At 48.4% G+C, this 121,896-nt stretch overlaps 1 protein-coding gene and 1 long non-coding RNA gene across 2 annotated transcripts; both read right to left on the minus strand.

Annotated features, from left to right (window-relative positions):
* Window positions 1-32,489: 32,489 nt before the first annotated feature.
* TEDC1 (tubulin epsilon and delta complex 1) lies at window positions 32,490-103,188 on the minus strand. The gene is made up of 8 exons (XM_058808902.1): window positions 103,012-103,188; window positions 101,994-102,072; window positions 96,137-96,339; window positions 83,392-83,550; window positions 77,417-77,515; window positions 56,970-57,056; window positions 53,623-53,835; window positions 32,490-33,703 (listed from the first exon to the last, which is right to left on the minus strand). Exons 1-8 carry the CDS (start codon window positions 103,186-103,188, stop codon window positions 33,347-33,349), a joined length of 1,374 nt encoding a protein of 457 aa, XP_058664885.1. The 3' UTR covers window positions 32,490-33,346.
* Window positions 103,189-111,221: 8,033 nt separating this feature from the next.
* LOC131559829 (uncharacterized) lies at window positions 111,222-115,085 on the minus strand. Its single transcript, XR_009274921.1, has 4 exons — window positions 114,984-115,085; window positions 112,253-112,347; window positions 111,900-111,947; window positions 111,222-111,572 (listed from the first exon to the last, which is right to left on the minus strand). It is a non-coding gene; the product is annotated as an uncharacterized LOC131559829 (long non-coding RNA).
* Window positions 115,086-121,896: the final 6,811 nt, after the last annotated feature.

Here is a 121,896-nt window from a genome sequence, read left to right on the forward strand (position 1 = left end):
TTTCCAGCAGCCATCAGCTGGGCCATGCTGGCCATCCCACTGGGGCCAGAAAAGGAATTCCCTGCCCCAAATTCATTCTTTCCACAGGGTCCAGCCAGGCAGGACAAGGGCTGAAGCGTGCTGATTGCTTTATGCCAACAGATTTATGCAGCAAAGAACTGTGGGGGTTCTGCTCAATAACGAGCACACAGGAGAAAAATAATTTTTTAAAAAAGCTATGAATTTTAAATTATTTGTGATTGAAGCACTGAGCTCCTTGTGCCAGGCTGGATCTTCAGGCAGGCACAGCTGTGACAGGCAGGTCCCTTGCTCCTTCAGCAGCAGCAGAGGCCAGGGAGGAGGAGTGTCCTGCAGGAGGGATGTGTTCTGCTGGTTTGGGCAGAACCAGCCCCAGTGCAGCAGGTTTAAGCACAGGGCTCTGTGCTGCAGATCACAGTCACATAATGCATGAAAGGGCAGAGGAATGTGAGGGTGAAAACTCTCCAGGCACCAAGAACAGAGCTGCAGGGGTCCTGCTGGAAGGGTTGGGTTACAGGATGGGGTGGCAGATGCTGAGGCTTTCAGGACTGACTGAGAATGAGCCACGTGGCAACCAAGCAGCTTGGAGGATGTGTGAGCTGCACAAGGTCCTGGCACATCACCCTTCCCCTGCCACAGAGAGCCATGGGGAGAAACAACCATGGAAACAGAGCCAGGGAGGAGGGAGAGGGACGGAGCCAGCAAGTGTTCCCAACATTCCCCAAAAGCTACAGCGAGGCTCAGCTGAAGTGAAGCAGGACATGTGACGAGGATGGAGATGCCAGTGGAGCAAGCTGGGATGCTCAGGGGGCCACCAGCGCGTGTCAGTGACACACCTGCAGTGCCCCTGTGGCCTGAGCCAGCCCTGGGTGCCAGGGGCCCGGGTCAGGGTGCCAGCCTGCACAGGGAGGCTGCTCAGTGCTGCGCAGAGCCCAGGTGGGACGAGGGCTGTGTGCCCGTGCTGCTGGGCACGGTGCCCTCTGCCAGGGAACTCACTCAGGGCTGGCAGGGAGGAATTGCCAGCGGCCTGCAGCACCCTGGGGCTGCTCAGGGTTCTCCATGGAGGCAGAAATCTTCTGAGCTGTCTTCCTGAAGGGTGAGGGGAGTGAAGAGAGCGGCCAGAGCCTGCCATGGCAACAGGGCTGGCACTGTGGGCTCCGAGGTGGGTGATGAATTGAACTGAGCTCCAGCCCCACGGGAGAAGCTGCTCTGCCTCATAGGAGATGAGCCTTGACACGGGGCTCTGACCAGGCCAGGCAAACCAGCACAGCCAGAAATGCAATCAGAGATGGTCCTGCTGGTGTCAGCCCCTCACCCAGGAGGCTGCCAAAGGCTCAGGGGCTTGGAAAGCCCAGGGTAACACCGTGTCTGGGTGGGCTTGGAAAGCCCAGGGTAACACCATGTCTGGGTGGGCTTGGAAAGCCCAGGGTAACACTGTGTCTGGGTGGGCTGGGTCCAATCCAGCCAGCTATGGACCCCAGCCCACACGGTCTTACACAGACAAAAGCAAAAGATCGGGAGCACTCTCCTCCACATGGGAATGGGTGTCCTCTGTTTATTGACTTGAGAACCACCAGAGGGGAAAACCCCGCATGGAAAAGAGCCCTGATGGCTCACGGAAGGAGATTTTTATACCTGGGGATGGGGGGCGGAGGAGGAGGGCCACAAGCAATGGGAGGGGCGGGGGGAAGGACTGACCTGGGAAGAGACCACCAGGGATGACACTGAGAAGGGGAGAAGGGGAAGAAGAAGAAGAAGAAGAAGAAGAAGAAGAAGAAGAAGAAGAAGAAGACAAAGAAGAAGATGACAACAAAGATGAAGACAATGAAGAAGACAACAAAGACGAAGAAGAAGACAAAGAAGAAGAAGAAGATGAAGAAGATGAAGAAAACTAAGATGATGAAGACGACGAAGACAACGATGATGAAAACGAAGAAAATGAAGACAATGAAGACAAAGAAGAAGGCAAAGAAGAAGAAGAAGACGAAGAAGAAGATGAAGAAGAAGAAGACAACCGTGAGGTTATGAGACATAAACTTTAAGGAGTTTAGGGATTTTAGAGGAGCTGAGGTTTTAGTTAGAGATAAGCTTTATTGGAGTGAATCAAAATAAATGGCTAGGCCTTGATGGAGTTAAGAGTCAGTAGTTAACTAATAATTGATAGCTTGTCAACATAATGTTTGGTTAGCTGGGTTTATAATGAAGAATATAGAAATAAATAGCTTTAAATGATAAATGGCTTCTAGGAACATGAGATGATTGTAGGCATCCTCTGTTCTGAAACCAATCGAAGATGGGGAATGGGAGTTCTACCAAGGGTTCATTTGTCACATTTGCATTGAAAAGGTAGAAAGGTCAGAACGAGGAAGACTTAATTTATTTCCTCATTTTGGGACCCCTCCCCATGAAAGGGACCACTGACTCATTTTGAGGAACAAGCTACGCATGCTTAACAGCTTTTGAACTAATTACCATGGGAAGTGGGGAATGGGATGTACCAAAGTTATGAATATGCATTTGTATTTTGGCTATTCAATACTTGTGTGGATAAAAGGACTCTGTAATCACCTGGAAATCACAGTGTGTATTTGGGAATTATCCCCAAATAAACACCCACTTTCTAATTTTAAACTGTTAGAGAGTCTTTGTCTGTCACAGTTGGATATCGGTACTAGATCAATATCCATATTTTTAATAAATCGGTTTTGGGATACAAACCGTGTGAACAGTGCAAATTACCAAAACACCCAGTGCAAACAATTAAATAACTATTTAGTGCAATATAGCACCAGGGGATTGCAGTGCCCGGGCTCACAGGGCTGCAGGGCAAGGTGGGCAGCCCAGGCTGTGGGCAGAGTGGTGGCTGGCAGGGTGATGGGTGCAGGGTGATGGGTGGCAGGGTCATGGCTGGCAGGATGGTGGCTGGCAGGGTGATGGGTGGCACTGGGATGGCTGGCACCAGCGCCAGCACCCACAGCCCCCAGCACGAGGCTTCCCCAGGTTTGGAGCCTGGCAGCACAGATGGCTCCACAGCTACAGCCAACACTCATTTATTCTGAAAGCTGAGCTCAGACCCTCTGTGGATAACCCAGATAACATCTCAAGGCCTGGGAAGGGCCAAGGCTGATTTCCATGCTCCTCTGTAAATTTAGTAACTCGAAGTTAATGACAGCAAACAGGCTCAAACCATGAACAGCGGCATGTGCATGACAGGTCTCTCTTCCCTCTGCAGAAGCAGAAGCCTCTTGTGGCTGAAATATTGCCTGAAAGGAGATTTTCTGTGGTTGAAGGGATTTGCATTTGGGGCTGTGCTTGGGGAAGCAGCTCAGAGCTCCCCAGGCTGCCCCTCTGGCCTTTGGGATTTGGTGGGGAGGGGGTTCTGCTGCCAGCAGCACCCAGGGGATGCCCCATGAGGGCTCAGAGGTGTTCTCTGCCAAAGAACAGAGCCCTGGAGTTAAGAACACACCGAATAATTCATAGGAAGAAATTAATTATTAAATACCTTCTCATTATTGCCACCCTAATTAGAGATCGTTAATTTCATACCTACAAGGTGCTGTAGTGCTCTTGCTGAATCATATTTCCCCCTCAGTCTGAGGGTTTCAACATGTCTACAGTGCTGGAAGGTAAAAGCAAAGCTGGGGGAGCCAGGGCAGGAACCTCAGGGGCCATTTCACCATTCACTCTGCAGTAAAACCAGTAGTTTCAAAAATGCCTTTTCCCCAAACCCCAGGCAGTTTCCAACACCTCAAATCACCTTTCTGTGCACAACTGCAATATATTATACCAGAAAGAGCACTTTGGAAGCCAGTGGGTCAGTCTGCAGGACACGGATCTGTTTGTGGGAAGCCAAAGTTTGTCCAAAGGCTCTAGAGGTGGCTGGGTACCCCTGGGAGCATCCAGGCTGCCCTGATGCCTGCTCAGCCCTGCCAGGGGGGCTGAGCCTCTGGGACCCCAGCATCAGCCAGCATCTCCTAGGAGTGCTGCTGATGGGCTCCACGTGGGTCCCTGCTGCTGGGAGCAGGAAGGATCATTCTGGGGAAGTGGCAGTTTTGCCTGATTTGTGTGAGTTTCCTTGTGCTTTTATGGCAGCCCATAAAATGGATCATCTGTCTTAAAAGAGATGGGCAGGTAATCAACAGCTGAGCTGATCTCTGCCTCTGGCCCTGCTGCAGCCTGGGGAGCCCAGGAGCTCCCAGGGGAGGCTCCAGGTCCTGGGCTCCATCTGGGCCCTGGCACTGCTGCATTTTCCACCAGCAGGCTGAGGGACCTGGGGGCTTCTCAGGGAAAGTGCCTGGGTGGGGGGAAATGCTCCTTTCTCCTCAGGAGAGCAGCAGACAGCCACAACTCTATTTTCAGTGGAGGTTTCCAAGGCACTTGTTTACCAGCACTGCCAACAGAAGCTGTTATCACATTGGCACTGCTGACAGCTCTGTCTGCAGCTGATTTTCCAGGGGAAGCACCTCAAAAGTGCTGGAGGCAGTGTGGAAGTGAGACAGCAGCTGCATGCACTTGAAACCCATAAATCAGCACCTGAGCAAAGGGATGCTGCTCTCCTTATCCTTGCTGGACAAAAGCTGTCCCTGGGGGTGCCCCTGGGGTGCTGCCTGCTCTGGGGCAGTGCCTGGCACCTGGATCCTCCCCAGCCATCAGCAGGGCTGGGTGTCAGGGGTGGCCAGGGCCATGATCATCCCCACTGAGCGTCTCCTGTCACATCAGCTGGATCCAAACCTGAGCTCCCTGCCACACCTGTGATGTGCAGGCTCTGGAGCAGCCCTCCTGGAGGCTGTGCTGTTCTCTCTGCCCTGTTTCTCACAGCTAGTCATTAAATAATTACCTGGCAAGTCAATTTGGCCTGCCTGGATCCATTTATTTACTGCACAGCCGTCCTGATGATTTCTCCCAGGCCCACGGGCTGTGAAGAGCTGCTGCCAGGCACTGATGCAAGAGCTGGCACCCTCAGGGTCTACACCAGGAGACACTGAGCTGCTGTGGCAGAGCAGAAAGCAGCACCCACCCTCTCTGTGCCCTTTTGCAGGGTGGCATCTGTGCAGGAGCCTTGTCCTGTCCTCCAGCTGCTGTTTCTGCCAGCAGCCCCGTCCTGGCTGCCTGCAGCCACATCTGGGCACACTGGGGTGCTGGCATGGGGCATCCAGCCCTGCCCTGCCCGGGGCCTCCATCCCTGCAGGGTGGCCAGGACACCCAGGGGACACTCGTCCTGCAGAAAGGGACACCTGTCCTGCAGAAAGGGACACTCCTCCTGCAGAAAGGGACACTTCTGCAGAAAGGGACACTCATCCTGCAGAAAGGAGCACTTCTCCTGCAGAAAGGGCCACCTGTCCTGCAGAAAGGGACACTTCTCCTGCAGAAAGGGCCACCTGTCCTGCAGAAAGGGCCACCTGTCCTGCAGAAAGGGACACTTCTCCTGCAGATAGGGACACTTGTCCTGCAGAAAGGGACACTTGTCCTGCAGAAGGGGACATTCCTCCTGCAGAAAGGGACGCACACTGTGGGGACAGGAGGGATCCTGGCACTTTTCTGGGTGTGAGCTCCCACTCAGCCTTGTCTCAGCAGCCCTGGCAGCACGGTGCAGGAGGCAGCTCAGGAGCATCCTGTGAAGATTCCAGCCTTGCGTCAGTCTCCCATCAATTTCCTGGAGTAATGAAGAGGTAATTAAATTTTGCAGTGGAAGGGAAGCTTCTCCAATGGCGAGAGCATATTGTAGCTGCCGAGCTCATCAGGGGAAATGCTGGGCTCCAAATTAAATGCATTTACTGTTTCATGTACCCTCACTTACAATCGTTGTAATGAATCTGGGAATTAATTGTTTGCCCATTTAAAACAAGTCCCCTCTTGCACTGAGCCGTGCTCCCCTCCTCCCAGCCCTCCGCAATTTGATATTTCAGTTAGAAAACAAATTGACATTCATTGGAAAATCAATCTTTTCATTGTTTAACTCTCATTTCTCTGGGGAACGTGTGGGAGTGGAATTACATCCTCTGATATGAGCCCTTCCTGAATGCCTGATTGGGGCTGGGGAGCAGGGAGGCTGCGAGCCCCCAGGAGCAGCAGGACCCGCTCTGGGCTCTGGGGACCCATCCCTGGTGCTGCTGCCTGAGGAGGGGCAGCCCAGGCCCCAGAGCACCAGCCTGTTGCCTTGGTAATGAGCCCAATAATAGAGCCTGTCACTATCAGCTGGGAGAAAATGGCAAGTGTGTTGTGGTGTTGTGAGGTCCCCAGGACGAGGTGAGAGATGAGAATCTGACTCCATGTTCTCAGAAGGCTGGTTTATTATTTTATGATATTCTATTGAAAGGAAATGATGGTCTAAGACTATACTAAAGAAAGAGAAAGGAGGCATCAGAAGGTTAGACAAGAATGATAATAAAAATCCATGACAGACTCAGAGTCCAACACAGCTGATGGTGATTGGTCATTAATTAAAACAATTCACATGCTGGGTAAACAATTCTCCAAATCACATTCCAGGGCAGCAAAACACAGAGAAGCTGAGGCTTCTCATCCTGTCTGGAGAAGAAATCCTGGCAAAGGGATTTTTCAGAAAACACCACAGTGCCAGAAGTGCTTGTTGTGCCGGGGGACACGGCATCAAGGAGTGCGAAGAGCAGCAAAGACACACACAAAGACACACACCACCTTGTATGTGTCTGGGCTGGGGGGGAAGAACAACCAGAATTTTGTGCCAGTCTGAGAGGAGCTGCTGCCACCAGGGTGCCCAGGGTGCCCTCCCAGCCGTGCCAGCCTCCCCTTTGCAGGAGGACACGGCAGTGCCCGCCCTGGGCTCCACTGTCTCCTGGTCAGTGGGCACTTTCTGAGCACCCCAGCAGCTGGCCTGGCAGGGATCCCTCTTCTTCCCATGGAGACACTTGCTGCTGGAATAAACTGCTGTTTTTATGGGTAATGTTGGTTGTCTTTTACGCTTACTGCCAGAAAATGAATAGCCACTTTTATGCAAAAAGGTTTTACTGCGGTATCAGAAAGTGCTAATGAATACACAGAACCCAATTGAGGGGTACCCCAGAGCCAAAATGCCTGGACAGAGATTTACAGTAAAACGAGTGGCAGGCAAAGATAAAAGCCTGCAACCAAAGTGGGTCATATAATTAATACTGGGGACAATAAATTCCTGAAAAATTGAGCTGTCAGTCCCTTCCATCCAGAGGCCCAGCTCCATTTCAAAGCTAAATAAACTGTAGTCCCAAGGAGTTAATGCAGCAGACAAACCCCACAGCTAAAGCAGCTTCTGCATTCACAAGGGACAAAGTTTCCTCTCCCAGAGCTGCACTGTCTGAAGGGGACCTCCAAGGAAGCCAAAGAGGGATTCTCCATCAGGGACTGTAGTCATAGGAGGAGGAGTAAAGGGCTCAAACTGAACCAGGAAAAATTTAGGTGAGATAGAGGAAAAAAAATCTTGACTGTGAGGATGGTGAGGCACTGGAAAATGTTGCCCTGAGAAATTGTGGGTGTCCCATCCCTGGAAGTGTTCAGGGCTAGGTTGGATGGGGCTTGTAGCAGCCTGGGATAGTGGAAGGTGTCCCTGCCATGGCAGGGGGGCTGGAATGAGATGATCTTTCAGGCCCTTTCCAATCCAAACTGGTCCATGGTTCTGCTTCAAGGGACTGCCTGGGAGCCACCCCACGGCCACCCAGGGCACCCAGTGCTGGCACTGGGGGGAACCAGCCCATATCCAGGTCCTGCTGAGGGTCCAGGAGGGAAGACTAAAGGTGCCCAGTGTTTCAGGTGCAATCCTGCTGCTGGCCCCACATCCAGCCTGCCCCTCTCCCCTCCAGCCCTGCTGTGCCTTTGGCACAGGGAGCAGGGCCAGTGGTGCTGTGAAAGACAGCTCTGCAGCCCCATAATCACATCCCCTCCCTTTTCTCATATTCTCACTTAGCAACACCATATGAGCATCTTTGTCAGCTGCATATTAGGAACCATTCATCATAAAAAATTCAGGGCTATGAAAATAAAGTGACCTCTCCGAGGGCTTCAATTACACTGGAAGGTAATTGTGTCTTCCCCAGGCCTCCATCAGGGTGTTTGGGAGTCCTCAGGAACAATTTATGTATTTATTACAGTTTAAGCATCCTTAGCCCTCAGCTCTTCCCAGTAATGAAAATATATAGTGCAGAACGCAGCAGATATAGACCGAGCCAGTGTAAAATGTCTCAGCCATGGAGAGAGGTGCCTGTAACCCCCAGCACCCCCACAGCTGCTCCCCCAGCACCCCCACAGGGCACAAAGAGGCAGCAGGACAAGGGCAATCACAGCAATGGGTCAGGTGCTGAACCATCCACTCTGGGGCTGGCACCACGGCAAGGCAGAAAGCCTTTCCCAGGGAAAAAATACACATTCATTATTGCTCCTGGCACTAAAGGTTGCTTGGAATTGGGGCAGAAAGGCAAAGCAGGCTTTATTTCTTTGTGGGGTGGGTTGGTTTCTTTCTCCAAAGGCTTTTTTTGCAGCCAAGGAGCAGGGACCAGCAGCAGAGGCTGGGGGCAGGTTCAGCTCGTGGCACACCAGGAGCAGGGCTGGGCTGGGGCTCTTTGTGCCTGGGGGTTCCTCTGAGCTTCCCTCCCCTCTGAGGTGCCACAGGTGAGCTGGGCTGAGCTGTTCCCATGGGAGCTGGTGGCTCTGGCACAGACACCACCAAAGGAGAGGAGATGCTGTGAAAAACGAGGTCATTCAGGTCCTCCCCTGCCAATCCTGGCCTTGAAGGGAGCTGAGCAGGTTGGCAGCAAAAGTCACCTGAAGGGCCCAAGCTTTCATTCCCCTTCAGCTCTGAGGAGCAGCTCTGCTTGGACCTGCACAGCCAAAATCTGTGCTGAAGATGCAACAGGAAAAAAAAAAAAATAAAAAAAGAGCCTTCTAAGATGCCACTGGAAAAAGCAAGACAAAAAGGGAATTTCTTTTTTCTTGTCGGAAAGACACCGAGTCCTACACCTTGGATGAGAAAGAGATGATTTAACAAGAAAAAGATGTCACTAAATCCCTGGGCTATAAATCATTCTTCTCACAGCCTTGCAGCAAAAACACTTAACAGGCCTGCTGAGCAACGGGGGCGCAGGAGCCCGTGTGGGGATTGCATCTGATCCAGGATAAACGGGCACACGGGCCCAGCCACTTGTTTTATGGCTGTAGGAGAGTTATACAGCACCTGGGAAATGTTTCCTGCTCCTGCTGAGTTGCAGGCTAACGTCATGGAGAGGATGCAGCTGGCAATGGATGAGCCTGCAAGATCCAAGGGCTGCACACCGGGCAGCCTGGGGGGATGGTGTTGCAATAAAACCTTGTGATCGTTCACGCACGTGGCTTCATCTGGCAATTTACAATTTATTTAAATTTCTGGCAAGTAGAAAGAAAGAAGGGCAAAATGTCTGCTGCGTTAAAGCAGAAATTGGTGCCAGCAGCCTCCCACCCACAGTGTCTGGGTTGTGATGCCATGGGGAAACCTCCTCTGGGCATGTGTGTGACCAAGGTGAGTGTCAGGAGAACTTCCAGAGGCTTCAGATGGACAAATCCTGATACAGAAACCATTAAGCCAGATGCAAGAGGATGCTCTGTGGCTGCATTGATTTAATTGCTGAAGAAGAGGTAATTGCTTGGGGAGTAGTGCCTGTGATCCGATTATAGTCAGGAGGAGCAGAGGGCAGCCCCAGCCAGCAATAGAGCCTCTCACTGCTTCAAAAATGCTGAAATAAATCAGGGGAAATTACCAGCAAAACTGACTGGGTGGAAAAAAACAATAACTAAACGGCTGTGAATGGAAAGTGAAAGAGCTCTTTAAGCAGTGTTGTAGAAACAGTGAAGGGAACAATTTAGCCAGAAGTTAGGCTGACAGCTGCTAGAAATCAGAAAATAATAGCTGGGAAACGAGAAAGGGAAAGGTGTCTGGAGAAGATGGCACGAGAAGCACAGGAAATTGGGATGAGAAGCAAAGCAATAACAAAATGTTCACTGTTAGTGGAGATGCCACTGTTCCAAGGAGGCGAATTTAAACAGAGCGAAGAAAAAGACACAGGATCCTCCTGTGGGCAGGAAAGGCTGGCAGTGTGCAAGAGGCAGGCAGGTGTGATTGAAAGAAGGAGGACATGCATTTATACCAGCTGAAGGTGATGGATGCTCTCTCTTCTATTTTCACCACAGAGGCATATTTAAAATTGGCTGACCTACCTAGCTGCCTGTCTGGAGCTGCAGCGCTGCCCAGGTCACTCCTGGCCCAGGTTCAGCTGCTGAACCAGGCTGGAGCTGCTTTCCACTGCCTGGAGCACATGGAAGGGGATGGAAGCAGAGGGGCTGGGACACCAACCATGGTGGGTGGCAGTGAGCACAGTGCCCAAGCCCTGGTGATGCCACCCTCCCCCTGCCCCTGCTCCCCACAGGTCCTGTGCAGGCCTGATGGCCCAGGTGGGGAGAAGGGGCACCGTGTGCCCACCAGTGCCTGTGAACTGGGTCAGAGAGGGCCAAGCTGGGAGCTGAGAAGATCCCACCAGAGTGCCAGCTATGGTCCTGATGCTGCTCCCTGGAACTGGGCTCTCCTGCTGCTTCAAGTCCCCACAAAGGCAGCTTCCACTCCTGGCTGCAGTAGGCAACATCTGCCTGGGGAGAGCCCAGCTGGTGCAGGTGAGGAGCCACATCCCTGGGGATGGCTGTTTGGGAGCAGCACTGCTCACCCACTCTCCTGCCAGCAGTTCTGCTCTTTTGAGGGACAGCACCATTGTGGTGAGTGACTGCTCAGCATCCCACTGCCCCTTCTGCCCGGCAGAAAGCATCACAGACCCCTCTGCCCCAACTTCCAGGTTCTCATAACCACCAGCAGGCAGATCTGCTGCCTATCCCCAGGCATTTGGAGAACTGCTGGTGTGGCTGGGGACATCCCCTCCTCTGCTCTCCGTTGGACCAGAACAACTTCATCGTGCTTTACTTTTGGTTCAAATCTTTCCACTGGTGATCCCAAGGAGAGCAGCCGTGAGTTAATGAGGGGTCTCTGTTTTCCTGAACTCTGAAAGTGCCCCAGCAGTGAAGGTGTAATTATTGAGAGCTGGACATTAACCTCCATATGAGCCTGGTCTCGCTGCCTTTCATTCCTTTGGTTTTATTGATCCTCCTTCCTTGACTTGCTCTTGCTTCCTCTCTTTTGAAGACTTAGAAATAAATGGGCAGCTCAAAGGAAGCACACATTGCTGCTGTAATGAAAAAGAATAGCAGTGCAGTGCTCTGACTTTGTGGCTGCTCTCTGGGGCCCTGGTTACGTTTGTTTCCATCCGAGCACCATTTCCGCACAAACAAGATTGCGTTAGCCTTCATTCTGACCTGGCTGCAATTCCTACCAGAGAGCTGTTCCAGCTCAGAAATGGGCAGATTTGCTCTTCAGGCCAATGAAAACAAGCCTGCAAGGTTGAAAAGAAGATGTCAAAATCAGGCACTAAAGATCACTTAAAATGATAACAGTTGTACTTGAAGCAAAAAATCATATACAAAGCTTTCATCTGGCAATTTTCATCCTCAGGCAGCATAGTGCTTTACAACAGAGTTCGCTGTCAGCAGCCCTGTTTGTAAAGATGAGCAGAAATATGGCTTTTGCTTTCTTTGCTGTGTGTCTCTGCCCCAGACCAGCTTGTTAACCAGGCTCAAAGGCTTTCCTGCCCCCCCAGGACGTGTCAGTGCCCACCTGCCTGAGCAAAGACATCCCAGTGACGGCACCACAGGGGTTTGCCCTTGCCTGATTGCCTCAATCCTCCTTTTTCCTTTTGTCCTCCCACTGAATCAAGAGAGCTGGCTCTGATTGGAGAGGGGGTAATGTCGGAACTCAGTGCATCCCTCCAGGTGTCCAGAGTTGCTGGGACCCTGCCGGGGGGCTCAGAGACCCTGGCATGCTGCCCAGAGCACCTGGGGATCTGATTTTGACCCTTGGAGCAAGCTGCCAGCTTTGTATGAGGACCTGAAAGTCACACAGGTTTGAATGGTGTAATAACAAAATGATCACAGGGTGAAAACGTAGATTTTAGGATTTTTGGTATGGTGGTTATGGGGACAAGATGGAGGAATCTGGGCGTGTCCAGCCTTCCTTCTTCTTGGTCTCCATTTTCTGCAGTGATGTTGGCACTTTGGGATTGGTTTAGAGTAGAAGTGCACTGTCTAACATTGGTGATAGGTATTGGGAATTAAGTGTAAATATGTTATACATAGTTTGTAGTACAAAAAGACAACACAGAGTGCCTGTGGCTGCCCCGTTGAGCAGACCTAGGCAGGGAAGAGAGAAAATTTTATAGATAAGAATTAATAAACAACCTCAAGACTGAAAAGTGAAGAGCCCAGACTCGTTCTTCAGCTGCTCAGGCCGAGGCTGAGACATCCTGCATATCTCAGGGCAACAATTATCAACAGCAACCTGAGAAGGTAACACAGCTGCTTGGCTCCTGTTGGCTCATCCTCGTGCTGCAGAGGTGGCTGGAGCCACCCAAACATGTCCTGAACCCCCAGCTCCTCAGCTGGGTGGCTTCCAGGCCCTCTCCCCTGTGTCTGAGCTGAACCTCGTGCTCATTTCGATGGGGAGGGTTTCCTCAGCTGCTGGACGTGGGTGGATTTTTCCCAGGGAGCCCATTGGCACCCTGGCACCTGCCCACTGCTTTTCCTCATTCCTCCTTGATTCTGCAGAGTATCTGGTGCACCAGAGATGCTGCTGAGATGGATTTGATCTAACCCTGAGGCTGGCCAAGGGGAGAGAGGCTGCACCTTTGGCTGGGCTCGTGCTGGGCTTCCCCTCTTCACCTCCTCTGTGCTGGAGGAATGCTGGCACCGCAGGGTTTGCTGCCAGAAAAGCTCAGCAAGGAAATCACTCCTGCAGGAAGTTTAATTGCAGCCATTAAGCCTTTAATCTAGCTGCGGTGTGCGTCTCTGAATGGTGATGCCATCCCTGAAATGCAGGCACACAGCCTCCTCAGCGCCCTGTTTACAGCTATTTTTAGTGACCCAGAAGCAGGTAGCTCCACACTTGACCAGAAAATTAATTTTAAAAAATTAATAGCTCACACACACATAGAGACACACAAGCAAAGCTCTCTATGCTTGGAGAATCTCCTCCCCCAGCCCACAGTGCCAGGACTGTGAGTGCTCTTTGTTCCTGTGCTGACCCTGGGACACAGAGCCCCCACCCTGCTGTAGCCCCTCCACAGGCACACGGGGACAGGGCAGAGGCCCCTGCTCTTGTGCAAACCCAGGGCAGAAAAGGGAATATTCCTGTGTCTGCTCTGGCGTGCCCTCACCCCTAGGGCAGCACTGACTCTGACCCTCATCCATGGAGAAAGTTTCCCAGACTTCAAGGTAGACTGGAACCCACAAAAGTGTGCAATAGATCATAGAGAATAGTGTAGGTGTATCACTTGGTGAGAAATTTAGGGTTTGGGATTTTCAGTGTGTTGTGGATGGAAGCAGATGGAGGGGACAGGGTGTCGTCCTGGGTTTCCTCTTTATGCTTCTTCTTCCTTCTTCTTCATGGGTTTGGGTGGCATTTTGTAATTGGGCAGAAAAGTCTGCATTGAGGGCTCTTTGGGATCAGTTACTGGGTTAAAAGGGAAAATAATCCAGGCGTCAGCTCTTAATTGGATAGTTTAGTCTTAGGAGACCTTGGAACAAGAGATTGTTGGCCATTTTGTGCCTTGCTGCTCAACTCATGGTTGTGAGACTGTTTTACTGATAAGAAATAATAAACATCTGAATATGAACATGAACCACTGTCACTGTGATATTTTCTGAAAAATCCCTTCACCAGGATTTCTTCTCCTGGCAAGATGAGAAGCCTCAGCTTCTCCATGTTTTGCTGCTCTGGAATGTGATTTGGAGAATTGTTTACCCAGCATGTGAATTGTTTTTAATTAATGACCAATCCCAGTCCAGCTGTCAGACTCTCTGGTCAGTCACGGGTTTTTATTATCATTCCTTTCTAGCTTTCTGATGTCTCCTTTCTCTTTCTTTAGTATAGCTTTAATATATCATTTATTTTAATATATAAATAATAAATTAATAAAATAATAAACCAGCCTTCTGAGAACTTGGAAACCAGCACGCTCTCTCTCAGCACTGCAGGCCAGCCCAGCCTGACCCTCCTGCTGCCCCTGTGTTGTGCCTGTGCCCCCAGCCCCTCCTTGCTGTCCCCTCACCCTCCCCACAGTTGCCCCAAGCTGCCCCTGGATGCTGCCATTGATCCCAGAGCTCAGGAGGTGTCAGAACCCAGGACATTCCTCTGGCTGCCCTGGAGGGCTCCAGACTCTGGCAGGGGGCTCAGAGGCCCTGGAACGGAGTCACAAACACCTGTGCCTTTGATTTTAGCCCATGGAAACAATTAGCAAATTTGTGTGAGGATTTACAAGCCACAAGGGTTTGAGTAGAATGATAGTGAATTTGTCACAGGGTGAAAAAGTAGAATTTTGGGGTTTTTAGAATAGGGGCTCAGCAGCCAAGATGGAGAGATTTGGTCATGCCTTGTCCTTCCTCTTTTTTTCTTCTTGTTCTCCATCTTCTGGGTGATGGTGGCACTTTTGGATTGGTTTAGAGTAGAAATACTCTGTCTAACATAGGTGATAGGTACTGGAAAATTATTGTAAATAAAGTACACGTAGTTCTTAGTATAAAAAACTAACACAGCTCCAGGGGTGGTCAGTGTGCCACAGATCGACTTGCCAGACAGATCTCAGCAGGTCAGAGAAAGAATGTTAGAGATAACAGAGAATAAACAACCTTGAAAAGCAGAGCTGAGGAATCCTGACTCCTCCTTTGATCTCAGGGCTGGGAAAAAGAGACTCTCTAACACCTCAGGTTTATCCTGACCACAGAGAGCCCGAGAAGGAGGAACACACCACGTGCTCCAGGCCCTCACGTTGGTGATGCTGGAAGGTTCTGGAAAAGGAGGAGCAGTGTGACCTCCCTGGGGGCTGGGCAAGGGCAGGGTGGTGCCATCAGGGCCTTGTCCACCGGGGCCACAACTGCCCTGCAGGTCCCTTCCTGTGGCTCCTTGAGGGCTCCATGCACAAGGACAGGGTGGTGCCATCAGGGCCTTGTCCACCAGTGCCACAACTGCCCTGCAGGTCCCTTCCTGTGGCTCCTTGAGGGCTCCATGCACAAGGACAGAGTGGTGCCATCAGGGCCTTGTCCACCAGTGCCACAACTGCCCTGCAGGTCCCTTCCTGTGGCTCCTTGAGGGCTCCATGCACAAGGAAAGGCCCAGGAGATGCCAGCAGAGCCTGTGGGGATGTGTGGCAGCAATGGAGCTTGCCCACAAGAGGAGAGGCTGTCAGAGACACACCAGCTCCCAAGGCTCCCCTCCTTTGTGAGGCACAAAAATCTCCTTTGGTCTTTGTCCAGCCACACCTAAATGAGCTGTCCTGTGAGAAAACTGACGCTTGGAACTTTTAGACAAGCGTGGACAAAGTGGGGTACCCCCCAAAAGGCTGCTTTCAATAGAGACTTCATTTCATCTGGATGTCTTATTCCAGCAAAATCTTATCTGCAAGTTTCAGGGCTGCCTGAGAAATCTTGCTGCCTCACCAGGGAAAAGGATATTTAAAAAGGATTAAATCTGACAGACTTATACCAAAAGTGGATTTTTAAGACATAAGCTAAGACTCGAGACGGAAAGGTTAGTGGGCTGTTGATAATGCATCTGCATTTAAGCTAATACAAGTGAATTTCTAGTTGGTTCTGGGCAGGCTGGGTGTGATGGGCTGTGCTGGGGGCTCAGGTGCTGAGGAGGGCAGGCAGGTGCTGGGAAGAGAGGGGATCACAGACTTTGAGCACAGACTGCCCAGGGGCTGCTGAGGTCCTGGCAGGGCAGCAGCACACATTGCAGGGCTGGTGAAAGCAGGCACTGAGGTTGGTGTATGGAATGGACACCCCACCAGCAGGACAAGTTCTGACCAAATCTGAAGCATAACAGGACACCAGAGAGCCCAATTCTCCTTCCAGATGGGAGTCTCATCACCCCTCCCCTCACCTGTGCATCAGGCTTGGCTCACCCCACAGCTATGAAATAACTCAAATCAATCAAACACATCCTCTCCTTGGCCATTAAGGCTTGCTCCAATTAGCTCCAGCTTTAAAGCAGAGAGAGCGGGATATAAATTCTGCCTCACAAAGCTCCCACCTACATTTCTCTCCTAATGTTGAAATGACATTTCCGCCCACTGGAAAGAGGACCTTGGGAAAGACTCTCTGGATAGTTCATTTGCTGGAAAATAGAACTGACAGCCCAATTAATCTCACAGCCTGTGACTTTTAAGCCAGGGCTGTGGGTGTGGGTGCTCTGGGATGAGAACAGGAGAGGCTGGATAAATATCACTGTAATGATGCTGCTGTCCTGGAGACCTCCAGCCTCTCCTGGTGCTCTGCCCCATGGTCTGTGTGGCTGCCAGGATGTGTCCCTGTGGCACAGCTGGCATGGAGCTGGCTGTGGCACAGAGACCCAAGCTGCTGAGCTGTTGTGCTGTGCCCCAGAGGCACCACTGCTGCCAGCCAAAGCCACTGTCCCCACCCAGAGCCCAGGGCCAGCACAAAAAGAGCCCCAAAACCAAAGTGCTTTGCTCCCATTTCCCTTCCCAGTGCTCCCAGGAGCTCCTCAGGCAGCCCTGGCAGCTGCAGACACACAGAGCCCTGGGCAGTACCTGGGCAGGGCTCCCACCTGGCTCAGCCCCACCAAGGGAGCCACCAGGGCTGTCCCTGCCCAGGGCCAGGCTCCAGCACAGCTCTGAGTGCCAGCCTGGGTTTAGGGCACAGCTGGCACCACCTGCCTGGCCCCAGAGCAGGCACTGAGGGCTCTGCAGGCAGCAGGACCTGCCTGTGACCTGCCCAGGAACCAGCCAGCCCTGCAGCTCCCACACAAATTACAGGATCAGCCTCACAGTCCATTCAGAGCACTAAGTACCCATTTCCTTGTGTTGCTCTTGCTATTCTTATTACTATTTATTATTACTACTATTATTATTATTATCATCATCTTCTTCTCGGCAGGCAGCACCTCAGGCTGCCAGGTTCTGTTGTGGCAGCAGCTCAATTCCCCTGTGCCTCCTGCATGGAATCCTTGCCATAAAAGAGGCATTTGTGGGGAATGACTTTCCTCAGCTCCAGCCCTTCCCTGCTGCCTTGTTCTGGCTGCTGTCCCCTGATCTGCACACTGAACACGTCACACTGTCACCCCCAGCCTTGGTCCCCAGGCAGCATCAGTGGGATTCAATCCCAGCTCTGCTCATTGCCTTTCTCCCCAGAGCCAGCTGGAATGACCTGTTGTGGTGTCCCTCGGTCCCCTGCAGCCACAGGTGTCCCCTGTCACACCCTGCCTGTCACACACACCCTGTCACACACACCCTGACTGTCACACCTGACTGTCACACCTGCCTGTCACACACACACCCTGCCTGTCACAACCTGCCTGTCACAACCTGCCTGTCACACACACCCTGTCACACACCCTGGTGTCACACCTGCCTGTCACACCTGCCTGTCACACACACCCTGCCTGTCACACACCTGCCTGTCACACACACCCTGTCACACCCTGCCTGTCACACCTGCCTGTCACACAAACCCTGCCTGTCACACCTGCCTGTCACACACACCCTGTCACACACACCCTGACTGTCACACACACCCTGTCACACACACCCTGTCACACCTGCCTGTCACACACACCCTGCCTGTCACACACCTGCCTGTCACACCTGCCTGTCACACCTGCCTGTCACACCTACCCTGTCACACACACCCTGACTGTCACACACACCCTGTCACACTTGCCTGTCACACCTGCCTGTCACACACACCCTGTCACACACCCTGTCACACACACCCTGTCACACACACCCTGTCACACCTGTCTGTCACACACACCCTGCCTGTCACACCTGCCTGTCACACCCTGGCTCTGCTGCCACCCCAGCAGGTTCCCAGGGGACACCTGGAGCCCTGCAGGTTCCAGACACTGAGATGTCACTTTGGTGCTCCAGCACTTAGGGAACAGAGCAGAATTAATGTTCTGACAGAGCTGGTGTGCTAAAATATGATACAAGTTAGGCCATAACTCACCTGACCTTGCATTTCACATAATTTCTAGTGACATTTGTTATGAATAAATAGCCTGTCATGTGTCTGTGTTCTGGGGCAGCTGCTGCAGAGCACAGGGAGGTGTAAACACCTCCCTCAGGGTTTACCTGGGCTGGGGTTCCCTGCTGCTATCATTTCCCATTCAGCAAGGGACAAAGCGCCAAAGGGACAGGAGCCCCCGTGCTTTGGGATGGCTGGGAAGCTCTGCCTGGGGCTGGGGCTGTTCCTGCACTCCCAGCTCACTCCTGGCTGCTGGGGAATCTGCCCATTGCCATGGAAACCGTGCTGACATCAGGCACTGCCAACGTTGTTCCAGTGACTAATTGCTTCAGGAGCGGTGAGCCAAATTGCTGAAACCATTCCCAGAACCCAGGATCTGCATTTAACACCAGGCACATGCCAAAGAGTGTCCCTCACCTGCAGGGACGCTGGGCAGGGCTGTGGGAGCACAGCTGGGCACAGAGGGGCTGTTAATTCCTAATTTTCTGTGCTTCTTGAGAGCTGTTTTGTACCTATTTAAGCTGCCTGGGTAGTGCCAGACTCCAGCTCAGGGGTTCTCCTGTTTTCCCTGCTCACAGGCTCTGTGGTTGTTGCTGCTGCTGACAGCAGCTCCCTGGTCTTTTTCTCTCTTGTTTTCCTCCTTTGGTGCCTTATTCCTCTCTGTGGCTCCTCGGGGTTGGAGGCTCACAGGATGAGGATCCCCCTCCTGGACAGTGCAGATTTCCAGCGCTCAATGGCCATTCCTGTGCTGCCTGCGCCATCGGAGGCTGCACACATGGCAATGCCTCCTTGTCCCATCCTTCATGGGAGCTGCTCCCTGTGCTCCCACTCCAGAGCCCTGCCCAGAGCCCCTCCAGGCAGGGCAGCTGTGCCTGTGCAGCTGGAAGGGAGCAGCAGCCCCACAGCCACACCAAAAGCTGATGCCTCACTGGCCTGCCCCTCCCAGTGCTCAAGGGTGGTGCAGGAACCATTGCTGCCTCTGGCAGAGTCAGAAATGGGGGCAGAGACCCCTCCTGGCTGCTGAGAGCCCCTTCCAGCCCAGCCTGGAGCTCTGCCAGGGATCCAGGGGCATCCACAGCTGCTCTGGGCACCCTGTGCCAGGGCCTCACCACCCTCAGATTGAACAATTCCTTCCTGACATCTAATTACACCTGCTCTCTTTCAGTTTGAAGCCATTCCCTCATCAGATGTCCCTCTCTCTGTTTTCTGTGAGTGCTGGAGGGTTGCTGGAAGCTTCAGGTGCTGGAGAGGCACCTGCACAGCCAGCAGTGAAGGCAGGCAGGGTCTGGGTGCTGCTCATCCCAGCACTCCATAGCTGGACAGCATCCACCAGACTGCAGAACAAGGCAGAGCTCCAGCAGGAAGGCACTCAGGGGCTTGGCCTTCCAATGGTTTCATTTTGAAATAACAAAGAGCAGAAAAAGCCCCAGTCAGAGACCTCTCACAGGGCAGGAGAGTGAAACTCCTGCCCTTGGCACACAGCCTGTGGGCTGCTTTCCTCTGGATCTACTGGATCCTGCAGCCAATCTGATGGGAAAAACACCCCAAACCCCAACCAGGCCAGCTCTGCATGTTTATTCACTTAAATATTTTAAATCCCTTCTTTAAGGATATGTGATGGGTTATTGCATCAGCAATTTATAACCCTGCCTCTCTACAGCATCCTGACTGTTTATGGCTCTGTGTTATTTACTGCCTGACACTGAAATAAGAAACATTATGCGAATTTGTTCAGGAGTTATTTGGGCACCCCAGAGGCGGGGGGCAGGCAGTGGCACAGCTGTGGTGGACAGAAACCTCAGTGCCCAGCCTGCAGCACCATGCCTGCCTGCATCCCTGCCTGCATCCCTGCCTGCATCCCTGCATCCTTCACTGTATCCCTGCATCTGTCCCTGCATCCATCCCTGCACCCCTGCATTCCTGCATCCATGCCTGCATTCCTGCCTGTATCCATCCCTGCATTCCTGCATCCCTGCATCCATCCCTGCATCCCTGCATCCATCCCTGCCTGAATCCCTGCATCCCTGCCTGCATCCCTGCCTGCATCCCTGCCTGCATCCATCCCTGCCTGCATCCCTGACCCCTGCCTGCATCCTTCCCTGCATCCCTGCATGCATCTCTGCCTGCATCCATCCCTGCATCCCTGCCTGCATCCCTGCATCCATCCCTGCATCCCTGCCTGCATCCCTGCATCCCTGCCTGCATCCCTGCATTCCTGCCTCCATCCCTGCCTCCATCCCTGCCTCCATCCCTGCCTGCATCCATGCCTGCATCCATGCCTGCATCCATCCCTGCCTGCATCCCAGCCTGCATCCATCCCAGCCTGCATCCATCTCAGCCTGCATCCCTGCCTGCATCCATCCCTGCATCCATCCCTGCCTGCATCCCTGCCTGCATCCATCCCAGCCTGCATCCATCTCAGCCTGCATCCCTGCCTGCATCCATCCCTGCCTGCACCCCTGCCCTGATCCCTCCCCGCCTCCTCCTGAGCCCTCCGCATCATCATCCCCTCAGTGAGTGGCAGACACTGATGGCACCCGTGCGGCTCCGGGGAGCGTTAATTACGTTAATTGCGTTAATTACGTGGGGCCGAGGCTGTGCCGAGCCCGCGGTGACACCGAGCTGGCAGCGCTCGGGAATTGGGAATTATTCCAGCGCGCTCCCGCAGGGCTCAGCAGCCGCACTCACACCTCGCCATCCATCCCCAATGCCAGGCCCTCCTACGGTGATCAGTCAAGAACAAACCGGCCTTTTACTTTTATTTTCACCGTCAGACAAAAAATACTAACATTTCTTTTTTTATTATTTTTCCTTTATATTATTTTTTCTTTTTTCCCTTTCCTTCCAGACAGAGAAGCGCGCCTTCCCGCCCTGGACAGACACACGGCTCTCCCTGGGCAGGACAGACACACGGCTCTCCCTGGGCAGGACAGACACACGGCTCTCCCTGGGCTGGACAGACACACGGCTCTCCCTGGGCAGGACAGACACACGGCTCTCCCTGGGCAGGACAGACACACGGCTCTCCCTGGGCTGGACAGACACACGGCTGTCCCCAAAGGGCAGGACAGACACACGGCTCTCCCCTTCCTGGACAGACACACGGCTCTCCCCAAAGGGCAGGACAGACACACGGCTCTCCCCGGGCTGGACAGACAGACGTCTCTCCCATTCCGGACAGACACACGTCTCTCCCATTCCGGACAGACACACGGCTCTCCCATTCCGGACAGACACACGGCTCTCCCCAAAGGGCAGGACAGACACACGGCTCTCCCCTTCCGGACAGACACACGGTTCTCCCATTCCGGACAGACACACGGCTCTCCCCAAAGGGCAGGACAGACACACGGCCCTGCCCGAGCTCTGGCTCATTAACGCGCTCATTTCGGCCGCTGTCCCCGCAGCGCCCATTAACACACACGAGAGAGAGCCCGAGGTGAGAGCTGCACTAATCCAATGTGCTATTAAGATCCTAATCCATTTCATTAGCCCATTTCATCTGACACTCAGCGAGGCTCAGAGATGCTCTGTGGAACGGGGCTGAAGGCGCACGGCCTGTCCTGCGGAAAAATAATCCTTTTTATGGCACCCGTAATTCCCTTTTATCTTGTGTTGGTTTGTTTCTGGAGCTGAAGGGATGCGCGGCTCCGGCAGAGATGCCAGGGATTTTCCCTGCGTGTGTGAATGTGTCAGCACACAGTGTCAGCCTGGCAGGGATCGGGGCAGCAGCAATTGCCAAAAATAAAATGAAAACAAACCAAACCAAAACAAAAAAAAACAACAACAAAAACCTAGCTGAAATCCAGGCTACCTGATTATTTGATTACATATTTCCAGACTGCATTTTGGGGGTGTTATCTGGATGACCCTCCATCAAATATTTTGGAGGCTGAGATGACTAAAAGCTTCAGGTCTAGCTGAAATAATTCCTAATTTCTCTCCGGCTTTCAATGCCAGCCACGTGAGGTGTGGGGGTGCACAGAGGGGCGGGGTGAGGATGAAATGCAGATTGCTGGGCTGAACCTCCCAGTTCCCTGCACACATCCCCTGCCTCCTGCTCCAGACAATGCACACGAACACGGGGCTGGGTGATCCTGCCCGGGGGCTCTGCACGGCCCTGGGGACTCTGAGTGTCAGGAAAGGTCCTCAGTTTTATCAGATAAGCAGGGCTTCCTTATCAAATAAGCATCCCTAAAGGTTTGTTCTTCCCACACAAAACCACGCTTGAAATGGCGTTAAAACGTGATAGTATTAAAGAAATATTTCATGAAACAATAACTTTGTGGGTATAATATTCGTCTCGAGGAGTGGATGGTGGCAGTTCTTCAGAAACAGCTGAGGAAAATTCCTCCATATCACACAGAACCACAGAATCACAGAATAATGAGGTTGGAAGAGACCTCTAAGACTATCGAGTCCAACCTATGCCCTAACACCTCAACTATAGCACCAAGTGCCATGTCCAGGCTTTTTTTAAACACATCCAGAGATGGTGATTCTACCCCCTCCCTGGGAAGAGCATTCCAGTGCTTCATTATTCTTTTGGTGAAGAATTTTTTCCTAATATCCAACCTATCCCTTCCCTGATGTAGCTGCAGACTTTGTCCTCTGGTTCTGTCAGTGCTGCCCAGTGGAAGAGACCGACCCCACCTGTCTGCAGCCTCTTTTCAGGAGCAATAAGGTCACCTCTGAGCCTCCTTTTCTCCAGGTTAAACAGCCCCAGCTCCTTCAAAAGCTCCTCACAGGGTTTGTGTTCCCAGCCCCTCACCAGCCTTGTTGCCCTCCCCTGGATGTGCTCAAGCATCTCAACATCATTCCCAAACTGAGGGCTCCTGCTGGCACCCAGGCTGGCAGGGGAGTGCAGCCCCTGTGCCACCCTCCAGCAGCCACAGCTGGGCTCCCATGCCCAGGGACTGGCACAGCACAGGAGGCACAGCCTGGTGACATCCCCTGGCCAGGCCCTGTCCCCACAGCCAGAGGGGACAATGGAGGGGATGAGTGGCAGTCACAGCATCTCCCACAGCAGGACTCTGAGGGGGACACGGCTCCTTTTGATAATTCATTAGCACACAGAGTCCCTGCAGCCAAAACAGCAAAATCCCTGTTCCTTGCTCTGTTCTAACCCACTTTTTCAGGACAATTTCTGAGCAACTGATGGGGAAAGAAAAAAAACCCCCAAACTTTAAAAAAGCATCTTTACTCTTAGCAATTCAATGCCATCTGCTCCCTCAGCATTGCCCAGGGCATTTGCCTCCGCCTGAGCAGCCAGGGGATGGAAGCTGGCTCCCACCTGTGCCCACCCCGGGCTGCCACAGGCACTGCTGTGCTCTGCAGGGTTCCTGGCAGGGAAACAGAGCTCAGAGCCTGGTGAGAAAATGGGGCTGAGAGAGAGGGGAAATGCAGGGCACTGCTGCTGGGCAGGGAGCTGCCAGGGCCCCCAGACCCTGCACTGCTGGGCTGCAAGGCTGGCACAGGGGATGCCCCCAGAGGCTCCTCAGGGCAGGCTCAGTATTTAATGCCCACATTTAAACACTCACAGCTTGGGTGCCTCAGGGGTATCTCTGGGAATCTCTGCCCAGGGTTTCTCCTGAAGGGGATGGGAGAGAGCTGGTTTAAAAGCACCATCATCTCCAAAGAAAATAAACCAGAGGGGAGAGAGGAATCCCTGCTGTGGGAGCATAGCTCAGTGCCACCCCTGTCCCTGCACTGCAGCACGGCCCTGGCTGGGGCAGCTCTTGCACAAAGCGTTCTCCAACCACTCTGGGGCTGGGATCTCCTCCCCAGCCCGGGGAGCTTGTCCCTGTCCCTATCCCTGTCCCCCTCCCTGTCCCCATCCCTGTCCCCATCCCCATCCCTGTCCCCATCCCCGTCCCTGTCCCCAGGGGCACAGCAGGGCAGTGCATCCCCCCAGGGCTGGCTGTCCCCACAGTGATGGATGGCCCCTGGGGGTGGCACTGTCCCTCCCCACTGCCCTCCCCACCCCTCCATCCCACCATGGCTTTGCCTCCCCAGCAGGACCCAGCTCCGTGCTCACCCGTGTCCAGCCCAGGCTGGGACCCCAACCATGTCAATGAAAGCTCCTCCTGCCTTAGCAACCTGAATTACAGCATGATATACAGGCCTATTAAAGGCTGATTTCTAGAACAAATGCTGCCCCCGTGGCTAATCAGAAGAATATTTCCTTCATTGAGAGCCAAAATTAATATTGCTGTTTGGCAGCTGCAACGATGCCAAGCAAATATCTCGCAGTTGAGCTTTATTGTTATGATGCCTTTGATTGCTGGCCTTGGCCTCGAGAGGGTAGCAACAGAAATGGGGGAATACAAATGGAAACCTCTCCAAGCCTGAAATAAATGCATGCCCTGGAGCTGCAGGGGAGCTGCAGGGTTTAACAGGAGCCATCAGTGAGCACAGCACAGGCTGGCATGCTGCTCTGGCCCCTGTGGTGGCACCCAGCAGGCAAGACAGACACACAGCCTTGGCCAGGACATCTGCCCAGCCCCCCGGCTGCCTCACTGGGGATTTACAATGTGTTTTCATTTTTAAAAGGGGTTTGGGAAGCGAGAAGGCACTGTGTCAACACCATGAGAGCTAGCATTAATCAAGGGTGATAGCATGGTCTCCTTGCCAGTGGTTAGCATTAAAAAATACATATTAGCATTTTTAATATTAATCAGTGTAAACAAGAAAGATACTTCTATAAAAATTAATTGGAAAGCTCCTTTCCTTAGAGGACACTGATGAATTAATATCACACCTCAGGGCTGCACAGCATTCTTCCAGAGTGAGCCTCCTCAGGCTCCTGCTTCTCCCACCCTCACACAATGAGCCAAGGCTCATTCCCCTGGCTCAGGGGGTCACAGGCCAGCTTGTGCCACCACAGGATGAACACCAGAGCCACAGAGCCCCTGCTCAGCCCAAGGATCTGCCATGTCATCCATGGTGCAGCCTGGCAAAGCCATTCCAGGGCCTGCCAGAGGCACTGGTTGCTGTGTCTACAGAGAACACACAGCCTTCCCTTCCACCCCTCCCTGCCAGGGGCCACAGCAGCAGGAAGGAGCCTCAGGCTGGGTGTCTTGGTTTGGACAGACAGGAGTCTGCTAAGGAAGGCAGGAGCCTCCCCTGAAATGGAGAATGTAAAGCCTCCCCACCCCTCTGAATTGCTATAAATTTTAAATTAAGGGGCTTTCAGGCAAAAAATATGGGAGCAGGAAATAACAGTTCTTTAACAGGGAAGGAAAAAAATAAAAGGATAAAATAAACAGTGCAGTACACTAGAAAAACACTGACAGAGTCAGAACCCAGCCTGACACCCTGTGGGTCAGGGTGTTGGTGGCAGTCCCATTGGAATTGTGGCTGCAGCCCTCCTGCAGTGTCAGGGGTGGTTCTGCTGGAGCAGGGATCCTGTAGAGAAGGATGTATTCTTCCTCTGAAGATCCAGTGGAAGGAGAGATAGCTGATGTTCCTCTGGGGAATCCAGTGGAGAAACCCGTGCTGGTGTCTCAAAAACCTCTGGATTATATCTGGGTAGCAATGCTTGAAACCTCAGATTGTATCCAGGCAGGAATGTTTGAAACCTCAGATTGTATCCAGGTAGAAATCCTTGGCTCCTCCCTCTGGGCTCACATCTCCCAATGGGATGCTGTAGTTCTTATCAGCCATGCAGTCACATTCAATAGCTGTTATCAGCAATGTCCCCTCCCGAGGGAGGTGTGAATGTGGTCACTCAAAGAGAGAGATAAGGCAAACTGCCCACTTGTCAAAAGGGAATCTGCCATACAGATGGGAATGGAAAACATCTTGCATGGCAATCTTCAACACTGGGACACAGCAGCTCCCACCCACACTGCAGCCAGCCTGGCCCTACAAGGAGCCCTCATGGAACAGCACCCCAATAAAACCCCTGCCCCTGCCCTCCCACAGCCACATCTGCCATGCCCTGTGTCCTCCTGGCACCCCTTGGCTCAGGGCCCACGAGAGCTGCAAGTGCCACAGGGAGGACAAGAGGCTGGGAGGATTAAGCAAAGTCCTCGACTTAGCCCTGCCAAGTGCTGGAGATTTTGCCAGCTGAGCAGTTGGAATGGCAAGGAACACCAGCTTTTCCCTTGGATTTGTGTTTGTAACATCAAGGGTGTTTGGTGGCTCCTGCAGTGTAAGAGCCTGAATGAGGGATGTGGGACTGCAGGGGCTCTCCAAAATGCAGTTTATTCCATCCAAGGTGTTACAGCAGGACAGAGCCTGTGCCCACAGCTGTCAGCTCCAGCTGCAGGCAGCCCTGCAGACCCTTTGGTTTAGGTTACAATGCATTATATACTTTTATTTGCTTAATACAGAAGAACCAATCTATACCTTAACTTTTATCTGTAGCCTATCATAACTACTATAATTACCATATTCATGTTACTGTTCTCCAGTCACTAAAAGTTAGTACATTACAGTTTAAACTAGAAGTTGTTTTTCAGTTTTCTTGCAGTGCAAAATTCTGAGACCTTTTTTCTACTTGCAACTTTGCTGCCTTGTTTGCCTGTGCTCTCTTTCTGCTTGGTAAAAACATCTTCTTGTTTGGGGTGGGTTTATCCTTTGCTCTGAGCCATAAAAACCCCTTCTAACTAACACACCCTTTGCCTCCTTGGTTATACAGCAAGACTGGCTCAGCAATTCTTTTCTTCTATATCAAAACTTGCTTCCATTTCTATTCCTTCTTTAGGTTCTACATTCAAAAATCTTTCTGCTAAGCACACATATCTGTGAGACTTTCTTGTCAAACTTTCAACCTTCCCAGGACGAGCCCAGGGCTGGCACAGCCCTGCTCATGCCCCACTCCCTGCCCTGCTCCACTGAGCCCTGGGCTCTCCCCAGAGGATTCTCAGCTGGGGGCTGCTGCAGGGCAAAGCAGCATCCTGTGAAGCAGCCAGGCTGATTTAATGGGCTCAGATGGGAGAAAGGAGCATTAGCAGGGCCTGAGAGCCTGCTCTGACTCCACCCCAGTAAATCCCTTGCTGCTGCTCTCTGATGTAGGCAGCCATGCTCAAACATTTCCTAGCCGCGCTTGATGCTGAATGAAAGCAGGAGCCACCAGGAGAGCTCAGCTTCTCCCAGGCCAGGCTGATGGGGGGCCCTGCCTGTCCCCCCACTCCTGCTGACCCTCCCAGTGCCCAGGGAACCACGGGGGTGCCCTTCCCCAGCTGCTGCCATTCCCTTTGCTCAGCTTCAGTGTCTGCCTGCACCTCAGCTCTGGGCAAGGCAGGGGCTCTCCAGCCCTTCAGAGGGAAGCAAACCAGCAGGAACAGATGCAGACCCCAGGATTCCCACTGGGAAATGAGCTGGCACAGCTGCCAGTGAAGGTGACAGCAGTGCAGTGAAGGTGACAGCTCCTTGGCTGAGGGGGACAAGGTCACCTCACGGCTGGCAGGTGATGGTGGGGCTGGCAGAGCCATTTGTGAGCACAAATTTACACCATTTGTGAGCACAAATCCCATCAGAGACAGAAGCTGAGGCCAGGCCAGACATGGCCAGGCTGGGCCAGGAGCTTTCCTGGGTGACTGGATGCTCACACCTTTGCTGTCCCTGCCTCCCAATTCAGAGCAGCAGAGGAACAGAACACTTCAGGGAGAGGAGCAGGGCTCTGGCCATGATGGCTGGGACACGGGCTGTGTGTGGAGGGGCTGCAAGGACAAGGACCTTCCCAGCCTAGAGGTGAGACACCAGAAACCAGGGCTTGGCTGTGAGCCGAGGAGCAGCAGCCCTGCCAGACTGCTCCATAGGAGCTGTTGGCTCCAGGAGGTGAAGCAGGAGGGTGAAAGACCCCAGGCTCTCGTTGGAAGGGGCTGGGGGTCAGAGGAGAGGGAGCAGAGCACCAGGCATGTGTTCACTCCCACAGAGCAGCACCTCGCTGCCACACACATGCTCACACCAAATGCCAGCAGCTCATCCTCCAGCAGGGGCTGGGGGAGGAATCCCACAGGGAGCCCAAAGCACTCCAGGCTGCTCACAGCAGCTCTTATTTGGAGCACAGGTTGCTTTAAGCCCTTATTTTCCAGCAGGCTCAGTGCTGTCGGTGGCTGCGGGTGCCTTCCCAAAGGGATCCTCCTGTTTTGGCTGCCAGCTCAGCCAGGCTCAGTTATTTGGGGAGGAACATTTGCTCAGTTATTCGGGGAGGAACATTTCCAGCAACACAGCGTGAGCCAGAGTTATCAGCCAATAATTTATGGCCAATTCCATTTTCCTAGCAAGATGCTTGGAAAGCAAGCCCTAGTTCCAGCAGAACAATGGGTTAAACGGTGCTCTCCTACAAACACCTCCATGCTCCCCATCACAGCCTGAACAACTCCTGTAAAAACTTCTCTTAAGGCTCTGCTGGAAAACAATCCATCAGCAGTCTCAGGGTTTAGCTGGTCACAGTGACCCCAAGGTGTGTCAGAAAGTCTCTTTTCCCAGCCCGGTGGTCAAAGGAGTCAGAGCTCTTCAGTTCTTGTTCTCAAGGTTGTTTATTGTTTCTTATCTATAAAATTCTCATCTATAAAATTCTTTCTTTGGCCTGCTGAGGTCCGCTCAGCAGGACAGACAGAGGCACTCTGACCACCCTCAGGGCAGTGTTATCTTTTTATACTAAAAACTACATGTACAATATTTACCATAACTTCCCAATACCTATCACCTATGTTAGACAGTGAGCTTCTACTCTAAACCAATCTGAAAGTGCCAACATCACAGCAGAAGATGGAGGCCAGGAAGAAGCAGGAGAAAGGCTGGACATGCCCAGATTCCTCCATCTTGCCCTCTGAACCCCCATTCTGAAAACCCCAAAAATCTATTTTTCACTCCATGACAAACTATTATTCTACTTATACTGTTGTGGCTTGCAGATCCTCATATAAGGTTGGTAACTTTCTCCATGGGTCATAATCAAAGTCACAGGTGCCTTGGGCTCTGTGCCAGGGTCTCTGAGCCCCCTGGCAGGGTCCTGGCAATCTGGGGCAGCCAGAGGGATGTCCTGAGTTCCATCAAGCAGTGTGGGTTTGAGCACTGCAGCATCATCTCAGCATCCCAGCCTGTCTGCAGTGAAGCACCAGCAGAGCATGAAGCCAAGGCCAGGTGCTCCCAGCCCAGGAGGAGCAGCTGTGATGGGGCTCCACATGGACAGGCTGTGCTGTCACCTGTCACCAGGTGAACGTGGGACAGCTCTGCCCTGCCTGACCCTCGCCAGGGGTACCTGACAAGCACATGCAGCACCTCTGCCAGGTGCTGATTTAAACCTGCTCTCCTGCTTTTCCAGCACAGGCTCCTCGCTTTCCCAGAATCACTTAGCTCCCAGCTGGATCCAAACCCAAACTCCTCCCTTCAGGATTCACCTACAAAGCAGAAAGCAAACCAAACCACTGCTGCCCACCCCAAATGCTTGGACAGCATCACCCCCAGCTTCCCCCACCACCTGAGTCCAACAGTGAGACACTCACACAGCTTCCCCAGCCCACACCCTCCTGCTCTCCTGTGCCCCACTCCATCAACAATTCCAGGGCAGACTCCTGCTTCCACAGGAAATGTACAACCAGCATGGTGGGATGGCAAAGGGCAAACCTCCCGACAGCTTCTGGCTTTGCTTTCAGCCTGTGGGGGGGTGTTTACAACACTCTACACTTTCTGTGAAGTAATGCTTAACATTTCAGAAGCATGCAGGAGCCCATGGGTGGCATGAACTGCTTGAGTCACGCTCCTCCTGTCACAGCATCTGCCACAGAGGAACCAGACACGTGGGTGCTGCCTGTCCTGCTCTCCCAGGGCAGCCATTCCCCCTCCTGCAGCATCCTCAGCTGCTGGCACAGCACCAGGCCCCAGGCACTGACAGGAAAACACCACAAATTCCACGGTGACCCTGTGAGGTGACAAACACCTATTTGCTCCTAGGTTACACCACATTTAGTGTAACTGTGGTCACTCTGTTCACTTTCCTGCCCTCACTGCAGCTGGTGTTAATCCAGGGATGTTTTCTTAGGCTTTTACGTGGTGTTTGTCACTCATCAGCTCCCAGCAGTACTGGAGAGACAGCTGATGGCTCACCAAGCTCATGAGGACTGCAGAGCTGTATTCCAGATGCATGGATATGCCTCAAAAGCTGTGACCAGTCACCAGGGCATAACCAGAGCTCAGCCCCTGTGTGCCCAGCTCCTGGGGAGGCGCTGTGATTTTTAAAAAGAAAAATGATCCTCCAAAACTCTGTGTGGGAGAGCACCAAGCCCTCAGAGCATCTTGTGCACTCTGTGCTGAAAAAGAGGCAAAGGAAGGAGAGGCTGCAATATTTTATCTGAAACCACTGCCAGCTCAGAACAGACTGCTGACCTTCACCAGGGCCTGCAGAGTAGCTGCTCTGGTTCAAGCTAATTGGTACCTGAACCAAAAGGCAGGGTAGAATTGTCACTGTCACATTTTCTGAAAAATCTCTTTGCCCAGCACTTTGCTTCTGGGAAGCTGAGAAGCCTCAGAGAAAAAGGAAAACAATAATTATCTGATTTGCTTCTCCTGTGTTTTGCTGCTTTGGAATGTGGTCTGGACATTGTTTATCAAGAGGTGATTTTTCCATTGGTTTAATGTGAATTGTTTTTACTCATTGGCCAATTACAGCCCAGCTGTGTTGAGGCTCTGGAGAGAGTCATGAGTTTTCATTATTATCTTTTAGCCTTCTGTCTGTATCCTTTCTGTATTCTTTAGTATAGTTTAGTACATTATATTCTTTAACATAACACAGCTGTCTGAGAACATGGAGTCAGATTCATCATTCATCATGTCATTCTGACATGGAGTCAGATTCATCATTCCTCCCAACGACAGGGGACCCCAAAAATCCCACACAGAGTGGGGGCCAGCAGATCCTAACAAGACCCACAGCACAGCAGCCCAGGGGAAAGGTGAGAACCTCGGAGCTACCTCAGGTGCAGCAATCCTGATGGACACTCCAGGACAGGCAGCTCCAGCTCTCCTGACAGCTCCCACGGGGCCACTCCAGCACAGTGGCTTGTGCCATGCAGGTCAGCGCCAGTCACTGTGCGTTGTCTTACATATTACAACAGTTCTATTAAAGTTATGGTGCAACATTGTCTTATATATTACAAGAGTTCTATTATCATTATGTTGCAAGGATTCCATAGCCTCAGAGTTGCATACCTCCTCAAAGTTTCTCGCAGTCACCTCCTCTAAGCACTGACTGTTCCTGGTCCTTGCAGCAGCCATCTGATTCCAGTTCTCACCAATCCACTCTTTTATGCCTCTTGTTCTTATTTTATCCTCTTGTTCTTACAGGTGTTGCCTGTTATCATCAGGCCTGCTCCTAATCTTTAGCAATAGGGTCCAGCTGCAACTCGTTGGGGGATAAGATTACATTCTACATTACCCATACTGTGTCCTCCTACAGCTGTGGGCACTTCTGCACATCACACACACACTGAGCACTGCCTTTCTCACCCTGAGATAAAACCACTTCTCCAGGGTGAAGCAGGGGCAAGGTGCTGCCAGCTGCAGTCCCTGCTGAAGGGGCCCTTGGCTGGACAGAGGCACAGGGCATTCAGTGTGTGGTGAAAGAGGGCTGACCCCAGGAAATGTCACTCCCAAGGGACTCCTGTCAGGGTCAGGGCACAGCAGATAATAGATCCTGGTATTCAGCACTGAGCCAGCCCTGAGAAGCCACAGCAGGCCATGGGCTGGAGCTGCACTTGAATCTGAGGGCTCTTGCCACGCTCAAGAATATCTGCCCACTCTTCTCTGCTGAGTATCCCAGGAGAAGGAAAGATCTTTTGAGGGCAATGTTTTAAGCCTAAATGTGATGCAGTATGAAAATTTCCTTGTATAAAAGCTAAAGGAGGATATAAAATACTCAAAGAGAGAGAGACTGGTGCTGGCACTCTTGTTAGTTCTGGGATATACTGCTTCACTCCCATTCATTAATAATTTTCTGTGAAATCTGTCTAAATGAGCGCTCTCATGCATTAAATGTCAGCAGTCCTGGAGCCAACACCTGCCCAAAGTTGTACCAGCCTGAAACAGGTGCCCTGCACCTCCAGAGATGCTTTGGAAAGCAGAGTGGTGTGCACTGGCTTTTCAAAGCCATGGAGATTCTTCCAGGAGCAGCAGCCTGGAGCCACCTGCACCAGACAGGGACCTTGCCAGCCCCACAGGGAGTTCCTGCTCCAGGACTGTGTCACTCCCAGTGCCAGCAGGAGCCCTGGCTGTGACTGACAGCCTTGCACAGCACACACAAACACCCTGCTCCCACGGGCTGCTTCCCCAGACAAACCAAATCCCACTGCTCACAGCAATTCACAAATGAAAAGCAGACAGGCTTCTTTAAATATTATTTATTCCTCAGAGTGTACAACTAGAACATAAAAATATTCCTTGGTGAAAGCAAAGCAGAAAAGGGTAGGAAATTAAGGCCAAAGGAAAAGCATTTCAACTGTTCCAAGGGAAGAAGCCTTCAGAGACAGAACCTGGAGACTCCTCAAGTGTGGAAGTTAGGGTTGTATTTCTGTACCACAGAAACTTCCTATAGCAGGCCCAGAAGTTATCCATCTCACTGTGACTCAGGAGCTGATGGAATGGTTTCTAGTTTGTTCTCTTTGAGAACCCAATTACTTCAAGTGCATCACACCAGTAAATGAAATCAGCACAGTGCTTTATTTATTATTAGGCATTTGTTTTTCTTTATTGTGACTACATTACAGCTGCCACAAATACTCCGAGCAGCTGAATTAAAACAACACACTCTTGAATATTTCCAATCTCTCTAAGCCTTGATATTTTTCATGTTCTCCAATACTTGGATTTTTCTGACTAATGAACTCTTCCAGTTGCTGGGAAATATTGAATGCAATTAGTACTTCAATGCACAGCCTCAGTGTACACCGTGCCTCGCAGCTGAGCACTGTAAAGAGCCCAGGGCTTGGCAGAAGAACCAGAAATCCAGAAGATAAAAGGGAGATTTATGCACACTCCCACCAAGGCCTAATGCAGGATTTAATTGTCAGGGTTAGCAACAAAGGGGCTGCAGAGAGAGCACTGGGGTTGTGGCCCCAGCACAAGTCACAAAGCAGTAACAAGTTATGATTCCCAGGCTGCAGAATTAAAAATTCCATTTGGTTCCTCAGCTCACACACCCCCGTGCCAGGCTGCACAATGTGACCAAGCCACTCTATTCCTTTGCCTCTCCCAGCCCAGGTTTCTCTCTTCAGGGCGAGATACAAATCACTCCCTCCAAGCCCTCTGCAATGCCATCCAGCCTGGTCCTGCACTGCTGCTGCAGCTGCTGCAGCTCTCTCTGCAGGCTGGCCTCCCTCAGCTGCAGCTCTCTGATCACCTCTGCAGCCCTGAGAGCTGCAGCAGCCTCCTTGGACACACACTGACCAGAGGCCACTTTGCTGGCAGGCTGTTTGTTCCTCAGCACCAGCCTGCACAAACCATGCATTCTGGTTCTCTGTGGAGCACAGAGGGATGTGAGACCCCTCAGTTTCAGTTCAGTGCTTTCCTGTGCTTTTCTAGCAGTGGCAGAGAACCTCTCCTTCTGCAGCTCTTCTCTTGCTGCCACCTGTAGAGGGAAGAAAAAGAACAGGAAGGGAAGAGTAGGGTACATTTGTGTGAAAGAAATCCTCCCCCAGCAAACAACACCAAACATCACGTTTGGACTGGGATGTACCAAAAAGAGGAGCCAGCTGTGAGTGTGGCAGAGCAAAGAGGATGAAGCTGAGCTGTGCTTTCAGCCAGGCAGCAGCCCCAGGACCCAGAGTCACTTCTTGCACATTCCCAGTCCAGCAGCCCCTCCAGTGATGAATTACACACAAGGGGTGTGCATGCTTCCCTCTCTCTGGGGAGTGGCTGGGGTGGCTCCAGAGCAAAAAGGGAGAGCCAGCAGAGCCACCTGCATCCCTGCTGTGCTCTGAGCCACCAGGTTCTCATGACATATCAACTGCCTCGTGAACAGCAGCATTATTTTGGCTTGCAAATGTTTCCTTGCACTTGGCAATGCTGAAAAGTAGGGGTGACAACTGTAAGCAAGCAATTCCTTAATTCTCAGTTCTCATTATGGGATAACAATTAGGAAAAGGAAAATAATGGAGCAGAGTCAAACAGAGGCCAAGACCAAAATGAGTACCAGGCAGCACACTTTCACTGAAGACAAGTCCCAATAAAATAAAAGCTTCTCTTGTGACAGCATCACAGTCTGGATTATAAAAGCAATTGTATATACTGGGATTTTTCCAAAGCATTTGATTTAATGTTCTCCAACAATTTGATTTTAAGAACTTGCAAGATGGTAATTGCCTTGCCAATTTTACTCGTGGATTAAATATGAATTCAGTGACTCATCTCAAAATGCACTTGTCAGTGTAGAAACATCTGTAAAAGAGGCACCCTGCTAAGGCCTTCAGGGAAATGGCTCTTGGCCCAATGGGATTTTCTGTTTCTGCTATGGCACAAAGCTGCCAAATCAACTCAGTCAAAAAGCAGCAAAGTTTCCCCAAAGCGATGCTGCCTCTGCAACCTGCACAAATCCCAGAGCTCTCCTGAGACTTGTGCACAGTTCTGAAGTTTCTGCCTCAAAAACCACAGGGAAACGAGAGCAGGAGTCACAGGCAGGGCATCCAGTGACCCACAGCCCACAGAACAAACCTCAGAATATGATACTTAGAGAGGTCAAAATATTCCATTCATGGAGGCAGACACACAGTTTGTTTTACTTCCTAAAAGGAAGTGGGGGAAAAAAAGTGATAAAGATCAGACTTTGCTGACAAAGCCATAAGAAGATCAAAATTGGAGTTAAGATATTCAGCTTCAGAGTAAGACACTGTTTCCTACTGTGAGGATAATGCACCACGAAATGCTTCAGTGCAGCTCCAGGGACAAAGCCTTTGGCCAAAGCTCAGCTCAGGTCAAGCTCAGTGCTAATGATACCCCTTCCAGCCCTGAAATTGCTCTGCAACCCCTCCCCTTCCAGCCTGTGGGTGAAGCTGAACAACTCCTTGGGGTTTGAAATCTGCAGATCTGCATTAAGATATCTGTGCCTCAGACAGCACGGCTCTGACAAGTTGCCTGTAAAGCCAGGGATGTTTTGGCAGCTCTCTGAAGCACCAGAGATCAGGCAGAGCTCAAAGCAGCCCCAGCTGCAAGGACAAGGGTCCTGAGGTAGTGAAGCACCTGCAGCATTTCCCCTGTGGAGCTGCAGCTGCTCAGGGTCAGAGAAGAAAAGGAATTTTATCCCCCAGATCAGGGGGAAGGTTTTATTACTGAAACAAGCTGAGAAGGGGATGGCATGCAGGGGATCAGTGTGCACTGTCTGACAGTGAAACCCTGCAGGTGTGACAGCTGCTGTCACAGCTAAATTCTTCCAGACACCAACTTCATCCCACATCTTCCTGCAGAATATCTTCAGGAGTTTTGCAGCCAAGTAATTAATCCTCTCCATAGTCTTCTGATGAGTTATTCTCACCCCTCAGCCCCGGCTTAAAGAAGATTAAGAAAATCAATCAAATCAGAAAAGGAGTAAATTTCTCTGAATTTTTACTAAGACATTAAAGGCTTTATCAATGCAGAACCATCTGTTAAAGGAGACCTCTGTTGATTAAGGCATTTGAACAGAGAATTGAAGCTGAGAGAAGTCTACCTTTGTCCTTGTCCAAGAACCAGGGGTCCCTCTTTATCATAATCCCCAAGGAATCCCAGGGACATCTCTCGCTGTTGCCTGTAAGAATAACTGAGGTGCAATCCTCTAACACCACTTCTGAAGGAACCACACTGAAAAAATAAATTCAGTGTTATTTGGTCTCCCCGCAGCTAATGAATAAATGGAAAATGATGTTTGCACAAAGTGGATTTAACACTGGAATCCAGGATGGGAAAAATTTCCCATCAGTTACAAACAACAACATCACTCAGCAAACAGAGCCCACAAGATGTTATTTATTTTTCACATTAAACTCCAGCAGAAGCACAGTAAGGCTGTATAAAAGCATTCTTAATGAAACATAGGTTTTCATACTCTCCACTAGTCAAAACTGAAGAATTTTATTATCCATTAAGCAAGGCACATGATGGAGGAGCAGCATGCTCTTCTGAGCACTGAGTGCATCCAGCTCTGACCCACAGCAGCAGCAGGGATGGGAATTACTCAGGCAAGCAGGAGCAGTTCTAAGGACAAGGACAGCAGCCCTAGAGCCAGGGAACAGAAGTGTAACAGCACCTGCACCCAAGCATCAGAAGGATGTTGCACATGCTAGCTTCTACAAAGAGGACCAGTGTTTCCTGAGATAAATTATTTAAGAGGGGAAATTTAAGAGGGCAAATCTTTAAAATTATCAATATTAAATAACATAAGTTCAGCAAAGCACTATTTATTTCCTATCAGCACAATCTGGAACTGCAAAGCCAACTCCAGTTCTGTTCTTGGAAGGCTCTGCAAACATATGCATGGCCACAGATACTCTTGTTGCAGTTTATAGATTTCAACTGCTAAAAATCTCCGAGGGTTACCTTCAAGCAATATCCTTTACTCTTCACACCCTAAATGCTTGTGAAAATACTCAATAATCTCCTCCTGTATGGTTAATTGATGCTCTTTAACAGCTTGCTGTCTCCCATTAGTCAGCACACAATGATTATTCTACTCTGCAAAACAATCTCAATAGACCACTTTGTATTAAACAAACATACTGTAAAAGATTAGGAGCCTCAGCATTTTGTGCCTGCCCGTTTCCATCCCACAGCTCTGCCTTTCAGCCTCAATCTACCAGCTGGAATTTGAATTCCCAATTAGGTGCGTGGAGCTGTCTGAAAACCGCTGCACATCCTCTCCAAATAAATACAACAACATGATAATCATCTTTTCACTTGCACAGAGCCATCCTCATCCCAAAGGGACCCGGTGCACTTGGAGAAATTCCACTGCAAACACAGAGGGAATCAGCTGATGGAGAATCAGCATCTCCACCCTGACACACATCCTGCTCTGCAGTGCCTTGGCCTCTCCCTCCCCAGCTCTTCATTTCATGGCTGCTCTTTGGCACACGACAATGGCCAAACTGCCCTCAGTGTCCCAGATGCTCTCCTTTAGATAACTTCAATCTTCAAAAGGTATTAGGAACTAAAAACTAACAGGAAAACTGTAATAATTTAGATGTTCTAAGAAGAAGCCAACAGACCAGTGGAGTTGCAGGGAGCAGTGCTGCATCTGGGAGCAGACTGAGCAGGGACCACAGTGACAGCCAGCCTGGGCTGTGCTCCCCAGAGCTGCCAGGGTGCTAAGGGCTGCAGTGTGCACGGGCACAGCTCCTGCTGGCATGCCCACAAGCAGGAATGTGCACAGGAATCAGCACTGTAATCAAACAGACCTCTGCAACATGGGCTGAGGGTGGGCACACAGCTGGTGGCACGGTGGCACCAAGGGCAGGACATCCAGCAGCTGTGGGAAGGACTGACCACCTCCCTGGGACACCACTGGGATGCTGCCTTCACAAAGCACCCAGGCTGATCTGACTGAGAAAAATGGCCAAAGCAGAAAAGGATGGGCCAGTACAGAGCTGGAAAGGGGACCAGCCAAAGGGGAGGCACATCCAGACACCAGGCTGAGCAGGCAGCTTGGCCAATCCACCCTGCTGGATTAACTCCTGCACCAATGCACAGGAGAGGCTTTGAGCCTGCAAACACCCACACACATGATTAACTCCTCCAGCACCTCCTCAGCACAGCCTGCTCTGAAATGTCTCCTACCCAAAGGCAGCTGGCTGGATGAAGAGAACAGCCAGTACTATCTCACCTGTTTTCAGTCCTGGGCATCCTCTGGCTTTGAATAAATCTTGTAACAATGACTTCAGTGGGCAAGTCATGGCAAAGGTAACATTGCATATTTTGACTGAGCTGCCTTCCAGTTTCTTTGCATGTTGCACAGCTTTCAGGCCACAACAGTGTTACCCACATTCACCTCTCCTGACCATGTCACAATGTGCCCTGTGGACAGCCCCAGCTCTCCTGCTAGTGAAGCTCTGCTTCCATCTCTTGCTTGGATGCCCCCCACACTCAGCTCACCTGATCCCTCCCAAAAGGAGACCTTCCAGCCCTCAGCTCCCTCACATTTGGCTGCACCTTTCTGGTAAAGAGCTTCCCAGAGCTCTGTGTTTCATTCCACAGGGTCTGAAATGAGGCTGACCTCTCTCCCATTTTTAATAACTCACTAATAAAAAAATGCGGTAAAAATTACACACAAATTATTTGTTTTTCTGCTGAAAAGAAAGCTGAATGTGAATTTATTCGGAGAGAATGTAACCAACACGCAAGACATCCCAAAGAGATGCTGAGAGATCTGGATAACCACATCATGTTCCTTAAATCATTCCCAGTAATGGCCTAGCTGAAGTGACAATCTCCCAAATGCTGGAAGTCAACATCTCAGCTTGTTGAAACCTCACATGGCAACCTGAAAGCCTCACAGTTGCACCCTTGAAGGAAGCCACTAGATAGAGATGCAGGTTTAAAAAGCAGCAGCAAGGAAAGGTCCAAACATCCATTTCCAGGAGCAGGAGGGGGAATTATAGGAGCATTTCCATTTTTTGATTGTATTGCTGCCAGCTTCAATGAAGGAATAGCAAAAAAAATGGCTGGAATTTCTTTTGAAGGGGATGATAAAGACCAGAATCATGTCATTACTTTTAAATCACAATCCCTTCACATTATTCTAGGAGTTCTGCAGAAACATCTATAACAGTATTGTTCAGAAAAAACACACTGCACAAGCCTAGGAATGGCACATTTTCTGTTTCCAGTCCTATCTGTCCACTCCTCCTCTCACATTTCCCTTATGAACAGGGAGAAGACCCCATATGCATAGAGGATGAAATACAAATTATCCTTGCCAAGCTGCACAGATACTACAGACTGTGATGACTGCCTTTGCCAGAAAACACAATGAGCCTGCTTTGTGCTCCCAGACACAAGGAACAAACAGAAAAATCTCAGATCTTGTCTTTTGGGGTTGAGGAGTGAAAGGAAATTAGGAAATATAAACAGACACAATATCCAAGCCAACAAGTCAGGCTCCTTTGCCATCCAGGGCATAATAACCCAACACATTTCATAAGCTCTGAAAACACCAAACAGCATCTGACTTGCAGAATTTTGTATTCCTGAAGGCTGCTCATTTCCAAGTTTTATTTTAAACCCATCATGCCTAAGAAGGTCCCTGTGCCTGGGCAGCTGAAAAGGATGGAGTGAAATATTCCATGCTGGGCAATACAAGATCAATGAAGGGTCAGAGTGCAGGAACAGAGAGCTGCCAGGCCAGCCAGTGCCCTCTCCATCCACCCTGGCTGCAAACAGCTCCCCAGCATATCACAACATCTCCAGCAATGGCTTCACCAGCCTGGAGAGCTGCCCAGGGCTCTCAGCCTCCCTGCAAACTGAGCAGACTCTCATTCAACAGACAAGAATCAATTTTAGATAAAGATCTGCAAGTGAGGAATGAAAGCAGGATAAGCATGGAGATATCACTGGGATGGAGCAGAAATCCTGACAGCTGGGCACTGGAAACCAGGAATGGCAAATTAACACTGCTTCAGGAGCTCTCCCTTTCCAGAGTGGAACCCAAATCAGTCCAGGGGCTGAGCCTTACAGGCACTTGTCTTTAATCAGTACAAACACCTCATAAAGGATTATTATTTATACCTTGTGCTGCCCTACAGTTTAGTGGTTTTTCCCTACCACCCCCCAAGAAATGCCTTGCAGAGCTGCAATCCCAGCTGACAGTCTATCTGGGATACAGAAAACAGGATACAGGAAAAAGGATAAACAAGGATTTGCAGACTACTTTTAAGAAAGTCTTGCTTGTAAGCACTTACAAACCAGCACCAAGTACAAAAGAAATGAGCAAAAGGAAAGAATAAGCTGAAGTATCAATAACACAGTAGGGGGAAGAGCAGAGTCCCCTCTAAGTCCAGGAGAAATACCAGTAGATATGAACAGAAAGCAGAATATAACCAAAAGAGCCAGAGGGATGCCACAACTCCCACCCACCAGCCCTTTGTGCTCCTGTCCAAGGATTTCCTCACTGTCCAACATGCATTCTGTACCTTGCTGCACAGAGTGGCCATGAAGGCAGAACCCAAAGGGGATGCTCAAGCACAGTTTGTCTCAAATGTCATCAGAGATAGCAGGAAATGAACATGCCAGCACTGCTTCTCTCTGTACAGAACAAAAATCAATAACCCAGGAGGGCCTGTGTGACCCCAAAGCCATAAAAACAAAGCTTTTTTCACACATAAATAGGGTGAGGGCTTTAGCCTCCTTTATCAATAAAAAATAATTTGGTGGGGGCACCAGTTTCTTTTAACAAAAATGTTTGGTTTGTTTTTTTTTTTAACAATGATGGTTGAGAGTATGACAAATGCTTTCCTTCCTTAGCTGCAGACAGTGACCCATTCAGGCTCAGAGGAGCAGAGAAAGGCACGATTTCAAGGGATGCTGTGAATGCATAATTGATGGAAAATCAAATCCTGCAGCTCCTACTGCTGGGAAAAGTAATAGAGCAGGAGGGACAGGACCCTGCAGAGCCCATGAAATTCAGACTTTTGCTGAGAAGGAAAATCAGACCCCCAACTTTTAGAAAATAATCTAAAGGCATTTGCTGCTTGTATACAAAAGCCCACAAGTTTAAAGCAAAAGCAATATCTGAAATCAGCTGTTCTGGAAACACCACAACACTGAGTAAGCAGGTGTTCTACTATAAAAAACACCTTACCCTAATTTCAAATTCATGTCTTATAGGAACTTGCCCAAATGTAATTCCAAGCCTGTAAGGAAGTTACAGAGTTAGTACTGCAGCTCTATAAACCTTGTCTCATTGAATCAAGCTTCTCTGCTGTCAGCTTTCAAGGGTTTTAATTTTCAGCTGCAATTTCTACACATTCAAGACTAACCAGTTTAAAAAGCTAGAAACCATCGCTTTCTATTTTAATAGCTGAAGACTTCCCACACTGTCCTGCCTAAATGAGGTTTCTTTCTTCTTGTGAGAGCATTGATTGTACACAAAGAGACTTTAAATAGCCCATTTAATGCCAGTTTTCATGCACTGGAGGATTAAAGTCATAATAAAGTGTTTGAATAGTCTAATCTATCACAAAGCACAGGCTCCAGTCTCTCACCTGGTAATTTCTGCAATGTTCTGCTACATTTTGGTAAACTAGAAACGTATAGCTTTGGGTTTCTAAACACAGACTCCAGCAGATTAAAATACTGCCCTATCACTGCACCACCCCAGCAGTGAAATGCAGTTATGGTTCAAAACACACCCCTTTCCAGCAAGCTCCACCTCAGCCACTGGCTCTGCTCATACCATGCTCCATCCAAAGCCTAACACCCTCAAAATTCCACTTCTGCCCAGGAATTTGCAAAACACGGTCCAGCTATGAACTTTGCCTTGGTTGAATTACACTTTTCTCACTTCTCAAGAAGCCAGACCAAATTCATTCCTTTACTGCCTTTCCATTAATCCTTTCCAACCTTTCAGCCATTTCCCAGCTGTGATGGTGGTGTAAGTGGTGCCAGCACATTTCATTAAACTCTGAATTGTGATCTCTATCTTATCTGTCCTTCAGTGACCAGTGGCAGATAGCAACACTTAGCTGCCAATAACCTAACAACTTTTCCATGACCCATTACCCTCTATTTCCAAAGGCCATAAAATGGAAAGGTTTGCATGTAACCAAAATCAAACTGACCTGAGGTGCAGGAATTGGTACTTCTTTCTAAACCCAAGACCAGCAACAGGAAGAAACTGCAATTATGTCTTTTGGCTTAATAATTACAGCAGCTAAAGCAAAACCTCACCTTAATATAATCACTAATTTTTAACATTGTTTTTAGTTCAGCATGAGGAAAAATCTCAGTCCTTTGGAACTAGTGGTGAATAAATGAAAGGGGTGATCCCAAAGTAACATTAACAGGGGCATTATTTGTCCCATAAACTATGAAGATATTTTAGAAGGGCTGTAAAGCTGAGCTATAGCAACTGACAGAAGATGTAATTATATAAGCAGCTGCATTCCAAATTTTGCTGGGATCTGCAATTTCCTGCAATTAGGGAGGAATCTGGAATGTATGCATCTCCAATCTTATGCATTTTGAAGCAAGACATTCACCATCAGAATGCTGGCTCCTGGTGCACCTATTGTCATTCCAAACATGGGAATGCCAGGGAGAAGCTGGTTACCTATCTTACCTAGGAACAGATCTGATAACTAAAAATACAATTTTAATACCCAGAACACCCTTAGCTGCATCTGAGGAGAAGAGCTGGCACTGCTGCTCCCTGCTTCAATTAAACATCACATACTGCTGAGCACTTCCAAAGCCTTCAGATCCACACTGTTCTCTCCAAAGGAAAGGTGGTGAGGAAGCACAGCAATGGGAAGCCAGATGCTAATTAAACCATTTGACTCAGATAATTTCATAACAGGGAGTGACCTGATCTTGTCAGGATGGGTAACAGATTTTTCTTGGGGTTTGCTTGGCTTGTTTTGGGAGCTTTTCACTTTGGTTTTTCTTTAAGATAATCCAATGGCTCTGTACTTAAGACTCAAGTCTCTAAACTGGAGTCAGAAAAGTTAATTTAGCTTAAGGTAAAGGATCCAGGATTAAGGAAAGACAACAACATTACTATTTTTCAGGGTCTTTACCAGAATGCCCCCCCAAATATCAACACAAGGCACACAGCTGATAAAAAGCCCTGCCTGTGTGCTCAGCCTGCAAAGAGCTGCAGCACAGGCAGAGCCCAGGGGAGATGAATCCTCTGGGAGCAGCTGAGCTCTGTGAGAGCTCTGTGAGCCCGCGTGGCACAGCTGCCCAAGCTCTCCCCTGCTCTGGATCTGCAGAGAGCCCTGGGATGGATCCCTGGGGCCAGAGCTGAGGCAAACAGCCCAGACTCAGCCAAGCTGAGAGCCCCATACACCCACCCCTCTCCCACAGAGCCACAGAAAGGTGTCCTGCCTCAGGGGAGACCTCCTCACTCTCCAAAACTCCCCAAAAGGAGGTGGTGCCAGGGGGGAGCAGCCTCTTCTCCCAGGGAAGAAGCAGTAGACAAAAGAAGATGGCCTCAAGCTGCGCCAGGGGAGGTCTAGATTGGGTATCAGGAAAAATTTCTTCCCTAAAAAGGTTGGCAAATGCTGGAACAGGCTGCCCAGGGAAATGGCTGAGTCACCATCCCCAAGGAATTTAAAAAGACATGTAGATGTGGCACTAAGTGACATAGTTTAGTGTTGGATTTGTCAGTGCTGGCTTTGACTCCATGATCTTGGCAGTTTTTTCCAATGTAAATGATTCTGTAATTCCGTGATTCTATTCCATAATATTTTCTGTACTCTCAGTTTCTGATTTTTTGGCGTATGTACTTTGCTTCCCAGTGGTTAACTTTTGAGGAGAGCAACTGAAAACAAAGGAAAAAACCAAACAGGAGTCAAAAATGTAATTATATTACTGCAGCAACTCTGCAGATCCAGACAACGACAGGTCTTAAAATAATAAATGGTCTTCAAAGAAATTTCTGCACCACCTTGCTCACCTGAAGAGGATGCCAGCACAAAGAGAGCAGACACAAAACTTCAGCAAGAGCATCCAAGCTGAGCAGAATCCCTGTGCTCTGGAGGCAGGAGCTCACCTAAAGCTCCTCAGCTGCTTCCCAAGCTGGGCATGCCTGTCACTGGGACAGCCTCTGCCCTGAGAACTGGCACAGCCCCAAGCAGCATCAGCAAACCTGCACACTCCTCACCAGCCACTGCCAGGAGACACAGTCCAGGCTTGTGAAAGTCCCATGTCCCACACAATTCTGAATGCACACAACAGGAAATAAGAGGAAAAAAACAAAAAACAAAACAAAAAAAAAAAACCCCAACAAAACAAAAAAAAAAAAAAAAAAAAAACCAAAAAAAAAAAAACCAAAAAAAACCAAAAAAAAAACCAAAAAAACCCCCCACCCAACTATTTTCTTCTTCAAATTAGAAATCTCGAGCATTTTACAGTAATTTAAAAAGTTCCATTCTATCATTCCAGCCTTTCAAAATGCATTTCTTTTTCACTACAGTTTTATCTCTAGACTTTCCCAAACTCTTGAATTCTATTAGAAGATCACAGAAATTAAAGTAGGAATAGGCACATACTTAAAATATATGATATGAAAACCAGAATATGTCAGTGTAAGTAATTTAGACACTTGCAAAAAGGCTGCTGTGCTACTCTGAAAAAGACCCTGACAACTACAAATTACAAAGGAAGGCAACAGACAAGGATTGCTTTGGATAATAAATTGCTCACTTACTTTTCAATTTGTTCTACCAAACTTTTATCTTGGGCAGCAGAGACAAACACTGATGATAGATCATCTCAGATCCAAGTGGCCTGCAGAGGCTTGGAGGGTCCCACTTTGCTTTTAGAACACTTTTATCACTGCACAGCATGGAAGTAGCCACTTCAGAAAGAGTGCTGCTTGTGCCCTGCACTTGTCTGAATCATCCTGCTTTGAGAGAACAGGATGTGAAACTTGAAATCCAAGCAATGGGGTCCTTGTAAGGACAGCCAACAAAAGCAATGTTCCTACAAAGTACTCCTAAAATACGCAGATGAGAGGAAGGTATTACCACCTAGTCATACAAATTTTCAGAAAAGGGTTCTTCTTACCCAAGAATTACAAACAAAAACAAAGCCCAAAAAAACCACCATGACTTATAGGGAATTTGTTCATCCCCAAACTGGTTTTGTTCCCAGTTAGAAAATACACCCTTGTCCCTTCCAGGGGCGCTGCAGAACCTCCCCCAGCAGCCAGCCCTGCAGCTCCTATCCCAGCTTTTGGGATCCAGAGCAGTGAAGGTCATTCCAGCAGCACAGCCTACCCACAGCCATGGCACAAGGAAAAGAACTTCAACTCCAGGTGGAGATTTTCTACAGAAAACACTTCCAGAGGTTCGGTGCATATTTTCTAAAGCCGCTGCTCTCACAGTGCATCCACGGGGTCTGTTACCTCCCAGTCTGAGGGTGAGCAGCAGCTGCAGGTGGATGTGAGGCTGCCTGGATGGCCCCTGGGACTCCTACAGCAGCCAAAGGCCAGGTCCTACAGCCAGCCTGCAAAGGGAGACAATCAAACAGCTCTCAGGGCTGAGAGAGCCACTAAATTGCAGGGAAATGGTGAGCTTGGAGCTCAGAAGAGTACTAAGGCTTTATTTAGATGCATTTCTGGCTGGAGAGAAGATATGTGACAACACTAAATTACAGATGTACTTTTATGTCAGCTCTTCCCCAAGCACAAGGGACAAAGACACAAACAAGGTGGATGCTTTCTTCTCTTATGATCAAGTACCCTTGATTTCAGGCAGGCAACTGAGAGAACAAGGCCAAGGTTTCAAGAACAAAGGAAACAAGAGTTAAGCTTTGAATGCCTGGATGCAAAGAATCCTTCTAAAAGCACCTCTGTGAACTCAGCAAAAACAAAACCCCAAAACAAACCCCAGCAGCGCTGCGAGGCACTCAGTGACCCCTGCTGCTGCTGGCAGAGGGCAGCCCACCCCCACAGCCTGCCTGGAGCTGCAAAGGCAGCCTGGGGCCTCCTGCAAGTTCCTGCCCCCAAACCCACCCTAAAGGGGCAGTGAAACACCCTGACAGAGCTCCAGGTGGAGCTGGCTACAATGAGCCCCTGCCTGGGGTTTAACCCAGCCTCTGCCAGCCAGAATTAGCTGTGACCCCCCCAAATGCTGCCCTTGTGTGCTCTTGTGGCTCTTTTGTACAAGACAAAATCCAGTAACTCTGGTTTCTGGTGCCTCAAATCCCACCCATCAGCATTGAAGCTTTTCAAAAAATAGCAGTGCTGGGGGCTGTGCTTCCATATCTTGTGCATCTGAGCCCTGCAGACATTCCAAGTCTTCATCCTTGTTTTATTGTGTGCTTTAGCTGTGGGAGCCTAAGTGCTATACTTATTTCTTAAAAATGCACTAAAACATTTACAGTGGCTACAAAACAGTGGCTTCTCTCATTGCAATGGGGTTTTTTACACTGTATCATTAAATAAAGCTCATCTGAAATTTACTGGAGTATAATTCTTCAGCTGCATTTATTACATGTTTCATTGCCTTGGTCAGTAGCCAACCTCTTCATAAATAATGCAAGTAAAATATTAACCCTGGTTATTTATTATACTTTAACTGATCCTGTCACCTGAGCAAACATTCTGCATTTTGGCAAGGAAGGGAAAGCTTTTGGGAAGCAAGAAAAACTTTCACCCACTTTGCTTCCTTCAAACCCCAGAGTTCTGCACACAGGCCAGGAGACAGCACTCGAGTTTTTCATGATCCCCTCCTCCCCAAGGAGCTGCAGTCTTTTAGCCTACATAAGCCCCATGAAAAATGTCAGGCTAGGTAATTTATTTCCAGTTATGGTTTTTGTGTGTGTTTGAAATCAGTTTGCTGATTTAGCCACTGGTACACAGAGTGCCTCTGTGGCTCGCACTCAGAGCTCGTCACTCTGTCAGCAATCTGCACAAAAAGTTGCATCTGCAAATGAAGAAAAAACACTTCTCTTTCCAACCCTTGTTATGCTGCAAGCTCAACGTTGACTATTCAAGCCTGGCAAGCAAGAGTCCTTCAAACAATCTTCCAGCTCTGCTTCTGTACAGTAACTTTTCACATGCACCCCCAGCCCTAAACCAGGCCAATTGGGACTTCAGGTCTAAAGCAGATCTTAGACCCTGCTGTCAAAGGAGATCCAGGTGCACAGGTGTGATTCCCTTTCTCCTTCCATCAGGAGAGAGAGCACTCTGCCTTCCACCTGGATCTCTGCAGGCACCTAGCACAGACAAGCAGCCTCAGATCTCCTGCCAGGAATATTGATGAGTGAGGAACAAGCCAATGCAAGGAAATCCAAGAGCAAAGAGCAAATGTAAAGATCAGTATTTACTCCCTACTGTTTACAGCAGCTTCATGTTTTCTAATGGCCAAATCTGCTAGAGCCACAGCAATTCCACCAGCAGCAGATTTAATCCTACATTTAACTAAGAGCTGCACATAAGAGCCAGCAGACGTGTCCCTCGCTGCCGTCCCCCTGTCTGTGCCCCCACTGCTGCCTTTGATGGATGTTTGGGTTGATCTCTGTGGGTTCCCCCCTGCCCAGGCATCTGGGCCCAGCCAACCATGCCCTTCCCAAAGCTGCTCTTGTGGTCTTGCTACTTCTTCAATTCCTTCTCGCATGAGGAGCTCCACTGACAGCTGCTCAGGGCTCCAGATGGAGCTTCGCAAATACAAAGTGGAGCACAGAAACGCTCTGGGAGCAGGAAAGGGAATGTGCTGACTGAGGAAATCCACCAGCACTGAGCCATTCCCCAGCACTCCTCCACTTCCTGCACCCCAGACAGCATGGGTAATTAACTGCTCACTACACTAACATCTTCATGTTAGCAAAAAGCCCAGAGAACCAGAATTGACAGCAGCAACAGCAAAGATGAAATGGGAACAGCCTGCTCACAGAAAAATAACAGAAAAAACCCCCCACACCAAAAAAAGGTGATTTTGACAAGCCTCAGAGAGTTCTTCAGTGAGAGCTCAGCTGCAGCTTTGCCACAAATCCCTGGTTTAAGGCAGGGGAAACACAACCCAGCCCTGCAGCAGTGCAGGAAGGAACTCAGCCCAGGGAGCCAGCCCAGGTGCCCCTCACCATTCCCATGCTGCAGACAGCAACAAGATTTATCTTCTCCTAGCAGTGGCTACTAGGGACCCACAGCTCCTCAACCCCTCTACAATCATTATGAGGCATAAAGAAAAACTTTGGAACTGCATTTTTCTGAGTTGATAAAATTCAACTAAGTCTTGGTAAGAGAAACAAAAAAAAACCCCAACCACAAAGAGAAGTAAGATCAGGTTCCAGCATCAGCTCCTGGAGCTGCTTCCCTACTCTAAATATTGAAGCCTTAAATCAAAATGAATCAAAAACCATTTAGTCTTTTATAAATGTAAGAACCTTAGAAGAAAGGTCTCTCCTTTGCAGACTCTACAAGGTCTCTGTGCTGCAATGAGCTGGCAATGGCAAAACATTTATGTGAACCACAGAACTCCTGGGATGGACTGAAAGTGCCTCTGTGTTTCACCTGACTGGGCGCCCCTGGCCACTCCTGCCACCCCTGCATCCCACCCTGTCCTCAGGAGGAGAAAACAAAACATCCCTGTCCTGTCCAGCCCCTCCCCAGCCCACGGAGAATTCAAAGGGCAGCCCTGCATCCTCCCATCCCTACCCAGGACACAGCTGCTAGGGTTTGGGAAGGCTGAATCCATGGAGATGGATCAGGAGAAAAATAGAGAGACAAAATATAGGTTCCAGTGGCCTCCCACTGTGACTATGGAGGTCTGGTCCAGGTCAGGGCTGCAGTCTCACCTGGCTGCTCAGACACACCACCAGCCAAGCAAGCACAGCCACCAGAACTTGTGGGTGGAATTCTGCAGTGGAAAGAGCCCGTTCTAGCTCAGATTAATGGCTCCAAGCCTTCCTGCTCTGTGCCTCAGAGATGTATGCATGAGCAAGCTCCATCCCACCATCCCAAAGGAGCCTTGCTTCTAAATGCAGGAGAACACAGAGGCTCCCAGCATACAATATCCCAAGTCTCAGCAAAAGCTGGGAATGGTACCAGCATTTATGTGACAAAAACTGAAATAATTACCACTTGGAGTCAACCACTCTGCATTTCAGCTTGTGGATGCCAAATGTATTAACACAGACTGAAATCCAATCCTCCCCTCTAATAGAGGAGCAGGTAACAGAATATTCAGAAAGGACAAAGCAAACAAACAAGTTCTCTTCTGGGATTAGGAGATTTCATCTCTTAGAGTTAAATTTGTTTATGAGAGAAGAAATGTTCTTAAAGCTTAACCATTTCCCTCCCCTTTTTGTTCATTTCCAGATCCCCAAAATGTCACCAAAGAAATGATTATTTGCCCAGTACTGCACAGAAAAGAGCAAAGCTAACAGAAAGAAAGCCCCATATTCAGATCACACCTCTGTCATATGCCTTTTCTCCTCCAAGGCACTCAACACTGCTGCCTAGAGATGGGTATCAGTTAAAATGTCCTATTAATCAGGGTTTCACAAATCACCCAAATCCCATGGCAGCATTCAAATGTCTTCTAGTGAACGTCCCTGAAAGGTTAAATCATTTCAGAGTCATTCCAAGCACATAACCAAAGAAACAGCTGGGGGTAGGCAGAAACAAACAAAAGAAAACAAGAAAATGAAGAATTTTATTATAAAAAAAAAGAAGTAATGTAATTTTCTTAATTTTAAGAGACTTAAGATTGATAGTTTTAACTACCAGAATCACAGTGTGCAAGTGATCAAACTTCCAACAAATAGATTCATTCCCCCTGAAACCACATCCTGAATCATAAATCACATTCAGTGGTGCAAACCAGGCATAATGGCACAGCAATGACTTTAACCCATCTGAAGCACCTCTGCACAGTCCAAAATAAATAGATTAATCAACTTCAGGCTTTCCTAAATGAAGGACACTTCAACAGGTTTTCAAGGCCAAACCATAGTCTTGGAGCAGGTGGAGTAATTTCCTCTAGGTTCACCCACATGAAAACCAAGGAGCATCAGAAGAACATAAAAAATGCTTCCTCCTGCTCCATTGTGATGCACTCAGCATTCTCTCCTCTTCTTATGCAAGGAGCCCAGTAAGTTTCCTCAGAGAAACCTTTCACAACTCAGGTCATCTCTGCATCCCCTCCCTGCTCCTTTCCAGCTCAAACACCTTTTATTTTAATTTATGAATGGGACCACCACCACATCACATTCCAGAAAGAGAGGGGAATGTTTCAAGTTTTGCTTTTTTTCTGCTTTCCTAACAGTTTTAGGATCCAGTTTAGTGTTTCTGACCACTGACCCTTCCACAGAGCTCACTCACGTGCCACGACAATCCAAAGAAACACGTGTAAAATTACAATGCTTCCTTCAGATGTGTTAGCCTGGATTTATCTCCATGCACTTTTTCTGATGTTTTACCACTTCCCTACTCGGCACAGGGACCCTCAACAATCCTTTGCTGCTGCTTCTAGGGATTCAGCCCCACAGTCCACAGGGAACTTCTTTGCCTCAGCTAGCTAAACTAACTAAAGCAAAGAAGAGCTCTGTCCCGCTGTCTGTCCATCCACAGACACCACAGTACAGGAGCAGGAATGTGGAGGAGTGAGAGCAGTGTCTGAAAACAAACTGCTGCTTCTTCACTCTTTGGAAAAAGTCCTCAACCTCTTCACTCTTTGAAACAAGTCTTAAAGGTGCAAAACTTATTATTCAGCATAAAGAGAACAGATGATTTGGGATAAAAGCATCATATAGTCAACCCAGGACACAGGGCCTGCATCAAATGCCATTTGCAAATGGCACCAATGCAGCCACTCCTGCCCACATGCTCACCGGTCCCTGCAGAGAGTTCCAGCAGATCCCAGCCACCATTCCTCCCTCAGGAACTCAGCAGATCCCAGCCATCATTCCTCCCTCAGGAACTCAGCAGATCCCAGCTAGCATTCCTCCCTCAGGAACTCAGCAGATCCCAGCCATCATTCCTCCCTCAGGAACTCAGCAGATACCAGCCATCATTCCTCCCTCAGGAACTCAGCAGATCCCAGCCATCATTCCCCTCTGCAGGAACTCAGCAGATCCCAGCCATCATTCCCCCCTCAGGAACTCAGCAGATCCCAGCCAGCATTCCTCCCTCAGGAACTCAGCAGATCCCAGCCATCATTCCCCTCTGCAGGAACTCAGCAGATCCCAGCCAGCATTCCTCCCTCAGGAACTCAGCAGATCCCAGCCAGCATTCCTCCCTCAGGAACTCAGCAGATCCCAGCCACCATTCCCCTCTGCAGGAACTCAGCAGATCCCAGCCAGCATTCCTCCCTCAGGAACTCAGCAGATCCCAGCCATCATTCCTCCCTCAGGAACTCAGCAAATCCCAGCCATCATTCCCCTCTGCAGGAACTCAGCAGATCCCAGCCATCATTCCCCTCTGCAGGAACTCAGCAGATCCCAGCCATCATTCCCCCTGCAGGAATTGTGCTGTCTCTCCCCCTGCCCATGACATTTCAGCACTCAATTCTGCTGCTCAGAACAGTTCCTACCCAGTGCCCTGGCACAGACATCAGCCCTACTGGCAACAACAAACACAAACACTCTGTGGATTATCAGGTTCTTTGTCAAGTACAAGGTAGTGGACATAAGAGCTGTAATAAACTGTGCTGGCCCTCAGCTGGGCATGCCTGTAGGAGCCAAGATAATTTCCAGATGTCTCAGTACTGCAAGATACAAAGTGAGTGATAATGGCTTCAGCTACTGCTGTGCCTTCTCTTTGTTTGATTAAAAAATAATATAGAAGGAAAGATTTGATAAGCTCATTTCTCCAGGGAAAAGAAAGGGTCAGAAACGTGCACTTGATAGAGGAGCCTGCATTCAGCAGGCATCCTGGCTGTGGGAAAAAAGGACAGACCACAGAAAGAAAGCATCACAAAAGCAGCAGCACTATGCAAAGCAAGGCTTGATATAAAGTGGATTGATGGAGAGTCATCTGACCCCAAGCATTCCAAAAAATGCTGTCATGTAGCATTACAAAACAATTCTGTTTCAGGGCATATGCAGAAGAGAAGGCATTTGTGGTAAACCAGCCTTTTAACAACACACTTAAGATGCACTCCATTTATCACAGTCACAAACTCATATGACATCCAGAGAATCTCAGAAACACCGGAACGAGACCAACCATTATTCGAATCCAATCAGTGCATCTACTTCAAAGAAGAAATCATCAGTTAAATCTTTCTGGACTTAAACCCTGAATTTAATTATTAAAAAAAAACAAAAATCAGTGTGATATTATGTAACACCTATATATATTGTAACATATAAGAGAAGTCAGAGCATATCTTGCTTTAGAAATCATGCACTGGAAATTTTATTTTTAGAATTCAAGGTCTGAGTGGTCCCACAACAGTCATGTCCATTTTGCCCAGGAACAAGCAAATCTGATGATTCTAGAGATCTGCCTAGTCCAGTATCCCATCACTGACAGTGAGTGACAGCAAGTGCCCAGAGAAGGCTCTGAGACAAATGTAAATACATGGATATGCTTCCTCAGGATATTCCCCCAGCCTGCAATGATTTGTTCTCCCACTAACTCATAAGGTTGCAATTTGTATCTGCATATTTTATAGTCTTTGATGGATTCAACTCCCAAGAACGTGTACAGCAGATTTCAAACCCATGTACAATGCTTATACCCACAGTGCCCTGTGGGAAGAAGTTTTGTACTCTGTGTGAAGCAGCAGCTCCTGGTGCCCTCCCTGTCCCACTGATCCTAATTAGCTCCTTATGCTTAAGGTGGAAGAGAGCAATTAGCTCTGCACACACTTTTCCCACTCCAGCCACCTTTTGAACTCTTGGGCAGATACTTTTTGATCTGACAACCTGCCATTTTGCATTGTGTCAGCTGATCTGCAATCCTGTCTACCAACACCCCAATCTAAAACCACACACTCCCCTCTGTCCTGAAAAGAAAAAAAAATCAAATACTCTGGGCTAAAAAAACCCTCTCCTGAGTTAAGACAGACACAAAGTGGTGATACAGCAATTTTATTACTGCTCTGTCATCCCAACAGTTTCTTTTACTTTTTCTCCACCCACAGGTATTGTGGATTCTCTGGCAGCCTTCTCTCCCCTTGCTGCCTGGAAAGAATCACTAGTTTTTTATGCCTGCATCTTCATTGTTCTCCTTGTGCCAGGATGTTGGTACTCAGATTCACCTTCCACGCCTACATTACCTAAACCTCCTTTATTTATGCCCCACCACTGCTCTGGGTGCTTCCCAGTGTCTCCACATCCTTGTACATCAAATACCAGGCACCCTTCCTTCATATCACCTGCTTTCCTCCACAGCCAGCCTCCCACAGCCAGGCTGTTCTGCCATCAAATCTTGGGCTCAGTCTCTTCCCTCACTTCACAGGTTTCAAATTCCTCTTCTTCCTTCCCCATCAGACATTTCAAAGACTCCTAATTCAATGAAAGATGACAAGCCCTGGCCTCTTTCCCTGTAAATACTTCATTTTCTCACTGTGACCATCAGCACTGCTTTCAGCCTGCTGCATCCATCCCCTCTGGGGGCTGCCATGACTCCTCCTCTTTTCTTTCTCTTTTCTCCTCTGCAGTGCCTGTGCTTTGAAGCCTGCCCTTCCAGGAGAACACTGGTTTTTTTTTGTCCTCTCTTTGTGTTTGTAGGAGCACTGGGCAGGCTGTGGGCACAAAGCCCCAGGGATCTGCAGCCCTAGCACTGTGACTGCAGCAAGGGTGGCACAGAGCAGCCACAGGGCCCTGTCCTTGGACAGGCCATGGACAGAGAGCTGAAAAGTGCAGGATTAAACCATCTGCAGGGATGATGAGCAGCACCCCAGCCCTTACCTTCTCCCACCAGGCAGCCTTTCTCTGAGCCACGAGCTGATGCAGCTGCTCCTGCAGAGCCAGCAGGTCCCTGGATAACCTGTCCATTTGCCCAGCCAGCCTGGCAGCCCAAGGGCAGCAGGAGGTCACCTCTGGCAGCCTTCTTTTCTCCACATCAGCATCCTGGGACTCACACATATTTCCCTCCTCAGCCATGTCATCCAACACAGTTTCCTAAACAAAAAACAATAAAAGTTACTTTTCAGCAGGAGCTAAAATGGTTCCCCCCATCCTTGTGGTAATTCTTAGCTAGGAATTCACTGCTGCCATCTCAATCTACAGTTGCTCCACAATTTCAGAGTTATTTTAAGAGAGAACCCCCTCAGTTCACTACAACATATTTCCAAGTTAACAGAAAACTTATGTTGCTAACCTAGCTTATTTTAGAAAGCACTGCACAGTCAGCTACTCTGCACTGCACTAAAGCATAAAGTAACACTCCTGAGATGGAGGTGATCAGCACTGCAGCAGCTCTAGACATGCCCTTCCTCTCAAATTCTGAGCTTGGATGCACTCCTAGGGCTTTTGGTAACAAAGTGATGAGCAGGGAGGTACATGTTCACACTGTTCAGGACAGCCCCCATTCTAACACCCACAGGGTCACTTGTGCCCATGGAAAACTCCACAAGCTGAGAAACACCCAGGGATCCCTGCTCCAGACTGGTCAGGAGCTGACAGCTCTGCTTGACCATGGCCATCGAGCTGGTTTGATAATTAACTGTGCAATTGCCTTCCAAGGTAGCAACTGCTATTTCAAATACTCAAGGTGGAAAAAAAAACCCACAGAAAAACCCAAAAGCATTTAAACAAAACATTCAGAGCCCATCTATACACTCTGGTGCACAGACTGTGCAGAAACACACATTTTTCAAGCCTGAATAGCACAGCATAACTAAAGGACATAGGCCTCACTCACAGAATATCAAATATTTATTTCCATACTGTTATCAAGAAGACATTCAATAGGAGAGGTCACAATCTCTTTTAAGGACATAATTTGCATCCAAAATTATCTTTAGCAACTGAAGGGGTAATTTAGAAACACTGGCAGGAAATTCAGCAGTTGAGCAGCGTGGTCTGTACACGAGCAAGGAAAAGCCAAGTGCATCATTAGAGCACAGCAGCAGCACTGCTGGAGGAGATCTCAGAGAGCCAAAGCCACCAATGTCACACTGCTCAAGTCAAGCACCGTGTCACAAACCATAACCACAAGTCCCAGGGAGAGAAGAGTGCTGACTGTAATGCTGACATGCAGGTGAGGCACTTGAAGTTAAACACAGACAAACAGGAGGGGAAGTCCCAGATGAGAGCAGCAACAAAGATCAAAAGCTGGAATGTATGGCCTACAAGGACACATAAAGACATCAAAATTTCAGCTTAGCCTAGAAACAGGGACTGGGAAGGCAGTGACATGCTAACAACCTTCACTTATATAAAAGATTGCTATAAAGAGGATGGGAAATTTTATTTTTTTCTCCTCTTTCTCTCTTTTCTCAGAAGGTAGGTTAAAAACTGGCTTAATTCAGAGCAAGAGATTCTTAGACTCATGCAAGAAAAAGCTTCATAAGACAGCTAAGAATGGCACAGGACACCCTGCAGAAGCTCCTTTCTAGGCAAGCACTGGTGCTGGGAGTTGGCACAAAGCAGCACCATGGCCCAGCTCCTGAGAACACAGATGTGGCAGGGACATGGACAGGATAACAACCTGCAAAGAGATAAAGCAAAGGCCTTTGGCTGTTTGGGGTTCTTCTGTTTATGCCTTATTTTGTACTTGATTAAATGACAGAATTGTAAAGTAACATTAACATTCAGACAATGTTCTCAGGCACGTGGTGGGATTTTTGGGCTGTCTTGTGCAGGGCCAGGAGTTGGACTCAGTGGATCCCTTCCAGCTGAGGATATTCTGTGATTACTGCAGTTCATGCCATGCTCTGTGCAAGAACCACCCCATCCATCAGACCAGCAAAGCAAAACACAAGTTTGGTACAAAGAGAAAACTAGTGTCTTTTCCAGGCACACCTCATCCCCATACATCCCACTGCACACAGGAACAACCACCATCAGCAGAGAAACAAAAGAAAAAGGCAAATTCACCATCCAGCACACTGAGTAGCTTAAAAAGATGCTGCTGGTCAGTTTTCAAGTATTTCTTTAGAACTTAACTCCAAGAATCAGGCTAAAACTCTTCAACACGTCAAAGGCAAATGTTTTGGTGGATACACAGAAATAATTGCAGTTATATTTTCCCCCTGGGAGCCAGGCCTGTGCTAATGTTGATGCTTTCCAAAAAACCCTAAGATGGTAAACATGTAAAGCAAAAACCGTTAGAGAACTAATGGAAATTGGAAGTACTCTTCCAGACAGGTGAGGCAATTTCACACTGCCCTTTGCCCTGCTTTAAGTGTAGAAAAAGGCACATGGGCAATTAGCAGTCAGCTCAACTGATTCTCAAAATTCTGTAAGCTCATAGAGCTAATGTGGTGTGCTAAAGAATTATTTCAGCAACACTGAATGGGCAAAAGTGGTAGAGAGAAGTGAGATGGATGGCATCGTTTGCACTCACTTGAGAAATCCTAAGATGCACAGAGAAAGGGTTATTGATTTTCTTATGATCATTCAACACAGTTCAAGGGGAAATCAGCAATGTCAACACACTATTTGGCTGGGGAAAAATGAAGTTGTTTTCAATATCATCTGCCAGCAAATTTAGTTGTTCTCAAGACTGCAATAAAGCTTAGAGGCCCTCTTCTGAAAAGCCATTTAATTTTACAAAAATGTGCAACTGCTATGTTTAAAAACTGTTAAAAAACATGAAGATCAGACCTTTTCATTTGTGTTAACTATATGAAATTCTGCCATTCTGCCCTGCAATTCCTCAACTTAGCTGGGTGAGTCCCACTGAAGAAAACAGGAATGAAAGAGAACTGTGGAGTTTACCTCCTCAGGTCCTGACTGGAGGGCAGGTGGTGCCACAGTGACAAGCTGACCCTCCCAGAAGTCCCAAACCCAGCTGTCCCCTGATAACAATGCAAGGGGTAAAACAGAACTATAAATCTATAAAACTTTTCTGAACATCTATACATGATATCTGTCTGTTAATTACGAGAGTCAATCAGTACATTACTCATCTATCACAGAACTATGAAAACATTCCTTACTTTACCAAGGTTTTTTTTTCCTTTCTCTCAAGTGCTGTTGAACAGATAGTTTGCAACATTTAATTTTGTGGGACTTCAGGGCCTTTGGGATTAGCCAGCTATGGGAAAGTCAAAAACGATGTTCCCCTCAAAATCAGTTTGATTTGTTACCATCCACTGCCAGTAAACTGGTTCCAGTTGCTTCCATTCCAGAAAGGCTTCCAGCTGCGTGGTCTCAGACTCCAGGAGCTGCAACAGCTACAGGAGAGGAGACAAAAGAGAGGAAATCAGGTAACCTTGGCCTCTTGAGGACTGCATGAAATGTGTGCTCAGCCTGAAAAAGGTATAAAAAGAGTGTGGGTGGTACATGGGACAACACTGGGTGGCTTTACAAGAACATTTTAAAAACAGATGGGGAAAGGTGAAGTAAAACACTGCTCCCCGTAGCACTGATTTAACCCTCACCCCAAATGTACCAACTTCATCAGCCTTTCCACACATAAATGTGTTTCCTATTGTTTTGAGGGAACAAAGAGACACAGTTCTGATAGACATGCTTAGTGAATGACCAGCTTCAAAACTTCTACACTTCTTGCCCACCAAAATAAGCAGTTTCTCCTAAAGTATTTTTCCCTGTCCATCCCTTCACTCTGAAACAGCATAGAAGAACTCCCTGTAAAATGTTATGTATTTCATAAATTGTACCATCTGCTGCATGAGGAATCCCTCCCTTTGTCTGAGAGCACTCAAAGGAGAGATACTGCATTATAGGTACACCAATTATAATTTTTTCACAAATATATGCATGATACACATGTATGCACACACATATACAGTGAAGGAGACATTCCAAGACTAAATATTTACATATCAGTAAAAAAAAAGCTCTTGTAAAGAATAGTAAGGTGAACAAATTTGCCATAAGTCAGAGCTCACCAGCTTTAACAATTTTGGTCCTGACCATACTTTTGAAATGAACAATTTTAACACCAATCTGACACCAAGGGCAACTTTTTAAGATGACCACAAAGAGTGTAGGGCCTTGAGGAGAATGATAAAGACCAGACCAGTACCAGCTAAATCCATTTTATAGATTACATTTTATACAGACAACTATCTTCTACTAGCTTTGTTTGCTTTAGTTACCTAGTACATAACATAATTTAAGTAAGTACAAAGCATGAGTTGAGTTTGCAATTTTATTATGCAGATATTACTTGAAGATAATGGAACCAAAGAAAGGAAACCACTTTGCAAGAGTAACTGCTGGAAATTGTATGCAGTTTGCCCTAAAACACTGCTGGATCCAAAATACAATTATTACACATTTGCTCACACACCAGACACTTGGCATTACGCTTAATGATTCTGCCAGTTTCAAGCTCAGCTGGGATATAAAAGGTGGAAGAACGGCTTTCTGTCTCCTTTGTTCTTTTCTCCTTTTTTTTTTCCCATAGGTACATCTACAGCACAAATGGCTTACATTATGGAATCTGAGGCTTGCAAGAAAACCCAGCCAAAAAGTTGATTAAATATTCAGGCAACAGCGAAGTTACTTGACTTTAAAGTAGCTCTGTAATGTGGTCACGAGCTGTGCGTGATTGCAGTATGAATACTCTATTGCAGCTGAAGAGGGCTGAAGGTTGGGATGGGGAGTTTTTCATTCTGAGCCTTCAAAAAAAGAGTGATCTTAATAAAAACACAGTCATCATCTTTATTCTCACCAGAATGTTAGAAGCACCATATGCCACATGCTTTCACAGCACAACTGAAAGGATATGGTTCTGAAACTTCACCAAACCTCTACAGGATCTGCTGCAGTTAACTGACCTTAACAACAATCAAAGCTTCCCCAGCACTCTCCTAATCTCAAACCCTTTGGGATCTTTTGCATTTGGGTGCTGTTGTTGCCTTTTTTTTTAACTGCTTCATTAGTTATACAAAAGTCGACTCACCCATCTGACTAACCCACTTACAGCAAACTCACCTTTCACTCAGGTATTAACACCCTCAGAAACAGCAGGCCAGCACTGTGTGCTGGAAAGCTTGAGCCATAAATCAGTAATGGGATGACTCCAGCAGTCCTTGGAGGACAGTTTCCAGCAGAGCTGCAATACACCGTGGCAGCCTCAGGCAGGCCTGCAATAGCCAACATTTGAGTTTCCACCCTGAGGGACTTTAGGCACTGCTCCTGAATGCCAATATCCTCTGCCATCCTTTTTTTACAGGCCTTGCAAGGCTTTGATGTTATTGCAGCATGAAGAATAAAGCAGAACGCAATAAAAAAATAATGTACTACGAATATCCTTGAGATACCTTAGCAAAAATCACAAAAACAAATAAATGTTCAAGGTTGGGAAGGGACAACGGATTGTATGTCCATGTGCCCAGAATTTGGTCACAAAGACAGGGTCCACATGCCCCAGGGGTGACAGGCTTTCACTCAGACATGCCTACACTTAGGAATGAACATTTCTGTCAGGCAGCTTCCTTCCCCCAAGCTCGTCCTTTGCACGAGCTTCTCATGAGCATTTTGTGTTCTTTAACAAACTCTGCTTTTTGAGACTTTGAGGCCACAACTGTCCATGTTTTCTTAGGTCACACATCCCAGAGCTGGCATTTCAGAAACCAAAGCCCAAACTGTGCCTCTGCATCCTGCCCAAACACGGCACCACTTCTTGGTCATTTACCCCCCAAACACAGCATCACTCCTTGTTCATTTACCCCCAATTACAGCACCACTTCTTGTTCATTTACCCCCAAACACAGCATCATTTCTTGTTCACTTACTCCCCCAACACAGCACCGCTTCTTGTTCATTTACCCCCCAAACACAGCACCACTGCTGGGTCATTTACACCCCCAATTACAGCACCACTCCTTGTTCATTTACCCCCACAATTACAGCACCTCTTCTTGTTCATTTACCCTCCAAACACAGCACAATTTCTTGTTCATTTACCCCCCACCAAACACAGCACCACTTCTTGGTCATTTACCCCACAAACACAGCACCACTTCTTGGTTATTTAGCCCCAAACACAGCACCACTCCTTGGTCATTTACCCCCCCAAACAAAGCACCACTTCTTGGTCATTTACCCTCCCAACTACAGCACCACTCCTTGTTCATTTACCCCCCAAACACAGCACCACTCCTTGTTCATTTACCCCCCCCAATTACAGCACCACTCCTTGTTCATTTACCCCCCAAACAGAGCACCACTTCTTGGTCATTTACCCCCCAAACACAGCACCACTCCTTGTTCATTTACCCATGGTGGTTTACAACACCACTTCTTGGTCATTTACTACCTACAGGAGTTCACACACATGCCATGAGCAGTTCCACCTCTGATGCTACACCAACCTCTCAAAACATAAAACAAACACCCAAGCTGTAACTAAAGCTGCCAGCCCATTTTCAGTGAACTGAGGACCTGATGTCACACCTCCTAATGAAATTTAAAGACTGAAGCCTGTAGAAGAGCATCAATTTTGTTTCATGAAGAAAAGCAAAGCAGTGAGTCAAAAAAAGTGCCTCACGTGGGTATCTAAGTGATACTTAAGGATAATGCCTGAAAATTGTGTTTCCCTCTACACAAAATTAAGACAACCAAATCCATTTCCCTCATTCTTCTGGAGGAAGTTATTGCTCTAAAATATTTACACTGACTGAAAAAGTAACGACAAATTCAAATTGCTAATCTCTGTGGAGAGGCAATTCCATAATGAATGCTGAGAGCACAAGCTTTGCAGGAACAACTTCCTTGAGCCTTTCTAAAGAAACCACCCCTGGTGCAAGCAACAGCTTTGCTACAGAGGGTGAAGTGTGCCTGGCTGAGCTGGCTCAGAGCAGGCTGCCAGGAAACCCCAGTGTGATGCAGAAGGATGCTAACTCTGTGAAGAGCATGCCTTGCTTCCTCCAGCACGTGGCTGTGACTTCCAAAGCCAAACATGCAGCCCTCAGCACAGATCACAGACCTCAGGAAACAGGGGGAGCTTCAGGAGCAGAAGGTGACAAGAACAATGAAGTGGTTTTGGATACTCTGCACACAGCCCTGTAATGTGCTCCCTCCTTGAGCAGGGAGGTTGGACAAGGTACCTCCAGAGGTCCTTTCCAACCCTGCCCATCCCAAGAGGCCAAAGCTGAATCTTCCTCAGCATCCCCAAGTGTAATTCGTATGTTGTTTAAACATATTTGCAATTATTTCTTCTGTAAAGATATTAATCTCTTTCATATTATTTACCACCATATTAGAAAAATCATTAGTGCCTGTAGACTGTTATGGAAATCAATATTTCATAAATTTGCAGCATAATGCACCCTTTTCACAGGCTCAGTTCCAGAGAGCTCCCCGCAACAAGTATTTAATCTCTGATGCCCACAGCTCATAATTCAACATCCATAGCACTGGCAAAACTATTTTTAATCAAAAATTGCCCTGCCTAAATGTTCAGAAAATCATTTTATTGTTAGACAGACAAAAAAATGGTCTTTCAGCAATAAATTCTGTTTCTTGGCTCAGAGACAAAACACTGCTAATTCATCACTGTTCATATATGTCTGTAGACAGAAAAATTGCACTGGACTCCTGAGCCCTGCAAACCTCACCCAAATGCCATCATCTCTGGAGAATTACTCAAGGCTTGAGACAGGTTTGGCTTAGCAAGAAAGCTTGTATGGGGAAGCTACATAGGCTATTCAATAACTGTTTAATAGGGAAGGACTTTATTCCATGTGCAGTTGGGTAATCTGAATTCCAGTTCTGAATATCTCACAGGCACAGGAGAGAAGCTAAGTGGAGAAGTCCATTCCAAAAAAATGCAAAAAGGGGTAAACATTCATGGAAGTTATACCATTTATGGTACCAGAAATAAACCATAACTGGGATTAAAGCTTTAGAGACCCAACCAAGCATCAGATGAAACAGAAAGAATTCAACACATTTTCTCCTCTACCAATACAAAACTACCTTAACTGAAAAAACCTGCAAACCTTGACAATTTAGAGTCTCTTAGCAAGCAGGTTTTCAGGTTTAAATTTGGTTTAAAATGGCCCACACAACCCAAATTGAACTTTGGCACGGCTAAGTTTCACCAAAAGAAACTGAGCAAATCTCAGTATCACAGCCATCTCAGGCTGGGACAAACAAACACCACTGTAGGTGGACACACTCAGTGTTCCAAGTTTCAGCTCCACACTGTGATTTTCCAGAAGCAAAGCCGGTTTAAGACATTGCCACATATCCCTTGAAGGCTAAAACAAAAATAAATAGGCCTGAAAACTAGAAAGTCACGCTAGAGTAGTGTGAAATACAAGCAGCTGAAGAGCACAAACCCACGGAACAACAAGAAGCCTCTAGGCACAAGGCCAGTAAAGACCTTCTCTAATTTCTCTGCCTGTGGAATACCACTGAAAGCCAAGACAGAGCAGGAGGAGCAGTGCAGCCCAAGCACCACGAGGCAGCGGATCTGAAAGGCTCTTGGAGGACAGAAGTGGATCAGAAGCAGGACTTCAATCTTTTGCAGAAGACACAATACATAAAATACAAAACAGTTTTGGGTGCCTGAGTATAATTCCAGATGCCTGGATATGTGCAAAATCTCCAACACTTAAACCAAAATATGGGACATTTAAACCCACCAACACCAGTATCACACCACCACAGCTCAAACTCCAGTTGAGCCATCTCAGAAAGCAGGAAATCAAACCACTAGTTAAAAACTTAAATGGCAAAGACCATCATTATAAAATGCAACTGCTATTTGTGGAGGGATTCAGAAAACAGCTGTTTAAAATGCAACTGAGAGAAAATGTTATTTAAAACAAACAGAATGAGGCATTTGGCAGATAAAAATTGTATTACAGTTTTCACATTGATAGGCAGTGAACTGGGATGTATCAATGACATTCATTTGCAGAGGAATGGGTCAATGAAGGGACCACTTGGCATTTTCCCCATGGAAACCTATTAAAACGTGGGGAAAATACCAGGAAAAAGAAGCCTGAAGTTTTACACTTCAACAGCCAAGATCAATAATGGAAGAATGAAAAAGGTACTTATTTTCTTCCCTAAAGGTACCAATGACTTTGGGTGCCTAACCTGGCATCCCTGAAAAGCCAAATTTTCAGGCAGTACCAAGTACCTGTAGCTCAGTTAAAGCACATCCAGTAGGTACCAAAAATCACAATTTACTTTAGAGGAATCTCAGCTAGAGGATTTCAAAGAAAAACATCAAATTGTATCACAGTACTGCCTGACAGCTGTTATTATTGTACTGCCAACCAAAACCCCCATGCAGCTGATGTCAAAAAAAGACCATTATTCTTCTGCTTTTATTCAGACTGTTTCTGTACACAGAACAAAGCATTATCTATCCATACTCATTTTTTTCCTTCCCTCCCCCATATACTTGCCCATTTCCCAGTATATATATATATATAAATTATATATTAATTTAGTTAAATTATATATATATATATATATATATATATATATATATATATATATATAATTTAACAGGCCACAGACAATTAATTTAAAAATGTGTTCAAGATGTGGATTAGTCTAAGATTGCCACTTGATATGAGCACAGTTTCTTGCAGCCTAGCTCTTTGACAAGCCATCATCGACTGTTTGTGCATGCAGGTATTTTCACACATTTTAAAATGTGTTACTGACTAGAGAAACTACTAATTTAAAGTCTGCTAGAGTTCTTCATGTCAATTAATTTCTCTTGCTAGTCTCTTTCATACTCCTTTAAATTAAGCAACAAACTTTAAAAAGAACCACAAATCCAAATCTCTCGCAAAACATGAGTAACAGCTGATTTTATAACTCTATTTTCCTTGGCTATTTAAAAAAAAACAAAAATATCTGCCAGGAGAGCTGAGTTAACATTATGGGCCAATTGCACAAAAAGTTTAATTTTACAAGGCTGTAAAACCAGCTCTAGCAGTCTCCTCACAATCTGAGCTGCATTCTCACACCCAGAAAAGCAGCACAGTGCAGTTCAGCTTTCCAGCAGCAGTTCAGCTGTGGCCAGAGCCATTGCAATATATGAATTTAACTGTGGCCTGCTTCTTTAACGAGCAGTGAGGCTGGAGAGAGGAGTGGTCCTGTCCTCCTTGACTTTCTGCATGGGTTAAATGGCCCCAGTTAGGGATCACAAGATCATCATAGTTCTGGGGGCACTTCAGGATCAGCCCTCATCAATAGCTGCACTTTGGCACAAAAGAAGAGTGAGAAGCTTCTTTCCTGTCAGAAGCTGATAACTCATTTCCCTTTGGCATGAAAACAACAGGGTAGACTCCTCAAGCAGCTCTGCCCTTTCTAGTGACTACTGTGAGCTTCAAGGCACAATTCGAGAAATGAGTCAGGAGTTTTGAAGCTCCTCACCCAAACTTTTTTCCCCTGATACTGAATTTGCTCCTTCAGGGTCCAATACCCCAGATAAGATCCACTAGGCTGCACCAGCAAGATCCTTTCTGACTCCATCACCAAAAACTACCAGCAAGTAAGACACTCTCACTCTGAGACTCCTCTGCCAGAAAGGCACGAGGCAGCACAGCACGACCAGGGGATTTGGATGTGGATACAGGACACTCCTCTCACCACACCAGCTTCAGCTGCTCATGGCAGTTCCATCTTCAGCTTACAGGCATCAGGGATGATGCTGCTCCAACCTTTGCTGTAGCACATGGGACCACAGTGCCTGCCTGTCCTCCCTGTGCTGACCCAGAGCATCCCCTGAGCTAGACACTTGCTCCCCCCCCCGGGTTTGCCAGCACTTCCACCAGGAAAAGAACAAAAAAATGGAATGAAAAAAAGTGATGACAAAATACCTCAGCCTTGTCTCTCCAGCTTATTAATTCCAGCTGCATTGTCTCAGGTGGAATTACATTCTAGTATATCACTGTCATTGTCACTGTCACAGCATTCAAATTATGTTAAGTATGGCATAAAACAAGCAAAAGCACAGAAGCAGCAGTGAAGCTCAGTACCATTCCATCAGTTCTGCTGCTGGCAGTCACAACCACGTGTTCACACCAGTGCAGTATGGATATCCTGTGCTTCATGTGCCTCAGAGACACCTTCCTTTCCAGTGCTGGAGGAGTCTAACATATTGCTGCTACATAGTCCAACAATTTATGGAGTCTGTGATAAACCACTGCATCATTTTTCAAGGTCCAAGAACTCTATAAGCTTGGTCAGTAAAATGTGCTAAGCAATAACTCATCCCCAAAAAAATGGTGATGGCAACTACAGAACTGCAGCTCTATTAACTCCTTTCTTTTTGTATGGATAAGTTTAGCTGAAAGCAATATTAGTGACAAATTGCAGCCTGGGGATATTTTCAGATCAAGGTAATAATGCTATGAGGTAGAATGATTTGCTTTAGTGTTGCTATATAATGCTGCCAGCTCCCTCCAACTGGACACTAACTGCAGCCAGAGGCCACCTTGCTTAAAAAAATATCTAAAGAAATATTTTAGCACTAAACCTGTCTGGAGTAATAAAAAAAAAAAGAAACTCAGAGCATCCTTCCCAAGAAGGGGCAGTAGGAAAGTGAAATTGGGTAAAAAGTTCAACAACTAAGAGATTGATGGCTGATGATAAGCCAGTGCCTGGGAGCTGAGGGAGCTGGTTCCATGCCAGCACTGCTGAACCACACAGCTGGGAAGGAACCTCTGGAGGTCTCTAATCCTGGAGGTCTCTAATCCAGTCTGCTGCTCAAAGCAAGGTGCTCAGGGCTCTGCCCAGCAAGTCCAGGACACCATCAGCACAGATGTCACCCCTTCTGCAGGATCTGGTTCCAGAGTTTGATCAATTCACAGCAATTTTTTCCTGTTTTACCTGGCCAGAATTTCTCATGTTCCAACTTGTGCCTGCTGCCTCTTCTCCTGTCACAGAGCACCTCTGAGAAGGGCTTGGTCCATGCTCCAGCTCTGACCACTTCAGAGAGCTTACTGGATTTGTTCCTGGTCTTTGTGCTGGGACAGGGACACTGAGCACTCAGGCTGGCAGGGGGGCAGCATTCCTGCACTGCCCTGCCAGGGATGGGCAGAGGGGCAGGATTCCTGCCTTGGCCTCACAGGAATGTGGCAGAGGGGCAGGATTCCTGCCTTGGCCTGCCAGGGATGGGCAGAGGGGCAGGGTGGGCAGAGGGGCAGGATTCCTGCCTTGCAATCACAGGGATGTGCAGAGGGGCAGGATTCCTGCATTGCCCTGCCAGGGATGGGCAGAGGGGCAGGATTCCTGCCTTGCAATCACAGGGATGGGCAGAGGGGCAGGATTCCTGCATTGTCCTGCCAGGGATGGGCAGAGGGGCAGGATTCCTGCCCTGCAATCACAAGGATGGGCAGAGGGGCAGGATTCCTGCCTTGCCCTGCCAGGGATGGGCAGAGGGGCAGGATTCCTGCATTGTCCTGCCAGGGATGGGCAGAGGGGCAGGATTCCTGCCTTGCAATCACAAGGATGGGCAGAGGGGCAGGATTCCTGCCTTGCCCTGCCAGGGATGGGCAGAGGGGCAGCATTCCTGCCTTGCCCTCCCAGCGTTCCAGCTGGCAGTGCTCAGGATGCTGTCACTGCTGACTCCTGAGCCCCCAGCTACTGGTAAAGGGTACTGACCACCAGCTGAGCCCAGAGGGACCCTACAAACAGCCAGACACCAATCTGAGCTCAGTGGCCCAAACAATTTCCCACTGCTCCCTTATGCACACCCCTGTAACCAATCTGGCCACAAGGATGTTGGGATTTTCCTTCAGTGCTACACAAACACAGGCTCATTCTCTGGGCCTCCTGCCTTCCTCAAAGCTCCTTAATGACCTGTCCCTGCCTCCTCCTGGGATGGGACACTCCACCAGCAGCAGGATGCAAGGCACTGCAGAGGTGGAAAGTGCCTGTCCCAGAGCAGGTGGAACTGAACCAGCTGGGAACAGCAGGCATCAGAGGAGCAGAAACCATCTGATGCCACAGCCAGCTGCAGGGAAAGAGAATTGTTTTGATCATATTCATCTTTTGAGATTTAGAGCAGTTTAGCTCCTGCAGAGGATTCTTTCTTCCTACAGCATGAGGAAGAGTCATTTATACATTTCTTCACTCTCCCTCAATTAACTCTCCTTTCTCCTGTCAAGCCTGAACTTCCACTCTGACCTCCACCTTTCCATGGCTCTGGAAAGTGCTTGTCCATTTTCCAGACAGGATCTGGAAGCCAAGCCTCCCTGCTTCTGGAGGGTGAGTAAAACCAGCAGCAGCAGCACCACAGGGATGAACAGGGAACTCAGGAGAGAATTCCTCACCCAAGACAGCTGGTCCACTGCCTGCCCCAAGAGGAGACCACACAAAGTATTCAAAGGCAAGTCATTTATATTAAACTTATTTTCAGCCTTCCCTTCTAAAATCAACTTCAGTCTGCCTTAGACACTCCCAATATAAATTATCTCACACAATTTGACTGCTCTTGCTTCCACAGTGCACAGCAGGGCAGAGATTTCCAAGCCCTCCCTTTCTTAAGAAGGATCAGGAACTTGGCTACAAGCAGACACTGCCTAAAAGCAGCTTTGAAGCCATTTGACCTCTAATTCTTCCTGAATTTACACGGATGACAAGGCTGGAATCTGTTCTGCCTCAGTTTTGCAAATGAGTACCCAGATCCACTGTTTCCAAGAGGTTTTAATAACTCCTACAGCAAACCATGTTTTATGTTAAAATGTCAGGAAAGGAACTGAAAACCATTTGCCCACAGCATTTCGGAAGGAAAATGACATGGCAGCCTACCCTCTCCTCCTGTAAAGTGAATCATTATAAAAGGCAGGAAAAATATTCTTTGTTCCTGCCATGTAGCACAGGGTGGGCAGCACAGGCTGTCACTGACAGCTCCTTTGCTTTCTTAGCACTTACTCTTGCCTTGCAGTGAAATGTGAGGGAGAAAAATGATTTCTAAATTGCCCAGCATTCTTTGGATTTCTGCTTTAAATTGTTTTCTCAGTAGCCACTCTCCCATTCTGCAGGAAATACAGAACAACCACCAAATCACCTCTTGTAAAACAGCACCCACTGCTGCTCCAGGAAGGGTGGGGAGGGTTCCCAGGCACACAGGCAGAAGGAACAAAATCCACCAGAGCTGTTTCCAACCCCAACAACCTTCAGTGCACCAAGCTTCAAACCAACAGAGCCTTCTCACAGAAAAGCAATGAGTAGTAACTATCCTGAATTTTAAAGAGGATCAAAGCAGTCCCACGAGGAAGACAGAGCACTTCAAGGGATTGTGTTGAGCATCTTCACACACATGTAAATGTGGATTTCCAACAGAGCTTCCCCTTCCTGGGGGCTCTGCAACTCCACCCATCCCAGCACAGCAAAGTCACCATGATATTTTCTGAAATATCCCTTTGCCAGGATTTTTCTCCTGAGAAGCCTCAGAAAAGAAATGTAAACAATAATTATCTGATTGCTTGGAATGTGCTCTGGAGGTTGCTCACCAACAGGTGCATCTTTGATTGGTTCCATGTGAATTGTTTTTAATTAATGGCCAATCCCAGCCCAGCTGTGTCAGACTCTCTGGTCAGTAATGAGTTTTTATTATTCATTCTTGTTTAGCCCTTCTGATGTCTCCTTTCTCTTTCTTTAGTATAGTTTTAGAATAGAATAGAATAGAATAGAATAGAATAGAATAGAATAGAATAGAATAGAATAGAATAGAATAATAAATCAGCCTTCTGAGAACTTGGGAGTCAATTCTCATCTCTCACCTCATCCTGGGGACCCTCACAACAACACCACAGCACAGCAATTCTGGTGCACAGCAGCACAGCAGCCATTCTGCTCCTGACATGACACCACCAAAACACCAGAGACAGCTGGAGAGAGAGAATAAACCTTTCAACCACCAGAAGCCAGGGATGTTTAAAGCCCATTCTTCCTCCACCATCCATCTGGGTGATGGCAGGGCACCAAGGGGAAAGCAGCAGTCCAGGAGTCTCTGGCAGGGTCAGAAAAGGGCTGCCCACACACCTGACCCTGCTCACCACAGAGCAGCATCAAGGGTACACTTCATATTAAACCCATCCTTTCAACCTCCTGAGCAACCACCATCACAATTCCAGCACTCTGGATCATTCAGCTCCCTCAAGCTTTCTTGTGTGAGGCTCCAGGCCTCCTGCATTTAGGTGCTGGAGCCCCATATATAATGCAATGCATCATCAGATCTGCTCTCCTCTGCAATATTAATGCCAGCTCCCATGTTATTTCTCACCAGCCTGACTACCATGCATGTAAAATGTCTAAAGTAACTGTTGTTGGAAGAGCAACACAAAACATTAAGTCATTTAACAGGGGGAAAAAAGCATTGCCTTTCACTGGCAGTGCTGCTCAGAGCACATGGCAGGAAGCGTGTTTTACACCTCTAATGCACAGCCCAGCAGGATAAATGCTAAAGTTGGAAACTCTAGCATTCAAAGTTAAAAAGTGCCAGAATTCAAGCTGCCTGAACAACACCAATTTGACCCTCCCATGTGTATAAGGTCTAGCATTATGCAACCAAAATGTTTCCCTTCATAATCTGTCTCACCAAGGGCACAGATTGGCTGGTGCTCACTCCACATGCTATTCCTTTTCCTTTCCAATGGCATATTATTCTGTTTGTTCTTCAGAGGGAAACCACAGCCTTATTTGTCACACATCATTCAAATCCCATTCTAAAGGCAGAATTTTTATCTTGAAGATAAACAAGTTATCTTCCCTAATGACCCATGTGAGACAAGATAATAGCGTCGCTGCTGGGCCGCAAATGGGAAATGAAAACAAGGAGATGTAAGTAAAATGCTTCCATTGCTTTTGGATGCCTTAACTGAGACTTCCAAGACATGATTTTCAGGAAATTTAGGAGTTACTATAAAGCATTTCATGGATACATCTACCCAGCACAGCTCAACAATTGCAACCCTGTGCTCAGCCCTCCATGATGTTGGGTTTCTGTGCTCCTGAGGTATTGAAAAGTATTCCCAGCCCCACGACGGAAGAAGTGGAGGTTCCTCAGTTCTGCTTTTCAAGGTTGTTTATTCACTCTGATCTGTTCCATTCTCTCTCTGACCTGCTGAGATCTGTCCAGCAGGTCGGGTTGTGGCACAGTCCCTGCCCTTGGGGCGGTGTTAGCTTCTAAGAACTACATGTGCTTTATTTACAATAATTTTCCAGTACCTATCACCTATGTTAGACAGTCTGTCTCTACTCTAAACCAATCCAGAAGTGTCACCATCACAGCAGAAGATGGAGGACAAGAAGAAGGAGAAGAAGGACAGGACACGCCCAGATTCTTCCATCTTGCCCCTTGAACCCCCATTCTAAATCCCCAAAATTCTACTTTTTCACCCTGTGACAAATTCACTATCATTCTGCTCAAGTCATTGTGGCTTGTAACTCCTCACACAAAGTTGGTAATTGTTCCCATGGGCTAAAATCAAAGGCACAGGTGTTTGTGACTCCGTGCCAAGGTCTCTGAGCCCCCTGCCAGGGTCTGGAATCACCCAGGGCAGCCAGAGGAATGTCCTGGGTCCTGACACCATGGAAAGTTTAGTTAACCTGAGAATCCAAAGGCACAGGAGTCTGGCAGCACTCCAGGACAGAGGAGAACTGCCCCAGCTGCTGAGGCTTCCTTCCTCTCCCAAAGGTTCTCCCACCCTTCCTCACCTTCATCAAGGCCTTCTTTCAGCACAGCAGTGAACACAAACAGGCATTTCTCCTGCCCTCTGAACACACCATGGCTCCTAATAAGCACACCTCACACTCCAAAACTGTGCTCCCCTTCAGATCACTGCTAACTTTGATGGTTTTAGAAAGACACTTTTGAAAACTCCTCCTGCAGCATCAGGGGGAGGTTGAACACTCAGAGCATCACAGGAGGGGGATGACATTTCCTGCAAGAGGGTGACATCTCAGACTCCCACAAGGAGCAACACACCGAGCCAAGGCTTTAGACAGATCCTCCCCATTCATAGAGCAGCATCAAGGGTAATTTCCCTGTCCTAATTTCCCTCTCCAATCTCAGTCTTCCTGTTTATATTCAGCCCCTCATGTCTCACTTGGTTTCTTCTCACCCCTATCATCTGAATTCTTTCACATCAGAGCTACCCTGCTTCCAAAATGCCTCATTCAGGCTCCCTGTCCATGTGCCTCTCCCAGCTCCTGACTTCACTGGACAAGGGCCAGAGCAAAAAGGTTCTTCACTCTTCATCCTATTCCTCCCCAGAGTCCTGCTCCAGCTCCCAACACAGCCCACATTCCCTGTGTCCTTCAATGAATAATGTTGGAATGGCTTAGTAAAAGCAAGTTAATGACAGGAAGAGAGGAAAACACTTTAAAAGGACAAAGCATTTGCTATTTTTATTCCAAGTGTCCTAGTGAGCATAATTATGCAAATTCAAAAAACTTGTCATAATTGACCTTTTCAAAACATGTGTGTCCATGGGCCTAACATACAATTCTTTGGTGAACCTTGAAATTTATTAAAGGTCAGCAGCTCTAAAACTTAATTTCATTTAATCATTGAAGAACTTATTTAACATGCAGCCATCACTAATCATCAAGGAAAAACAAACTTGCTTAGAAACAGGTAAAAATTTTGATGCATTGGACCAGCAAAACCTGTAGCTTTAAAAAGCTATAAAAGAAAATTTTTAAAATGTTGTTGCTACAGAACCTAGCAGTTTAGTTGTTGTTCTGAAAATTTAACAATGCCAAAATCCAAGGGTTCAGGTCCATCTGAAGCCCTGAAAGGAGATCTGGTAAACAGTCAGAAGTCACTACTGATTCAAACTAAGTTAATTCCAGCAGTTTATAGAGTAAGTCTAAAATCTCATTGTGTTTAGATTCTCCAGGGCTTGGCTGTCTCTTCTGAGCTACTGCTCCAAGAACTGTCACAGACCTTTGTGCTCCTTTGGGGAAAACTGTTCTCCACCCTTAGAATCTCATTTGCAGCAACACAGTCTCTGCCCACCTTGGAATCTGGTTCTTTGTGAGGAAAGCTCACCCAGAGCCTGGCACAACTCCTGGTAAAATGAAACTCCAGGAACATTTCTGAGACATCAGGACTGGCCAAGGAGGGATTTTGGACAGAACAGGCCCAAAAAGAAAACCAAACCAGGAAAACCTCAGGTTTTCACAAACACTCACAAGCCCCAGTGCAGCTACTCTTATGCTATCTTATTTTTTATGCAGGAGCCAATTGAGAAATTTCAGGTTGGTTTTTTTTTTCTTCTAGGAAAGTAAAACACAATTTCACTTTACAAATAGACAAAGCTGTCCTTAATTAGACCAGGAGCTACAACACAAAATACTGATCCCAGCCAAGGACAGAAAGGACAGAACTATGGCTTTTACCAAGGGAATGAAACAATGAACACATAAACAGCTGAGGGCCAGACCAAACAGAATTAGTTGCGAGAGCACCACAGAAGATCATGAATCTATGACAATTTATACCAGTGAAGGCAGCTTGCCCTTGAAGCTCAAGGACATTTTTTTCACTAAACACCAAACCTTTTTTCTGGAATTTACATGCAGTACAAGCCCTCATTTCCTGCCTTAAATCTTCTGCCCAGCAGCATCACAGCCTATAGAATGAATGTCATTTTTTCCCATTGGTATCTACACTCTGAGAAATGTGTTGCTTGAACTGCTTCTTGTACAACAGATGGAAGGACATTCTAAAATATCAGATGGCTCTCTAACAGGCTCTTTGAAATTCAAATAAGGTTACATATCCTTCACCTCACCATACAAGACCACAACAGGGCTGATTACAGAAATACCAGCACAGGTCTGTGTCAAATCAATACCGTGACACGGTGTCAAGCTTATCAGAGGGGCTGAACTGTTTATTTTCATTTGGCACCTGCCTACAGTGCCTGTTACCACCAGGAACATTCCAGGAAGCCCCAGGCAGCCAACACAAGGACACCAAATATAGCCTGGGACACAGCAGCTGGAACTGTCCTGCCACAGTTATTCCATTTTCATCCAAGGGGATGAACAACCTGGGGTCCATTTCTGGAGATAATGCAGCAGCACAGTGATTGCTCAGCAGCCAGACAAACACCTTGTGTTAGCTGACAGGGCTGATTTGGCAGCTCTGCCCCCACACACGTTCCAGGAGGTGGTGCTGTCCCTTGGATGCACTGAAATCCCTGCTTTGTCTCTTTGGCAGAGAAAAACTGCAGCAGATAAGGGGCACTTTATGCAAGTGCAGAGCCCATGACACCAACTGAAGACTTAACTTTTTGATGAAAAAGTAACTGTAAAATGCACATTCAACATTTCTGAGAATTCCAAGACTGTCAGCTCCTCATGCTTCCAACGTGAGTGCACTTGCTCTGGCAAGAACAGCAGCTCTGTAGTACTTTGCATGAATTCAAACCACGGCCTATTACTCACAGAGAATAAACCTGTTGTGTCACCCATCTGTAACAGCCATCTGGGACAGATGTTTTAAATGGAAACTGCAACGAGATTTAGGCTTCCCTGACAACCTACCTTACATCTTGATCAGTTATCCCTCAAATGACCCAATAAGAAATTATGGATGCCACCTGACTGAAGGAAGCAATACAGATACTTCACACTGGTGTCCTTTCCTGATAAATCACCAGCCCAGAAAGCAGATCAGTGCTGTGCCTGCACATCCTACCCCATCCCACCCAATCCCTGCTGCTTGGAGAGCTAAAGCTCACTTGAATCTTTTATGGGCATGGAATTGACCATACATTATGTATGCAAAGTCAGACAGACTATTTGTTTACTCCCATTTACTTGCTACCAAGAACCTTAGCTTCTTATGCCAAATAAATCACCTTTAAAACATGTTAATGATCAACAAACATAAACATTCTTCATAAAATTCTGAAACAAAATTATTAGCTATTCACATCCAAGTTCTATAAATTTCACTGCATGTCCATCTGGCAGACATCTGCATTATTTATTTGCTGTCACACTCAGTAAATTGATTTACTGGCATTTAAAGGTGTCATCTTTACTCATTACAATTTCAGTGATCACTCCAGCGCTGCCAACATTGCACCAATGACCTGAGTTTCAACTTCTAATCTCTCCTAAGATTGAATTCCACATACAAAGCAGTATGTGAAGAGACAGAGGAAACTGAAGGACTAAGGTGCTTTGATTTAAAGTTCATTGATCTCTATACAGTAACAATAGGGTGAGAAAGTTAATTTAATGACTCAAGTGCAACACACACTTTTCTGAGCCCAAGGTAAACTTCAGAACTGGCAACACTGCTGTGCAGAGTTAATACAGGTGGACTTGATAGACAAGAAAGAGGAATGAGACCATTGGAAAGGATTACTGCCCTGGAAAGTTTGGGGCAGATGTGGTCACATCACCTGTGTGCTCTCCCAGTTGTGCTTCCCAGCTCTATCAGCAGCAGTGCCAGAGACCAGAACTCCATTCGTGCCCTGGAGATATTTCAGGCTGGCAAACAGCCCCCTGCCTCACCCCAGCTGCTGGGGGAGCCATTTGAACACAAGCAGTATCCATCAGCTTGGAAAATGCATCAGAACACAAGAGACTCAGGGTGCTCTGGACTAAGTGATAAGTGCAGGAGATTTCCACAAGAAGATGCAATGACCCCCCCCTTAGCTCCCTAACTTGTGTGGTCCAGCACAAGCTCAGGCCCACAGCTCCAAAACCATCCCCACTGACCAAGGAGCTTCTGAGCTTCCAGTGGAAACTGAGCTCCAGCTGAAATAACAGCACCTCCCCTCCTGTGCCAGCCCCAGGCAGCACAGGAACCAAACTCTGCAGAGACCTGCAGCTCACAGCCACACACATGCACACAACCACAGCCAAACCACAGGAGAAGCTGGAGTTTGATCATGCCTCACTAGAGAAAAACATAATTAAAACCATTAGGTTTGGAAGACTTCCAGCCCTATGAATCTGACAAAGACATTTATGATGATAGAGGAATAATAATGTCCAGTAAAATCCCTGTACATAAAAGCACTAAAAGTGTTTTACAGTCAAAAATCCAAGGAAAGAACATTTTAAGTAAGTTAATATGCATCTTCTATAGAAAAGGAGCAGCGTGACTTTTACATTTCATAAAGTGAAGCTTGACTTCACAGCTGTCTGTATCCTATCACACTTTTCCTGTCAGACTAAACATCTCTTGTTTTGATGCAAACAGAGCAACTTCTCTCGCAGGGTATTTTTGATTAAAATGAACTTGAGGCTTAAAAAAGAAGAGTCCAAGTCCCTTCTGTGATAGCAAATTTCTGATGCTGCAATCCACTTTGCACTGCTGGGCTTTGAAGGATGCCCAGGACGAGAAGGAATTCATAACCCTCTCCACCAAGAGGGCTGCATTATAGTAAAGCTTACTGACTCTTTATTCATCCATGCAGCAGGTTCTTACTTGAGGTAACATTAAGAGAAATGTCTCATTTACTTGAAAAGACAAAAAACCAATTTCACAGTTGTTGGAGAAAACATTTGGTGGAGTGCTGCCATCTGCACCAATATTTGAAAACCAAGCCATTCAAACACTCATAATTTACTTAATCTTAGCAAGATATTTGAAAATTAGAGGCTTTTTATTACATTTTCCAACCAAAGCAGGATCACTTTGCATATGGAGTATTAGATCCATCTGGAAAAGAGACACTCAAAACAACAATGCCTTTTCAAGCCCATACCACCTTGCTGCACCAGGCTCTTCATACATGCTGAGTATGTGACTTCCAGAAGCTGCTCTTAGGAAACAAGGGTAAGGGGAGACAAAATCAACAAAGAATGTTCAAATGGTGGCCATAACAATTATAAGGCTCTCAAAAGCATCTATACTCAAGTGTTGGGATGACTTCCTGCAATTTCTCCTGTTTATTTTAAAATCAGGCTCAAGGGAGCAGCTTACAACACCTTTCTTGAATAGGTCTGAGAGCTTTAAGAGGTTAAGAATTTCACAGCTGATTATACTGACAAATAATTCCAATTTTGGATCAGCCCGAGCAATAAGGGACATAAGAAAGGAATTTCCAACACACATGCACTGGAGCTGAAGCTGTTTGGGACTGCACCTGTCAGAGCCCAGAAACTGGAGACAGACTGTGGCCACCTGTAGTTTATTTAAAGAAAACATCTTCTGTCACCCTGCCTCTCAGTCATCACCCTGGTTTTGTTTCACGTATTTGCTGTTTAAGCCTGGGAGAGGTGGAATGAAGACTTTGTTCATTTTAATTAAACAACACAGCTGCCCACTAAACCTTCTTGACTACAGCACTCTACCTAACCACAATGCTCACCACACAGAAAAAACTCCTTCCACTTCATCCTGAGCCTGCCCTGAACAGAACACCTGGAGCAGGCATCCAGGAAAGGGAGCAGAATGCAAGGAAAAGCTCCTGCACTGATTCATTACCAAAGCAGTCAAAACCAAATACCAAGAGTACCATTAAGCTTCATTGCAACAGATCAGTGACACACTCAGAGTAAGGCTTTGGGGAAAAAGGTCATTGCAAAGTCCCTCTGCAGAGCTGGAAGTTTCTAATACCAGCCTGCCAGACCTTTACAGGCATTTGCTAAGATCTGGAAGACCACAGACTTCAGAGCAAGGTGCTGCTGTGTGCTCTGAGCTGCTGATTCAACCACAGGAGGGGCACTGTGAAGCACAAGTGAAAAAGAAATCTCAAGCTGACTTAAGGCCACTTGCTCCAGAAAAACAGTAGTTTTCCAGGAAAATGCTCTAAACAGATGAATCTTACCAAGAGGCTGGATATGAACTGTTCATGCAAGAAATACTCAGCAATGAAAGATTAACGTGCACTTTACTTTAGGGGCTTTGAACATAAAACTATCCTCCCACCTTCAAATCTACTTTCCTGAATTTCTTTGTGCAGAATATTTGCAATGCCCACTTTCATTCTTAAGCAAACAGCAGAAAGAATATCTCCTTTGAGCAAACAGGTGTGGACAGACTGCAGAAATTTGCCAAATATTGATTTTGTTAGAGATGAGCTTGAAATTTCCATCTTGTTTCAGTTTCATACTGAATGAACTTTTAGAAAGTGATTTTTTAAAACAAATGTATTATACTGCATTAAAAGAAGCGAATTAAACTAGTTCAGATAATGAACTGACTCACCAATGATAATTGAGTAATTGAGAGCAGTAGGAATTTATCCTTCAGGGTAAAAACAGTACACTGGGGAAAATGATGTTTTCCTAAGAGGTTCTGTCTTGCTCAGGCAGGGCCACAGGCAGACACTGTGCCTGACTGTGGTTACTGCAGGATACAGGAAGTCGGCCAACTTATCTGGAGTGTTTTATTCTACAAGCTTTTTCTCCTGTGGCACTTCCAGTCAGGTCTCTTCCCACTTCTTGTCCATCAGCTTTTATAAAACTTACCCTGATACCTTTTGGCTTATGTTCTATCAAACCAAATTTGGTGAATACAAATAAGTGAAGAAACTGAAAATTCAATATATAAGCCCTTATTTCTGCTGGAAACTAAGTTTAAAAAAATGTTAAAAGGAATGCAGTCTTCACAATGTTTGTGTAAAGCATACTGAGCATCCAAGAATTACAGGAGAAGCATTACCTGCTTGTAGTTCTCTGGATGTCTAATGAGATCTGCTTCTGTGACAGAGAAATGTCCAAGGTTCTGGTCCATGTGGGAGCCACTGGTGAATGAATGGATCTGGAACAGATTGATTTAAAAGACAGTTGTCAGTGCAAGGAGCAGATCATCAAGGTCATTAACTACCACCCAACAGCTGTGTGGGTTGGCAGGGTGATGTGACCAGTGCTCACAAAGCCTTTCCTGTGGACATGGACAAGCGTGAGTGCCACCACCAACAGAATGGAGAGGAGGAGCAGGCACCACAACACTTCACAAAATGGTGCATCTGGCAGCACTGCCAGAACCACAGGCAGGAATTGCAACCACTGCTGCCACAGGAAAACTGAAGGTTTCTCTCTTTATCCTGTCTTGAATTTTTTTTCCTTACAGCACACACGGCTGGGTGCATGGCATGAGAGGAGATACCATTTACACAGAGAGCAGCAGTCTGAACTGAGCTAAAGTATACTCTCAGAATAATTTTTATTTCTTTCTTTTTAAGTAGAAAATGCTACCTAGTTACAGTAAGGTTCTCTTTTGCTGCTCTATACTGTTGGCTTTTGCTTACCAAGACCTTGTCCCAGCTGCACTGGTGATAGGATCATCAATTACTTGATGAAGAAGCTTCCGAAGTTAGTCAAGGGAACAATAAAAAGCAATTCCTCCTATTCAGAGCTGATCCCTTTGTAACTGTAATAACTGCAGCTGCCAAACAAGATAGCAGTGCACATTTGTCAGACAATCACTCATATTTCATTAATATTTCTGCCAGAAGACAGAGAATGTTTCCTGCTTTTCTTCCTTTATTCTAATACGAACTTTATCACACACTTGGGTATTGACAACTATTTTAAAGTTGACAGGCACTGGGTAATTATCAACCCTTCCATGAAACTTCAGAATATTTTAGCATTCCTTTCCCAAAACTCACTGCTGGTGACAACCATCTGTCACATGTGCAGAGCTATGCGAGTTTAAAAATAAAAGAGCACCTCCCTACACAATGTTCTTCCTTTCCACTGCCACTCCTCTCTCCCTGCTGCATTCTTGTGTAATTCTGGCTGCCAAACCCTTGGGCCCCGGCCCCAGCAGGGAATTTCAGCCCCTTCTCCAAGGCAGGTGGCAGCAGCATCCCTGGGTAAAGCCCAAAGCAAACACAGGAAAGCTGTAACAACAGAGGAGTAGGGTGCTCCCCTGAGACCACACTGGATGGATACCCAAATAATCCAGTATTTATATTTTTGCTGTCTAAATGATGGCTAACAGAAGATAAACAAGGCTTAAAGAGGGAAAGAGCACCAAAGCAGAAGCAGAGGTGAGAGGGTGAGAGGCAGAACATGCCCAGCTGTTGCTCCTGGGCACTGGAATCCCCTGAGGTGGAGGCAGCTCTGATTTAACCTCACACTAACCTTTGCAAGGCAGCACAGGCACAGCCCCCACACTCAGCACCAATCCTGAATGCCCTTGAGCTCACTCAAGCTGCTCTCCCTGCATAGTGCCTAATTCACCTAGAGAAGATGAAAAGGGGGCTTGCTCATGGTTCACACACGTTTGCATGAGAGGAAAAAATTCTAATTCTACTGCATTAAAGAATATGCTTCTGAGATCTAATGGCAAATTCACCTTAGGGGAAAAAAGCAAAGATTTTCATACCAAATAGACAAAAAATATATAAATATATAAATAAACAAGGTAGCAATTCCCAGAGCAATGTGGTAGATTTTTCATGTCAAGCTACAGATGCATCTAACAATTGCAGTTTAGCTCACTCATAAATTACTGACAATGAGGTAATTACCCAGCACCAGTCCCTGCCCTCTATTATTCAGAGATCAAGACTTTGTCCTTGTCCTTTACTCTTTCTACCTCAGATACACAGATACAACCCATTCAATCTACTCCACTACATATTATTTTATACTGTTAACAGATAAATTATTTTATATTTTAATACCTTAGAGAGGCACAAGAAACCACTCCATTTGTAGGTAGTAATTCCCAGTGCTGCTCTGCATTCTTACTAACAATACAACTCTTGCTCTTAGTTTCCAAGCAGACTGAAACTATTTTTGTTGCTTTACCATGATCTGAAAATTCCAGTTATGTTAAACTCTTCTTCTATCATTGAGAATTCCATCTAACATTATTTTATTCTTACTAACCCATATGCACAGCTCACAATCAGATATCCACCTCCTTAAAAAAAAATCTCTGAGCCTGATCTAACCCTCACTACTTCCGGATGGAAAATATCCCCAGGATATCCAAACTCACCTGTTCCTCTGTTTTTTATAACATGCCAACTGTGGCACAGTGCATTTAAGCAAGCCCCCTAAAAATGAAAGTTTTAAACTATACAGGTTCCTTCCTGTTTTGCTGAAACCGTGCAAGGCTTCTTATTGACATTTTCTAAGGCAAAATGGCAACTCAAAGACTAAATAAAAACAACTGCTCTCTGCTATGAATTCAAGAGGGATCAAAACTCAGGCAGACAGATTCTTCTGGCATTTGACAGAAAGAAGAAAGAGAACAGAAGGAACCAAGAGATGTGCCTGAACACAGTAATTTATTCTCCACGTTCCCATGCATTTGAAGGCACACCAGGTAAATATGTACCACTGAGAATTTCCAGGGAATTAGAATGGTATTACTACATTATACTTTCAAAGCAAGCCAACCTGTCCATGTTGAGAAGCCATTAAAATGTTATTCAACAGCTCATTGCCTCAGGCTGCAAACCTCCTCAGAAACTGAGAGGTGAAGATTTCCCTCAGGAAGTCTCCCTCCTACAGCAGGACATGTGTGCTTCTGTGAGCTTCAACATGCCTGGTGGGAGCTGAAGTCACTGAACAGCAGCACAGAGGAACAGCCAGGCAGGCCACCTAACAAGCAACTCCCAGCACAGGAGCAGCTGTAGCTCCAGGGAGGTTTCCCTCTCTTGGGGACTGCACACCTTCAGCCCATCAACCTCAGGTGGCTGCAGGCAGGATGGAGTAGACAGAGGGCACGGCAATACTCATACTAAAAAATGCAGAGTGGAAGGAAGGGCAGTCATCTTCTGAGTAAGAACATTTTTTCCAGCTGTGTGGTGTTCTTCTCAGAAAGGCCCAAATAGAGAAAATGGCATTTTAGAGCTTGTGTGAGTCACAGAATGAAATCTGCAGAAGTGTCGCCATCAGTTGACAAAAATTCTAGCTCCTGATGAGCAGTAAATAAGATTGTTCCACAGCTGAGACACATAACCTGCTACGTTATTAAACAGAGAGAGTAAAAGCCTAATTATCATTTTGTACAGAAAGCCCTCTGTAAATCTGCCAACATAATTAAAAAACATAACACTCATTAGCCTTTTGCATACTGTGTTTGTGGTTTATTAGAGGAAAGCAGCAACTCATATAGAGGTCATACTGGGTCAGTTCAGTCTTCTAACACATAGAAGAGTTTAAAAGTTTTGAAATTAATGCAGTGGTAAAAGCAATTTCTCTAGAAAGAGTCAGGAAATATCAATTATTGTTTATACAGCTGTTAAATTGTGCAAGTATCTTATATTTTGTTACCCTAAATGCTAACATTAATGTGGCACTGTAATGATGTCCTTCCAAAGCCACATTTACCTTTCCATTCTCCTGCTTTTAATTCAAACTAAAGTATAAATCAGAGCACTGCACTTTATTACAGCTCTGAACAGAACTCCCACAGCTGCACACATAATGCCAGTGTGGGTTCACATGTGGAGGAGCTGGGCTCAGTTCCATCCTCCTTTGTGCACCCCCATGGTGGCACTCTGACTGTGACAATCACCACTGCTGCCTTCAGCTTCACCCAGCAGTGACAGCTGGAGAAGGCAGTAATGACAGCTTTGGGAAACTGGATGAACAGAGACACACACCTCCCTCCTGCTTATTCCTACAGATTCTGGAAATCATGGTCCAGGGACCTGCAGCATAACTAACCTGCCTCTTGCAGTTGTCTGACTGTCCTAACTTTAGCACACATTTGTCGCAGACATCTTTTTTTGCACTAAAAACCTTTCTTAGGATTTTTCTTCCTGAGAAGCTGAGAGGCTTCAGGAACAAAATGTAAACATTGATTATCTGCTGCTGTGGAATGCAACAGGTGCATCTGTGATTGGCCCATCTTGGATGTTTGTAATTAATGGCCAACCACAGCCCAGTTAGCTTGGACTCTCTGTCCGAGACACAAACCTTTATTATTCATTCCTTTCTATTCTTAGCTTAGCTAGCCTTCTGAGATGAAACTTTTCCTTCTATTCTTTTTAGTATAGTTTTAATGTAATATATATATATATATATATCATAAAATAATAAATCAAGCCTTCTGAACATGGAGTCAACATTCTCGTCTCTTCCCTCACCTGAAAACCCCTGTGAACACCATCACACACATTCTGCCTTAGATAGCCAAAAGGGGGCAAAAAAAGTCCAAGTTTATTTCAAAGTGCAACTTCCACAGGAGGGTCATCATCTCTCATCTCCCCTGCCAACAAGTTTTTAGCATGTTGCCCCATCAGCACATCTCTCCATTAGCTCAGAGGCTCATTTGGACTGCTGAGAATATCTCTGTTTGTACTCAAGCCCCAGGTCTGACCTGCTCTTAATTCTTCCTCAGCCTCATTAACTGCAGGCTGAGGCAGTGGAGCTGCCTAATGATTTGTTACTGTCAAGTCTCACATAAATCAGAGCACTGATGATGAGTTATGGAGGCCTTTGCCTCACCTACTGGAAAAACCAGCATACCTTAAATAGAGGTAGTTTATCGTGGGGGGGGGGAGATGCCAATCATTCCATGTGACATTCAGCTCTCCCAGCCCCAGCAGGGTCTGTGATCACAGTGCACAAAGCCAAGGGCTGCACGGGCACTTAGAGGGAATTGCCCCCTTTGTTCCCACACCAGGGAAGCACATCAGCAGTGGTCAGTGAGAAGCAAAAGGTTATTTTGGATGCTGCACACACTCACTAGGGTTGTCTATCAGACATCTGCCCTAGCAACTAGCTCATGGAAAGAACAAAATGTAACTTCATTATAGCTTTTAGCACTGCTGTCAGACACAGGATTAAAACCAAGAAAGCATCTTCATTCAAAGGTGAAGATGGTTCTGACAACTTTTTGATGTATACTTTGGGAAGAAATTTCCCCAAACCATTTTTAGTCTCAAAAAAAGGTTTTCTCTGAAGGTTTTGAGTACAGTAATAGCTGTCTCCATTTAAGTTATTTAAAGAGATATAAATGGAAAAGGGGAACCTAGGGAAAGCAATACATAATAACTTTTAGGACTATCTTAAGAACTTAAGAATTTTTTAATTTGTTTCTGGAGTCACCACCGCTGTTGACTTTGGGACTGAAAGCTGGTTCCATCCTAAACAGATATAATGCTCCCAGATATCTGTGATTAGACAGGCATCTAAACACTCATAAATGGGAAGATAACTGGAACCTTAGCAGTGTAGGGACCATTACTGATTCCTGATTTAAAAGCAGGTAAATTTTGGGTTCTGCTGAGATGTCCCCTGGTACTTTGGAGAGAGATTTTGCATTTTATTTTGCTATTACTTTCAATATTTATGCTTAACATTTTGAATCCACATTTCCCGTGAACTTGTAGTTCTGCATTGCTACTTCTTGTCTGGGGAGCCAGAATGCTCTGTCTTGTTTCTACCAGGCATTTTCTGAGAAAAACAGCAGCAGCCTTTGGTTGCAGAAGTGACTAGTGTGCCAACCTGCAAAAGAGACAGCCTTACCAACACTGAACATGCTACATTTTCTAATGGTTCTGCCACACTGGGGAAAGACAGAGGTGCTTATATTCAGAGTGATTCACTCTCACCTACAGAAAATGCAGAACTAGCAAACAAGAATAATTTGTACATTTAGCTCTAGCTGACAAGGCTTTTAAATAATCAACTATGTCATGGTGAGTTAGAAGAATCATTTACCTTGTGCAAAAGTTTGCATTGCTCCTGGTGCTGAGCGTGCAAACTGCACCACTGCAACCTCAGCCTCCCGTGCAACCACTGCAGGTACCGAACATCCACTCTGCCTTCAGGTCCTGCTTCACCTGGGCCTTCCTGGCTCTCAGGCACATCATCTTCACACTGAAAGCAGGAAAGGATACCAGACTGGTTTAATTAGTTTCAATATTTTCAAGTCATCCATCAGTGAACATACAAGATATTCAGGCCAAAGAAGAAAATCACCCTAAAATGAAGTCAATTCCAGCAGCACAGAAAAATTACAACACAGGACTGGGAACTGCCTAAACAAGTAGAGAAGTGTGGAATACATATCAGCTTCTCAGCTGTGATGTGGTGAGCTGTCTCCCCTCCCATCTTTCATTTTCCATACCCAGGAAGACACAGTGCTCCTGAGACAGCAAGCATGTTTTTTACCCAGATGGGAAAAACTGTATTTTGACTGCATTCTAATATGTCAAAGAACATAAATAAGATTTAGCTCCTGCAGTGTCTTCCTGAGACCCCATTTTGTAAATCAATAACTTATACAGGGACAAAATCATGGGCCTGTGCTTGCCCAGCTATTTTCTTTCCTCCATCCAGCATTTCCTGTCTGGCAGGATTGAGGAAAAGAAAAAATCCTGCAGCTGGCAGAGACCAGGACTCCACAGAGGCACTCCCAGCTACAGCTGTATCATCTGTCTTGCTTGTTTTGCCTTTTTCCAGAGTAATTTGGAAGGAAGAACAGAGAAGCCAAGAGTTTCCATTTGTTCATCTTGTCCCACTTTCCTTCTGCTGCAGATGAAAACCCAACACCAGCCAACACCTTCATCTTCTGCATGAAATTCCTGCAGCACATTTGTTGTATCTCTTCCCCAGGAACACGGGGAATTCCACCTCCCCCAGCCCCCTGCACAAAGACATCATTCACATGTACAGACAGATCTCTCCGTTTGCAGCTCAGACTCCTGCAGATTGCAAATTAAGAGGGGAAGAAGACATGGGTAGTTTTACCTCTGATGCCAGTAATGCCATTTAAAGTAGAGCTTTCCATTTCATGCAGTCTATAGGAATTACACACAAATAACACAACCCATCATTCCAAACATTTTTACCACAACATGTCATTAGAAGTAGAAATAACACAGAACTGCAAAGATTTGGTTATTCAGAATGGATGTTTGCCATTCTGAAAGTGTCTCCCAGTTCTTAGACTCTCAAGACATTTCTTTTAATTAGAAATTTTAAAAGCCTATTTGAAACATGACTGTTTGCAAGAAAACACTTAGGCAGATATTTGGACCCACAGACCTTGATGGTATTTAAGCATATGTGCTTCCCTGCTTCACAGATTTCCACGTTCAGGAAAATCTTCAAAAGATCCAGTTGGCAGGCAAAGCTTGGATGTAGTTCCAATTTGGATCCTAAACTAACAATGCAAACTGTAAAATGAAGATATTTAATCTTGCCTAAAATGAAGATTTCAACAGAAGTGTGTCTACAACCATGATCAAATAACCCCTAACACTTGTTTTAACCTAAATATCTCCAGCTGACAGGGCCTCTATTACAATGAGTGTCCCTATTATTCATAAGCACAAAAATGCTTTTCTGGTCACATACCAAACTGTATCAGTATTACAGGTCTGTTCCCTTTTGCTCTGTGGCTCAGATGAACAAATGCTATAAATCACAGAGGTGCAGGGCTGGAAAAGGGCTTCTACTTTAAAGGCACAGATTCATCTTTAACAAAAAAAAAAAAAAAAAAAAAAAAAGAGGAAAAAAAAGAAAAAAGAGTTTGTGTCAACTCCAACATCCCTCTTCTTCCTCTGCTCCTTTGTCTCCAGGCTCCCAAACCAAGGCACTGTGTCCTAGGACACTGCAGCCCAAGCCAAGTAGCTCCATGTAAGAGGCTGAATGAGGGATGTGGGACTCCAGGGGCTCTCCAAAATGCAGTTTATTACATCCAAGAGGTCACAGAAGTCCAGGGTTATGGGTGACAGAGCTGTGCCTACAGCTGTCAGCTCCAGCTGCAGGCAGGCCTGGAGACCCTTTGGTTTTGGTCACATTGCATTATATAATATTGCTTTTCTTTGCTGAGCATCTTAATACAGAAGAACCAATCTATACCTTAACTATTACCTATAGCCTATCATAACTGCTATAATTACCATATTCATGTTACTGTTCTCCAAGCACTAAAAGTTAGTACATTACAGTTTAAGCTAGATGTTTTTCAGTTTTCTTGCAATGGAAAATTCTGAGACCTTTTTTCTACTTGCAACATTGGCAGGCTTGTTTGCCTGTGCTTTCTGCTTGGTAAAAACATCTTCTTGTTTGGGGTGGGTTTATCCTTTTCTCTAAGCCATAAAAACCCCTTGTAACTAACACACCCTTTGCCTCCTTGGTTATCCAGTAAGGCTGGCTCAGCAATTCTTTTCTTCTATATCAAAACTTGCTTTCATTTCTATTCCTTCTTCAGATTTTGCATTCAAAAATCTTTCTGCCAAGCATCCATATCTGTGAGACCTTCTTGTCAAACTTTCATCCTTCCCAACACCTCCACAGCTCAGATGTTTTGCCCCAGCCAGGAAGGCTTCAGGACCAGGACACCATGCAGATATGATCCCCAAGCTGCCCATTAGCATGGTAGCTAAGCAGCTGGATATTAGTCATGGCAACAGAGAAAACCCACGTGTAAAGAACATTAAAACACCTCACATAAGCAGCTAGAAAGCCACAAGGCCAAAGACAGACTTGGGAATCCCAGATTAAAATCTGCAGTGTCCATAATTTACAGTCCTACTCCAACTTCCCTGGTTAGAGGTTTCAGAACAGCACAAATACTGCTCTCCTGGGGATTTATTTCAGGAAGGAATGGCATTAGACTCGATTGCTTTGGCAGTACAGTGACAAACAGCAGCAGAGCTAATTTTATTGTAGCAACCTGCCTTATTAATATTAAAATAAGGAAGCCAGCCAATCCATTTTTAACGGGATCTCTCCATTATTTATTTCACAAACTGCACAAAAAATTTACTTTTGCTATGAAATACTTAGCCCGGCATAAAGTAAACAAGGTGTAAAAAAAAAAAAGGTCTTGCATATTATACTGTGACCTCAATTTCCAGTCCCATCTTTACAATCTAAGACTATTTACTGCTCTCCCAGGGGGTGAAAAATCACAAAACACTGCCCCAAGCTACAGGCTTTGCTTTGAGTATCAATGTGAATTTATCTAACCTATGCAGCAGCCCAGGTACACACCTACACTCACTCTGAGATACAGAAGTGCATATTTTTTTAGTCCAGTTCACAGAAAGAGCAGCCAAGGCAACTACCCAGGGACCCCAATGGCCTTCCCACACTTGGGATGCTCCACACCACTTCTGGAAGAGATCATTCCATAGCCACTTCCCAGAGAATCATTTTGCTTGCAAACTGTTTGCTGCAATTAATGCTTCTCTCTGATTCCATTTCAGAGAAGGGACGAGCCTGGATCAGCTCGAGGAATTGGTGCCACAGCCCTGCAGTTCAAAAGCCACATGAGCAAACATCAATGCCCTCCTCATCACCACACTGGGGCTTGTCCCATCACTGTGATACCTGAGCTGGGCTGGTCAAACTGGGAGGTGTGGACCTGCCAGAGCACCCCTGAGCAGTGTAACTTAGGAAAACTGATTAAGCAGAAGATAGAATGAAGCTCCTCATTTCACTCCCACCATAACTCACCCCAAAGGAGCTTTCTATGCTAAAAGCTCCAAGCACTGCTGTTAGAATTTTTCAGTATCCACTCATTGGCAAGACTAAGAAAAGCAAACACAAGCCTGATCAAAGTGACAAGCATATATTTACACGAGCTCCCTCCAAGCCAGTTTCTGAACTATCACCCTGCCCACACTCCAGCAGAACCACCTCTCCTGTGGTAAAAGAGCCAGGAGAAACAAACAGCTAAGCCCCAGAACAAATACACCATCCAAGATACCACCCATCCCCATCCCAGCTAAGGTAGCTCACAAACTACAAAACCTACCCCAAGCTCACAAATACACCTCTGGCTTAGCCAGACCTAAACGTGGTTTATGTCCCAAAAGCATATATTTAACAATTTTTGCAAGGCAGCCTAGAATTCAGTCTTTAACACACAAATTTTGCCCTAAACATTCCATCCCAATCTATTTCAAGTCAAATTATAAAAAAAAAAAAGTTGTCAGATCATTCCCAAAAAGTGTGAATTGGCTTGTGGTTAGACAATGCAGCAAGTGCATTAAAAAAACCCCAACACTGCCAAAGTCCTCCTGGCAGAATTGTTCTGAGCAGACAAGTCAGAGTCATGAAATACAGTGAACTGAAAAAAGCCATCAGATATGAAAGTGCTCAGAGGAAAAGAATAAGGGGTGGGAGAAAGGAGAGTGTGAAAAAGACATGGTGCTTTATCAATTTTCAGCCACATTCCATACATCTGAGGAAACAACTTGCAAGCAATGTGCTTAGAGAGAAATTAAAGATTAAGAAGTTTCAACTTCAACAGCAGAAATGAAGCTGTTCTTTTTTGGTTTGAAATACAAAGCAATCCCATGTTATCAGAAATCAGAGAGCAGGTGTACCAACAGTGGACGGAGATAAATTAAACAAGTACTTCATCACATAAATACTTCATCAAAGAACAACACAGGCACCAGTGTGTTTACAGACATATGAGAAGGGAGCATTTTTTCCACTGCTTGCTCTATTTGAGGATTTTAGTGACTTGGTATGGAATAGATTTTGCTCTGCTCATACATTTTGATTTACTAAAACTCCAAAAACTGATTTAATGAAAAATTCCTTGCAGATCCAGCGATATGCCATTAGCAGGACTGCAGAGGAAACACTCTGCTGTGCAAATTCATCTAGACTTTCTACACTATTCCTACTGATATAGGAATCTTTCAGGCTTATAAATCCTTACCTTAATAAATTCACTGTGCTCTGAGCAGGCACTGGAATAGAAAGGGCCTGCACTGCTGTAAAACACAGCCATGGCAGGGCTGGCTCCCCCAGAGATGCTCTTTTCTGACTGTGAGCTGCCACCTGTCGGCCCAGGACAGAGTCCAGCTCATCCCCACCGAGCTCTGCCTTTCCCCAGGCATCTTCCAAATCCCTCCAAGCACCAGCTCTCTGCCTCCACACCTGGACAACCAGCAAACCATCTGCTGCTCACACTAGCCATGGAGAAACAAGCCTGCTGGAACATGGATAAGATGTTTCACCCATGGATAGATGCACTAGGTCAACTCCCTGACACTAATCCTTGAGCAGAGCAACACAAAGCAATTGCCAGCTGAAGCCTCCAGTGCCCATTCCCAGCCCACAGGACTGACTCCAGGTCTAGACAGAAAATATTTACTCACCCACCACTCAGATCTTAACTACTCTCAGCCCACAGCCTGGTATCACAAAGGTGGGTAGGAGCACATTTAGATCCTCACTGCAGGGCTCAGGAAAGGCAAGGCAGTCACATAAATCAAGCCAATAAAGTGCTTCTGCAGCTTTTACTGAGTGCTCGTTCCGAGCCACTCATAATTCAGACATTGGTTTTGATGTGACATAACATATGTTCACTTCTGTAATTACACATCTTTAAACAGAACACAGTTTTTGGTTGGTTTTTTTTCCTAATTAAACACCATAGCCAGAAATAACAGCATCAGACATGCTTTCTTAATTAATACAGCCATATATCTATCTGCAGGAGGGAAAATGTGAAAAGGAACAATCTGAGCAGATGAATGCAAAAGGGACAGCACTATTTTCATTAACAGCACCATAAACAACACTAAATGAATTTCCTCATAGACAAGACAGGATCCAGATTAGATTTATGCAGGGAAAGATAGATGGTGTAAAAACCCATTCCCAAATGGTGCACATACCAATTAAATCTCCAGATATTTGCATAGAATGTCAGTTTTCCACAAACATGAGTGTTCTCAACATTGAAGTTACGCTCATATCGCATTCAGCAATTAAAATTAAAAAAAAGTGAAGTCCTGTGTTTCCTCAAGGCCTTTTAGCTTTTAAATTTCTATGCCTCTTGTAAGAATTACTACTCACAACAGCACTCCCAAGAGCTTACTCTTGGCAAAGAGTGAAAAAGAGAAGGTGCTGAGGGAAGACAGAAAATGTGAACATAGCTCTTACCCATGCCTGCCTTGTTCAAACAAGCCTCTCTGGCAGTAGCCACGGGCCTGAGGCACTAGAGCACATCAGTCCTTTATCCCATCCCTCCCCACTCATTTGGGAGGCTGTTTAAGAGCTCTGCAATACAGCAAAAGCACGAGGCCTTTCAATGAGCTCGGCAGTGCTGCCTAATCTTTGGAGCTGCAAGGTTTTAAAAAAGAATGTTAAAATCCCAATGCTCACTGCATTATATATTCAGACAGAACATGGAAACTCAACATCCTAAGACCAACACGTGACAGGGCAGACCTTAACTGGGAGAACGTTCGGCAAGGCTCATGAAATGCAACACAATAATGCCTTGCACTGCTTTTTTCCCCCTGCCTGCAGCTGTAGTTCCCCTTGCCCATGGCCATTTGCTCCATGGTGGCAAGAGAGGAGCCCCTGGAGACAGAAAGATGCAGCTCCCTGCAGCAACAGCACACCTGGAGCTAGGGGAACACAGGGAACAGCACCTGCCCTCCAGGAGAGAGGAGACAGAGCTCTGGGTAAGGGCCTGCCATGCCCCTCTCCACATTCCTGAAGGAAAACTCCTCCTGAGGGAAAAGTGCTTTATTTCAGAGGATTCCCTCAACCTCAGACCCAGGTTGCTGACAGTGGGACACCACAAACAGATGCTGACATTTAACTCCAAAGGCTGCAAAGATAATCAGAACGTACCAAAGGCACTGGCTGCTCCCTGGCACTGGAGGGCAGGAGAGGCACTGAAACGTCTCAAAATCCCTCCTGTTTCCCCAACAGCCTGGGAAGGAGCTCCCTGTGCTGGATTTCAGCAAGTACCAGTGTGATCATGGTAAACCTTCCTAGCAGCACACCAGTCCTCAGCATTTGCTCCTCACACAGCTCAAGGGCCTGTCTGCTGAACCCCATCCAGAACACGTCAGCTGTAATGTCAAGCTCAAGAAATTCTGCAATTCAGACATTACCAGAGACACAGCAGATTCAATAAATTATAAGCCTTTCTGATCAGTTCAGACTTGTCTTTTACAGTGTTTTACTTTGACATGCTGTCTAGAAAAAAAAAAAAAAACACTTCTTAATTGTGCATTCACTGTGTCAAGCAAAGACAAATGTGGGTAACTGCACATCTTCCAGTGTAGCACAGGAAGAAGGCACCATGACAAGTTCAAAGTATGCTACAACAGACTTGTCAGCCACACTGAGGTGAGGAAAATTCTGCAGGAGAAACCTCAGGGATGCTGCACCCTCTGCTCAGGTTTAGCAGATGGCTTATAAAAAAGGAGTGTTCCTTAGCAGCTACTGAATCCAGCAACAGTAATAGCAGAAAAAGGGCAAAAACATAAATGGTGAGAGTTACTAGGAAGACAGGAGGACAAAGAGAATAGAAGTGTAAGCTGAGGGAATAAGGGAGGAAAACCAAAAAATGAAAGCTGACAGACTAATATAGCCCATAAAGATCTGGAAAGTAATTATGCCTCTGAGTCAGAATCAATAAGGTTAATAAAATTCCCTCCTCTGTCCTCACTGGAATTGATGAAGACATGGAAAAAATGCAGAAAACTACTTTTCACTGAAACTAGTGCCCAAGGTTTCCTGGTTTTCTACTAGGTGGAGCATCGAGCTGGGCTGCTACTTTAACACTTTCCTCAATAACATGGTTTATGGAACAGCAGTGACTGTCAGGTTTTCTGTGAAAGGAAGGCATTGCAACAAGATTAGACCAAGCATAAGCCTTACACGGTACTGGAAATAGCCAGTGAGCCAAACTCGACCATGACAAACAAAAGATTAATCAAATTGCAAACCTAAGGGTCAGAAGACATGTTTATCTTCATTTTTGCCCACCAGAAGTAATTAAACTGAATTCATTTTGGCATGCTGGAGACACATGCAGGAATTCCAAGCACAAGAGACATAATAGCTCTATTTGTTTGATTACTACAAATTCACAAAAGGGGAGGGGCATCCAATTTCATTCAGAGGCCCAGAAGCAGACAGGGGGAATTAGTGGAAAAAAGAACCAGTGTTTGTACAACATCTCCTGATGATCATGAGGGATATAACATCACTACACCCATTTAAAAAGCTCAACAGCCTCCACACATAATCAAATTACAGGGCACACAGACTAATTTCAGCTGTAGAAATAAAAGAAGCACAGGCAGTATTCCTGCCTGGAAACAGGAAGAATATTGTGCTCACAAATTACTGCTATTACCTGGCCAAACCGTCACAGATTTGGAGAAAGCTGGGGCGGTATCATTGAAATTTAAAATGCGAGGTAAATAAGAATTAGTCAAATATTGAATGTGCTAAAAAGGGAAGTTTATATCAATTATATCCTTCTCAGAGAGAATGAGAACTCCCCAGGTGTGCCTCCCAAGTTCAGCGAAGGAAACAGCTTCAACTACAGGTTTTCAGCTGTGTCTTGTACACTTGGATTTGTTCTGTGTGAATAAGAATCAATAAATGGCATTTGAGAATAATGTGCCAGTACATGATCACCAAAGCAGCAGCAGACGTTGAGACATCACAGCAGTAAATATCTGAGATGGAAATTCACAAGGGGTGTCAAAAGCCTTTGAAAACCTTGTCCATCAATTACTGGCCCAGTGCTTTAATGCAATTAATGGGCGAGAATTCCCAAGCAGACACTTCAGTGCATCGATGTGAGCCTCCAATTCAGATTGTTCTTAAGTCTTTATAGATCTAACAGAGTTTGTGATTACTTCTTCTAAAGAGTTGGCCAGTGCAAGGTTTGAACTTTCACTTACTGCCTCTGGAGTCACCAACCTGCTGACAGATGAGCACAGTAAATTCAGAGAACCTGAATAAAGTTTATCATGGATTATGGATCCCAGTTTATCATAGATTATGGGTCCCCTCCTCCTTCTCCTGCTCAGCAACACAGTTTGCTCCTTTAGCTGTTTCCCCTCCCAGTTTATAAATTCACATGGCCAGGGAAGGACCTGCCACAGGCCCCAGGATCCTGGTTCAGCAGACACTGCAGCTCTGCCCTGCCAAAAACCACGAGCTGGAGGCGCCCTGAAGGGACCTCTTACCTAACACACAAAAGCAGCCAACCCCAAGAACCACCCCAGGCCACCAACCATGCCTGTCCTTGCCACAACTACCTCACAGTGAGTTAGTTCTGACTACATTAGCACTACCTCTTACCACCTTTCATCATCTCTGAGTTTATCATTTCAGGAATCACTTAAACTCTTGGTTCTGAAAACGTAAGTACATGCAAAAGTCAGCTTGTGGAAGCTTTTCCCAGCTCAGGTTCAAAAGATTAAGAATTCCATGCAGAGCTTGAGCTCCTTGTCCATCATGTGTCACGAATACCCTTGTACCTCTGAAAATCCTTTAGAGCTGATGGAAGTGTTCAATTTGCAGGGAAAGAAAACAGTGTTGCTAAGGAACTGCAAAGGAAAAAAGGCCAGAGTGTGGTAGCCTGAAATGAAATTATTTAAATTAATTGGCCGTTGATATGTTGGGTATTTGGCACATTATCAGCAATTCAGCAGGCTTTGTTTCAAACTTGGGCTGAAAGAACAGTCAGAACATGACTGTACACTTAATTTAGGGATTAGCTCCATTCTCTCTTCTCACACAACAGACCCTGTTCATCTTGGTGGATTTCAGACAAAATTTTAAAAGCAAATCACGTGAATATCGGTTTGAACTAAAGCTATGCATACTCTTACTGAGACTCCTTTCCTTTTAAATGAAGTCAAAGGGTTCTCTCCAAATTTATTCTCACTGGTAGACCAACAGATGTACTTTTCCAGCAAGTACTGGCTTTTACACTTTGCTCATTTTGGCAGAGATCTCAGCCATGCACAGAACTAAATGTATTTCATGGATTTTTGTTTTGCAACATTTTCACTTCAGGAAAATTGTTTGTAATCATTAAAGATTTCATTCAGTGGAAGACTTTTCAAGTTCTCAACTGAGAATTTCATTTCAATTGTTTTAAAGAGCATTCCCTTCTCTTTCTCCTATTTTTTGAGACAGATCTTTCCTGAGTGAAGGTTTTTTCCTCTTCTTTTATCTTTTTCCTTCACTTTACTGAAATAGAAGAGAGTTAAGACTGCAGAGACTGCACGTCTGGTGTGTTAACTTACAAGATGTCAGGTAGCAAAGTGACAACCTCACCCTCCCCCTCTCTTACTGAGATTTTGGGGTTTTATTGCTGAACACTGGCAGATGAGCAGGCTTTGCCACATGAATAAAAATAACAAAAAATAACCAAATAACAACAGCCAGCAAATACCAATATCTAACAGCAATAAAACTTAACACTTCTATGAAACAAACAAGCAGCAGGTTTTCACGAGTGGTTTCCAAGGAGCTGATTCACTGATCAAAATGAGGTGTGTGACCCACCCATCTCCTCCTCACCCACCACTGCCTCCTTGCATCCTTGCCAGTGCATTCCTAGATCTTCATTTGCTTTGCACCTAAAGGCTGAATTTATCGGTTTTGCAATGCCTAGTTGATCAAATAAAAGGTAAGACCTCTCCCTCAAAATTCCATTTGCTTTAACTTTCTTGTGATGGAGAATCACAAAACCCACTAGTTATGCTATAACTATATTCTTTTTTTTCCCTTGTAAATATCTATTTTTATTGGAGCATCAAAACTGCTGGATGAGCACCATACAAGAAATGTTTCCATTAATACAATGAGCTTTACATACACAAGCTAACTCCAACTTCCAGTCTATACAATTTTTGTCTGGTCCATTAAAAAAAATATTCAGACTCTCAAGCCTTTCCAAACACTGTTTGGGACAGTTATGGAGTAAAAACATTTAATATGCATCCCATGCTTTTTGAAAAACATGAGTACAGCAGGTGAGAATTGCAGTGAAAGACACACCAGTATGTGTGGCCATGAGAGATAACATTGTATTACCATAGTTCTTTCATCCCTTTTTGGGAATTGCAAAACTTGAAGCCTTCAGAGAAAATAACACAGGTGCTGCCCCACTCCCTGAATTCATGTCACATTTCACTTGTCACTCTTTTGTAACAGAAATTAAAAAAAAATTTAACAAAAAAAAATTAAAAAAAAAAAAAAACCTGCTACTGCAAATGAAAAACAAGAAAAAGGTAAAAGAGAAGTTGAAAGTAAAAAGTTGTCCAGCTGTGTGTTTTTTCTGAAATCTCAAGGCACCCTTCACATAAGTGGATGGCACTGCCAGTCACAGCTCAGCCTCTTGTGCTCCCTCTTCTGTGCAGCAAATAATTGTAGTGCAGCAAGAGTGGTTCCTTTCCTCAAAATACTTCTTGTAATGTTGTTACAAAAAGGATTCTTTCCCTTGAACTGTTTTCCATTAGTACAAGTGTTTTCTTTCTGAAGACACTGTTTTTATATTGCAGCTTTCCTGCTTTGCTGCCCCCTAAAAAGGCTCCAGAAAACCAGGGGAAAAACATATATAGGTTTAAGAAAGACCACACATCTTAGACACCACAAGATAATCAGCAGGTAGGGATTCTGACCTCCAAAGTCCTTTGCCAAAAAACTAAGAAATTCTGTGAGCCTATCATCTTGAAGCAGACTGAGCAGTAATTAGTGTCTGACTAGATGATGGCTACTTCAGAACAGATTTTCTATGTACTAACAGCTTTTACTAACAGAAAAAACAACATACTCTAGTGTGTTCTCAAAGGTCATTAGTGACCTCAAGGGCAGGAGCTGCCATTTGAGACCTTGTTGTTTGCAAAAAGTATTATTTGCCTTACCTGCTCTACCCAACAGTGCCAACACAGCCAGCATTCACTGCTAACCTTTTGCCTGCCCTGCAGAACCACTCACAGCTCAGTCTGGGAGCCCAAGACCCAGAAGCAGAGAGACTGAAGAGATTCACTTACCTCCACAGTGGCCTCACCCACACTGGAAATAGAAATCAGGGAATTCAGGCAGGGGAGGGAGTTTGATAAAGAGAAAGAACTGTGGTGGCGTTAAAAGGGGTCCCAGGATGAGGGAAGAGATGAGAATCTTGACTCCATGTTTCAGAAGGCTGATTTATTATTTTATGATATATATTGTATTAAAAGAAAATTATATACTAAAACTATACTAAAGAATAGAAGAAAGGATTTCATCAGAAAGCTAGAAAGGAAAGGATTGGAATGATAATAAAATCTTGTGACTGACCAGAGAGTCTGAGACAGCTGGACTTTGATTGGCCATTAATTAAAAACAACCACATGGACCAATCAAAGATGCACCTGTTGCATTCCACAGCAGCAGATAATTATTGTGTTTCTTTTTCCTGAGGCTTCTCAGCTTCTCAGGAGAAAAAACCCTGGCAAAAGGATTTTTCATAAAGTGCGTCTGTGACAAAGAACCCCTAAGCTTTACACACAGAAAGCTTAGAGAAGGGAAAGGAAACAGACAGCGGCCATTTTTGAAGCTGCAGTCACTTACCTGCCAAGGCACCAGGCCAGCACCCATGACACCCTGCTGGTGACACAGCTGCTGTCACAGGTGACTCGTGCACAGGCTGGGGGGGAGGACACAGCATGCTCACCGTGCACACAGAGGTGTGGTCCCCAGTCTGCACTCTGTTCTGGGCCAGCAGCTGCTCCAGGAGGCCGGGGCAGCGCAGCAGCCAGGAGAAGGCCAGCAGCAGCTCCCGGCTGCCCGCGGAGCCATCGGCCGGCAGCCGCTGCAGCTGGGGCCGCCCGTAGCCGCGGTACCACAGAGCCCACTGCACAAACCTCACCTGGGCACCTGGAGGAGAAAAACACCACAGAGTGACACCCTGCAGCACTGCATGCACCCAGCCAGCCCCACAGCGCTGCCTCCTCAGAGGGCAGCACCTTCACCCAGCCTCAGGAGGGCAGGGGAGACTTGGTCTTTATCAAGCGTCATTGTAGCCTTGAGCTGGAGATAGAAATGGGCTGGATGAGATGCTCGGGCTTTTGTGTGGAATGGCTGAATCTTTATTGTACATAGCTTACTTTTATATGGTGTTAGAAGTACCCTGTTTGAATTTAATTGGATAGCTAATTACTGAAACTCAGTTGATTGGTTGGTAATGGTTAATGTACATGTTGATCAAATTTTTTTCTTTCCAATAGTTTATATTTTTTCATGGACTCACAGGATAGACTTTTTATTTTTGTAGCTGTGAACTCTTTTCTCATAAGAATAGATTGTTATGTAAACTGATTTTTATTTTTATAATTTTTTTTCTCAGGTTAGTTTAGCCAGAATAGTAAGGTTTGAACCATGTTTTATAAGGCTTTTCTTTTATAAGGTTTTATCTATAAGCCACAATCAACAACTGGTGAAGGACAGGAGGGAAAGGATAAAAGCCTTCGTTATACTGCCCCATTCTGATTGCAGGAACTGCTGCTCAGGGAAGAGAAGAAATTCAAAGTTGGGATCAAGACCCAACTTTGAATTTCCAGGAGGTAATGGCCTCCTGGAAATTAACAAAGGCAACTAGCCACCCCCACCACAATGGGACTCCAATTCACCTATTCATTTTTTATGAGTCACCAAGCATGCTATGAATTAGTAAACACTCTGAACAACTCTACTCCTGAACTAAACTGGAATTTAGAGATAGGAGCTTCACAGCCTGCTGCAAATCTCTGAGCGCCAGAGAGCAGAGATAATGCAGCACAGCACATGGGCTATTAAATTCTCAGGAATGCTCTGATCCATATTCCTTCACACCAGCAAATGTTACCTGACAGCTACAAGACAGGCACTGCACGGCTGTAAAATACTGAGGAAACATAGAGAAAGTTATTATTAAAAAAGGTTCTGCCCAATAAACCTTGGCTCTGTACTAAGGCAAAAACAGAATAAAGAACATAATTAAGGGGACAATGAAAACAACACATACTGGCTAAGAACCAACAGCTGTAAAAAGAAGACCTGCTCAGAAAGTTTCTGAAGTTCTCTGAGGGCTACAAGAAGCAAGTGATTAAGGAAGATTCAACCAGGGCAAGACATTTAGACTTCCCACTGGGATTCAGCTTGCACAAAGAAACCAAGGCACTGCAGTGGGGGGAGAGGAAAAGCCTTGGATCAATGACAAGTACCCAGCAGACAAGAACCAGAGGGCAGGAACAAACAGTGGTTTCACACGAGGGCTCTGTGCTAAACAGCTGCTGTTCAAACAACTCAAAATGACACTTAGACAACGTGACAGTGACAGAAAACTTGGTGCTGCTGTGATATTAGTAGTAAAGAATGCAGGCAGATCATGAAGGACTGCAGAACCTTGAGCCTAAGCTTTAAAAAGACAGATAAAAGTATTTTTAGAAAAAATGAAAAATTATGTGCACAAAGAAAGAAATGTTCCTAACTTTACTGACTTACAACATGAGACTGGACCTGGAAGTGCTCTGTGGGCTCAGGAACACCATCTCAGATGGTAAGGTTTTTAATGACAGTATCACAACTGGTTCTGACAGGCATCCAAAGGCAAGCTCAGTGTGAGAAACCTAGCAAGGACACTGAACAGAACACAAGTACCCACTGTGACCCTGTGATTATTTCTTCTCTCCCATTAAGGCTACAGAAAAATTGGAAAGAAATGAAGAGAAAGGACAAGTACAACCACAAGAACAGAACAGCTGCACTGTAAGAAGCGATGAAGTAGGCCAAGAAGAGCAAGAATGGATATGACAAAACTCTTCAAAATCCTGAGTGCTGTGCAATTGGTGAAGAGTGGATGATTTGTTTGCACAACACTCAACACAAGAACTGTGAGCCAACAAAGTTAGCAAGCATGTGAGTCAAAACATGATAAAAGAGATGCTCTTCACACACGCAGCAAAATTCTGAAATTGCTCACTGTGGGACTCCATGGACTCCTAAGAGTCACTCAGGCTCAAGGAGAAACTGGATTCACAGAACAGCAGTTCATGGAAACTTATGAAACACAAACATATCCTCTCTGGATTGCAAAGTCTGAGATGGAAACTGCTGGAGGCTGAAAGAGTATCCCCCATGCCATGAAAGCATCCTTCTAGATTTGCTCTTTTCTTTCCCTTTGACAGCTGTCACAGCTGGGTGGAATCTACAGTTTCATGCAGTTCAGGCATTCCTACAAAGACCTAAATCACTCCATTTGCCCTTTTCACAGACCCTGTAAATGGAACAAGCAGCTTCCCTTCCCCATGTCAGGGTGGCAGAAATGCCTGTGGCTTGCTAAAAATCTTACTGGAGATGTGCTCTCCAATCCTTCAAGCACAGGAGGAGCAAGCAGATATTTCAGATTTTATTTTGATCACTTGTGAACATTCCAACATGAGCAGGATTTTCATGACATCCTTTCCTTTTCTGTGTCCATTTGTCAAGAAAGGAACTGCCATAACAGATAAAGGAAGGAATCCTCCAAAAGGAAGGATGGTCAGTACATGCTTTCCTCCTTTTTCAAAGCAAATAAGCATCACATGCTGCCATCTGCAGTTCAAGGAGCTCCTTAAAAAATCACATATCAAAGTGGAGGAAAGGAGAGCAGGTCAGGTGGTTTTTATTTTCTTTTATCACCATTTCCCTGCTCTGATATATCACTCAGGCCAGATCCACCAAGGCAATTCACCACCTGAATTTCAGGGTTGTTCTGGTCCTTTATCTCCCTCTGCAACATACTGCTGTCACAGGAGAGGGTGCAGCTGGTGTGCCAGGCAGGAATTGGGAATGAGCAGTCAAGGCATGGATCTGAGGCTCAAGGAGCCTTCCTGTAACCTTAGAGAAGTCCCTTAGTTTTCCCCATCTCCAGAGTGCTCAAGTTAAAATGCAAAAGTATAAATGGCAACAAAAGTATAAATGGCAGTTATGTGAGCACCCAGGACCAAGATGGATTCTTCCATAATGTGTGACCAAGAGAGAGGAAAAAACATCACTCAGGTAGAAAAGACACACCAGACACCTCTCTGACATCTTCTCATGGCACTAGGATGGGGAAATTTATATTGAAAGACCTTCACAAGGCTCCCAACTAATCCCCTTCTCCACAGATAGTATTTATAAAACTATATTCAGCAAGTAAGACCAAGCTGGGGATGAACCTCAGGGTTCAGCTCACTTAAAACTATACTCTTCCACTCCTGACAAATATTTTCAGTGATTTACAAGATGATATTCAAATAAGAGCTATGCACTAGGCTGGCAGGCTAAAATGGAAAGGAATTACAAACCAAGTACAAGCAGAGACACAGACACATGACTTCATGCACTCAGACAAGGAACACCTGCACAGGTAGTGGTATTATGGGAAACTACTGCTTCAGAAAAACATTTTCTGTTACTTTTGTCAAACAAACAATCTATTGCAGCTCCACACCTCTTTCCCATGCCATAAAAACTGAACAGCAATCCCAGAAAATAAATGTGTCCTCCGACTATCCAAATGTATTTGGCACTGCTACCTGGTGTGGCTGTCAGGTTGTTAACCGAGTCCATCAGCCTCTGGGAAGAACAAGCAGCATGAAAGCACTAATCGTGATTTCATCAGCAAGGTTATGCCCAGAGTATTCACACAGCTTACTCTGACTCTCCACTGTCCAGTGGCCCACTGCTGTGACATGTTTAAGGGGCTAGGTTTTACAGCAAGTTTACACCAAAGTTTACAGTTAAGTGTTTTTCACTGTGGGAAGAAAAAATTCTCACAGAACAAGAAACCAGGAGGCAGCAGCAGCAGAATTTTATAACCACTGACTGGTAGGCTTCAGTGGGATTCCTGAACTAGCCAAAGATCAGTGTTTCCTTTTGAAAAATAAAGGATACAAGATCACTGGAGAATGGCTTCTCTTTTCCAGAAAGCTGTTTCTATGCTCACAGTAACCCCTAGACCAAAGGAGTCTTCACAGCCTTCCTCTGGGATCTGGCAACTGCTGCCCTCCTTATTTTAACCAAGGTAATTAAGAGGTTGTACAAAAGAGCAAAGAAAAGCAAAGCTTGATCTGTGGACTAAGGCACTAGACTTGGATTAGAGGAATCTGTTTAAATTCTCTGTTGTGTAACAAGATCCTACACAAACCTGAGAAAGTTATTTAGTGCCTATGCCCAAGGCTTATTTCATTTGCATTAAATACACAAGAGACCAGAGCTGGGGCAGAGAAGAAAAGCAGTAAAGTATCGATTGTGTTCAGAGCAGACAACCCATTCACTTGCCAAGCAAAAGTAATTAGTGTCATTTGAAAAACAGTACAGCTCTCCAGCCCGAATTTCAGCTTTAATCACCAAGTTGTGACTAAAAAGGTTTCTCAGAAATCAGCTGAGCAGTTCTCAGCAGAACCACACACTGGTACCTCACAGCTGAGGCTGTGTTTGCTGTCCCCAGAGCCAGGAACCTGCCACGCGCACTAGGAAATTCTGTCCCCAAATGCTACAGGCAATCAGTATGGGAGCAGCCAGGCCCCAGTAAGGTTGCAATGTGCAGGACCACATCCACAATGCTGTGGGAGACAGTCAATAAACCGACTTGCCATACACAGCAGACTGTGGATGAGTGGAAAAATAAAGACAGCCAAATGAAAAACAGCAGTCCTGCGAGTAACAGGACTTCCTGCTGAGCTACCAGCTGAACTATGCTGGTGGTTTTGCTCTGCATTCCACAATGCTGAACCTTTCTTAATTCCATTTACAGAGCCACCAGGCTCACAGCCAACCAGGGGCTCAAGCAGTGCCTGGTTTAGGGTGTTTTGCTTTCAAGGGCACAAGTGAATATTTAATGGAGTTGGTATGAGGAGACCTTGATTCATCACAATACAATTCTCATACAATGAAAAGGCCCTAGATAGACATGTTTCAAGAGAGAAGGTGGGGAGTAGTGGTACATTTAAGAAGTAAATAGTGTTTCTGCTGCTTTGAGAAGCCAATCTGCATTCAGCTCCTCTCTGAAGCAGTGGCCTTGTCCTTAGAGACATTATTCACAGTCCCCCTAAAATAATCACACAAAGTCCATTTCTTGTTTTATCTAGAACTTAAATCCAAAACACTGCCTTCATGGTTCTCACGTTGCAATTCCTGGCTCTGACACAGGACTGGATAGAAAATGACCAACAGACTCATGGTATGAATGGGAATGGGAAAAGAAGGAACCAAAGGAAAGCACTAAATCTACTTCTGTCTTTGCAGATACTGAAAATGCATAACATCACTGCAGAGATTTACCTGCAATAAAATGTCAAAGGGATGCAAGAGCCTGTGGAGCATCCCAGTTTCCAGGACAAAGCACATCAAAGAGCAGCAACCTGCCTCACAGCACGTTTCCTCATCACTAAACCTGAGGTCTGGTAAGTTGGGGACACAGGTGTGCAAAACAGAGCACTCACTACAGGGAGAAAGGAGCCAAAGGTGCTACAAAACCAGTCCCAGGACAGATGGAAACTGCAGTCAGCCAGAATGATGTTATTTACCTATGGCATCAGACTCTGTCCAGCTGCCCCCGTGGATCTGCTTCAGAAGCACATACAGCAGCTTCCAGAAGTCCAGGCTCTGCAAAAGAGAGGGGTGGAAGGGGAGATCAGCAGGAAAAATATCTGCCATATTAATTATTTAGTCTTAATTAGGCAATTAAGCCCATATCTGAACATCACACATGGAACAGCACATCTGCTGACCCAGCCAGCACCATCTGATCAGGCAGGTTCATGTATGTCAATGCTCCTGTTCATGTATGTTCACGTTCCTGCCTGGTGAACACAGAATCTATAGAAAGGAGCACCCAGAAAGAAAAGGGCTAATGTTGTACAGCAACACTCAGCACTCCTACAGAGAGACCCATGTGTGGAGCAGTCCAAAATCTGCTCTGATACAGCCGCATATGGCACAGCTCAGCCGCAGCCAAACAGGCACCTGAACACATCTGACCAGCGCCCAACTCAGAGAGGCACGACAGAATGAGCTGGAACTGGGAATGGTTTCTTGGCTGCACAAGGACAGCATGCTGACAAACTCAAACAGTGATTCTTACGGCTGGAATCTCAGTCAACACTCGTAAAACCCTTAAAATAGCCGAGGAAGGGAGGTACCCTGTGTGCGAGCTGGCAGCCTCGGAGGCAAAGCAGCCAGACCCCAGCTGGGTACGGCAAAGGGCAGCAACCCCAGGCGACACCGAGGAGGTGTCGCAGACCAGGGTGAAACACCAAGTTACAGCCACAGTGAGGCACAGCCCTTCCCAGAGCGGCGAGTTCGCTGAGATTCCCTAACACGTGTCAGCTGGGCGGACAGCGAACCGGGGCCGCACCGAGCCGGGGCCATAGCGAGCCGGGGTCACACCGCGGCCCCTCACGCAGGGCCTGCCCAAGGCTCAGTGCCCGTGGCGCTGCCGTGCAGAGCCGAGTGTGCCTCCGGGCCCCGTCGCACTCGGGGGTCCCGCTGGTCCCCGCTGCCCCGTGCCCCGCAGGGTCTCCGGGCGGAGCGGCCGGCGCTCACCGCCTGCGGCCGATCGAACCTGGCGCGGCGCAGGGTGTCGGGGGCGGGCCGGGCGTGGGGCGGCAGGGCCCGGCACAGCGCCCCGACGGCGGCAGACAGCGCCGGGCCCCGCTGCCGCTGCTCCTCCCGGGGCTGCTGCTGCTGCTCCCGGGACTGCTCCCGCTGCCGCCCGCGCATCACGCCGCTCCCGCCGCCCCGGCTCCAGCGGCAACGCTCTTCCGGGCCGCCCGCCCGCGGCAGCGCCCCCTGGCCGCGGGGAGGGGGCACTGCGGGCGCGCCAGCCCTGCCTCTCGCCCTGGATGTGTCTGCAGCTCCCTGCATGTCCCTGCCTCTCGCCCTGGATGTGTCTGCAGCTCCCTGCACGTCCCTGCATCTCCCTGGATGTGTCTGCAACTCCCGCATCTCCCTGGGTGTGTCTGCATCTCCCTGGGTGTGTCTACAATTCCCTGCATGTCTCTGCACCACCCTGCATCTCCCTGGATCTCTCTGCATCATCCTCCATCTCCTTGGGTGTCCCCGCCTGTCTCTGCACGTCCCTGCACCACCCTGCATGTCCCTGCATCACCCTGCATGTCCCTGCATCGCCCTGGATGTCTCTGCATGTCCCTGCACCACCCTGCATCTCCTTGGATGTCTCTGCATCTCCCTGCGTGTTCCTGCATCATCCTCCATCTCCTTGGATGTCCCTGCAACTCTCTGCATGTCCCTGCATTGCCCTGGTTGTCCCTGAAACTCTCTGCATATCTCTGCATCATCCTCCATCTCCTTGGATGTCCCTGCAACTCTCTGCATGTCCCTGCATTGCCCTGGTTGTCCCTGCATCTCCCTGGATGTCTCTGCACATCCCTGGATGTCCCCACACCTCCCGGACCGCCGGTGGTCCCGACGCTCCCTCGGCCTGCGCTCATGCCTGGGGGCACAGGACGCTCCCGGGCTGTCACCCACACGTGTCACCCCCACCCCGAGCCATGGACGCGCCTCCTGCCCCGGCAGAAAACACCCGGGAAGCCCTGCGAGCTCCCCCCACCCTTCCTGGCGGACAGAGCTGCTGCAAAAGCCGGCAGAACTATGGCAAAAGCACAGCTCACTGCAGTCCGAACAGCTCGGGGACACGGGGAGCAGCGCTGGGCAGCAGCTCTGCGATGTTCCTGCAATATCCCTGCGATGTTCCTGCGATATCCCTGCGGTATCCCTGCGACATTCCTGCCTGCCTCCTGCTCAGCAGGCCGTGCTGCAGCCAGCCCGGGTCCCCAGGCATTCAACCCCCGACATGAAGTGATCCCAGTTGTTAATCCTCAGGCACCATGAGGGAGGAGAAACGGAGCTGCTCTGTGGGAGAAGCCTGAGCTCCTGAGAGAAGCCTGGCCGTGACCAGGGTTTACAGACCCAGAACCTGGCACGGAGATGGATTCCTGCTGTGGGTTAGCAGAGGGAGCACAGCTGGTCCGTGCCAGGGACACGAGTCTGCTCCGCCAGCGCCGCGGGGATCCTGCCTGTGCCTGGGCATGAGACCTGCTGGAAGCCCCCACTGATGGTTTCTTGGCCAGTTCCCCAGCTCATAGCCCATTTAATGTGCTCACTGTGCATCTAGCGTGATGCCTTTACTTTTTTTTCCACCAGTATCTGAACAACATGAAACAACATGTGAAATTCCTTCCCGCTACGGAGCAGGCTCTTGCAGCCAAATGGCTGCCTGCAATGAGGAGAGAAATCACAGTGGTCCAAAGGGTCCTCCAGCCAACGTGAACTGTGTTTGCACTCCTTCCCTCTGGTTGCTCCTCTCCGGCCTCCCACCCCTGTGCTGGGGAGCACAGCCCTTTCCAGTGCTGAGTCCTGCTTTAGAGCTCTCCCCATCCTGTGGATCCTGGCTCCTGCTCCAGCCAGCCCTGAAAGGACCCCTGGGTGTGAGTTATCCAGGCTTAAGGATTTTTAAAATATCTTCTCTAGCAGCTGTTGTCTCACATCCTCCTTTCCTAATGGCCTGGAAAGCATTTTCCTTATCCCTTGTCCAGTTCTAGCTCAGCAATCTTTATCCACTTCTTTGCTCTCCTTCCTTACAGGCTTGGCATTTCCACATGGTTCCTTGCCTTTGGCTTCCCACAGCCCATAAAGTCGCTTTTTATTGCCCAGAGCCTTATCGAACCGGGACAATCCTGTGCTGTCTTTGGCACCCTTCTTGGCTTCCCATGCCTTGCTGCTATCGGGCGCTGTCTGCTCCCTCCATGACACATCGCTTGTCTATTTTCCCGTCCCTGCTGCAGTCTCCAGGCAGGAGGACCTTCAGCTGCAGCCAATTTCCTGTGTTTTCTTGACCACTCCATAAACCCAGCTCAAAGCTTTCCCTGTCCCCACACACATTCCTCTGTCTAGGCCTTTCCTCCCCAGGGCAGCTGCCGAGACAAGGGCTCTCCCGCATGGCCCGGTGCACACACAGGGAGTGGTTCTGTCCATCACCCCTCCTGTGGGCTCCTGTCCCCCAGCCAACCCCCAGGCCAGCCAACATCACGCTCAGCAGCTGCGATTCACACCGAGAGCCCCGTGCCACCCTCCATCCCGCTGGCCAAACCAGCCCCAGCACAGGGCTGGCGCTATGCTGGCCAGTGTCCCCTTGTGCCATGGCTCCCGCGGCACGCAGCCCCGTGGGCACAGCTGACACAGGACACTGGCGCAGTGCAGGGCTGGCACCAGGCCACGGGAGGCCAGGCAGAGCATCCCAGGCTCCCAGCACCCCAGCAGCACAGAGGGTGCTTGCTGCCGGCCCGCCAGGCCCCACTTATCTGCTCTGCCTGGGCCGTGCTCCAGCGTGGGAGAGGCCCAAGGGAAGGCAATGATTTCCTGCTGCAGACATGGACCCTGTGCTATGGACAGGCGATGGAGGTGACAGTGTGACAGCCCCAGCGTGCTGTGGCGATGGCACCCTGCTGGCAGCAGAGCCCTGCTCATCCAGGCCGCCCTCACTCCCCTCTCCCAGGCAATAGCATTCTGGCAGATGGAAACCAGCCATGGCTGGCTGACATCAGCACACAACCCTGATGTCATCATGGAGGTTGGAAGCCCCCAGGACCCTCTCTGTAGAAAGGAAGCAGGACAGAGCTGGCTTATCAGCTGGTCCCTGGCTCCCAGGCACTGAGGCAGATTCAGGGTGAGCATGGCAGTAGGGACAACAATGGCAAGGGCAAGTCCAGGCACGTACTGAGTAGCCAGGGATGCTTTAGCTGGGAGAGGCCACTGGACTTTGCCCTCTCTGGGTTCCCAGGCCCGTGTGGTGCCACACAGCCCCACAGCTGCCCATTTCAGTGCCATGTGTCAGCCGCGGCCATTGTGGTGCCGGGTGACTCAGTGGGGCCGAGGGCTCTGTTAGCAGCCGTGCCATGGCAACTCGCCACACACAGGGCCCTGCTGCGTGCACAGGGCTGCCTGAGGTGGTGATGGCTCCTGTCCCATTGCCTCATGCCGATTGTATGCGATAGCAGCCATCCCTGCCCGCTCCCTGATGTCACCTCAGCCCGCTCTGCCAAGGGCAAGGTGGGAGCTCTCCTCCTGCAAAAACAACTTCTTTGGTCTTTTGGGGTTTAATTCTTAATGCTTTTATCGCCGTGAAAGCGTGGGTGGGAGCCAGCCTGTCTCCTGGCCAGGCCCCCAAGCCAGGCATCAGCGCTTCCCACCCTCTGCCGCCAGCTCGGGTGGCCAGAGTTCCTCACCTCTCTCCTTCTCCTCTCCTTCCCCTCTCCTTCCTGCAGTGGTATCTGCTGAGCAGCTGTCAGACCAGAGCACAGCTTCCCTCCCTGCCTGCTCCAGGGAGGCCTTGGGTGGCCAGAGCGTTTCACACCCTGAGCAGGTCTGCCTGACCTGTACCACTTTCCACTGCGAACATTTCCAGCTCCTTCCCCGTGCCCTCCTGGCACTTTCATACACACTTGCTCTTCCCCCACTGGGACATCAGGTTAAGCAGAGTGGGACAAGGCATGACCTGGCAGCATGGCCATGGTGCTGGCAGAAAGGAGCCAAGCGAGCACAGGGCTGTGGACATTGATGGGCTGTAGCAATGCTGCCATGACCCCACAAATGCTCTGGTGCAGCTTTTCCTGGACACAGGCAGTCAGTCAGCAGCAGGCCTGTGTGTGGGCTGTAGCACCAAAATTCAAGGTCAGCTCCCTGCAGTTGGATGGTTAAGAAAGGTGTTGGTGTTTCAGGCCCTCTGATGCAGGGCTTTCAGTATGATAAGTGAATTGGGAACAATTAGAAAGGAGCTCTGAGGTCACGGCAACTCTCTTCTTGGGAGTTTCAGCCTTTTTACTCTAATAGCCAAGCTCCTCTGCACAGAGGGAAACTCCCTGTGATCTCCTCCCCCAGCGCCTTTAACACAAGACTTCCCAAAAGAAGGCAGAGGCTTCAGTGAGAAGAAGTCCTTGCACCCTTCCCTCTTGGAAAGTCTCCCTCTTTTGTTGAAAATAACACAAGTCAGTGTGAAAGTAAAATTCAGCTCTAGGCGCTTGATGTCAACCTTTCTGCTTCCACTCCCTGCTTGGGCAAGCCACCCAGGACCTGATAAACACCCCAAGGCTTTCTGCACCCATCTGCTCTCCAGCACAGAATCACCAGCAGCAGGAAGGGGTGAGAGTAGAGCAGCCTGTGCCCTCCTCTCCTTGCTCCCTAGCTAGACCTCAGGTTCCAGTGCCTCAGTTCATAGTCCCATTCACTTCTAGTTACACCCCTGGCTGTCATACCCAGAGTCCCTCTACCTTCAGTATCGTCAATGTTTGCTGGAGGTGTCGTTCCCCATCAGGAAGAAGGTTTGACCCCCCTTTTTTCACCTCTGCAGAGCTGTTTCCGTTGCTGAGATGAGGGTTCCCCAAACCACTGCTTTGCAGCTCTGGATGGGAAGTCCCATCTCTCCCCGCAGAGTTCCTGCTGCCTGACATCCGCTGCACAGCCTCTCTTACCACACTGTCTGCATAAGAGGGCAGATTTCTGAGGCATTAGGTCATGGGCAGACACTTTTTGGACCTAAAAGATATCAGAGCTCTTTGAGCTTAACACAAATCAGCCTTAAAAATCCCCGAAGCAGTGGTGCACTGGATACCACCCAGCTCCAGCCCGGCTTCATTGCCATGAGCTCTGCACAGCACAGAGCAGGAAGCTCCTGCAGCCACAACCCCTGTGCCGCTCTCCCCCAGCCAGAGGCTGCACAAACGACCTCAAGGGAAGTGGTAGAAATGTCACCTCAGTGCCCCATCAGTGCTGGCAGGAGAGGGTGAGTGGCCCCATTGGTGCCCCAGCCAGGCAGTGCTGACCGGGGCACCCAGCACATGTGAGTCCAGATGTGACCTGAGGGCTGCAGCCACACTGCCAGAACACAGCCCTGCCCAGGGGCTGAGCCTGCTGCCCTCCTTAGCATGACCCTGAGGAGAACCCTGCTGCAGGGTTTCCAGCCTGAGCTACCTCCCTTGCCACTGCAGGCACAGGGAAACATCTGTCCCCTGCTTCAGATGAAGGTCTGTCAGTCTGTGCTGAGAGGAGGACACAGGTCAGATCACCCTCACTGGCCACTCCTGCCTGCACTGTGCCCCCACAGCTGAAGGGCCCCCCAGCCCTCTTTCTTCTCCTTCTCCTTTTCTCTTCTGTACAGAAAGTCACAAAGCTGGGACGGGGAGCAGCAGCAGTTAAGTTTCTAAACCATCCTGTTTTCTGTCTTTGCCAAAATATCTTCTGCTTCCCTACCCAGGGCGTTGGGGCTCGCCCACACCCAGCTGCCAGAGGAACTCTGATGTTGTTTGTTTTTTTGTCACAGTGATGAAGTGTTTATAGCAACTATCACTCCACAGCCCACAGACTGATCTCAGCCCAAGCTTAGGAAATAACGGCAGAGGAAGCATGGCCCCTTTCCTCAGAGTCACCAACGGTGGCATTTCGGGTCACCAAAGCAGGGAAGTTTTGTGCTGGGCATCATCACGCTGTAAATCACCCAACAACTTTTGCTGTCCCAGATGGGCAGGAAGCTGGGATTTGCCCTCAGCATCTTGCTCTCCTTGCTGCAGGAGCAGCACAGCCAGGGCATCACCACACTGGGAGGGAAGGGACCGTTCCTGCCTGTCCCAAGCTCCCACCAAGGCTCAGAACCAAAAGCATCACAGATGAGAGGTGCTGGAAACCACACTGCTGCCTGTCTGTGCAGTCACACTCAGGCCTCAGAGATTCAGAGTTCAAAAGGAGAAAGGATTGTGTCTGCTGACAGCCCACCTCCCTGGCGTGCCGGCCGTGCTGAGCCTCACTGAGCATCCAGGGGGGAGCCGTGGATTTCCCATCAAATGAGATACAGCTGTTCCTGCTTCCTCTCCAGACACCAAAGTGAGTTTTTGAAAAAATCAATTCCAAAAAAAATCAATTGACCAAGGCTCCTTGTGGATGTGGCCTGTGCCTGAACTGCCCAACCTCACAGCCCTGAGGCTGGATCAGGCAGAGAGTGTGGCTTGTACAAGCATGGCTCTTGGAAAAGAATATCCCAGCAGAAAGTCCTGGGGCTAAAAACCATCTCAGTGGGAGCTCTTACTGCGGGGCAAGCAGAAAAACAGGACTCTAAGAAGGAGATTTTGGCAATCCATGCCAAGGGGCTGGTCCCCAGCCCATATTTGAGGGACCCCTGTTTTTTAATGCACACATATATTCCCCTCTGCAGCACTGAGTGAGGCACCCACAGGATCAGGCTTAGCTGCAGCTGCACAGGCCTGGCACAGCTCAGTTCCTGCATCCCTGCGTGCACCCAGGACAGGGAGAGATGTCCCCAGGCACCACAAGTACTCTGCAAATCCATGGCCAGGGTCAGAAGCAAAAGGGAGCCCTGGGCAGCACACACTGCAAACAGCAGCACACAGCAAACAGCAGAACACTGCCTCCTGCCCCAGCTGCAGCCCCTGCCACTGAAAAGGGCTGGATCAGCCCAGCCTGCCCCTGTGCAGGCCCTGCTTTTCCATTCCTTCCACTGGTTCCTTCCTCATCCCTGCCGGCCTGGCCCCTTGGACTTGGAATAAGCTGCTTCTGAAATTTTAGTGCAGGGCCCTGCTGGGAAGGACCCTGAGCCAAATCCACAGGTCCTTTGCCCAGCTGGACACACTTATGCAACCCTGAGCATGACAGGGATTGTGTTTGCCATTGCTTTAAATGCCTGAGGGAAAACACTATCTCAGTGACACCGCCAGGCTGCTGAGATCCTATCACTAGTTTCCTTTGAAGCTCAGCTGGCAGGGAAAGCTATGTCCCAGTGCCCAGAGGCAGGCTGGCAGAGAGGCACAGGGTGTGGATGGCCAGGAGCCACGGGTCCATGGGTGCTGGCACACTTGGGATGCTGCTGGCACCCCTGGGATGCTGCTGGCACCCCCAGGATGCTGCTGGCAAAGGCAGCAGTGGGAGCAGGAGGTCCCCACGAGTCCTGGCTGCTGGGAAGCCTGATGACACCGAGCAGCAATAGCCAGGGTTTGCCTTTGACACAGACTCCTGTGTTCGTTGTGCTGTCAGGGTGGGAGGCGAGGCAGCGCCTTGCAGCACCAAGCAAGTTTTAATTGGAAGTTTTAAGATGCTTATCAGATCAGGCTGCTTCTGACACCAAGGATTTTGACACTGGACATGTGTCTCTAAGCCCTGAGGGTTTTGGCCAAGTCCCAGGAAGGCTGATGTCACAGTAAAATGCAGAGCAGCCTCTAAGGAAATGCATGCATAAACTGTAGACAAAAATATCCCAGTGGGTGATGAGATATCTCTGAATATGTAAATGCAGTTGTTCAGGTTAGGGAAAGACATGGTTAAGAAATCATTTTAGAAACATTCCTCAAGCTGACATCTTTGACATCTGTCAGTGCCGTGTTTCCAGGAGGGCAAAACCATTGAAACAAGAAAGAGCAAAGCTCTGGAGCCAGCTCCTGCTTTCTAACACCACAGCTCTGCTGTCCCTGCCGGGGGAGGCTGGCTCTGCCTCAGCAGTAACCTCCTGCTTCCCTTGGCCTTTTCAGGTGGCTGCTCTGATCAGGAGCAGCAAATACCAGGTTGTCTTGATGTGACAGTCATTCCCCTCCCAGCAAGACACCTCTGTGCCCCAGCTGAGGGCACGTGGGGCCACCACACAGCGTGGGCCTCAATCCAGGCCAGGGGCATCAAGCAGGTGGCAAGCACTTCACAAGCGGGTCCCGTGGGACTCCCATTACAGAGAACACAGCTGCTACAGGAGGGAAGCATCTTTTCATTTATTAAAGACTGAGAATACAACTGTGGCCCGGCCACGAGATCTGGATGCCTGAAGCAGAGCTAGGTTTGGGCTGGAAGGGCGCGGTCTCCTCTCCAGGCAGCCTTCAGCAATTTCAGCCAAATTTCCTACACGGCAGGGCAACCCAACGTCCCCACCCTGGCTGCACTCCATCTGGAGCACAGCCTCTCTCCACACCAGCCCAGCCTTGGTTACTTATTGCTTTGAACGTACTAGTCTAGTACAGGGTGAATTAAAAACAAAAATGCATCTGCTGTGGTGTGTTTGTGCTGTCCTCAGGTTGTGCTGGGAACCCTGGACGTCAGACCTGGAGAGGGATGGAAGAGAGAAGTGGATGAAGTCAGGCTGGGCTGGGAGCAGAGATATCCCAGGGACAGCAGTGCTCCAGGACTGATCCTGGCTTTGCCAAGGGGTCACCAAGCAATAGCCTTTGGCACCCGGAGCTGGTGCTGCCAGTCAGCTGGGGCTGGAGGAGACAAGCAGCTGGCACCCAGCTCCTGAGCCCTGGTGTAAGGGCTGGGAGTCACAGCCAGCCCAGAGGGATGCTGTGGCAGGCCTGCCTTCCCCACTGGCCTGAGGGAGGACAGACTCATGGAGCCAGAGACAGGAGGGGAGCTCCGAGGGAAGGACCAACCTGAGGCTTATTTGAACGTGTGGCTCTCAGCTCCTCCCCGGCCGAACCCTGGAAGAGACAGAGCGGGGTCAGCACTGCCATGGCAGGGTGAGCTCATGAGGCTGGAGCTGGCCAGGAGACAGCAGCCCTGAGCCAGACAGGAGCCCTGAGCCAGACAGGAGCCCCGAGCCCCCTCACTCCCTCCACAACCCCACCACAGGCACCCACCTTTGGGCCCGAACAAGGCAGCGTAGCAGGGGTGGTTGCAGTAGGGTTTGCCATCGTGCTGCAGGGAGAAAGAGCGTCAGCCCCACCTCTGCTTGTCCCAGCCCCCTGGTGCAGCAAACCCAGAGCTGCTGGGCAGCAAACCTCACCTCTGCATGGCCTCCAGACGTCAGGGTCTTGTTACACTTCTCACATCTCAAGCAGGGCCGGTGCCAGTCCTTCCCCAGAGAAGTCACCTTCTCGGCTGCCATGGAAAGGAAAGGAAAGGAAAGGAGGTGGGTGAGTTCAGGCACTGAACAGGCACAAGTTAGTTTTGGCAGACTGGCTGCCTTGCTGTTAGCCCTAGGGAGGACATTCTTGGGCATTTTCTCAAGTCTGTCAGTGCAGCACAGAGGGCACTGTGCTCAGACCCAAGTGTGCACATGCAGGAACGTGGATCTGCAGCAGTGGTGCCACACCCAGGGTGAGCAGGGCTGCATCCATAAGGATGGACTGGCTTCTACCCCATCTTCCAAAGACCTGAGGACCTCCCTCCTTCCAACATCAGCCTGCAAGGGGATTAATTCCTCCCCAGAGAGCTGGAGCCCAAGAAATCACTAGAGCTGGCAGGGGTGAAAGGGGATGCTGGCGAGGACTGGGGAGGCAAAGCCATTGCCACACCCTGCCAACACAAACCAGTCCCTTCCAGCCACAGCTCAGATTCTGCTGGCACCATGGCAAACCAGAGCAGAGCTGGAGCCTGGCAGGGGTTCAGGCAGCCATGGGAGGGACAGCATGGAGCCAGGACATGTTTGTGGAGAGAGGGGGGAGCACAGGGGGCCTTTTAATCCTTTTAATTGGAGCACAGCAGGGGAAAAGGGTATTTTCTGCAGGCGTGTGTGCTCTTCATGTTGGCAGCCGAGCTTCTGGGAATTTATTAAGTGATTAAACAGAGCTGTCCACAGAAATCATGTCAAAGCTAGGTCTGAACACTGTCCCCATGCCTGCAAATGGGACCAAGCCAGTGTGAGTAGTGCATGCCCTGGGGGGCCCTGGGCAACCTGAAGCACCTTTTGCAGTCCAAATATGTCCACAACAGCCTTTGCAAGGAGCAAGCTGGTGGCTGCAGAGGTGGCAGCGGGGGCAGTGCCCAAATGTCACAAGGCAACCCTGCTGCCATTCCCCAGTGGCACAAAGGGCCCCCTGTGCCTGCAGCCTGGCAGCAGCAAGTGTCCTCCCCCGGGTGCCCCCAGGAGCCTGAGCCTGGCCCAAGGCAGGACCCTCCTGTCGCTGCAAGGTTTCTGCAAGGAGCACAACCTCCCCCCCTCCTGCACATGCATTTGCACCAGCACTTGGCAGGAGCTCTGCTAAGGCTCCTTACAGCACTCAGGCACGAAGGCAAAACTCCTGCAAACCCCATCCCTGGTCCTCAGCATCACCTCCTCCCCAGCCCTGCTCTGTACAGACACGATTTAGCCCAGAGCAGCCTGAGGCACGCCCAAGCAGGACCGCCAGGCACCAAAGCCTCAGGGTGCCCCAGAGCCAGGCTTGCTGTGCCTCCTCTGCCAGAGCTCTGGAAAATCTGCAGGCACAGAAATCACGCATCCAGCTTGGTCTTCCAACAGCTTTTGAACCCTCCTCAGCCTCTCATCAACGGAGACATTTCGTAATAAGTGCAAGCGTGATAAGTGCAAGGTCAAAACCCCTCCTTGGTCAAACGGTGCCGTCCCAGCTGCTCCATGGCCACACCTGCGGGCACAGCAAACCCAGCTCTGGCTGACTGACCCACACCAAGGGAAGGCACACGCTGCCACCAGCACCTCAGGGCCTCCTGGTATCAACCACAAACTCCATTGTGCCTGAACCACCGTCCCAAAGCCTGGCTGCGAGCAGTGAGTTCAGGGCAAGGCAGCGCTGCCCAGCCACAGGAACCACAGCCCCTCAGCTCTCTGGGCAGTGCCCACACCAGCCCCAGCACAGCTCCCCAGGGTGGGCATCCCTGACACGCACAGAGAGCAGCTCCTGTGTTTGAGCCTCCAGCTCCTTGGCTGAGCACAAATCGTTGGGGCACAGGCACAAGCAGAGCAGAAATAAAGCAGAGGAAGAAGTCAGTGATGGCACCTGGGTTCCAGATCCCTCATCTTGAGTAAATCAGAGAGCAGGGAGTGTCTCTAAGCTGCTCCCAGCAAACCCCCTCGAGTTCAGCTATGCCAGGCAAGTGGAGAGGTCTGGCAGAGGAAAAGCTGATAGCAAAGTGAGAAGCTCAAACCCCACAAACGCTCAGACAGGACAGCAGGTCCATGGCCCCAGAAGGGGCAGGAGCTTTGGGCCCCAGTTTGGAGGGGAGACATCTGTGAGAAGCCCAGCAGCAGACAGCAGCCCAACAAGGCTCACACCTACCCTACAACAGCAGCTTAAAAATAGCACCCAGAGGTGTCATCCTGCTGTGCTCAACCACACAGAGCAACGTGTGGGCGACCCACTGACCCAGGCACTTGCCCGAAGGCACGATTTGCCATTGGGAAGGTGCTTGCTTCACCTGCCCAGGTTTTCAGAGCAGCGGGCTTTACCAGCCGGCCCTTTGGGCTCCAGAGCGGCTCAGGGCTGCGGGCTGTGCTGGGGAGGAAGTGGGGCTGGGCTTCCTTCTGCTCTGGAAGCACCCAGAGCACCTCTGCAGCCAGGCATCTCCTTGGGGTGCATCTATAGGATCTCCCACCCGGGGCACCCCGGGGACCCACAGCGCAGGGCTGAGCAGTTCTGGGATACCCAGGAATCTGCAGAGCTGGGCTGCGCAGCACGGGGGCCAGAAGCCGGGGCGCCCAGAGGGTGCCCAGCCTGGCATCGGTGCCCGGCAGGTGCCCCGAGGTGGGGGCGGCTTGGGGCCCGGCAGGAAGCCCTTACCGAAGTAGACCTCCTTCTGGCAGCGGGGGCACTTGGGCATGCTGTCGGCTCGGCTGGGCTCGGGGCTCCGCTCGCACCGCCTGTGGGATGCTCCACGCCGGCTCCGCCGAAGTCACTGCTCGCCCGCCCCGCCCCGCCCCGCCCAGATGTGCGCTCCGCCCCGCCCAGATGTGCACCCCGCCCGCAGCTGGAGGGGACAGCCCGGGGCGCGGCCCTGCGAGGACTCCCGAGGCGGGGGTCCTGCGCCCCATCCAGCCCTGCACCCCCTGCACCCCCTGCCCCTGCACCCCTCCAGCTGCACGTCCTTTGCAGGGCACAGCCCCACAGTCCCACAGCCCTTTGCAGGGCACAGCCCCACAGTCCTGGCGCCCCGAGCCCCGCTGCCCCCAGACCCAGCGCTGTCCTTCCGCACCCCGGCCCTGCCCACGCGTGGGCTGCGGGGGGAGCCCCACTCTGAGCGGGAGCTGTGGTTGGCATCTCTCATTAACGAATTAACCCCACTCCCAGACAGAGATTCGCGGGGTGCTGCCCACCCAGGCTCGCCCCCTCCCAGCACAAATACGTTTTCCTCCCAAGGGAGTGTAAAAGTGGAGCCTCAGGCAGGGTCTCCTGCCCATGAGGAATTTTGGGGTGCGGGGTGAAGCGGGCGGGAGCTTCAGGACTGTGACCCCGCTCCTGCAGGACATTTGGAATGGCGTGGGTGCGGCACTGTGGAGAGCCAGCCCAGCTGTGTCACCGACTTTGTCATTTTATTGGGAGGGAGGACTTGTTGTTCCTTTGTGCTTGGCTGTGAAGGAAATGAAAAGCCTATCCAAAGGTCTGTTTTGTATGAAACAATCCTCCCCAGGGCACGTTGCTGTGCTGGAAAGGTCATGAGGGCTTGTGAAAGCCAGCGCCAGGACGCCTGGTGACTGCCTCCCGAAATGCAAGGCATCCCTTCCGCCACAAACGGGGCCCTGCTGACACCGGATCCACCCGTGGGTGCAGGAGAGAGGTGGCAAGCTGTGCCCAGAGGCGAAGTTCGTGTTCAGCTGGGACTGCTTCAGGAGCCAGTCTGGCTCCAGGAGCCAGCACAATGCCCCTGCTGATGGTGCCTGCTGCTGCCGCTGTCCCTGGTCTGTGAGCCCACGGGTGGCAGCCCCACTGCAGGCTGGGGGCACCATCCTGCCCCAAGGGCAGCCCTGGGCTCGGCAGGGCGGGCAGGATGTCACCGGGAGCAGTGAGGCGTGAGGCCTGAGTCATGCTGAGATGCTGAGACGGTGTCTTACAGTGTGGGAGGGGAGGCAGAGCGTCCTGCAAGGGCCTCCACCCTGCCTCCTCCCCATTCTCCCTGCCCTGAGGCACCAGTACATGCTGGCACCCACATGTCAGCCACACCACATCCCCCTGTACCCAGACACAGCACTCAGTGAGCACCCTGCTGGGTTACCCAGGCCGGGACTCTTCCCCCACCCTGGTGAAGCACAGGGGACAAGAGATGTCCTCTCTCCCCTCTGGTGGCCCTGCTCCCCCTCCTAGATGGTGCCAGGCTGCTTTGGGGCCATTTTCTGCCTCAGACAGACGCCATCAGCTGCAATCCCTTTTAAGGCAGGTTTTGGGCAGGCCAGCAGCTGAAAACTGCCCTCCTGCATGTCCCTCCAGCTGGCCAGCCCTGTGGCCAGTCCCCATGGACCACTTGGCCCAGCTCCTCCTGCGTCAGGAATGCTCCCACCCCGGCTGGGGCAGCAGGTGCCTGTGCATGGCACCGCACACCAAGTGACCTGGCTGGAGCACAGCCTGGCTGTCCCCTCCTCTCCATGTCCCCAAGGACTCTCTGGAGATTGTTCTGCTCACTCAGGAGAGCAGGCACAGCACACGGGCCACTCTCACAAAGAAGGCAGCACTGAGCCGCACAGTGCTCTCTGCCAGGCCTGCCTGCATGGGGCTGTGTGCCTGCTGGCCCCTCGTGGCTCTTGGCTGCCCTGGCTGGCCCTGCTGGGTTACCAGAACCCCTGGACCTCGGGCTACATCCAGCCTGCTTCACCAGGAGTGAGCCAAAGCACGGAGCTGTGTGCCCTGCAAACCTACATGAATCCCAGCAGGCCCATCTCAGTGGGAAGGCTGCTGTGGGGCACAGCCCTGGATCCTGCACCCCATGGGAGCTGTACCTGCACCCTGCCCACTGCTGTCCCCCTGATCTGGCAGAGGGCCCCAGCAGGGAGGGAGGAAGGGCTACAGATGCTCCCAGAGCACAGCAGCATCTCGGGAGCCCATGGGATACAGCCTCTGGCCCATTTTACAGGGAGCAGGTCCATAAACACTTGGATTGCTGGTGTTCAAAACCCATCAGCGCTCTGTGCTGGAGCAGTCCCACTGTGCTGGAGGGAGCTGGCTGGAAATGCTGCAGAGGATGACATTTGGGAACACTGCTCCTTCTGCCATCCAGGGTCCCCCCAGGACACAAAACCGACTGTGTGGGAGCATTCCTGGAGTGGCAGTGAGCAGCAGCCAGCTCATCCCTCTTCACTGGGGTGCTGCCCATGGTGCCGTGCCCACGCAGACAGACAAGGTCATGCAGTGGGCAGCTCCAGGGCTGGGCAGAGACAGCACCAGGGAGCAGCAGGAGAAGGGCAGGGGTGGTATTTTCAGCAAAGTCAGGTCCCACCCAAAGCATCATTTCAAATCAAGGTTCATAGCCTGACAGGGAAACCACCCAGCCAGCGCCAAGGAGAGCAGTCTCTTCAGGAAAGCACAGCTTTATCTTATCTGCAGACCTTGTTCCAGCTAATTTAACCATTAGACTGAGCATGCCTCAGCTGTCAATGCCCTCTGATAGGAATCTGTGGGTGAGGCTCTATCCTGAAGCATCAGGCGCCAGCGCTCCCCGATGGCATGGCAACAGCCCTGGAAAACCTGGGCTGTCTCATCTGTTTGTTTGGGTGGTGTTGTTATGGCCAGGGCTATCCCCTCCCTTGGCAAGAGCCAGCCCCAGCTCCCCAGCTCCATCTGTGCCCTATTTTGTGAAAGGTCCCTCCAGCCCCCAAGAGTTTCTTGGGCTCCCAGGGCAGAGTTGCGAGTCAAGAGCTCCTGGGTGTGCCAGAGCTGCCTGCCCAAGTATCTCCCTCAAGCATCTTGGCCACTGGTGACTGTTGCACTAACAACTGGGAAAGCCACTGGCATTTTTGCAGGCAGGGCAGTGACATAAGCCAATTTTGGTTTGTTTTGCTAACACAGCAAGAAAAAAACAGCTATATCCATGTAGCAAACCAATCCATCTGCCCAGGCAGCAGCTGCAGGCCCCCCCTCCTGCCCCACCTTGCTGCAGTGGGGTGGGGGCTCCCACAGTTCTCACAGCCCCCAGCAGCCTTGCACAGAGGGCAGAGGAAGCACCACTGAGGGGTGACGCAGGGACCAGTGACACCTCGGTCCAGCATTGTCCCAGCACCCTCACAACTGCGAGTCCTGCAACATCTCCCTCCCTGGCCACGCTTCAGCCCACTCTTGTGCATGTCAAAGGCCCTCTCAGCCATTTATTTGTTGTAAAATATGCACCACACAACCCAGCGTGGAACTCTAATTTGACAAGAAAATTATAGGGTGGCTTAAAACAAGCCTGGCAGAAGCTGGGGGAGCTGCCAGGCGCGTGATGCCACCAAGAGGAGCTCTCAGGGTGCCCTGCAACGGGGGCTGGCAGGCTCTGCCCCCGCTCCCCTCCACCACCTCGGAGCTGCACACGGCTAATCCCATTACAGACAGACAGGAAAACAATGGCACTGAGGAGGCTGTCAGGGCAAATTACCCCCGAAGGAAAACCTCTGGGAGACATCTTCATGGAGCTGACAGGCAACCACTGCCTGGGAGGAGCTGTGGGCAGCAGGAAAGGCCTTGGGGGCTTGGGAAGGGGCTGGAAAGGGGCACTCTGCGGGTTTGAGGCACACCCACCAGCACACCAGCACACTGCCACTGTGCTCTAAAGCCCCAAATGGCTTGAGCCTGTCAAATATGCTCACTGCCACGCCAAAATCCGTGCTCTGTGCCCTTGGGGACACAGTGCAGAGCCATCCTGCCTTGGGCACGGGCAATCACATGTCTGCTTGCAGCTGAGGCTGTAAAAACGCTTCCAGGCCAGCTCAGGCTGCCCCCAGAGCCCCGTGTCAGGTCAGCTCTCACCCTCGGAGGCAGGGTGTGAATTATCACCACGGGGTTAAGGTTACACTGCACCAGCAATAACAAACACGGAGCTGCTCCCGCCTCAGTGCGGATGGAGCACGCAGGGCTGCCCAGTGGGGACAACAGGGACATGGTGCAGCTTCCATCCCTGGGAGAAAAGGGTGTGGCAGCCCTTGTCCGCCTTTCCAACCCTGCCTAGATGTGGAAAATCTCCTCCAATTCCACCCAGGCTCCCTGAGTCTCCCTGAGCACAGTCTGGCCAAAGTCTCCGCTGCCATCTGCTCTTTTCTGCAAGTTTCCATTAGTGGCAGCCCAAGGAAACCTCCAGGCTAAGTCCTGCTGGGGGAGGATTTGGTACATTTTCCTGGCATGGCCTGCCTGTTTCTATTGTGGCTATCAAATGGGGCCAGGATTGTCAAGGAAGCAAAGTCTGCTGCTTTGGAAAGCTGCCCAGTGTCCAGGAGGGGTTTTCTCTGCCTGCCAGGGAGATGCACATGGGTGCTGGGGCTGGCAGGGACTGTGGACAGCACTCAGGGGCTGCTCTCAGGGGATCTGTGCCAGGGATCACCTCCCCAGCCTCCCTGGCAGCACCATTTGCCCTGGCTGGCTCCAGACTGTTGATGCCACACCTTTTATTCCTGGTTAAAAATTCACTGTAGGTGAGGCAAAGGGGTGCAGAAGTGTTTGCTCTCTCTGTGAGCACGCAGCCCAGCGTGGTCACGCCGTGGCAGTGGAGCAGGAAGGTGAAAAGGATGTGATTACTGTGCTCTGACATCCCCAGGCACAACAGAGGCCAGGCTAGAGCAGGAGAGAGGAGGAGGAGGAGGAGTCACAGGTTTGCTCACATTAGCAGCCTGCACTCCTCCATCCCAGCACAGGTATTGCTCCCCCAGCAGCCTGCCCCTGGGCACTCCAGGAGCCCCTTGAGCTCCCAGGATGGTTCCCAGCTGCTCGCCCTGCTGAAAACCTAAGGGCTGATGCAGAGCTCCTCCTGCATCCTGGGGTGTTCCCTCTGGTGAGGGGGAGCCAGCAGCACCCTCAGGGGCCACAGCCAGAGCCTGCACCTGCAGCTCTCCCTGTGTGACACTGCAGGGCACTGGCAGGGGATTTACAGCCCAAGTCCTTCTCCCCTGCTTGGTTTTGTGCCATTCCTTCTTCTTCATCCCTGCCTGCCCACCCACACCCTCTCCAGTATTTACACCCAGTTCTTCACCCTCCCACTGGGACCAGGCCAAAGCTCAGGAGAGTCCCTGTGCTGGCTCCAGGGAGCAGCTGAGGCAGCTCTGGGCCGTGTGGAAACGAGCTGTGCTTACTGGGTCACTTTCAATATCCCATCTTAAATCACATCTTCCAGCACTTCATCCCCTTTGGCTCCTGTTCATTGACTTCCAGCAAATGCTTTCAATCTGTCTGGCTTCCCTGCCCGGCTGTGCTGCTCTGGGCCCCGGTGTCCCTGAGCCATCCTGTCCTGCTGTGTCCGTGCATCCCAGGAGCCCTCCACACCCTGATGGCTGCATCCCCTTCCCTCATGGACTGGCTCAGGTGTACCCAGGGCTGCCCTCATCATTCCCACCCCTACCAGCTCCTTTCCTGCTGTTTCCCATGTGTGCTGTGCCTCTCTGGGAGCAGCCTTTGTGCACTCTCCATCCCTTTTCTGGGCCATAAAGCATGGCACAAGCTGTGCAGCCCCGTTTCTGGTGGCACGGGCACCCTCAGCCTTGTGTTGAGAAGCGCCAGGAGGTGACAATCCTGCTCCTCCTGCAGCCTGGGGACACCCAGGCTGGCACCCATCACCCACACTGCCCTCAGAATAGTTTGACCAGGAAACCTGGGAGCCAGCAAGTGAAATGGCCCGGGACAAATTCACAGGTCTCGGGGGATTTCCAAGCAAAGCTGCATTCACTTTGTTCTCTATTTTCATCTGTACCCTGGAGAGCTTGTCTGTAATCACCAGGGCCCTGTAACTTTTTTATCCCACTAGCAAGTCCAAGCTGAAAAAAAAAATAAAATATTTGACATCCCTGAGGGGAAGGATGTTTTCCAAGCCTCAAGTAAAGGAGCACTTTAAGCTCACATAGGCCTCCCAAAAATAAATACAAAAATGCATCAAGGATCAGAGGCCAGAGCTGCTTTCCCTGCTTGAGCAAAGTGCCACCCTGCTATGTCTGTGCCCTGCTCCCCACAGTGACCCATGAGCACAGGGACAACCCCAGCCCCTCAGCACACACAGATAATCCCATATAGACCCCAAAGCCTTCCTACAGCCTTCAGGTTCCTGCTCTCAACACCCACCCTGGGGGTACCTGCTGTACCTGGGGACGATTTGTGTCCCTCCACCTACCTGAGGGTGGGGACATTGCCCACCCAGAGCCCGAGCAGCCAGGCTGTGCCCTGTGCCATAGCAGGATGCTGTGATACTTGCAGGCTTCCCAGCGCTCCGTGGGGAAGCAGAGCTGGATTTGGTCTATTTTTGATTTCATTGCATTCCTTCAGCAACACTCTCATGGGGAAAAGAAAATGTAAGGATTAAAAATAAAAAAAAATAAAAAAAAAAAAAAAGGAAGAGAAAGGAATCGAGGGGGAAGCCAGCCCATGGTGGGATCCTGCTGGCATGGCCACAGGCTAGCAGAGAGGCTGGCCTATTAAGCTCGTTAATTAATGATGGGAAGTAAGAGTTGCAAGGGGAGATGGATTGGTGCCGAGGGCGCTGCTGGCAGCTCTGCTGGGCCCCGGAGGAGCGATGGGCACCCCCAGCTCCGCACCG

Source organism: Ammospiza caudacuta, chromosome 7 (genome assembly GCF_027887145.1).
Source record: "Ammospiza caudacuta isolate bAmmCau1 chromosome 7, bAmmCau1.pri, whole genome shotgun sequence".
NCBI classification, from domain to species: Eukaryota; Metazoa; Chordata; class Aves; order Passeriformes; family Passerellidae; genus Ammospiza; species Ammospiza caudacuta.

What these genes read in the sequence shown, in the direction of transcription:
- TEDC1 (XM_058808902.1), bottom strand. Translation starts at nt 103,188, where the DNA reads ATGCGCGGGCGGCAGCGGGAGCAGTCCCGGGAGCAGCAGCAGCAGCCC. An exon ending in AATGCAAACTTTTGCACAAG is followed by an intron (nt 77,516 to 83,391) that starts GTAAATGATTCT and finishes AATCTGTTCCAG; the next exon opens with ATCCATTCATTCACCAGTGG. An exon ending in CAGTTTACTGGCAGTGGATG is followed by an intron (nt 53,836 to 56,969) that starts GTAACAAATCAA and finishes TTTTTTGTTTAG; the next exon opens with GAAACTGTGTTGGATGACAT.